Source organism: Carica papaya, chromosome 7, assembly GCF_054855325.1.
Source record: "Carica papaya isolate Zhongbai chromosome 7, ASM5485532v1, whole genome shotgun sequence".
In the NCBI taxonomy this organism is placed as follows: domain Eukaryota; kingdom Viridiplantae; phylum Streptophyta; class Magnoliopsida; order Brassicales; family Caricaceae; genus Carica; species Carica papaya.
The window spans coordinates 7362231-7487434 of record NC_142315.1 but is presented as its reverse complement, the minus strand read 5'-3'; the positions used below and the strand labels follow the sequence as shown (position 1 = coordinate 7487434).

The 125204-nt window shown below is 34.5% G+C and overlaps 11 protein-coding genes, 1 long non-coding RNA gene, 1 other non-coding gene and 1 pseudogene across 17 annotated transcripts; 6 read left to right on the top strand and 8 right to left on the bottom strand.

Moving 5' to 3' along the window:
* The first annotated feature begins 8102 nt into the window (after window positions 1–8102).
* Window positions 8103–11754, top strand: LOC110809744 (S-adenosyl-L-methionine-dependent methyltransferases superfamily protein). Of its 2 annotated transcripts, none has more exons than XM_088208316.1 (6): window positions 8103–8415; window positions 9990–10064; window positions 10231–10310; window positions 10736–10880; window positions 11049–11180; window positions 11311–11754. In XM_088208316.1, the coding sequence occupies exons 1-6, from the start codon at window positions 8350–8352 to the stop codon at window positions 11602–11604; spliced, it is 792 nt and encodes a 263-aa protein (XP_088064442.1). In that variant the 5' UTR covers window positions 8103–8349; the 3' UTR covers window positions 11605–11754. The 2 variants fall into 2 exon arrangements, with proteins under 2 accessions (XP_088064442.1, XP_021891346.2); XM_022035654.2 differs by having other exon boundaries at window positions 8108–8415; window positions 11314–11754.
* Window positions 11755–14259: 2505 nt separating this feature from the next.
* Window positions 14260–14331, bottom strand: TRNAP-UGG (transfer RNA proline (anticodon UGG)). The gene has a single exon. It is a non-coding gene; the product is annotated as a tRNA-Pro (tRNA).
* Window positions 14332–15334: 1003 nt separating this feature from the next.
* On the bottom strand, window positions 15335–18333 carry LOC110825782 (oxidoreductase/transition metal ion-binding protein (DUF3531)). 2 transcript variants are annotated; one of them, XM_022056309.2, is made up of 7 exons: window positions 17850–18331; window positions 17518–17603; window positions 17216–17294; window positions 17079–17138; window positions 16633–16754; window positions 16432–16503; window positions 15335–16091 (listed from the first exon to the last, which is right to left on the bottom strand). In XM_022056309.2, the coding sequence occupies exons 1-7, from the start codon at window positions 18198–18200 to the stop codon at window positions 15989–15991; spliced, it is 873 nt and encodes a 290-aa protein (XP_021912001.2). In that variant the 5' UTR covers window positions 18201–18331; the 3' UTR covers window positions 15335–15988. The 2 variants fall into 2 exon arrangements, 1 of the variants encoding a protein (XP_021912001.2); XR_015813522.1 differs by having other exon boundaries at window positions 15929–16091; window positions 16610–16754; window positions 17850–18333.
* Window positions 18334–26090: 7757 nt separating this feature from the next.
* Window positions 26091–35161, top strand: LOC110807439 (zinc protease PQQL-like). 3 transcript variants are annotated; one of them, XM_088207054.1, is made up of 21 exons: window positions 26102–26479; window positions 26948–27194; window positions 27270–27395; window positions 27865–28002; window positions 28103–28237; window positions 28341–28598; window positions 28667–28804; window positions 28899–28968; window positions 29075–29288; window positions 30580–30685; window positions 30877–31110; window positions 31864–32028; window positions 32118–32267; window positions 32345–32436; window positions 32778–32859; window positions 32962–33045; window positions 33122–33238; window positions 33351–33461; window positions 33655–33735; window positions 34141–34335; window positions 34790–35161. In XM_088207054.1, the coding sequence occupies exons 1-21, from the start codon at window positions 26271–26273 to the stop codon at window positions 34865–34867; spliced, it is 3030 nt and encodes a 1009-aa protein (XP_088063180.1). In that variant the 5' UTR covers window positions 26102–26270; the 3' UTR covers window positions 34868–35161. The 3 variants fall into 3 exon arrangements, with proteins under 3 accessions (XP_088063182.1, XP_088063180.1, XP_088063181.1); XM_088207055.1 differs by having other exon boundaries at window positions 26239–26479; window positions 26953–27194; XM_088207056.1 differs by lacking the exons at window positions 33655–33735; window positions 34141–34335; window positions 34790–35161 and having other exon boundaries at window positions 26091–26479; window positions 33144–33238; window positions 33351–33462.
* Window positions 35162–35539: 378 nt separating this feature from the next.
* LOC110812445 (large ribosomal subunit protein eL31) lies at window positions 35540–38479 on the top strand. The gene is made up of 3 exons (XM_022039229.2): window positions 35540–35696; window positions 36947–37060; window positions 37968–38479. Exons 2-3 carry the CDS (start codon window positions 36978–36980, stop codon window positions 38245–38247), a joined length of 363 nt encoding a protein of 120 aa, XP_021894921.1. The 5' UTR covers window positions 35540–35696; window positions 36947–36977; the 3' UTR covers window positions 38248–38479.
* A 3115-nt stretch (window positions 38480–41594) lies between these two features.
* On the top strand, window positions 41595–49709 carry LOC110812434 (large ribosomal subunit protein eL31). Its single transcript, XM_022039217.2, is given in 4 exon segments — window positions 41595–41751; window positions 42960–43073; window positions 49219–49459; window positions 49461–49709. Coding segments are annotated over 3 exon segments (369 nt in total). The 5' UTR covers window positions 41595–41751; window positions 42960–42984; the 3' UTR covers window positions 49500–49709.
* Window positions 49710–50255: 546 nt separating this feature from the next.
* LOC110812422 (histone-lysine N-methyltransferase) lies at window positions 50256–54633 on the bottom strand. The gene is made up of 7 exons (XM_088207090.1): window positions 54378–54633; window positions 54190–54251; window positions 54004–54087; window positions 53429–53483; window positions 51279–51414; window positions 50735–50785; window positions 50256–50648 (listed from the first exon to the last, which is right to left on the bottom strand). The coding sequence occupies exons 1-7, from the start codon at window positions 54472–54474 to the stop codon at window positions 50549–50551; spliced, it is 585 nt and encodes a 194-aa protein (XP_088063216.1). The 5' UTR covers window positions 54475–54633; the 3' UTR covers window positions 50256–50548.
* Window positions 54634–55202: 569 nt separating this feature from the next.
* LOC110812442 (asparagine--tRNA ligase, cytoplasmic 1-like) lies at window positions 55203–58632 on the bottom strand. Its single transcript, XM_022039225.2, has 6 exons — window positions 57985–58632; window positions 56872–57462; window positions 56143–56399; window positions 55935–56064; window positions 55793–55851; window positions 55203–55657 (listed from the first exon to the last, which is right to left on the bottom strand). Exons 1-6 carry the CDS (start codon window positions 58480–58482, stop codon window positions 55474–55476), a joined length of 1719 nt encoding a protein of 572 aa, XP_021894917.2. The 5' UTR covers window positions 58483–58632; the 3' UTR covers window positions 55203–55473.
* Window positions 58633–59328: 696 nt separating this feature from the next.
* On the top strand, window positions 59329–61147 carry LOC110812400 (small ribosomal subunit protein eS30z/eS30y/eS30x-like). Its single transcript, XM_022039172.2, has 3 exons — window positions 59329–59457; window positions 59568–59705; window positions 60937–61147. The coding sequence occupies exons 1-3, from the start codon at window positions 59454–59456 to the stop codon at window positions 60981–60983; spliced, it is 189 nt and encodes a 62-aa protein (XP_021894864.1). The 5' UTR covers window positions 59329–59453; the 3' UTR covers window positions 60984–61147.
* Window positions 61148–63429: 2282 nt separating this feature from the next.
* On the bottom strand, window positions 63430–64120 carry LOC110812421 (IAA-amino acid hydrolase ILR1-like 4 pseudogene; annotated as a pseudogene).
* A 4360-nt stretch (window positions 64121–68480) lies between these two features.
* On the bottom strand, window positions 68481–71185 carry LOC148252925 (IAA-amino acid hydrolase ILR1-like 1). The gene is made up of 4 exons (XM_088207819.1): window positions 71168–71185; window positions 70872–71066; window positions 69561–69875; window positions 68481–68696 (listed from the first exon to the last, which is right to left on the bottom strand). The coding sequence occupies exons 1-4, from the start codon at window positions 71183–71185 to the stop codon at window positions 68481–68483; spliced, it is 744 nt and encodes a 247-aa protein (XP_088063945.1).
* Window positions 71186–78202: 7017 nt separating this feature from the next.
* LOC110812452 (vacuolar protein sorting-associated protein 32 homolog 2-like) lies at window positions 78203–82344 on the top strand. The gene is made up of 7 exons (XM_088207956.1): window positions 78203–78343; window positions 78495–78599; window positions 79118–79217; window positions 80424–80509; window positions 80624–80715; window positions 80981–81095; window positions 81947–82344. Exons 2-7 carry the CDS (start codon window positions 78528–78530, stop codon window positions 82136–82138), a joined length of 657 nt encoding a protein of 218 aa, XP_088064082.1. The 5' UTR covers window positions 78203–78343; window positions 78495–78527; the 3' UTR covers window positions 82139–82344.
* A 3197-nt stretch (window positions 82345–85541) lies between these two features.
* On the bottom strand, window positions 85542–86984 carry LOC148252924 (uncharacterized). The gene is made up of 2 exons (XR_015813393.1): window positions 86650–86984; window positions 85542–86484 (listed from the first exon to the last, which is right to left on the bottom strand). It is a non-coding gene; the product is annotated as an uncharacterized LOC148252924 (long non-coding RNA).
* Window positions 86985–95552: 8568 nt separating this feature from the next.
* Window positions 95553–97225, bottom strand: OZF1 (CCCH-type zinc finger family protein). Its single transcript, XM_022037116.2, has one exon. It carries the CDS (start codon window positions 97163–97165, stop codon window positions 96005–96007), a length of 1161 nt encoding a protein of 386 aa, XP_021892808.1. The 5' UTR covers window positions 97166–97225; the 3' UTR covers window positions 95553–96004.
* Between the last annotated feature and the right edge of the window lie 27979 nt (window positions 97226–125204).

The window sequence follows — 125204 nt, the reverse complement described above, 5'->3', positions numbered from 1 at the left end:
CGTTACGAGGCTTCGGTTGGTCGAAAAAAGTCGAAAAATAAAAACTTACCGACTGTAGGATTTTTCGGTACGGTGGCTACGCCGGCTCACCTTTGCGACTAGGTGTTTTTCTTCAATCAATCTATAGAAAACAGAATGGTGAACACAATGGTGGAAAAATCACACGAAACAGGAAACAGAAAGGGGCTCATCGGAAGCGATTTTTGATTTTTTTTTCTGTTGCGGCGCCGTCGGGTTTTACTTGCAGTTTCGGCTCATTCGTCATTTTTTTGCTTCAATTTGGCCATGGGGGTGTTCAAAATCAAATTCTGAGCGAATAACAGAATTTTTACCTTTTTTGGCGGTCGGAGGTGGCTCTAGCGTAGCGGCGGGCGGCGGTCGGCTCCTTTCTTCGGCGATTGGTTCTTCTTCTCCAGCCGAGAGGTTAGTGGCTAGGGTTTGGATTCAGTGTGATGTGCGATATTTATACCCATCTTTTTTAAATGTAGATCGTTCATCGTATTTGATCTCGACTGTCCGATCGCATTTAAAGAAGAAATGAATCTGCACCGTTCATCGTGATTAGATTGGACCATACGATAGCATTTAAAGAGAGAACGAATCTAGATCGTTCATCATGTTTAATCGCGATCGTTCGATCGTATCTAAGGAGGGAACGGATCCGGACTGTCCACGCGCGCGGGAACGAATCCGGGCCGTCCGATTGTCGGGATGCAGATTGCCAGCACGCCCTCCCATATGGCACCGAGTCAGCATGCCTTGTTACATGATGCGCTCCGGTTCGTCGGGGCTGCTGACTGGACATCTTACGTGGCGTAATTTTTTTAATTGTATTTTGACCCCAAATTTTTTATTTTTCTTTCAAAAATATTCTCAAACCCAAATTTTTACCCCTTTTTCTCAAAATTGTTTTCAATTTCATCATCCACCTATTCTTTTTCCTAATTTTACATTAAATAAAAATTATAATTTTAAAAATTATATTTTTATATATTTTTTTAATTTTAAAATTAATCCCGGGCCTGAAATTAATTTTACATTAAATAAAAATTATAATTTTAAAAATTATATTTTTATATATATTTTTTAATTTTAAAATTAATCCTGAGCCAAATTTCAAGCTCGGATATTACAACTCTCCTCTCATTAAAAAAAAATTTGATCTCTCAAATTTGTCTCCCTCTCACTCAATCAAACAGTTGGGGCTACTGGTTCTAATGTTTGATTCTAGCTCCCATGTGGCATCTCTTTGTGTGTGAGTCTATCATAGGGCCTTAACGAAGAAAATTTTTCGGTTGCGGGGTACTCTGCTCTTTCGATTCACAATGCCCACCGCTACCTTCTCATAGGATAGATCCTCCTGGAGTGAAAGGCTCGTGAGCCAAGATGTGATAGGGGTCCAGGTTGTACTTGTGTACCAGAGACATATGAAACACATTATGGACCTTGGATAGTTCTGGAGATAGTGTTAGTCTGTAAGCAGCGGTATCAATTTTATCTAAGATTTCGAATTATCCAATAAACTGAGGGGATTTAGTTTCTCCATCTTGCCAAACTTACTGATTCCTTTGAAAAGAGTGACCTTAAAGAACACTCAATCACCTTTCTCAAATTTCAAATCCCTCCTCCGGGTATCTGCATAACTCTTCTGCCTACTCTGAGCCGTCTGGATGTTCTTCCTAATCTTAACTATTTTAGCTGTAGTCTCCTCCACAAGATCTGGGCTGAATAATTTCTTTTCACCCACATCTTCTCAACATGTCGGTGATCTGCATGGGCAGCCATATAATGCCTCGTATGGAGCCATGCCGATATTTGCTTGGTAGTTGTTATTGTAGGCGAACTCTATTAAGGGTAAATGATCATCCCAATGGCCCCCGAAGTTAAGAACACAAGCTCGGAGCATATCTTCCAGTGTTTGAATCGTCCTTTCTAATTATCCATCAGTTTGAGGGTAGAATGTGGTACTAAGAGACAGTTTCATTCTCATGGCTTGCTAAAAACTATACTAGAATCGAGAAGTGAACTTGGGGTCTCTGTTGGAAACTACTATCACTGCACTCCATGCAACCTGACTATCTCCCGGATATACATTCTTATTAACTTGTCCAAGGGGTCGGTCATATCGATGGCCAAGAAGTGGGAAGACATAGTGAACTGGTCAATAATTACTTAAATGGCATCATGTCCCGAGTGTGTCCTAGGTAATCTTGTCACGAAATCCATTATGATGTGTTCCCACTTCAACTCCAAAATTGGTAATGGTCGAAGTAGCCCGTCTGGGTGTTGATGCTCTACCTTGATTTGCTGACATACCAAATACTTAGAAATAAAGTCGGTCACCTCTTTTTTCATCCCGTTCCACCAAAATCTGGGTCGCATACTTTGATATATCTTAGTGTTTCCGGGATGTATGACAAACTTTGAGATATGAGCCTCTGTCATGATGTTCATTTTTAATTCACTGTTACATGGAACACACACTCTGTCCTGAAATCTAAGCAACTCATCAGCAGAGACTCAAAATTCTAAATTTACTCACTGTTCTGCATCTTTCTTGAGAGTTGCTAGGGTAGAATCGGTGAATTAGGCTTCCTTTATGCTTTGGATCAATTTAGGTTGAACAATTAGGTGGGCCAAACATGTAACTGTCTTCAAGTCCTGAAGTCGTACCTGTTATGTGGCCCCTATTACCCTTTTATTTTGAAACCATTATGTGAGCTAATATACCTGCACTTTTTCTGTTGAGTGCGTCGACTACCACGTTGTTCTTACTCGAGTGATACAAGATATTGCAATCGTAGTTTTTGAGGAGTTCTATCCATCTTCTTTGACCCATGTTGAGATCATTTCGAGTGAATATGTATTTCAACCTCTTATGGTCGATATAGATCTGAAAAGTCTCATCATACAAGTAATGGCGCTAAGTCTTCAAGGCGTGGATAATCGTAGCAAGTTCTAAGTCATGGGTGGGGTAGTTTTTCTCATGATTCTTCAACTACCTAGACCCATAGGTTATGATCTTCTCATGCTGCATTAGAACGTAACTCAACCCCAAGTAAGAGGCATCACTATAAACTGTATATCCACTTGTCCTACTTGACAAGGCCAACACAGGTACAGCAGTCAATCGCATATTTAGTTTTGAAAAACTCCTTTCACAGTCCTCGTTCCACTCAAACTTGATGTTCTTCTTTGTGGGCCGAGCCAAAGGAGCAACTAGATTAGAAAATCCTTCCATAAACCTGCGATAATAACCTGACATCCCCAGAAAACTACGAATCTCCTTGACCGATGTCAATTTTTCCCAGCTAAGCACTGTCTCAACTTTTTTAGAGCTTACTGACACTCCATCCTTTGATACGATGTGCCCTAAAAAGGTAGTCTGCTCGATCTAGAACCCACACTTACTCAACTTTGTATACAACTTCTTTTCTCTGAGAACCTGCAAAACCTAAGTCAGATAGTGAGCGTGTTCCTCTCTGCTTTTTTAATAGAACAGGATATCATCGATAAATACAATAACGAATTGATCCAAGAATTGTCTGAAAATTTTGTTCATCGAATCCATGAAGATGGTTTATGCGTTGGTTAGTCCAAATGGCATGAGTATGAACTCATAGTATCCATACCTAGTTCGAAAAGCTGTTTTAGGAATATCTTCTACTTTGATCTTTACCTGATGGTAACCTGAACCCATGTCTATTTTGAAGAAGACTGGACACCCTGCAACTGATCAGAAAGGTCATCGATCTTGGAGATGGGGTATTTGTTCTTGATCGTGACCATGTTCAGTCATCTGTAGTCAATACATAACCTTAACGTCCCATCCCCCATTCCTTACAAATGTGATTCCAGTACCCCAAGAAGACACACTATGTCGGATGAATGCATTATCCTACAATTCATCGATATGTTTTCTCAACTCTTTCATCTCTACATGACTCATGTAGTAAGAAAGAACTAAGATAGGTTGCGTGGCAGACTAAAGGTCTATGGTGAACTCAACTTCCCTATCCACAGGTGGTCTGAAAAGTTCTTTGGGAAACACGTTCAGGAAGTCTCAGACTACCAAGATCTCTTGAATGTAAATTTCTTTCTTAGGTTTGCCTAGTTAGAGAAAACAAGTGATTTAAAGTGCTATGTAATAAAGAAATTATTGTGAGGGAATAATATTCAAATCCTTTATTAACTTGTAAATGACTTTTCGTTAGGAGGCTTAAATACAATTTTTCTCGTGGAAACAATCCACAGTTGCGTGATACGTCGCTAAGTAGTTCATTCTTAAAAATACATCAGGGTCCCCTGTGTTAATCTCTATCGGGTCTATCATGGGTGAAACTGAGTCCCGTGGAAGAGGGACCAAATGTTACTAGGGAGGGATTAGATGGCCCTGTAACGGTGTCAAATGATACGGTGGGGGCTCCAAATTATATTGTGACGGTGTCGGAAGATACGACGGAGGAGCAGAATTGCATCGAAGTGGCGTTAGATCCTCTCGTTGTAGGGGTGGCTCATATTGTGGAAGTGGTAGAGGGTCAGACAATTCCCTCATCTCTTCCCTGACCTACTAGGTAGAGATGAGTCTCTCTAAAATCTCGAAGAGCCGATCGACATCTTATCGAAACGACTCGTCTTGAGCTGTCATGTTCAGTAAGGGACCTCATCTCCTCGTGTCTTTGTAATTATTTTTCATAGGAAGGGTTGAACGATAGTTTGTATTTGGTATTTTTAAGTCTTTGTGTAAGGAATGGTTCAGAGGAACGCGACTCTTATACCAACTGTAATAGCTTGGAACTTAAAAGAAAATAAATTATAAATTGAATGCGAAAACGAAATAATAGAGTTTAAGGTTTACATTTCTTACACAATAATTTAGAAAACCTAATAGGGTTACGGGAATGTCCCTTCCAAAAGAACAAATAAAAATTAAAGAAATAAACGAAAAGTAAACAACTAAATATCCTAGGACGACATTCACTAGCTTTTGAAAGAGTTGAGGCAGTGAACTATTCACAACCCCCTTATTGATCAAGATCTGGATCTTGATCCTCTTGATCTGAAATAGTTAATAAATGGGTGATCTACACTGGCCCAGTAAGAATATCACATTACTCACCGATACAAAAACTGAAGGTTGGTAAAAATCATAAAAATAATCAATAGAGTTCTTAATTTAAGTAAATTCATTTATCATAAGTAAAACTATTTATTACATACTTACCGTTGTGAGATTTTTAAAACCGACCTACAGAGACAATATCTCAATAATATCATAATCTCATATTCAAGTAAGTAAGAATAACAATTTTCTCTTTTTATTTACTTATTGGTATTTAGAGGGGTCCATAGAGATATCCCACTACGCATGAACTAACATTCAACCTTATCAACTAACCGGTTGTCCTTATATCCTATTCGGTATGAGCGCCAAAAATATCATCCCTCAATATCTCGTCTGATATGAGGGTAAAACGGGTCGCCCCCATACCCCGTCTGGTATGAGCGCAAAAAATATCAATCCTCGATACACCGTCCGGTATGAGATGACGTTCACAGTAGGATTCTCTATATATCTGGTCCGTCCACCATCTTTCAAGATATCTAGTTAGACTACTATTTATTCATTCACTTAACCAATCAATTTTCTGTTTACATTTAATTTTTGGTTTGAGTTATTTCACAAATACATGTCGTGGTAAGGAAGAAAGGGGGAACAAACACACTTGGAGAGCGTAGTACAACGGAGGGTTATATGCTGCGTTCGGGAAGGATGAATTGCTCTCGAAAAGGAGTCTATTGATTCTCTCCCAATTGGTTGGACCGTAGGTGCGATGATTTACTTCACAGGCGAGGTCTCTGGTTCAAGTATAGGATGGCCCAGCTGCGCAAGAAAAAGAATAGAAGAAGCATCTGACTCCTTCATGCATGCTCCACTAGGCTTCACAATTTAACCGTAAATTAGCGAAAGACAACAATACATGCATCAAGGAAACACAACTCAATCATTTTACCAATTCCAGTATATTATCATGCATTTAAAGCTGTAAAATCAAATAATCGGTTAAACATGACAAATAATATAAATAATCGATTCTGACTCTATTAGAAACTTATAATTAATTCTCGAAATTTTTTAAATTACGCAAAATACTGTAGTATTGATAATTAAACTTCAATTCCATAACATGGAATAAAGTGAGAGATTCTTATCTGAATCGGTGTCCGAAACTCTGAACTTTCTACTACGCTTACTGGCGGTCCTCGGGTTTTTTGAATTTTTCTGCGGAGATTAAAACACGTTTTATGTACTTAAAAATATCCTAAAAAATAAAAAATCGGTGTTAAAAACCTTTTTTGACCAATTTTGAAATTCCGGCATGGTGGCATTGCCGTGCTTTGGCAACGGCATTGCCGTTTGCGGCAGTAGTCTGCCTCAGACTGGCCATTTTTTGCCAGTTTTTGCCAGTTTCGGTTGATTTTATACTCATCCTTGCGAGAAAACACATTAGGGGGCATCGGTTGGCCGAAAAAAGTCAAAAAATAAAAATTTACCCGTGATGGAATTTTTTGGTATGGCGGCTCCACCAACTCATTTTCGTGGCTAAGTATTTTTCTTCGGTTAATCTGTAGAAAATAGAATGGTGAACACAATGGTGAAAAAATCGCACAAAATAGAAACGAGGAGCTTATCAGAGGCGATTTTTAGTATTTCCTGCGGCAGCGCCGCCAGATTTTACCAGTAATTTTCGACTCATCCATCGTTTCTTTTGCTCCGATTTGGCCATTGGGGTATTCGAAATTAAATTCCTAGCAGGAAGGAGAATTTTTACCTTTTTTGAGATCGGATGTGGCTTTGGCGCAGCGGCGGGTGGCGATCGGCGATCGGTGTGATATAAGATATTTATACCATTCTCCCTTAAATCTAAACAGTTTATCGTGTTTAATCTCGACTGTCCGATCGCGTTTAAAGAAGAAATAAATCTGAACCGTTCATCGCGATTCGATCTGGACCGTATGATCGTGTTTAAAGAAGAAACGAATCTGAACCATTCATCGCATTTAATTGCGACCGTCAAATCGTGACTGAGGAAGGAACGAATTCGGACCGTCCATGCACGCGGGAATGCATCCGGGCTATTCGATCGCGGGCACACGGATTGCTAGCATGGCCTCCCGCGTGGTACTGAGTCAGCGTGTCTTGCCTCACAGCGGGATCCGGTTCGCCGGGGTTACTGACTGGAAGTCCTACGTGGCGTAATTTTTTTTAATTGCGTTTTGACCCATAATTTTTTATTTTTATTTTTTAAAAAATACTCTTTAAACTTAGATTTTTACCCATTTTTCTCAAAATTATTTTCAATTTCATTCTCCATCTATTTTTTTTTTTCTAATTTTACATTAAATAAAAATTTATAAATTTTAAAATTATATTTATATATATATTTTTTTAATTTTAAAATTAATCTTGAACCAAAATTTGGGACCGAATATTATAATTTAGCTTACATTCTAATAACGAGATGAGTAAAAATTAGTAATTAATAGATTCTAAGGCAAATTATAGAGCGTGTATAGATCTAATGATATACTTGCGGTGTTTTCTTCAATTATGTATGGTTAATTATATTAATGTTAATCAAATTTTAGAATAATGAATATTTATATTATATATTTATTATTAATTAGATTATGTATAAATATTATTTTAAATTATATTTTATTTTGATTAACGATTAATTTTAATTATTTATCTAAATATTTTATAAAATTTAAAAAAAAATAGATAAATGAGACTGATAGAAAATGTTACTTATGATGGAATGATAATAAATAATTTTCTAGCAATTTTGGGTATAAATAGAATGCAAATTTTATATTTTTAGTGACAAGAGATGAGGATTCCTTCCTCTTATTAACTCCTTGCTAATACTCTACTCCAAATTAGTGCTTGTTCTTAAAAGGAACGAACGGCAACAAATTAGGCAAAATACCCAAATCAATCGGAGTTTTCTCACAATTTTCAATCCAACGGCTAAGAAACAAAGTAGACTAGAATAGAAAGCAGAGTGCGACATGGCAAGCTAAGCAAATACAATAGGAAAATTTATTAAAATTAAAACTGACGGAGGAGGTAAAAATTAAAAAGAGAGTGAGTAAGAAGGAGGTGAAGAAAGGAAAGGGGAAGCTCTAGACGGTCGGAGTCCATTTTCATTTACAGGAAACAGCTTTTAATGCTTCCAAACCTTACTATCAAGATCGACTATTGGATTCATTTTGGCTGGCTATAAAAGCTGGCTACTTTCCGCAGATTTTACATACTTGTCTTCTGAGACGTTCGAAATTCAGATGGGAAGCAACCCAAGTACAGCAAGTGTTTCCAAGGGGTTATTGCATGCTGAAGACTCACACAAGGTGATTCTATTCTCTAACATTCCATTTTGGTTTCTACTGCTTTAATTTTTATTTATTTTTTTTGTGTGATTGATCATGTTTGGACTCTCGAATGTAATCAAACTTTTATATTGTATTTGACTAATTTGTTTATCGTGAACTGTTGAACAATATGACTTAATTTCTGTTCTCATTTGATAGACATTTAAGGTAGTGAAAAGTTTGGAATATGTAAAAATGAAGAAATTTGAAATTGTGAATCATCAATCATGAAGAAAAAAAAAAACAAAATGTTGGAGTAAAGGATATAGATTCATCTTTCCAATTTCCAAATAACCCATGAAAAAATGGCGTCTATGACAGCAGATGATGGATTAGAACTAAAACATTTTATTAGTACCTTGTTGAAAGGGCCAGAGCTGTTTGCCTGGGCACAGTACTCTTATTTGGATCTTCAAGTTTGGGGATAGACCATCCTTGTCCCCCTAGCCTGTTACCCTAGCAAGAAAATGGGACCTTGTCGAAAGGATCTTCAGCTGATGGAACTTGTGGTCTGAGGTATAAAACAAGTTGGTGAAGACAGTCTAGTACTTTGTATCACTTTGCAAAAGAAGTCTAATTATCTTGCTATTCTTCAGCTTCTATTATTTGATATTTGCCTCAGTTGGCACGATACCCTTACTTGGGGATTCAAGTTTAAGGTAGATCATAGTTGTTCCAGTGCCTTGTTGGTCTAGCAAAAAAGTGGGGACCTTGTTGAAAAGACCTTAAGCTAATGGAAAGCGTGGCCTGCAGCTTAAAACAAGTTGGTGGAGAAAAGGAGCTGTGTAAACTAGGAAGAATTTCTGCTTAAACTAAATCATTTACTGTGTAGTTAAAGATGATTTCCCAAGCTCCAATATTCTCTTTAGCCTTAACTATTTTACACTCTCTGAACTTACTTTTTCTTTGGTTTCTGGTAGATTTATAGACATTTATCCTGCAATGTGAATAGTTTTACGATACGAAGATGAGCAGGTGGTTGAGATGTATGAGAAACCATGGCGAATCAGTTGTCCTAAAAGAAGAAAATGTTGAATAAAGTCATGTTTTTGAATTTTTACAACAGAATACAGCCCTTCTGATTTACTGAGGTGGTTAACTATATTTATTCGTTTCAAGAGACAAAATAAAGGATTCCAGTCAGTTAAAAAATTTTTAGTAATTTTCGAGAAAACAAGAAAGTGATATGCGTCCTCACATTTTTGGATAAGAATAAGATACAGGCATGGGAGGGTATATAATAAAAAACTTGAGGTATGGTTTAAACTGAAAATATTTTTTAAGTTTTTAAATATTTGGAAACTCTCCAATTAATAATGGCATTTCATGTGCATTTAAGTGGGTTAATTGCATCATTTAATTCAAAGGTTTTTGATGCGGTTAATATTTATGAAACAACATGAAATTTTGTTTGTTGTGGATCGGAAAGCATTTTGCAATTTTAGGAACCAGCCTTAATTCTACACCCATTCCTGTTATCAAGATTGAGGACTCAATTCATTGTAATTGTTTACAAAATTTGCCCACTTTAAACTCACTTTACATATTTTTAGGTGATGGAATATAATACAAGTACAAATAAAGTTCCTGTCTCTAAAGGATTGCTACGCACTGAAGAATTGTACACGGTATAAGTATATTCTCTCAGTACTTTGTTTAGGCTTCCGCTGTTAAATTTTTTAATGTTTCATGTTATAAATGAGTATACAAATAAATCTATAATTTTTATAAAATAACCTTTTAAAGAAAATACTAAGATTATCTTTCAATATAATGTTTCTTAATACGTAACAGTATCTCTTGGAGACTAGTGTATATCCACGTGAGCCACAACCTTTGAAGGAGATTAGAGAACTTACTGCTAGCCATCCGAGGTAATGCAATCAAATTTTTACACATTATGTTGGCTAACTTCTTTAGAAACTCTGGAATTAGATGACTAAATTTTGGGTTTTCATTTGATACATATTTAAAGATTAATATTATGAAAAGCAAAAATCTTGAAATTGTGAATCATGAATCATGAAAAACAGTATGAAGGCTATGAAGTGAAGACACAAAGATTCATCTTTGCAGTGTCCAAAAGATCTCCTTAGAAATGTTATCTAGGACAATAAATGATAGACTTAAAACTCAAACAATTCTATTAGATACTATGTGGAGAAGGCAATAGTTGTTTTACCTCATTTACACCATATCCCTATTTGGATCTTTAAGTACAGGGAATTTGATCATTTTTATTCCCATACATTTTTAAGATATCAAAATATTAATGTTTGATTCTCTTACCATCTTTCAGGTCAATCATGGCTACTGCACCTGATGCAGGCCAGTTAATGACGATACTCTTAAACTTAGTAAATGCAAAGAAGACAATTGAAGTGGGAGTTTTTACTGGATACTCTCTCTTGCTCACTGCTCTTACAATTCCTGATGATGGCAAGGTATGCCTATCAAAAACTATAATACTAATATTACTAGACTCATCATATTCACATTTGTTAAATACAGAATCTTGTATGTGAAGTGTTTTAAATACTTTGACATGAATCTTTCATACAGGTTGTTTTTGTTTAATGAATATTATGTGGCATATACATGCAAATTTACAGATTATAGCCATTGATATGGATCGCGAAACATATGAAATAGGATTACCGGTTATCAAGAAAGCTGGTGTTGAGCATAAAATTGATTTCAGAGAATCCAAAGCCCTACCCATTCTAGATCAGCTGCTACAGGATGTAAGTAACGATCATCATCTTCAAATTAAGTTAACCAATATTTTTCGTGTGTATATATGTGTGTGAAATATTGTAGTAGAGATGTTAGGTAGGGTTATTACAATACTCATGAGGATTTGTATTTAATTAGCAGGATGCAAATGAAGGGAGTTTTGACTTTGCATTTGTTGATGCTGACAAGCCAAATTACTGCAATTACCATGAGAAGCTGATGAAGTTAGTAAAGATTGGTGGCGTGATTGTGTATGATAATACCCTGTGGGGAGGGACAGTCGCCATGCCTGAAGAATCTGCTCCAGAGGTCCTGAGAGAGGGCAGGCAGCCAACAATGGAGCTTAATAAATTTCTCGCATCTGATCCACGTGTCCAAATTTCCCACGTCCCACTAGGTGATGGGATCACAATCTGCAGGCGTATATACTGAAATCTAGTTCTTCATATATAATATTTACATACATTGATGTCTCTCTTTCTCTCTCTCAATATATATATATATATATACACACACATATGTAGCTATACATATAGTATAGCAGACCCTTGAATAATTGAAACTTATTAGCCTTGCGAGTAACATAGTCTTTCTTTAATTTCTAAAGCTTAATTGACGAGTTTCTTATGCTCCGTAATGCTTAATTCATGCCTAATATTTAGACAAAGAACAAATTTTTGGATAAAATCTGACAAAATCCTGAAAAAAAAAAATGACTACTTTGAGGTGAAATTAATAAAATTTATTTTTGAATTTTGACAAAGGTAAAAATGTAACACCCAAAAAAATTTCTCATTTTTTTTTATTATTATATTATTTTATTTTATATAAATATAATTTAGTACTAATAGAATTTAATTTATTTTTTTTTATTTTAATGAAAATAATAATAATAAAAAAATGGTAAAAATTATTTAGGAATTTAATTAAAAAAAAATTTAAAAAAAATGGGTTAAATTTTGGGTTCTGGGGGTATTTATGAAAGAAAAATAAAAAAATGAGGATCAAAACGTAATTTAAAAAAGTTGTGTCACGTCAACTGCCCGGTCAGAAGTCCCGACCAACTAGGACGTGCCAGGTGGTAGAGACGTTGACGCGTGAGGCCACGCGGGAGAGAGCCACGTGGGCGATCTGCATGCGCGCGATCTAACGGCTGAGATCCGTTATCGCGCGCACGGACGACCCAGATTGAAATCGCGATGAACGGCCCATATTCATTCCCTATTTAATCGCGATCGGACGGTCCAGATTAAAAGCGATAGACGGCTGAGATCAAAAGTAGATGTGTATAAATAACCTCATCCGCACACAAACCCTAACCCTAGTTGCCATAACCTCTTGCCAGAGAAGACAGCCCAGCCACCGGGGAGCTGACCGCTGCCACTCATCGCCGTACCGGAGCAATTTCTGGCAGCCAAACGAGGTAAAAATTCTACTATTTGCTCAGAATTTGATTTTAAACCCACTTATAGCCAAATCGGAGCGAAAGCACCGGTCAATTGGCTGAAAAATACCGCCAAAGCCCAGCGACGCCGCCGCGGGGTGTCTCGGTATTTGCCTTCGATGAGGCCCTTTCTGATTCCCATTTGATGTGATTTTTTCACCGTTTCCTCCTCTACAGGTTGACTGAAGCAAAACACCCAACCGCGACGTGAGCTGGAGGAGCCGCCGCGCCGGAGAGCCCCATCTCTAGTGAGTTTCGATTTTTTACGTTTTTTCGGCCCGCCGATGGCCTTAAGTGTGTTTTCTCACAGGAACCGATGCAAGTTTGGTTGAATTCAGCCGGAAACGGCCGAAAACAGCCAACCCGAGGTGGACGGCCCTGAAATTAAGATTGTTTAAAGAAAATTGTTCACGTGTAGCGGGGACCCCTATGGATCCCCATGGATACTAGAAGGCTAATAATAAAAACAAAAGGACAATTGTTATTTGATGATTTGAATATAAAGTATGATATGTGCTATTTTACAGACTATATATGAATTCATGATATTTATAATATTATTGTTTCCATAAGTTGTTTTTATAAATCTCACTGCGGTAAGTGGACGGTAAATGGTTTGATTATTGATAAATGAATTTGTTTAAAATTTGTACTTCATTGGTTGTTTTTGGTTTTCTATCAATTCTTATTTCTGTGACGGTGATATAGTATGATGTTCTTACTGGGATAGTGTAACTCATTCGTTATTAACCATTTCAGATCAAGAGTACCTGGTTCCCGAGCCCAATCCACAAGAAGACGGCGAGTAGATACTAGATGCTCTATAGTTTTTTTTATTTTTCTCACTTTCTCATATTTTTTTTAGAGAACTTATTCTGTGATATTATTCAGTATTTTTAACTTATTGTGGAAGAGATGTTAACCTTAATCTTTTATTTCGTTTCGTCACTCAGATTATTATATGCATTTCCTTTTAAATTTTTGGGGTCGTTATAAAAAATGTAAAGTTGATAATTACAAATATTTTGGAGAATTCATAATTTGTACAGCAGAAAATGAATAACATTTTTAATTTTATTAACTTTGTAATTCACTGAAGTAAAAATATAGTACTAGTTTATTATGTATGTATACTTTTGTATTCATTCTAAATTATGTTCAATAATTGGTAATTCTATCTCATATGTTTTGCCATCCACATCAATGTCTATATTCTGCAGATTTACCAAATAAATATCCAAAACATATGTGAATGGGATGTATAAGCAGCAAAAACCAAATCAAATAACATGCTGATCAGTACCTCGTGCAATTCTTCAGTCCGCAGTACTCTATTTTGACTGTTTTCCATCACTTTGGTACGGAAGATCTGGCAAAAATTAGGTAAAATATTATTATGATGAATTCAATCTTTAAATTTGAAAATAGAAAGTTGTTTTCTACAAATTCATAGAAAATTTTAATGACATGAGACAAACCTTTTAATTGAGAAATGTAATTTAACCACTGAAAATTGAAATGAAATGTGTGATGAATTGAAGAGTTTCTAAATATCTGAACTGGAAATAGATCCCTCAATGGATCCCCCCTGTTCATATCGTTGTGGAGGAGAACGCTTGAGAAAATATAATTTAAAACAGTCTGGGGCGTTCCGAGAATCGAACTCGGGACCTCTCGCACCCAAAGCGAGAATCATACCACTAGACCAAACGCCCGGATGCTGAGAGTTTGAATACCATCTTTATTTGATCCATAGAAAAAATTACAAACCTGGGAAATTGCTTGACAGCCCCAGCGGTATGGATAGGGCAGAATTCTATTTTGTTTTAGTGATTTATCCCCCTGGTTTATTCTGTCTTATTTCTTAAACCAAGGTTTGGTTAAATTGTAAGACAGTAAGCATTCAGACAAGAAACAAGGATCTTTCTGTGGTGTTTGCTACTACAAAAACAAAGAAGCAAAACAAGCCTCAATGCAGTTAACGAGTCAGTCATTAGGAAGGAGTTTTTTATGGCAGTGGTTTTGACTGCAATTATCAAAGGCTCTGATTTGATCTAAATTTACAACAGTGTGGTGAATTAGATTTGCCTTTAGTTTGTACAGAAATATTCAATATCTAAGAACTTGTCATAGACTAATCTTTGTAATGCGTTAGTGTTATATTTTTATGGCAATCTAAGAGAAGAATAAGTTGGACTTTTAAATTAGGAAGTTTGCAACTCATAATATGATAGATTCCAGTCAGAAATAAAAAAAAAAAAATTAATAAAGAACTTGTGAGAATAAACTACAAGATTTTAGGTTCAAAAATTGTCCTCCTTCATTGCTGCTTAGGAAGAGTTTAAATACAATAAAAATACAACCTGCTAATTCCTACTTTTAAGCAATAAGGATAATGGAACAAGATCATGAAACTAAGAAATAGGATAATGGCTTCAACTGCTTGCTGAAAATGGGATAATGGCTTCAACTACTTGCTGATCGAGTCTACCACAACTGCTGCCCACCCTTTTACTGCTGAGATACTTTGGGTGTGTAACATAACATCCAATAATAGATGTAGTAATGATAAACTATTATTGCAACTATTAAATAATATTTCAGCAACTCAAGGCATTTAAGAAATTAGAACATCCAATTTATAAATCATAATTGTTTTCATTTGAAATCATGTTAAGGCATATCTATCGGGGGGAAGATACAGAAGCTGCCAACTAGTTTATATCTCAAAGGGCGTATGAACTGGAGATTTTATTTATCATGTTTAAGTCACATGATGGTGAGTTCAGATGCATAACAATCAGGCATATCAACAAGAGCAGTAGCAATCTATGAAAGGTCAATAAGATCAAATCAATTACACAACAGTTGTCCATTCATTGTGCCTAATCTGCAGCTTGTCATTGAATAACTAGGAAATTCAACCATGAAAGACTAGTGGTGTTACGTTATCATGATGACTTAGCTTGCTTGTTGATGAGTAGAGCTCTACTTGCACTTCCACAAAGGCAGCACTTTTGTTACTTCAGTATGTTTGAATGACTTGTAAATCTGATAAAAACTTGCTTTGAAAATCCATTAATGCAAGTTACTTCCATCTAAGTTGGGTTCCCTGCAAAACCTCCAAGCCAGCCAGACTCAGCGGTGAATGTGCATACCTGTAGATATTACCAATTTAAGGGGTGGGCCATAACCGAACTCTTTTTGTGTAATTATGATCAGGAAGAAGTTGATTGTGGCATCATTGTCAGATAATATGTTGGACAATCCACACCCAAAAAATTCCAATTTCTTCATTTACTTCTATTCTGATTTTCTTCTCTTGCAATGAATATAGAATTGACTTCCTATCAACTGCACTGACTGGGAGGATCAAATCTTGTGTATGCTGCAACCTGCATCCTCTAATGTCATGTTCTCCTTCCAGTTCTCGTATTTGGATCCACCAAAGGTCAATTGCTTAATCCCAATAAAGCTGTTAAAATCATAATAGTTTTTAAAGATCCAGCAGGAAATATGAAGAAGGAAAAACAAAATGAAAGCAGCATCAGAAGCAAGAGAGAAACCAAACCATTCAAGCAACTAAAAGCAAATCATAATCCATGGGAACTGTGATTATTTGCCTATTCTTCATCCAAAAAATAATTTGGTACCCTACCATGCACAGGTTCCAAACTTAAACAGCTAAAGAGTGGAAAAGCATTTCATATATAAACAGACAAGATCAAAGCCTTTGGGATTGAAGCTTACTATAAATTGATTTGAAACCCAGAAAGTAATAAAGGTTATCTAAGTAACACAGGTAGGAAGCTTACTCGGAGCTTATCTGTGTCAATGCATTTATAAGAATGTCAAGAAGCAATGGTTCAGAGGTCCCAATGTCAACCCTGTCAAAAATATTTGACGGAATCATAAGCACGAACATTAGAAACAGGTATTCCTAATTACATAAAACAGTTAAAAACATGGTCAATAGACATTTCTAACACATACTAGAATCTAAATCAAGGTCCTACCACACACGCGCCAGGTTGTCTTGAATCTCAAGATCCCCAATATTGTAAAATGTTGTTGGGTTAACATTTGCTCCCTGGATAGCATCATAACTCGGTCTTTTATCCAAAGGAGCCTGAGATAACTGCAAGAAATAGATTGGATAAGTAAGCAACAAACTTTTTCCTTTCTATCGTTCCTTTCCCCAGAGGCCTAGCCCACCTCCCTCTATCCTAAAAATTAAAAGCTTCACTAACTTGAAGTGCAAACGAAGTTAACAAGGAATTATATATACAGTTTTAGAACCTTCTCTATACACAAGACTAAACCGGACAAAAGACATGGGAATTTATGAGAGAATTCCAATCAACTTTTGGATATTAATTTTAGGATTGCATCATGATTCATGAAAGCATCTTCATAACAGCATTAACTTCAAATTTTATTTAATGAAAGGAGAAACTTTTACTTGCATATTCATGGAATTGCATCCACCAAGACGTCCAAGGATGTGCCACGACCGAATTGTCTGCATACGAGCCACGCCAAGTGATCAGTCATTTTATAGTTGGAGATATGATTATCATGTCTTAGAAAGCAACTTACATCGCAAATTAAGAAGACATCTTTCTCCAGTGGAGCATTGTAGAATTCAAACCATATGTATGAATTGGAGAAACCAAATCTGGCAATGGCAGCCAAAAGAGCCAATTAATAACACGTTACAGACCAAAGATAACCATTTTTATGCTGCAAGGTTGTCTATTATCCTGGGCATTTAAGTTGATGGTACTGAAAGCAATGGCTTGATTTTAGGCTGGTAAATATTGGGTGATAATTTTATTTCTCATCAAGTTGGGCGGAACTGAAAGTAAAAGTAAATGTCCCATGCACGTCTATGAACTCACTTGTCGAATATCACTTTCATTGGAGTCCCTGAGCCGGTCTTTGTATGCAAAATTTTGTTCCTCTTCTTCTTCAATCTTTTCTCCATCTGGAAAATTCAATCATCTCCATCCAGTAAAGAGCACCAAATAAATTACTTCAGAAAATTAAATTAAAGAACAAAAAACAGCTTGGCGAATTCGAATTGATGCCTATATCAACCCAAATGCTGAAAATACTCTCAATGCCAGAGGCTGAAAATACTATACAACAATTCATCAACAGAGCTGAAAACGCTTTTAACCTTGTTCAAAATAAAAAAGATTTACGACTAATCATCGGCTACTTAGCTTACTTTGGATCGGGCCTTCTGCGGGTCATCAAGAGAACTTCCCAAAATTTCGGCGAATTCTGGGTCTCTATCATAATCCTTCTCGTCTTCTCTTCCTTTTGGCGATGAATATTCCTCTTCCTCTCCATCTTCTCCGTAATCCTCTTCTTCAAAGTCTCTCTCAGAGCCTTTTGCGCTCATTTTCGGGCCCATCTTCCCTTGAGAAACGGAGCCAAAAGTAGTCTCTGCCGATGCATGGTTGTGCAAGGGAAATGTAACGGACCAAAATGGCACAAAGCTGCTACGGAAAGAAGATATGGGGTGCGTAATGGTCAGGGGTTGATGAGGGGGTGCGCAGAGGTGTAGGTTAAGCATCTCTTCCTTCTTCGTCCTCCTCCTAATCCGAGTATAGTAGAAGCTATAAAGGTTTAGGGCGCCTTGTTCGTGGCGGAGGGGTCGCCAATTGCTCGCTAAGTCAGTGGATTAGTGAGTTTAATCTCCTTTTTTGTTGGGTTGCATTAAATTAAATAAACTTATTATAATCCGAAATTTATTTTTTTATTGGAATTCTTTTTATAAGAAAAAAAAACACACACACACAAAAATAATATTTTGGTTGAAATTTATAATGGGATTTTTTTTATGGCTTAAAAAGTCATAATTTGATCCTTATTGAAGACTATGAAAATATAAAGTCTTAATTTAAAAGTTGTGTTATAATTTTTTTTCTTTAATTCATTATAATTATTTCAACTAATTGAATTCAATATTTAAAAATTATTTATTTTACCGTAATTTTTTTAATAAAATTCAATTTAATCATTTTAATTTTACTATTATATTAATAAATTAAATTTTATAATGCAATAAATTAAGTTCATATAAAATTATAATAATTATGTAAATAAGAGTTTGTATATTATACTTTTATCATGTCATATCTATATGATAAACATTGGAATAGTATAAAAACTCATAAATATTAAAAATAAATCATTAAAATTATTTAAATAATATTATATGTCTCTTAATAAATTAAATTATCTTTAATATTTATTTTAATGTAATATTTTATTTATTTTATTTAATATAAATATTAATTTTAAAATTATTATTTGTGTAACACCCTAAAATAAAATTTTAATATAATTTAAAATTAATAAATTTAATTTTTTTAATTTTTTAAATTTAATTTAAAGTAAAAATGAAGTAAAAATTGAAGGATGATGAAATTAAAAATAATTTTTGAAAAAATGAGTGGAAATTTGGGTTTTGGGATATTTTTGAAAGAAAAATAAAAAATCGATGGTCAAACTATAATTTAGAAAAGTTTGGCCACGTCAGATGCACAGTCAGCAGGCTCGATGAATCAGTATGCGTCGCATGGCAGTGAATGCTGACGCGGTGCCACTCGGGCGATATGTATGCCCGCGATCGAACGGCCTAGATCCGTTCCCACACACACGGACGGTCCAGATGCGTTTCCTCTCCAAAAACGATCGGACGATCAGATTTGAACGTGATCGGACGGTTCATATTATATTGCGATGGACGGTCCAAATTTGATCGCGATGAATGGTCCAAATTCACTTCCTATTTAATCGTGATCGAACGGTTTAGATCAAATGCAATGGATGATCCAGATTAAAAGCGGATGAATATAAATAACTCTCATCCACACCAAACCCTAATCCTAGCCGCCATACCCCCTCGCTGAAGAAGAAGATCCGGCCGCCGGGAAGGAGACCGCCGCCATTCGTCGCTGCACCGGAGCCCTTTCCAAATGCCAAAAAAGATAAAAAAAAAAATTTATGTTTGCTTGGAATTCAATTCTAAACACACTCATGGCCAAATCAGAGCAAAGGAACCAGCCAATTGGCTGAAAAACACAGGCGATGCCCAACGGCACCGCCGCAGGAAATTTCACAAAACGCCTCTAATGAGTCCCTTTCCGATTCCCATTCTATATAATTTTTTCACCGTTGTGATTACTGTGTTCTTCTCTACAAGTTGACCGGAACACCTAACCGCAGCGTGAGCTGGAGGAGTCGCCGCACCGGAGCGCCCCACCGCCGGTAAGTTTTGATTTTTTGAGTTTTTTCGGCCAACCGAGGCCCCTTAACGTGTTTTCTCACAGTAATTGATGCAAAGTCGGCCGAAACAGCCGACCCGATGTGGATTGCCGCTGCGGGCGGTAGCATCGTCGCTGGAGCATCGCGGAGCCGCCGTGCCAAAATTTTTGAAATTGGCCAAGTGGGCCTTGAGACTTATTTTGGGTTTGTTTGGGATATTTGTAGCTACTATTAGTGCGTTTTAATTTTTGAAAAAAAAAATCAGGAAACCTAAAAATTACTCGTAAGCGCAGTCGAATAGTATAACTTTTCAGACATCAAATTGAGTAAGAATTCATCACCCTATTCCCTATCATAGAACTGAAGTCTAAATAAATAATAATATGATATTTTGTGTGAATTTAAAAAATGTGCATAATTAATTACGAATTGTTAATAGAGCCAGAACCAAAAATTATCTATTGGTGTTTTGTTGATTGTTTTACAGTTTAAATGCATGATAATACCTCATTAATTGATTTTATGGCTTGAATGCATGTATAGTTTATTCTATGTGTTTACTGCTGAATTGGAAAAAATGAAGGTTAAATGGTAAAAAATAGTGTGATGAAATAAATAGATAAATCGACGGCCTTATTGGATATTCCGGGAGATGGAAGACGAACCGGGTACATAAAGAACCCTACATGAATGTTATATCATACTGGACGGGGTATGGAGACTTGATAATTTGTCGCTCATATCGGACGGGGTATGAAGACGGCCCGCTTCACCCTTATACCGGACGAAGTATTGAGGTTTGGTAAATTGGCGCTCATACCGGACGGGATATAACCCATAATTGAGAATGTTAAATGAAATGGTCCACATGTAGTGGATTCATCCCTATGAACCCCCATAAATACCAGCAGACTGATAAAAAGAGTAATAGTTATTGTGGATTTATTGATGATGTATATAGATTTATAATGTGTGCTATGATTGCTGATTATATATGAAATCATGATCTGTGTAATATTATTATTTGTATAGATTATTTTTATGAATCCCACTACGGTAAGTGAACGATAAATGATTTTTATGATCGATAAATGAATTTGCCAAACTTAGTGCTCCATTAGTGTTTTTTTTTATTTTATACCAACCTTTATTTCTGTATCGGTGATATAGTGTGATATTCTTACTGGACTAGTATAACTCATCTTTTATTCAATCATTTCAAATCAAGAGGATCAGGTTCCAGAGCCCGATCCATAAGAAGATTACGAGTAGATACTAGTTTTTCTTTATTTTTTGTTCATTTCCTTATTTCTTGTATGTCTTTTAAAAGAGTCGATTCCGTAAAACTATTTGGTACTTTAAGTTATTGTGTAAGGAATGTAAATTTTGAATTCTTATTACGCTTCCGCACTTAATTTATAACTTATTTCCTTTGGATATTTCTGGGGTCGTTACAATTTGACTTTTAAGTAATATTTTGTTAAATTATTTATAATAAAGTAATACTATATTTTCAGTTTAAAATATTAAATTATTAATTAACGAATTACATAGTTAATAAATATACTTATCAAAAGTATTTCACTTATTTTAGCACAAGTTACTTTTTAACTTATAACTCTTAACTTTACATTTATCAAAAATCAAAAGTGAACTTTGTTTTTATTTAAAATTACTTTTATTTTTTAACATTTAATCATGCTTATACTTTTTGACAACATAACAAGAAATATACTCAAGTAAACATTAATTATTATTTTTTTTTTGTGGATAGTTGGTAATCAATCAAAATTTTATAAGTTAGATAACTTATGAATTATTTTAACATTTTATAATTTTTATTCATATAGCTTATAAAATATATTTATTAATCATATATGCAAGAAAACTAGGTGACTTTTCATCTTAATGATGTTTTGTTGGCACATTTAATTTGACAAAAAATAATTAAGTGTTTTTAAGAAGAAATCTCTACTGTGATGTTGATTTGTAATTCTTAACTTGACGTATGACATATTTGAAAAAAAGATTTGTATAAAAAGAATATGATTGAGAGAATGACGGTATAGTCAATCCTTAAAATAATTTAAACTAAATAAATACGTTTTTGCATTTTGTAATATCATTTTTATATTTTCAAGCTTTAGCAATAAAATACAATATGTATCTCATTAATGATAGGCAATCATATTGCGTTTAAGTACAAAACAAATTTCATATATATCTATAATTTATATGAGTTATGTGATTTTTTAATCATTTACAATATGTTTAAGATAGTAGTTTTTCGAATAAATTTCTTATAACAAGTTAACTGTAATACCTAGGCTCGAAATTTGGTTCGATACTAATTTTAAAAATTAAAATTAATATATAAAAATATAAATTTTTATTTAATATAAAATTTGGAAAAAAAAAGGTGGAAGATGAAATTAAAAATAATTTTGGGGAAAATATGTGAAAATTTGAGTTTGGGGATATTTTTGAAAGAAAAATCAGAAACTGATGGTCAAAACACAATTTATGACAAATGCGCCACGTAAGACCACTCAGTCAGCAGCCCTGACGAACCAGAGCGCGCTGTGTGGCAAGCACGCTGACTCGGTACCACACACGAGGCCACGCTAGCAATCCACGTATTCACGATTGGACGACTTAGATTTGTTCCCGCGCGCGTGGACGGTTCGGATCTGTTCCCTCATCAGGCACAATTGAACGGTCGCGATTAAACGCAATGAACGACTCAGATTCGTTCTCTCTTTGAACGTAATCATACGGTTCAGATCAAATCGCGATGAACGGTTCAGATTCATTTTCTCTTTAAACGCAATCGGACGGTCGAGATTAAATGCGATGAACGATCCAGATTAAAGGGAGATGAGTATAAGTATCTCACTTCACACCGAACCCTAACTCTAGCCTCCAGCCCTCCCGTCAGAGAAGAAGAACCAGTTGGCGAAGAAGAGGCCGACCGCCGCCCGCCGCCGCGCCGGAGCCACCTCCGACCGCCAAAAAAGGTAAAAAAAATTTGTTTGGTTGAAATTTGATTTTAAACACACTCATGCCCAAATCGAAGCAAAAGGATCGACGGATGAGCCAGAAACCACCGGTAAAGTCTGGCGGTGCCTCCGATGAGCCATTCTCGATTCCCGTTTCGTGCGATTTTTTCACAATTATATTTGTCATTCTGTTTTTTACAGGTTGACCGAAGAAAAATGCCCAACCGCGAAGGTGAGCCAGTAGAATCCCTGTAACGAAAAACTCTGCCGCCGGTGAGTTTTTGTTTTTCGACTTTTTTCGGCCAACCGAGACCCCTTAACGTGTTTTCTCTCATGGATGAGTATAAAACCGACCGAAATCGGCCAAAATTGACCAAAAATGGCAAATTCGAGGCAAACTGCCTCCATGGGCGGCGGTGTTGTCATCGGAGCTCGGCGGTGCCGCCGTGCAAGAATTCTGAAATTGGTCGGAAAAGATTTTTAACGCCGATTTTGAGTTTTTTAGAGTATTTCTAGATATTTGAAGTGTGTTTTCTCTGAAGAAAAATTTAGAAAACCCGGGGACCGCCAGTAGGCGCAACTGAAAATTTAATATTTCAGATACCGTTTTGGATAAGAATCTCTTACCTTATTCCCTATTATAGAATTGAAGTTTAATTATAAATAATACGGTATTTTGGTGTAATTTAAAAAGCTTCAATAATTTATTACAGGTTACTAATGGAGCCGAAACCAGTTATTTATTACTATTTGTCCTATTTTAACTGATTGATTAATTTTACAGTTTTAAATGCATAATAGTACACTGGAGTTGGTAAGATGATTTAGTTGTGTTTACTTAATGCATGTATTACTTGTTTTGCGTGATTTACAGTTAAATTGAAAAACTGAAAATTAAATGTAAACGAGAAATTGCTTGATTAAGTGAATGAATGAATGGTAGCCTTACTAGATATAGTAGGAGATGGTGGACGGACCGGGTACATAGGAAACCTTACCATGAATGTTGTCTCATATCGGACAGAGTATCGAGAATTGGTATTTTGGTGCTCATACCGGACGGGTTATAGGGACGACCGGTTAGTTAACAATGTTGAATAAGGGTTCACGCATAGTGGGCACATCCCTATGGACCCGCATGGATACCAATAGGCAAATAAAAAAAGAAAAGTTGTTATTCTGGCTAATTAAAAATGAGATTATGATGTTGTTTGTGTTATTAATTCTATAGGTAAGTTTTGAAAATCTTAATACGGCAAGTATGTAATAAATAATTTTATTTATGATAAATAAATTTACTTAAATTAAGAGTTCTATTAGTTATTTTTATAATTTTTACCAACCTTCATTTCTGTATCGGTGAGCAAGGTGATATTCTTACTATACTAGTGTAGCTCACCCATTCATTAACTATTTCAAATCAAGAGGACCAAAACCTAAATATCAATCAACAAAAGGGTTGTAAATAGTTCACCACCCGAACTCTCTTTAAAAGCTAGTGAAGGTCGTCCTAGGATACCTAATTGTTTACTTTTCATTTATTTTTTAATTTTTCGTTTGTTCTTTTAGAATGATCATTTCTGTAACCCTATTGTGTATTCTAAATTATTGTGTAAGGAATGTAAACCTTAACTCTATTATTTCGTTTTCGTATTTTATTTATAATTTATTTCATTTTAAGTTCAGGGCTATTACATTAACTATTTCGACTGCATTAGTTTTAATGAAAATGTTTCAAGTTCTTATCCGTTATAGGTTTGAGAGCAAATTTGATTTCAATAAAATACAATATGTATCTCATTAATAACACATAATCATATTGCGTTAAGTACAAAATAAATTTCATGTAAGATTTATTGAAATCAAATTTGTTCTCAAATCTATAACAGATAAGAACTTGAAACATTCTTATTAAAACTAATGTAGTCGAAGTAGTTACCTTATTGTAAGAAATTTATTTGAAAAACTATTATCTTAAACATCTTCTAGATGATTGAAAAATAACATAACTCATGTAAATTATAGATATTATTTATAGGCATTGTTAATGTTTTGATTGAGAGGATTTTTTAAATTGGTTACTATGGTATTAAAAGTGATTTTAAGAACATAAAAAGAATCATATTGTGTTAAGTGCAAAATAAATTTCATGTAAGATTTATTGAAATCAAATTTGTTCTCAAATTTATAATGGATAAGAACTTTAAACATTCTTATTAAAACTAACGTAGTCGAATTAGTTAACTTGTTATAAGAAATTTATTCGAAAAACTTCTATTTTAAACATCTTTTAGATGATTGAAAAATAACATAACTCGTGTAAATTATAGATATTATTTATAAGCATTGTTAATATTTCGATCGAGAGGATTTTTTAGATCTATTACTATGATATTAAAAGTGATTTTAAGAACATAAAAAGAATCATATTGTGTTAAGTGCAAAATAAATTTAATGTAAAATTTATTAAAATCAAATTTGATCTCAATCTTATAATAAATAAGAAATTGAAACATTCTTATTAAAATTAATGTAGTCAAAATAGTTAATTTGTTATAAAAAATTTATTTAAAAAACTACTATCTTAAATATTTTTCAGATAATTAAAAAACCGCATAACTGATATAAATTATAGATATTATTTATAAGCATTGTTAATGTTTTGATTGATAAATTTTTTAGATTGGTTACTATAGTATTAAAAATGATTTTAAGAACATAGAAAGAATTATTTTATTCTTAATTTTTTGTTCATATTTTTATCTAACAAATTTAGTTAAATATTATTTTTATGCCTATTTAAAAATAACGAAATAAAATATAAAATGTTTATAATGAATATTTATTTAGTTTTTTATTTTTTTAAATAAATAATTGTTATCTTTTCCCATCAACATTTTATCCAAATACATCCCTTATTTTAAAAATAAAAATTCATCTATTTTCTGAATAATTGAAAATATATTTATTAAACATATATATTTTTAAAAACATAATACCAAACAACTCACTTTTTTTTTTTTGTAGTTTACTTCCCCTGGGAAAAAAGACAAAGAACTAGTTCGGGAAAAAGAGGAACCCGTTGTTATACACACACACACACACATGTAAACCATTCCCACTGGATTTAAAAATGAGACACGGAGCGCATGTGGGTCCCACAAGTTTAAGGAGATCGAAGAATTGACGTGGCAACATCACAATGACCTGTAGAAACCGATCATGGTGTTGGAACGAAACCTGACGGCCGCGGCGTTGAGAGATATATATATATATATATATGTATAAAGGGAAAACAAAAAATGGACAAATTGGCAAATTCGTATTTCTTGTGCTCTATTTAGTGGGAGATAAAGAGTTTCACAGAGACAAAGATGGATTTGCTACCGGCAGAGAGCTCACCGATCGCTAAGAAACATGGTTTTCGGTCCCTGAAGCTGTTGACCGTGGATATGGAGCAGGAACTTGGGGACCAACCCTTCGGAGTCGACTACGGTAGACTTGATAATGGCCTCACTTACTATGTTCGCTGCAACTCCAAACCTAGAATGCGAGCTGCTCTCTCTCTCGCGGTCAAAGTCGGGTACTGCTTGTTTCATTTTCGTTTTTGTTTGCTTTCTTGAATTTATGTAATGCATTCCCGCGTGTGCGATGCTTGTTTCTGCTTATTTACGGTAAGTAGGGATTGCTTTCGTTTGATTCGTCGTTTCAGTCGGTTGGGGTATGAGAGGCGCTTGTTTGTGGTTATTGTGTGTGTCAGTGTTTTTTTAATTTGTCGGGGGGTGGGGGAGGAGGGATTCTCGTTGCTGTTATACTGCTGAGTTGTTGTTGATGGGATTTAACTCAACTCAGAAGGATACGCAGACAAATTTTGCAAAATTATGACTGCGGATTCCAGAGAGAAAGAAACAATTCAATATTGTGGCCTATTACAACAATTATGATGCAAAATGAGACATATATATCCTTAATTTCGCCAGCCGAACTGTCTTAACTCTCCATAGAAATACTTATGTACCTCTGAAAGACTAATTTGTCAGATGCATGGCAGCTCAGTTTTGGAAGAAGAGGATGAACGTGGGGTTGCTCACATTGTTGAGCATCTGGCATTCAGCGCTACTAAGAAATATACAAATCACGACATTGTCAAATTTCTGGAAAGCATTGGAGCAGAATTTGGTGCTTGTCAAAATGCAGCTACTTCTGCTGATGAGACTGTGTATGAATTGTTTGTTCCTGTTGACAAGCCTGGACTACTATCTCAAGCCATTTCTGTCCTGGCCGAATTTAGTTCTGAGGTATCAACAATCTTTTTGTTTGAATTAGTTCATACCGCTCATCTTTATTGTAATATTGTTACTTGCACCATGTAGGTTCGAGCCTCGAAGGATGATCTGGAAAAAGAGAGAGGAGCTGTAATGGAAGAGTATAGAGGGAACCGAAACGCTAGTGGGAGGATGCAGGATGCACATTGGCATCTGATGATGGAAGGTTCCAAGGTGCTGCCATCCATTTAAGCTCATTTACCTTACTATAGTAATTTATGATAACCAGTTCATGCATTGTCAAGGCTCTTCTTGCTGAAATTATTTTTACAAGATAATATAACAAACTTCTTCTTAACTTTAGTTTTTAGAACTTTGGGATAATATCTTCTACCATGCCTGGACAGTCTTAAGTTCCCTATTCATCTAGAGAATCAGAAGATTTAGCAGAACACATGCATTGCCTTATGTCCTCCCTAAGGAAAAGAGAATAAGAAAAATCTGTAGGCTTGGGTAGTGGAATTAGTATTTTGATCTCAATAGGAGCTAAGTTGAAATTTTTTTATGTTGCTTTGAGATGGAGCATCAGCCCAAGAATTTTAAACAGACTTTCATAGATGCATTTTAGTTTGGATAATAATCGTTCAGCCAACTAGGACTTGATTCAACACTATATGGTGTTAAAACATTTGATTGATTGCAGTATGCTGAGCGCTTACCAATTGGATTAGAAAAGGTGATTAGGACTGTTTCTCCTGAGACAGTGAAGCAGTTCTATAGAAAGTGGTACCATCTGTGCAATATGGCAGTGATAGCTGTTGGAGACTTTTCTGATACACAGGTTTGTTTTTGATGCAATAAAACATTTACTTTTCTGGAGGCGTAGACATGCATACCAATCAATATTTTTCTTAAAATCTTTTTTTCTTCTCTCTTTGAAGAGTGTAGTCGAGTTGATAACGACTCATTTTGGGGAGAAAAGGTCAGCACCTGACCCCCCAAGCATCCCAATCTTCCCAATACCTCCACACGAGGAGCCAAGATTTTCTTGTTTTACCGAGTCTGAAGCTGCTGGGGTTAGTGCTTAAAGTGTTCAACCTTCTACTAGTTACTGCTATTAATAACATTTGCAAATATTATAGTCTTATGACATTGTTTTCCTGATGTGGCTCGTACCAGTCTGCAGTAATGATTAGCTATAAGATGCCTGCAAATGAACTGAAGACAGTGAAGGACTATAGAGATATGCTTGCAGAATCAATGTTCTTACATGCTCTAAATCAGAGATTTTTTAAATTATCTCGTAGAAAGGATCCACCTTATTTCTCATGCTCAGCTGGTGCTGATGTCCTAGTCCGATCATCAAAGGCCTATATAATGAGCTCATCTTGTAAAGAAAAAGGGACTCTGGAGGCCTTAGAGTCAATGCTTATTGAGGTGTACATTTTGTTTCACTTTCTTTAGGAGTGTATGTGCACACAAAACTCACAATGCATTGTTTTCAGGTTGCAAGAGTGCGAATGCATGGGTTTTCAGAACGTGAAATATCTATTGTTCGAGCTCTGCTGATGTCTGAGATTGAATCTGCATATTTGGAGCGTGATCAAATGCAGTCAACCGGCCTGAGAGATGAATATTTACAAGTATCTTGAGATACTGTTTTTCCTATACTTTTGCAATGACTTGAATGAAGTTTTTTTTTTGCATATGGCAATATATTTGTGTTTTATTTTGCAGCATTTTCTCCACAATGAGCCTGTTGTTGGAATAGAATTTGAAGCACAACTCCAAAAGACTATCCTACCTCGTCAGTGAATGTTATTAATTTTTTAGTACTGCTTTAAGAAAATTATAACAAACATATCAAAAATATTTTATAGATGTTCTTTTCTCATTGTTTATAATATGTATAGATATATCGGCATTGGAGGTGTCCAAGTATTCAGAGAAGTTGCAAACATCATGCAATTGCGTTATAAAGACAATTGAACCTCGATCTTCAGCAACAATTGATGGTCTGAAAAATGTAGTGTCGAAGATCAACAGTCTCGAGGATGAATTAAAGATTGCTCCTTGGGATGATGAACACATTCCAGCAGAAATTGTCACTACAAAGCCAAATCCAGGGTAAGTTGAATCTTTTTGTGAGTGAAGAACATATTTTAACATAAAACTTCTCTTTCTAACTGGCTCTCTCTCTACAGTTGGTTTTCTCTTTCTGACTGGCTCTCTCTCTTGCTCTCAGACTCTCCTTTTTCTCTCTCCCGGACTACTCCTTTTCTCTCTCTATATTTTCTGATTTATTTCCTTCTCTCCCTACAACTTCCCCTAAATTCTGTTTTCACCCCTAATCTTTTCTTAATTCCAGATTCCTCCCTCACAATTTAATATTCTTAAAATTATTCCATAATTATTGAAAATTCAATATTTTACCTAATTTGGCTTTGGTAAAGTACATGTCAAGACTGGGTCCTGACACCTTGCTCTTGACTTCTCTTCTTCTGTTAGCGTGTAGAAGCTGGTAAACTTATTGGGTCCCGTATCTCCTTGTGCAACCATCTTGCTTGCTGATCACCTGACAAATCCCCAAAAGAAGCTTCATCTTGTGGAATATCAAGAATAAAAAATAATCTCATTTTTAGAAAATGAAGAATTAAACATAATCTCACTACTATCAGAAGCTGCAGTATTTTAAACTTGTAGTCTAAAATTCAGATGCCTATCTTATTTTATTCTTACTGTATCCTTTATACATCTACTTATACACACTTTTGCAATGAATGAAATGAGAAAAGTCTCTATTCAAAACTCTTTATTCTGCTTCTTGATCTTCAGGAGCCACCTCTGTTGTTTCTTCTCAAAAGTATGGGAAGAGTCCTATCCTCTTCCTTGTGAACTACTGACCCAAGAACTGTGACCTCAAACCCGAAAGGATCTAAAAAACCACCTGCTTTCCTGGTTGAAGAAATACGTGGAGGATTCACTTCTCGCTACATTCTTAGTGATTGGGAGAATCTCTTGCACTTACCCTTCAAGCACCCAAAAGAACTCTCTTTCTATCACGGACATTTTCATAGGGTGAGAGAAATGGTGTGGTTGACAAACCAGCCAGGAAGCAGACCTAGAGACCAAGGCAGACACTAGAGGATTTTCGTCTAGTACATAAGTTGTATAAATTGGCAGTTAGCTATGAGCTGGGTGTTAATTGCTTTTCTGATCTAAAGGATGCTTATTGATATGCTATTCAAGCTGAAAAAGTGTGTACATTTTTAAGGAAAAATAGCATGTTAGTTTACTTGAACATTTATCGTCTGTTATGAAAAAAAAAAAACTGTTCCACAATACATAAAGTAGGCAGAACTAGATAACTATAGGATTCAACCATATAACTCAACCTCTTTTGAAAAATTTGCATCAGGAATATTGTGCAGCAGTTTGAATATTCGAACATTGGAGCTACTGAATTGATATTATCAAATGGGATGCGAGTGTCTTATAAGTGTACCGACTTTCTTGATGATCAGGTATATAAAATTACTCGAGTTTTTGAAATATTTGTCAAAAATTGATCACTTGATTTTTCCAATATGGATTATACTTATTGTAAATTAGCTATACCACTACCCTCAACATTCTCTTAGAGTTTAAGGTAAAATTTCTTTGCTTATCAATTCATGTGAATCATTTTGTTGTTTTCTACTGTTTGTTTCAACAGGTTCTTTTTACAGGGTTCTCATATGGGGGTCTATCGGAACTCCCGGAAAGCGAGTACTTTTCTTGCTCAATGGGATCAACCATTGCTGGAGAAATTGGTGTATTTGGCTATAGGCCATCAGTTCTAATGGATATGCTTGCTGGTAAGAGGGTGGAAGTTGGTACAAAACTTGGGGCATACATGCGAACGTTTTCTTGTGATTGTTCTCCCACTGACCTGGAAACTGCTTTACAGGTTTGTCTCATTAGATTTGTTGCATTGATTCTTGCCCTTTAACCATGCCTTCGAAGTTGAAGAGCAGCATAGTGTAACATCTCATTGTCAGTGTTATTTCTAGCATATATCAGTAGCCATGGAAGTGGTTTATTTGTTCTTCTTATCTGCAAACTTGGACATGGCTCCAAGAAAATTCCTTTCTCCCTACCGTGGGTCTAAAGTTAATTCAGTTTTGGTATCCTCTTTTTCTGAATTTAAGTTTTATGAATATATATTTTCTCTTTGCAATTGTTGCTGTTACTCCAAGTAGGGGGAAAACACCTTTCTCTCAGATTATGCCTTATCGGTGCTCTTTTACCACTCATAAGCATTGACCAGAATTTGCCTTTTTGAGTATCAGTTTACAACCTTTTATAGAGATAACGAGTTCTGTCTTCATAATCATATCCTTAAAGTTTCTAAGCATCTCAAATATAATATAGGATCCTCGGCATCATATGAATGAAAGGAATATTATTGTTTTATCTACATGATTACTGCTGGATGAATAAAATATCCATATACCAGTAGCAAATCTCCTCAATTACCATAATGGATTTGGTATAATTATCCGGAATGTCTTTGTCTTATTGACTTATATTGAGATTTGATAATATAATGATATGATTCTCCCAATCTGATATGTCTGTCAATTGCTTCAATTTTTTTGGGTGTTATGAAGACACTTGTATTTAAGAAATGTCTTGACCTTGAAGCTTGTTTTTCCTCCAGCTTGTTTATCAACTATTTATGACAAATGTAATACCGAGAGAAGAAGAAGTCAACATAGTGATGCAAATGGCAGAAGAGGCAATTCATGCACAAGAGAGGGATCCTTACACTGCATTTGCAAACCGGGTGAAGGAACTTAATTATGGAAATTCCTATTTCTTTAGGGTATAACTTATCCCCTCTTTTATAGTTACAAAATGCTTTGATGATGGAAATGCCCATGTTATAACAGAAGTGCAATTTCTTTTATGCAGCCAATTAGGATACGTGACCTTCGAAATGTTGACCCTCTAAAAGCCTGTGAATATTTCAGCAGCTGTTTTAAGGATCCATCAACTTTCACTGTTGTGATTGTTGGAAATATCGATCCCAAAATAGCACTTCCTTTGATCTTGCAGTATTTGGTAAAATTCAAACTCCTTTTAGGCTACCCAAAGCTCAAGATCTTAACTATTTGGTTGACTAGATTTTCTCCATGCAGGGTGGAATACCTAAACCTCATGAACCTGTCCTTCATTTCAACCGTGATGACCTCAAGGGTTTACCATTTACATTTCCTACAACCATAATTAGGTAGGTTATTTGTATTAATTGTAGTGGTTTGACATTATCATAGTTGGGAACAACATTGAGATTCTTAACAGGATATTTATCACTTCAGCAAGCATACTGTTTCAGCAGGATTAGCTTCGGAAATCTGATTTTGTTAGTAGCTTTGGCAATCTATGTTCCATGCTAAATTTCTCTTTTACCTTCGCCAACCAAAGATATCTTTCTCTCTTAATTATACTGCTTTCTACCTCTTTTCCATTTGATTATTGACTAGCAAAGTGTATCACATTGCTAGTATATTTATGGATGTGTTCTTCTTGTGGGATCAGAATTATCTTGTAATGGATAAATTATTTTCACAGAGAAGTGGTTCGTAGCTCCATGGTTGAAGCACAATGCTCTGTCCAGCTATGCTTTCCTGTGCAGTTGAAGAATGGAACAATGGTTGGTGTTTCTTCTTAATATGATCCAAAAATCATGTAAGAGAGCATCTGTGGACTATTGAATAAACTGCAAAAAGTTTCATTTTAATAATTTTCATCTCAGGTGGAAGAGATTCACTGTGTTGGGTTCCTAAGCAAACTTCTCGAAACAAAAATAATGCAGGTTCTCCGTTTTAAGCACGGGCAGGTGTGTAATGCTTATTTTGCATTTATAGAACTTCTTGATCTTTGGCCTAGTTCTATTAACTTCCTTCATGCACCAGATTTATTCTGCTGGCGTTTCAGTATTTCTTGGCGGTAATAAACCTTCTAGAACTGGTGATGTACGTGGTGACATTAGCATAAACTTTTCTTGTGACCCAGAAATCTCCTCCAAGCTGGTTGGTATTTTATAGTTGTACATAATATTTCCTTGTTTTCTTTTACTAGGTTATGGATCAACCTGCTCTTTTTTGTTTTTCACTTTTTCTGTTCCATGTTATTTCTTAACAGGTCGATATTGCTTTAGATGAAATATTACGGCTTCAAGAGGAAGGACCTTCAAACGACGATATTTCAGCCATACTTGAAATTGAGCAAAGAGCTCATGAAAATGGATTACAGGTTAAGTCTATTTTTTTTTTCTTGGATTTAATATCATTCAGTCCCCTGATTACAAAGATGATGAGAGGAATTGATTTCACTTCTTGCTGTTAATTTATCACCTCAAAGACGTCTAAACTTGAACCTTATGCTTTTAAGAAAAATGGAGTCTTATTTCTTTACATTTGGTTATCATTTTCTGGTACTCATTTAGGAAAACTACTATTGGCTGGAGAGGATTTTGCGCAGCTACCAGTCAAGGGTCTACTCTGGTGACATGGGTGCCTCTTTTATGGTAGTAACTTCTTCCCATCACTCTTGTTTGTAGTCCCGCCCTCCCCTTCTCTCTCTTTTTTTGTGTTCAAAGTTTACTCTAGGATTGTGTATGATCTGGAATTCAAATGCTTTTGTGGTGGTCCAAAGGTAAAACAATATGCAAAGACAATGATATGCATGTCCAAAGATGGGCTTACTCAATGCTTAGAATTTGGTTTATGAATGATAGCAAACTAGTTTCCTATAAAACTTACTATATATGCAGTATAGTCTCTATTGATCTCACAAAGAGTCTATTATCTTTTCTTCAAGTACACTACTATCATGTGGAATCACATTCAAAGCTGCACTTGGTGCAACTAGTTTTGTCAATTTTCACTTGTATGTCAATTATTGTTAAATTTTGATGATTTTTCTCGCTTAGATGCAAGATGAAGGGCGTGCAAGACTTAGAGAGTCTCTTACCCCATCAGCAGCACAATCAGCATTAAGAAGAATACTGCCTTATCCTTGCAAAAAGCAGTACACTGCAGTGATTCTGATGCCCCGGAAGTCTTGGTTCAAGTTGCTGAGATCTTTCTTCAAGTCTTCTCCGACCAATTATGTTAGAAATGCAAAGGTCAGTTTTATATCTATCCTCTCTGCTACCGATTCCAAAATCTTATCACTGTGTCTTCTAGCAATTGTCATTGATTTTTGAAGTTGTCTATTTCTTTTTTTCCCTTTGAAACTCCATTGCAGTTTTCTTCGCCATCCCTTGGCTGCCACTTATGTTAAATTCTGTAATTGGTGAATCTTGGGGTTTTTTAGTTTTCATTCCTAAAATTTATATATATTGTGCAAGTATATATTCATAAAAGTATTAAGCATGTAAAATTTTGTATTTATAAAATAATTTAGAAAATAAATATAATAATTTTTTAAAAATAACTCTACCGTTATTTCATTTATTGTCGATTAGTATATAATTACGTTTAAATTTACATAATTTATTTTCGTAATTTCATTGTTATGAAATTATTGATGATACTGCGTAAACTTTTTATGTAACAAATAGTTATCTATGGTATCAGATTTTAGCAGGCATTGCTGGATTGACGATTTTAGGACTGAGTTTTTGGAGAAGTTCACGCAGTGGCGTAAAATCTTAAGCTGGAGGTTCCTACATTTTGTCGAGTGATTAGAGATGAAAAAAGAATTTGACACGATGAGAGTATTATGAAGGGGAATTAAGCACCGGTCACTCTACATCCAATTTTTAAGATGTTCATAAATTCTCAATCTCTCCCATGTGTCAGCTTTTATTTTTGCTCTTTACTGAACAGAATCTGAGAACTAGGGGATAGATGGTTTTAAATTATATACATATATGTATGTATATGCACACAAATACATGCCTATTACCTTGTTTAGATTGATAATTATTATTATTTTCTTTTTAATCACGGGGAGGCTCAAAGTAATACTATTCATGTTCGTGGCTTCAAGCAGTGTGTTTTAACCTTCCCTAGTAATCAAAATATGGTGTAAATTCTTAAAAAAGATCAAATATATTTTTTTAAAAAAAATAAAAATGAATAATTAGAGACTTACAAGTAACAAAAGCCAGTGAATGAGAAATATTGTTTTTAGGAGGATAAAGAAAATATAAATTTTTAAATAGAATAGAAAATATTTTTAATTACTATATTATAAATTTTTAAAAAGATATATAAACTTTTTAAAATATAATAGTAATTTTTATATGTACCAAAATTAAATTGTTCCTTAAAAAAAAAAAAACAAAACCCAATATAATAGTAATTTTTATATGTACCAAAATTAAATTGTTCCTTAAAAAAAAAAAAACAAAACCCTATCACATTGGACCAACCTTCATATGAGTGCACCCATTTTCTACTTAGCGCCGTCAGCGACCATCATAAAACCCTAAGAACTTTCATCTTCTTCCTTAATCTTGCGACGGTGGTAGCTGCAAGGGTAAAGCCATCTGGATCTTTTCCTTGCTTTCATTTTCTTCCGTGTTTGTTTGATTCAGTATTTTCAATAAAATATTCTTACTTCTTACAATCTTTTTTTTTTTTTTTTTGTTTTCTTCGCATTTATGTCTTATATGTTTCTTTATCATCAGGATGAATTTGAGAACGATTTTTTGATCTCCGACAAGTCTGTTTTCTTCTTCTTTTTACTGATGTTTAGTAGTGTTTTATTCTTTCTTCTTTTTCTTTACTCTTTTCCTAAGGTTGAAGATCTCTCTGTTTACGCGGATTTAACGGGGCTTTTTTTTTTTTTTTTTATATCTTCTATTCCTTCCTTTCCTCCGTTTGTCTCTGCGTGTACTTGGATTTATGTTATTCAGATCTATGTGGGCTGGTGTATGAAATATTGGTCTGTGATTTTTTTTTTTTTTTTTTTTTGTGATCAAACTTCCTTTGCTGTGTACTGACAAGGATTATCATGATTGATGTCTCAACATCGGTGCATATTGGTGATTTTTTATCCGTGCATGCAATCAGTTATTTTTTCACTTTGAAGTATCAGTAAGTAGTATGATTTTAAGTCATGAAAACTGGTGTAAATGATTTTTTTCTTTGACTGCTCGTTTTCATACTGGAACTGGGTTTGGTGCGTGTTAGTCTTACAGAAATGGGATTCATCTAATTTTTAGGTTATGTTGCTAAACTTCGATTATGGTTTCTTTCTTTCCTGTTTATTCCCTTAGGTCGTACGCCTTTTGCTTCCGAATCTAGTTTCTTTTGGTATTTCTAAACTTGTGGTATTTTTTTTTTGAAATAGTAAACTTGTGGTATTTTAGGTTAGACTTGATATTGCAGCAAGAAGATTTTGTTGGAAGGGACTTTATTCTCCTTGAAGATTAGGAATTCCATTTATTTTCTGTTTTGACTACATGAAATTCCCCTCCCCTTTTGGCAATTCATGATTTTTATGGTCATATTTTGGCCCTGGGGCAAATTCATCTTGTCTTGGACATCCATGGAAGCTAAAAGCAAGTAGTCAGGACACTCTTCTGGAGGCCGAAATTAAAATTTTGACAACAGAGTGGCCGTATATACTCCTGTTTTGTTTTTTTTTCTTTATTCATTTCTTAGTAGACTGGTTTGTATTTTTAGTTTCTGACACCACGTTGATCGAGTATTGGTAGTGACTTGTTGAAAAAGTATGGTTGTTACATGTCTGATTGTCACTGATATGGGGGTTACTTCATGCAGGTAGAATTGAAGAGGTGGACTGATTGTGAAAATGGTGGAGAAGGCAAAAGGAAGAAAGGAGGAAGTGGTTACCAGGGAGTACACAATAAACCTCCACAAGAGACTGCATGGATGGTAACCCATATTTTCTGCCTCTTTTGTTATGGCTTATACTTCTGTTCCATTCGTGCAACTTGTCTGTTCTTTCAAATGAATTTGGATCTGTTTTCTCATTGACATATGGTCTTGATGCTCACTTGTCTTTGTTCTTCCAGTTTATTTCTATTTTTGAGAAATTTAGTAGGTCCAAATCTTGGGGTTTCTGAGTTTTTTCCTTTTGAATTTTTATTTGGATGCAAGTTGTTCTTTGGGTGTGCATTTTACAACAGGTTGTGTTGGTTTTCTGCTAGTGCAACCTATTTGAATGTTACATGTTGAATATGTTGTTGAATATGGAAGTGCCAGATGCTTACAGGATATCCTCGTCTTGGGATTAGTTGCCTTAATCCATACTAAACTTTGAACCACATCATTCTCTCTCTTTTGGGTGTCTTTTCTATCTCGTACTTTTAACAATTATGAGCAACTTTTTGGATTGTTCATTACGGATCCTGGAAGCAAGCACCTTGTTTCTTCTTGTAAGTATTTTTTGTTAATTTGGCCGGTATTGATCCAATAGTTGCTTGTATAGATAAAATGAGGCTATTACCGTCCTTCGTGTTTTGCTAGTGTGTTGTGATAGCACCAGTGTTATGGATGTCTGTGATTTTTCTAAAACAGTTTTGTACTTGCTAGACCATTTTCGACGTCTACTTTGTATAGGTTCTTTTACTATATGCAACATGGTTTCTATTTTGAAGTTAGATAAATTACATAGAATTGACTGTTTAACAAATGATTTTAAACATGGTTCCCATTTGTTTGTAAATCTGATAAGTTACAGAGAATCGACCATCCAACTATATCGTATTTGGTTGTGCGATGTGAAGAATAAGGAAATGAATTTTACCTTACTGATATTGTCTTGTAATTCCACACGCAGTACCTTCAAGAAGAAGGCTCCTAAGGCCATCAAGGAGATAAAAAAGTTTGCACAAAAAGCTATGGGGACAAATGACGTGAGGGTAGACGTCAAGTTGAACAAACATATTTGGAGCAGAGGGATCCGAAGTGTGCCTAGGAGGATTCGGGTTCGGATTGCTCGAAGAAGAAATGATGACGAAGATTCCAAGGAAGAGCTGTACTCTCTTGTCACAGTTACAGAGATTCCACCAGAAGGGTTGAAGGGTCTAGGGACCAAGGTTATTGAAGAAGATGAGTGATCTGTCCGACTGTTAAAATGATCCTCTACTTCATAGCCAAGAAAAGCCAAGAAACAAGTTTAAATTAGAGTTTTAGTGAGTGTGAGTTCTATGAAAAACCTTAATTAATTTACCACATTTTTGCTTTTTCATTATGGTTGTAGCAAATGCAGTGTTTTTTCGGCTTCTACCCAGTCATGACTTATTTTGACAAGGATGAATGGCTTAAACTTGTTTGGCAAATTCTGTTTAACATTGTCTTCTCCTGTCTAATACTGGCTGACTATCCTGTATTCGACTTAACCATTTTGTTTTCCCGTGCACAATGCTGGTTAGTGTTTTGTAATCTCAACCTTTTGTTTTATAAGTCGTTCTCCTTGACAAACGAGCTATATGTTTTTTATTACTCATATATCTGATGCAATATGCAAGTTGAAGAGCGTCTTGAAGGAAAGCTAATTTTGTTCGTAGACCCAATTTTCATGTAATTGTTCCTTGTATGCAAGCAAACTGCTCTGCTTCCTCCATCAAGGGCAGCATATGTGTAACCCTGGCTTTTAAGGGATTAGTCAATGGAAGAAATCAGAAGTTTGTTACTCATTTTCATATTAAAAAACTTGAAGACATCACTGGCTTTCAACGTCATTCTGTTGAGTCAGAACTTGTATTACATTTGTTTAAAGTTTGCAATCCTATTAATTCTTTTACCATATTTTCATTCTTATAAATTTTTGTAAAACTATTAGTTTCTAATGTATTTTGACTTGAATTCTTAGGGATCGAATTCAGAATATTTTCTATATAGATTCATAAGTTGAACCAGTAACTAGTGGTTCCAACATCAAAAGTAATTTTTGGGCTTGGATGCAGGTTTAGGACTTAGACTTGAACTTAGGCTCGGACCTTGTTCTCTGGCCCTTACTTGGGCCTTAGGTTTGGGCCCAACTCTTGGGCTTTGAACTGGGCCTCAAACTTTGGGCTTGAACTCGCGAGTTTAGACCTTGGGCTCGGAGCTAGGTTCACAAGTTGGGCCCCAAGTGGTTGGAACCAAGCCTTGGGCATTGGGCCTTAGTCATTAGGCCTCGGGCGACCCTATGTCCTTGGGCCTCGGGCCAGGCCTTAGGCTCAGACGCGAACTTGGACTTGGGCTTGAGTCGGGCCTGACCTCGAACCCGGACATCAACATTGGGCTCAGACCCGGGCTAAGGCCTTGGGCTCGAAACTGTGCCTCGGGCGAGCCTTGTCCTTGGGCCTCGGGTCAAGTTTTGGGCTTCGACACGGACCCGAGCTTGCCTCGTGCCAGACACGATCTTGGACTCGGGTCTTAGGCTCAGACTTGGGCTAGGACCTTGGTCTCGGACCTGGTCTTAGAACTTGGGCTCGGACTCGAGCTTGGGCCATAGGCTTGGACTCGGACTCAGTCCTTGGGCTCAGAATCGGGCATGGGCCTTGTGTTTATACACAGACTCGGGCCATGGGTGCGAGCCTAGTCTAGGGAATTGGGCTCGGACTTGGGCTCAAGCCTTGTTCTCCAGCCCGTTACTTGGGCCTTAGGTTCGGAACATGCTTCAGCACTTGGGCTAGGACCTAGGTTCAGGCCAGGGGCTTATAGCCAAGCTCAGGCTTTTGGCTTGGACCCGAGCTCAGGCCTTGGGCACGAGCCTTGGGCTTGGAATCGGGCCTTGGTTAAGCCTTGAGTATGCCTTGGGCTCAGACTTGGGCTTGAATCGCGCTCAGACCAAGACCTCGACCTTGGGCTCGAAACTAGGCCAGGGCCTTAGTCTTGGACCCGATCTTGTGCCTTCGGCTCAAACTTGGTCTCAGACCTAGGCTTGGGCCTTTGGCCTCGGCCTTGTCTCGGACTTAGGCTCGAGCCTTCGTCTTGAAACTGGGTCTCAGGAATCAGGCCAGGACTTGTGGTTAGACATAGACTCGAGCTTGAGTTGGGCTCGGGCTTTGTCCTGATTTCGAGCCTTAGGCTCAGACCTGGGTTAGGGCCTTGATCTCGGATCCAATTTTAGGCATTGGGCTTAGACCCAAGCTCAGGCCTTGGGCTCTAACTCAGGCTCGAGGCGAGTCTCAAGCCTTGTTCTTTATCCCATTACTTGGGCAGTAGGTAGCTTAGGCTCGAAACTGTGCCTCAGTACTTGAGGATTGACTCGGGTTTAGGTATGGGGCTTGGCGTAAGGCTCAAGTTTTGTGCTCGGAGCTTGTACTTAGGTGTTAGACTCAGAATCGGGCCTTGGCCATCGGACGTCGAGCGAGCCTTGATCCTTGGGCCTCGGGCAAGGCCTTGGGGTTGTACTCAGATCCAGGCTTGAGTCAGGTCCAGTATCGGACCTGAACCCCAGCCTTGGGTTCGGACTCGGGCTAGGGCCTTGCTCTCAGACCTAGTCTAGTGCCTTGGGTTCGGAGTAGGAATCAGACCTTAGGATTGGACCTAGGCTCAGTCCTTGGGCTCAGACTTAGGCTCGAATCTTGGGGCTCTTTTTTGTCTCATACCGGACGGGGTAATGAGATTTGGTAATTTAGCACTCATACTGGACGGGGTATGGGGACGATCTATTTAACCCTCATACCGGACAGGGTATTGAGGTTTAGTAATTTGGCGTTCATACCGGATGGGGTATGGAGACGGTCTGCTAATTGAGAATATTAAAGAAAAAGGTTCATGCGTACTGAGGACATATCTCTGTACCCCCATGGATACTATTAGGCTGATGAAAATGGACAGTTGTTGTTTTGATTAATTGAATATAAAATATTAATATGCGCATGTTACCGATTGCATATGAAATCATGATAAGTGTTATGTTATTATTTTTATAGGTTGTTTTAGTAAATCTCACTACAGTAAGTGGACAGTAAATTATTTTTATTGTTAATAAATGAATTTGCTTAATTAAGTGATCTATTAATTGTCTTAATTTTTTTACCAACTTTTATTTCTGTATCGGTGAGTAGCGTGATATTCTTACTGAGCTATTATTCAGAGTCCAATCCATAAAGGACTTGCGAGTAGAATACTAATCTTATTTATTTTGCATTTATTTTCTTATTTTTTGTATTTCTTTCAAAAGAGTAATTTTTGTAACACTATTCGGTATTTTAAGTTATTGTGTAAGAAATATAAATCTTAATTATTTATTCCGCTTTCGCGCTTAGTTTATAATTTATTTTATTTTTTGGTATTTTTGGGATTGTTACAACTGTATTATATAAAATTTTTAAAAAGACAATAGAAATTTTATAAAATATAATAATAGCTTTTTAAAATATTTTTTATGTAAATTTTCACTAACAATTTTAATACGTCCTTTCTGTAGCATTTATTATTTTAAGCCCAAAATGTAAATTCCATCGTGCAAAATCCAAGTCGTGCCAAAGGAAAAAAAAAAACCCCTATCAACTTTTTCTTTCTTGAACCTTAATTAGACCAACCATTTTACCCCTTCGCACCGCATCATAAAACCCTAGAGAACTTTCATCTTCTTCCCTCATCCTGCTACGGTGGTAGCTGCAAGGGTAAACTCCTCTGGATCTTTTCCTTGCTTTCATTTTCTTCGGTGTTTGTTTGATTCAGTGTTTTCAATAAAATAGTCATACTTCTTGCAATTTTTTTCTTTACATTCATGTCTTATGTGTTTCCTTATCATTTGCATGGATTTGAGAACGATTTCTTGATTTGGGAAAAATCTGCTTTCTTCTTCATTTTACTGATGTTTAATGGTTTTTTGTTCATCTTCTTTTTCATACGGTTGACGATCTCATTAATGTGGCTTTTTTTATCTTCTTTGTCTTTTCTCTGTCTGTCCCTTTGTTTACTCGGGTTTAACATGGATTTTTTTGAATCTTCTCTGTCTTCCCTTTCTCTGTCTGTCTGTATTTACTCAAATTATGTTATTCAGATCTATGTGTTCTGGTGTATAAAATATTGGTCTGTGATTTTTTTTGTCTTCTCAAACTTCCTTTGCTGTGTATTGACAATGGTTATCATGATTGATGTCTTACTACTGGTGCATGTTACTGTTTTTTTTTCCGAGCATGCAATCAATTACTTTTTTTTTTATCTTAAAGTATCAGCAAGTAGTATGATTTTAAGTAATGAAAGCTGGTGTAGATGTATTTTTTTTATTGCTTATTTTCATACTGGAATTCTTTTGGTGCTTCTTAATCTGACAGAAATGGAATTCATCTACTTTTTAGATTATATTGCATAAAATTTGATTGTAGTTTCTTCTTTCCTGTTTATTCCCTTATCATGTATGCCTTTTGCCTCCAAATCTTGTTCTCTTTGTATTTCTAAACTTGTGGTATTTTAAGTTAGATTGGATCTTACAGCAAGAAGATTTTGTTGGAAAAGACTTTATTCTCCTTGAATAGTAGGAATTCCATTTGTTTTGTGTTCTGACCTCATGAAATCCCCTTCCCCTTTTGGCAATTTATGATCTTTTTCTTGTTATAATTTGGCCATTGGTACAATTCAGTTTCTCTTGGATATCCATGGGCCCTAAAAGCAAATAGTCAGGACACTCTTCTGGAGGCCCAAATCAAAATTTTGATAACAGAGTGGGAGTATATATTCCTGTTTTTTTTTTCTTTATTCATTTCTTAGTAGACTAGTTTGTATCTTTAGTTTCTGACCCCATCTTGATTGAGTATTTGTGGTGACCTGTTGGAAGAGTGTGTTTGTTACGTCTAATTGTCACTGATATGGGGGTCGCTTTGTGCAGGTATAATTGAAGAGGCAGACTGATTATGAAAATGGTGGACAGGGCAAAAGGAAGAAAGGAAGAAGTGGTTACCCGGGAGTACACAATCAACCTCCACAAGAGACTGCATGGATGGTAACCCATATTTTCCTGCCTCTTTTGTTATTGCTTATACTTGCGTTCCATTTGTACAGCTTGTTTGTTCTTTCAATTGAATTTAGATCTGTTATCTTATCAACATATGGTCTTGATGCACACTTGTCTTTGTTTTTCCAGTTTATTTTCACTTTTGAGAAATTTAGTAGGTCAAAACTTGTGGTATATGTGTTTTTTCTTTAAATTTTTAATTTTGATGCAAGTTGTTTTAGTCTAAATGATTGTGGAAGTTTTTATAGTCTAGGTCGAACCTTAGATTAAGTGGTTAAAATTTTCTGAATGTTGTTGGACTTTGCTTGTTGAAGCTTACTCTGTCCAGGGATCAATATTTTGACCATTATATTAGTGATGACAATTGCGTGGTCCATCACTTAATAGATGGTAGTAGGTAATCCACTGAAAATTACATAATTTGCTGATGTAGAAAATAAAATAATTAGAAGAATAAATTAGGATTAAAAATGGTTATTTGCAATTGTTATATGCTGTAAATGGAGGGAATCACCAATAAATTTGTTCCAATAAGTTTCTCCTTGGAAACAGAATTTTATTAGGTTTTTTTCAGAATTTGTTAGGTTGTTAGGAGTAGTAGACTTGTATATATATGTGTAAATCATTCATCAAAAAGAGAAGAAGTAGAAGAATATTTTTCTCTCAATTTTCTTCATGGTATCAGAGCCATACTTGATCCAAGAAGAAATCAAACCCTACTGAGTCGTAATAAAAAATGGCCTCGGGTGAGCTTCCATCCTCTCCACCAGAAGTTTTCTATGGTTCTTATCATCACACAACAACAATCAGAGTTGTGAGTGAACTACCATCATCCTGTATCACAGGACATAAACTCGATGGCAGCAACTTCCTTCAATGGTTGTCGTTTGTCCGTCTCTTCATCCGCAGAAGGGGGCATTATGGGCACCTCACTGACGAGCTCATGCCTCCTCTAGTGTCCGATGCAAATGCACAAACCTGGGAGATCGAAGACAGTATGGTCATGTCCTGGTTCATTACCTCAATGACTCCTGAAATCGGAGATAATTTTTTTTTCTACGAAACTGCTCACGAAATCTAGAAGGCAGCACAAGAACTCTACTCTAGTAAGCAAAATACCTCTGCAATATTCGAAATCGAGTCAACTTTTCATGACCTTCGGCAAGGAGAACTCAATGTCATCCAGTATTACAGTATCGGTCAAAGTTGGCAGCAGATGGACGCCTTCGAGGAGCGTCACTGGAACTACCTCGAGGACACAAAAAACTTGAAAGCTTTTGTGGAAGAAAAACGGGTCTTCAAATTCCTACTAGGGCTAAACAAAAATATCGACGCGATTCAGGGACATGTTCTGAGCACCAAGCCTTTGCCGAGTCTTCGAGAAGTGTTTTCTGAGGTTCGACACAAGGAGAGTCGTCGGAAGATCATGATGAGAGAGAATGACCAACCTCACCCGACTGAAAATTCTTAAGCTCTCACAACCGGAGCGATTGACAGTCGAACGAAGAAGACAAGGCCCTGGTGCGACCACTGTCGGAAGCTAGGGCACACTCGGGAACGTTGCTTGAAGCTTCACGGCAAGCCAAGTGACTGGAAACCACCTTCGGGTAAGTGGAAAATGTCAAAAGCAGAGACCTCCAGCAAGCTTCGAGGAAATCACGTGATGGCTGAGGAAGTAATTTCTGATGAGATGGGAAAAGACCCATTTACCCCTGAACAATTGGAAGCCCTCCAACAAATCTTGTCCAAAAAATCTCACCTGGTCAGTGCCTCTGTGGCACACAAAGGTAATATTCATGGCTTATCTGTTCTTTCAGAAAAATGACAGGTGTGGGTGGTAGACTCTGGAGCATCTGATCATATGAGTGGCGATTTCTCAACGTTCCAAAATTACAAAAGATGTGAAGAAAATATTTCAATCAGAATTGTAGATAGTTCTCACTCAAAAGTGGCATGAATGAGCTTTGTAAATTTGTCTCCAAAGTTGACTCTTTGTTCAGTTCTCTATGTTCCAAATTTGGATTGTAATTTGTTGTTTGTTAGCAAGCTATGTGAAGATTGAAATGTGCTGTGAAATTTGTTTCTAATATGTATAATTTTCAGGATTTGGACTCGGGGAGGACAATTGCAATGCTAGGATGAGCTCGAGATTATATTTGCTTCAAGTCAACATTTCTAAAAGACAAGCTCATAATTCAGTATGTGAAAATTCTGTTCCTATTTTCAAAAATAATGACCATAATATTATATTGTGGCACTATAAAGTAGGACATCCAAACTTCATGTACTTGAAAAAGATGTTCCTACTACTATTTAAAGGAAAAGATCTAGTTTCATTACAGTGTGAAATTTGTCAATTTTCTAAACATACTCGAAGTTCATTCCATAGTCTACTATATAAACCGTCTAAACCATTTGCATTAATTCACAATGATGATTGGGGCCCTTTCAGGGTTTCCAATGTTTCCGGAACTAGGTGGTTTATATCTTTTATTGGTGACCACACAAGAATTACTTGGGTATTTTTCATGAAGGAAAAATCTGAAATGAGATCCCTATTTAAAAAATTTTATACAATGATTCGAACCCAATTTCATGCTACCATCTAAGTATTGAAATCCGACAATGCTTGTGAATATTTTGAAAATACTCTTGAAAAATACTTTACTGAACATGATGTTATTCATCAAACCTCATGTGTTCATACTCCACAACAAAACGACATAGCCGAAAGAAAAAACAGACATATTCTTGAGATTGCCAGATCTCTCATGTTCACCACATATGTACCAAAATATATTTGGGGAGAGGCAGTCCTTTCAGCTACCTATTTGATTAATCGGATGCCCTCTTGCATCCTAAAGTTTCAATCATTATACACTATCCTCTCAAAAATTTTTCTTGGTTCTCACATCTTAAACACCTTGCTACTTAAAGTTTTTATTTGTTTAGCATATGTTCACATTCATAAAAATCTTCAAGTATTTTTGTTGGGTACTCAGCAAATCAAAAAGGATATAAATGTCTAGTTCCGGAAACCCGCCGATTTTATAATACTATGGACGTCACCTTTTTTTAGAATCAACTGTTTTATCCTACCACTGATATTCAGGGAGAGACATTTACTCAGGAATATTAGTTGTGGGATGTGAGTGTACCACCTCTCTACCCACAAAATCCTTCACCAAACAAACTTTCCCTGGAGATTGAACCTGAAACTTCATAGAAGAAATCAGAACCAAAACCAGTTATAGAAAGCACATTACCTGCGACGAGTGAGCTACGTATATATAGAAGAAGAAACAAAGGAAAAACACCCGAATCATCCAAGCACTACCATGAATCCACCACTGATCCAGGTAACGTAATCTCTGTACCAACTCTTAATTCCGTTGATTCTGATATTCTTATTGCCTTGAGGTAGGGTACTCGAACATACACCAAACATCCTATACAGGACTATGTTTCATTGAACAAATTATCCTAGAAACATCATGCTTTTGTGTACAGGATAGACAACAGCTCACCTGAACCCAGAACAATACATAAGGCCTTGAAATTCCAGAATGGAAGTTAGGTGTCGTAGATGAGATCAATGCACTTGAAAAGAATGAGACATGGGAACTAACTGATCTTCCTCCAGAAAAGCGTCAAGTGAGATGCAAATGAGTTTTTACAACCAAGTATAATCCAGATGGGAGTGTGAACAGGCTTAAGGCCCGACTGGTAGCCAAAGGCTATACACAATCATATGGCGTAGATTATTAGAAGACGTTTGCACCAGTTGCCGAGCACAATACTATTCGGGTACTCCTCTCACTTGCATCTAACTTTGACTGGCCACTGTGTCAATTAGATGTAAAGAATGCATTTCTTAATAGTGATTTGGAAGAAGAGGTGTATATGAATATACCACAGGGGTTTAAATTAACTGACAACTCTCAGAAAGTGTATAAATTGAAGAAATCACTTTATGGCCTAAAACAATCTCCATGGGTATGGTTTGACAGATTCACACGAGCTGTAAAATATAAAAGATATGAATAATGTCAATCCGACCATACATTGTTCGTCAAACATTGCATATCAGGTAAGAAACCTATTTTGATTGTATATGTTGATGATATCATTCTTATAGGAGATCACCTTGAGGAGATTCAGAAACTTAAAGAATTTTTTGCCAAAGAATTTGAAATAAAAGATTTTGGAGTACTTAAGTACTTCCTTGGTATGGAAATGGCTAGATCAAAAAAGAGAATTTCAGTTTCTCAACGAAAGTACATTTTAGATCTCCTAAAAGAGACTAGGATGCTAGGAAGCAAGCCTGCTGACATCCCTATGGATTCAGTTATCAAACTTGGATCCAGAATCAATGATAAAATGGTTGACAAATGGAGATACCAGAGACTTGTTGGAAATTTATTTACTTGCCTCACACAAGACAAGACATCAGTTTTGCAGTAAGTATAGTAAGTCAGTTCATGCATCAGCTAACTGAAAATCACATGAGTGCTGTGTATTGAATTATGAGGTATCTCAAAAAAACTCCATGACAGGGTTTATTCTTTCAGAAGACAGATAGAAGGGGTGTTGAAATTTACACGGATGCAGATTGGACAGGTTCTACAAATGACAGCAGATCTACATTAAGATATTATACCTATGTTTGGGGTAACCTGGTTACCTGGAGAAGTAAGAAATAGTCTGTTGTGTCTCGCAGCAGTGCAGAATCTGAATTTAGAGCGCTTGCTTATGGTATTTGTGAAGGTGTATAGTTGAAGAGAATACTGGAAGAATTAAAAGTTCTCAACAATATGCCTATGAAAGTACGGTGTGACAATCAATCAACAATTAGTATGGCCAAAAATTCAGTACATCATGATAGAACTAAATATGTGGAGATTGATCGTCATTTCATTAGAGAAAAATTGGAAGATGGGACTATAACTCTGATGCATATTCCAACCAATCAATAGATCGCAGATATTTTAATTAAAACTCTTCCCAAGAGAACCTTTGATAACATAATATCCAATTTAGGTTTACTCAACATATACGTAAATTAAATTGAGGGAGAGTGTAGAAAATAAAATAATTAGAAGAATAAATTAGGATTAAAAATGATTATTTACAACTGTTATCTACTCTAAATAGAGGAAATCACCAACAAATTTTTTCCAACAAATTTCTCATTGGAAACAGAATTTGTTAGGTTTTCTCTAGAATTTGTTAGGTTGTTAGGAGTAGTAGACTTGTATCTATATGAGTAAATCATTCATCAAAAAGAGAAGAAGTAGAAGAATATTTTTCTCTCAATTTTCTTCAGGTACTGTATGTGTAAAGTGTAAATTGTTATTTGATGGTCATAAATGTTAGGTTATCATGGTCTTAATGAATAAATTCCTCATTCTTGCAGACTATAACAGAGGTCTATACTAAAATTCTATGGGTGTGCATTTTACAACAGGTTGTGTTGGTTTTTTGCTAGTGCAATTTTTTTGAACATTACCTGTTGATTTTGTTGGTGGATATGGAAGTGCCAAATACTTACAAGATATCTTCATCTTGGGATTAATTGCCTTAATCCATACAACATTTAAACTTTGAAGCATATCATTCTCTCTCTATTTTGTGCATCTTTTCTATCTGATGCTTTTAACAATTACGAGCAATCTTTTTGGATTGTTTATTTGGATATCAGAAGCACGCACCCGATTTTTTCTTGTCGGCGTTTTCCGCTAATTTGGCTGGTATTGATCCAGTAGTTGCTTGTATAGATAAATAAGGCAATTCTCATTCTTTATGTTTTACTAGTGTGTTGTGATAGTACCAGTGTTATGGATGCCTGTGATTTTTCTATGATAGTGTTGTTCTTGCTTGGAGCCCATTTCCTAGGTCTACTTTATATAGGTTCTTTAATTGTGTGCAACATGGTTTCTGTTCTTAAGCTTGATAAATTACATTGAATTGACTTTTTTACTAGAACATTGATTTTAAACATGATTCCCATTTGTTCTTAAATTTGTTAAGTTACAGAGATTCCACCATTCAACTATAATTTATTTGATTGTGCAATGTGAAGGATAAGGAAAGGTTTTACCTTCTTAATATTGTCTTGTAATTCTAAATGCAGTACGTTCAAGAAGAAGGCTCCTAAGGCCATCAAGGAGATAAAAAAGTTTGCACAAAAAGCTATGGGGACAAATGACGTCAGAGTGGATGTCAAGTTGAACAAACATATCTGGAGCAGAGGGATCCGAAGTGTGCCTAGGAGGATTCGGGTTCGGATTGCTCGAAGAAGAAATGATGATGAAGATTCCAAGGAAGAGCTTTACTCTCTTGTCACAGTTTCAGAGATTCCACCAGAAGGATTGAAAGGGTCTAGGGACCAAGGTCATTGAAGAAGATGAGTGATCTATAACTGTTAAACTGATCCTGTACTTCATAGCCAAGAAACAAGTTTGAATTAGAGTTTTGGTGAGAGTTCTATGGAAAACCTTTTACTTAATTTATCACATTTTGGCATTTTCGTTCTTGTTGTAGTGAACTGCTGTTTTTGGGACCTTTCCCCTGTCATGACTTATTTTGACAAGGATGAATGGCATTTTGTTTTCTGCTGCACAATGCTGGTTAGTGTTTTGTAATTTCACCCTTATGTTTCATGTCTCTCCTTGATTAGCCAGCAATATGTTTTTTGACGGCGGACCCCTGTCTCCAGTTTTGTTCGTAAGCCCAACTTTGATGTAATTGTTCTTGATGCAATTAGAAAATTGTATCTAACCATGCAAGATCATTGAAGCTCATATTTCAAGTTTTGATAATAACTGAAGGTTACAGCCTTAGAAATTGCTCTAGGAAATTGATAAGGAAAAAAATAAGAAGCAAAACAGAAGCTTGAGATTTCTTGGTCAGCAGCACGAGTAAGAAATTTACACATTTTCATATTCAAAAACTTGTTCATAAATTGAATTTGAGGGTATTCACCCAAATATAAATTGGTTTTTAAGGCGAACTTGTATTACATTTGTTTGATATTCTCATTCCTGCAAGACACTCTCCTTCGCATTAATTTTTTAAGACGTTTGTTGTGACACATTTTTGTCAAACTATTACTTAGACTTTAATACGAAAGGGATCCAATTCAGGATATCTACGATTCAGGAACATCAATTAGGCCAGTAACTACTGATTCAAATATCCAAAGAAATGCAATGAATGTTGCCAATCAAAACTATACACATTAAGCTGTTGAACAGACTGATAAAACAGCAACCAGAACAAAAAAAAGCCCATTTATAATCTTTATAAATCCGTGCTTCTACACTAAAAAGGAGATTCTATATATTCAAACCCACGTTGGTAGCTAGCCTCTAATCCTATTTCTAAAGAACCCGGGTAAGCAAACTCTGAACTGTGAAACGCTTCCTCTACTAATAGTATCTCCAGACAGCAGACTCCAAAAACTAGCTGGCTTTATAAGAATACATATAGCCTCGAAGTTTTCTTACTTCTTCAGATGATTCAACAAGTAAATGGTTTACATAGAGACACATCCCAGCTCCGCTGCAATTTCACAAATGAGCTAAAGATTGTAACTGGTTTTAACAGGAGTTTCAGCGACAAAGTAAAAAAATTTAAATAGAACATACCTAACAGGTCCAAACGGAAGCCAGATGACATCCCAGTGAAATTTTGGCATGCTAGCACATGGGAATCAATCATCATAAGACAAGCAGATTAGAACTTGCAGCAGGACGAACTATAAATTGTACAGGCACAAGCAGAAGACAAGCAAGATAAACTGTACAAACTAACTGACGCAAGAGAATCTAAGGCATGGTGCAAGATATTGGAATATTGACTTGCTAATTGAATGACATCATGTTACAATAGGATTTACAGAGTAATTAGCACTAATTACGACACTGAGTGGTAAATAAGAATACATTTGCCAGTATGAGTGAATTTAATTGTTTAATTAGTTACTAATGATTACAGAGGGAAAATAGCGCCCTAGATTCGGACATACGAAAACCCAAATCTTTGTTAATATTGGTGAAAGAGATACCATATAAGACTATACCAACCTATTTTTGTCTGATCAAAATTTTATTAACAATATTAATGCACGTACAAAGTTGTAAAACCAAACAAAAAAACATTGAAAGATTGAACTTCGATATGTTGACGTACCTCAGCATATAATACAACCAAAAAACTGTCAGAGCAAGGCCAACTGAGCATGAGTACCAAATCCATCGTGCATGATCATTTGAATTATTAAGTAGACCAGTGATAGCCAAGGAGCACGCCAGAACAGCAACCCAATCTGCTAATGAAACAAGCATTAAACTTTTTTACTTCTTCTTTTCTTTTGTTAGGTTGGGGGAGAAGAGAGAAGACAACAGCAAAAACAAACAAAACAGAAACATCTTAGAGGTGATTTTCAAATGCAAGCAGATAGGTGTAAGAATAATAATATTATTCCAGAGACTAGCACTATATGCATAATTTAGCAGTACCAGGACAAATCATGACTTTCTATCTGCAGTTACATAGCAAGGCATTTTTAATCAATAAATCAATCGACCAACAGTTTTTCAATTTTTGAATGATTAGAGTCAAACTCTGTGAAAGAGAGATAGACATACCATATTATTTGCAAAAGAAAATTTCTTCTACTGTCAAGAGAACGATCTTCTTGTTTTAACTAACATACGGTCAAGTTATTTCAGTTGACCATAACATAGAGAATAACTAGTGAACCGCTCTAGATCTGTTAATTTCAAGACAATGATTGTATTTTCAGGTTTAGTCAATGAAAAATATAATAGCCATACAGAATTTCAAGAATATTTATATAATAACATAGAAAAAAACCGTGTTTGACATGCAAGATTATTTGTTTTCAAAATTTATGGAGCATTTTGTGCTGTCATTCAGGCACGAGTAGCAATTTGCCTCTTGGTTATAGCCCATGTATGTGCATTAATATGGGGTCAACGTTTTTGTGAATGGCACTAAATTCAGTGTAGGCAATGCATACAGAGTCCAGTTCTGGTTTTGATCACTGCAGCATGGGTAAACTTTCAAGAGAAATCTGCCCCAAATTTTCTTCATTGTATGGCATAAAGAAGCAAGGATCAGGAATTGTTCAGAGGGGTGCAGTGACGTTCTTCTTGGAATGTCCTCACCCAGAACCTCAATGATTGGGACTTGAAGATTGGATTAGTCTTAGGCGCTGCTTGAGTGAGCCAATAGGCAGCCTCTGGTAAAGGACATGCCTGAATGGAAATTTGACAAGAAGGATAAGTTTTTTGTGAAAACCTAAAATATACACAATTTGTAAGACCAGACTATGGATTGTTCTTGTATTGCTTTTCTTATGTAGGTGGTTATGTGGGTGAGGATCCTCAATTTAGACAACCTGGTTAGGAGAGGCTGTATTGCAGTTAATTGCTGGTTTTTATACTTGAAATGTGTGGAAGTCCCCGAGTCATCTTCTCTTCTTATTATGGAAAAGAAGACTAGAATTCTGCTCTCAATCTTCTTAACCTGTTGTGAGCAATCTGGGAGGATGTTAAGAGAGAAATTTGGCTTGGAACGTTATTAATGCGACAAAGTCCAAAACGAAGATCATCTCACTCATTCCATTGATCATTTGCTGGGTTATCTAGAAGGAGAGAACATTAGTTTAGGATCTTTGATATTGTGCTCAAGAGGAAGTCCATCTTGATGGTGTTGATTTTATGATTTATTGAAATTCCTTATCCTTGAGACTGTCGTAAATATCTATTTCATTTTGTACTTGGTTGCACCCCCTTGCTACATCTTCTTTAAATATGGTTTTACTTTCCCTCTAAAAAAGTTCACAAATGGCTATTACTTGTGCACATGCACATATATTCTACTTGAGCACTCAAATTATTTTGCTGTTTCTGAAGCGACTGACATGAGTATTAATTTGAAAGGTTGTCATATATCAAAATCAACCATCTAGTAAAAAGCTAATCAAGACCAAGACAACAGAAGCAACCAATAATTCATTATTCAAAGTAACAGACAAAACTATATTCATTTGTTTAATTAATTCATTAAATTGATAGAACTAAATAATACACATAAAGATTTTCTGTCCCAGCATGGATCAGAGAAAGGTAATCATCCTCATGGAAGGGGGAGGGAAAGCTACATGGTGGGACAAAAAAACTTAAGAATGTACACTTACAGCAAGTAAACTGTGGTCTCAGTTATTAGCAAAGCTACAATAATCACAACATAAATATTAAACGTAAATCAGCTAATAGAGACTGCATATAAACCAGGACAAGTGTAAAGCAGACCTGCACATATGATCATCCATGAGCTGATCTCATCCATGAAGTAGGCATGAAACCGCTGTTAATCAGAAGAGAAAACCAGATATATTTCCTTAGAAAAGAAGGGCGATAAGTGCTAAAAAGAATTAGTAAAGCACCTTACATAGAATGTAAAGTATCTATAGAGTAGAAGCAGCACCAGAAACAATTAGTCATAGATTCAACTCAATATACATGAAAACAGCTCTTAGTCTGAGCCTCATCTGTGCTCGTAATCCCTCTGACTGTGGAAATCAGGAGAATTACACAAAACAGAACAGCATTTGCTCGTGTTCAGTTTGTAATTAAGTCTGCCAACTGCTTTAATGGCTACCAATCTTAAGATGCAATAAAACCCCAGAATGGAGTCAGATCAGATTTTTTTCTATCACTAATCCCTGTACTCCTATAGCACAGACACAATAACAACTCGAAAGAAACTTAATGAACATCGTCAGCGGAAAAAACCTACCATGCCGTGCTCAAAATCTATTGACAAATGGTTGTTGCATTCAACCAAGAAAGCAACAGTAGATAAATTAGCAACGCGAGATTCGTACCAGTTCCCATGGAGATGAAAATTGCTGAAAGATGGAGTAAACAAGAAATGCTGCGTAACAAAAGACAAGTGCTGCGAAAACGGTCTGCATGGAATCGATATTTATTTTATTTAAATAAAAAACAAAAAAGAAAAAGATATTATATATGGAAAATTACACACAAAAAAAAGAAAAAAACATATATACCCTCCATTGACGACTTTGCTGAGCTTGGGTCCTTTCCAGTGATCGAACAAACTCCTCTTGCTCTAAGAAAATAAATTGATGCGAAAATGGTGAGAAATGAGGTTTAGATCTGAATAAAAATAGGAGACATCAAGAAAAAAAGAATTAAAATTGATTAGCGGGCTTAAATTCGTCAAGAGAGAAGGGACCTTGACTGTCGATGGGACGAGAATCGTCATCATCTCGAGTTGGAAGAGAGAACTTGTCATCATGAGAATTCCGCCATTTTCTCGTCAGTTTCTTCATCGTGTTCAATCTCTGTCCTTGTGGATTCCTACTTTCTAAGTTAAAACACAACGGGAGAGAGGAGAGAAAGAGAAACGAGAGAACTCAGGTCCGCTCCCGTCAATTGAAACGAGTACGCGATAGCTCCAGCGACAGAAATGTCTTCGAAAACGAGAATCGGGACGTTGAAACGTCATCGTTTAGAACTATAATTAAGATTTCTATTCTGTTATTCTTGTTTTTCAGATTAATTTTTTTATACTCTTTTTCTTTTCGGATAAATTACTTATAATCAACATTTAATTATTACACACTGCGAACGAGTTTGAAATTACATATAATACTTAAATTAGTATACATCTTATGCCTCAGCAGTTAAATTACTATAACAACCTTACTCATTTATTTAAATATATCAAAATATAAAGAAATTATAAAAATAATAATAATAATTTACTAAGCAATATTAATTTAATAATAAATAATTTCTTTATTTAAAAACTTCAAAAATAATGAATTTAATTTTTTTCATTTAAAATAATTTTGTTAATAACAATTGCTAATTCATTTAATAACGTTTATATATTGTTCTGATTTAATAAATTATCAAGATTAGTATGATGGTTAACATCAAAATGGTAATTTTCAATAGAAGAATTTCTATAATTTGCCCTCTAATTTTTGTACAAAACTTGGAAACATCTGAATATATATAAATCAAACAAAACAAGACAATGAAAGAAAGAGGCTAGAAGGTAAAGGACCGGATCAGATTCATACAGAACAGCCAAGTCTGATCCAATGTTCTGCAATCAATCTTAGATCGATGAACAGTTGAATTTGAACTACTTCCAACACAACCAATATTCTACCAAATATAATTTCTTCATCCTTTCTAGCTTGGGTGATACTAGATAAACAGGAAATAAATATATCTCAAGAAAAACAGGGTATTGGCATGTGTAATAACAATTTAACTACCAAGAGATTCAACCTATAGATACGTCTAGGCAAAAGAAATCAAAGATCTGCTCTCCCTGGATATCTTGGGAATGGAATAACATCTCTGATGTTGTCAATGCCTGTGGCAAAAAGAATCATTCGCTCAAAACCAAGACCAAACCCGCTGTGTTTCACTGTTCCATATCGGCGCAGGTCAAGATACCACTCATAAGGCTCTAGAGGCAGTCCCATCTCCAAAATCCTGCAATGCATGCCCGTCAAATATGTTCTTATTACCACCAAATTTACAAATTGAATATCAAATAGCTTTTATTATTATGTGTGTAAATAATTACAAACACAATTCAACATGCATGCCTGATGCACTTTCTTATACCTTTCTCGAAGAACCTCGTATTGTTCTTCCCTTTGGCTGCCACCAATCAGTTCTCCCACCTGAAGTGTAACCAATTTTGTTTAGACTTACAAATAAGGCTATTGTATACAGCATTTAGAACGCAAAAAATATAATGACTTACCTTTGGTACAAGGATATCCATAGCAGCAACCGTCTTTTTATCATCATTGACCTTCATGTAGAAAGCTTTGATATCTTTTGGGTAGTTATAAACAATAACAGGCTTCTGAAATTTAACCTCTGTCAAATATCTGCATGAGAAAGCAAACCAAAGAATTCAGTAACCTCATTTCAAGCTTATGAACATATTATAACACGAGTTCATATACCTTTCATGCTCAGATGCTAAATCAATCCCCCATTCAACTTTGTTCTCAAACTTCTTACCACCTTTCACAGCATCCAGTAGCAGTTCCACTGCTTCCGTGTATGTTATACGTACAAATGGAGTTGAAGCAACCAGGTTTAAACGGTCAATGCAACCCTTGTCATAATTTTTGGCCATAAATTGCATATCATCAAGGCACTTATCAAGCAACCATTGACACATGTATTTCACATATGCCTCTGCACAGTTCATGTCATCCTACAGAATATATTCAAAATTTTTTTGTAAACATGTTAAAAAGTAGGAGTGGAGATACAATCTAACAGATGGCAATATTCACTAAATATATGTAGAAACTATGGCACAATCTGAGAGATGAGAATATTGGCTAACGGAGAAACACAGAGTGTTGCGTGCATAAATGGTCTGATTAATGGAAAATTATTCATGGATGCTCCATCCCAACTACCACACTCAATTTTATCAAAATCCAAACAGGGCACCAAATTCATTTGCAACTTCTAGATGTCAACAGAACTGAAATTCTCAGACTTCAATGACTTAAACAATGCCCAATGGGATATTCAATGTGGATGATGAGGATTCAGGATCAGTTAACAGTACATACAAACACATTAAATGCTGATATGAACACAACATGGAGACAAACTTCACTTTTGAATCGTAAAAATTTCATTCTGCATTGTCAAAAACACAAAAATAAACAAACCTGGATGTCAGCAAATGCTAGTTCAGGCTCCACCATCCAAAATTCTGCCAAATGCCTTGAAGTGTGAGAGTGTTCAGCACGGAAAGTAGGGCCAAAAGTATAGACACTGCTAAGAGCACAGGCATATGTTTCCACTTGTAGTTGCCCAGAAACTGTCAGGAATGCTTGACGGGCAAAGAAATCTTGTGAGTAATCAATCTTCCCATCTTTCTTAGGAATACCAGGCTTAAGCTTAGACCTCTCCTCAAGCTTTGAGAAATTCTCCTTTGCTTTTGTGAGTTCAGCAACAGAAGCAGTGATATCTGCCTTGCTTGCTTTATTAACTTTCAGCTGGGCAACAGCTTCTCCTTTTTCCTTGACAAGGAGCTTAGCAGCTTCAATGTCTGCTTCTGATGGAGGAGGATTCTTAATTAGATCCTTCTCCAGCTTTTCAGCATCATTAATCAAGGTCGTGACTTGGAACATTTCACCAGCACCCTCACAATCACTAGTGGTGATAATTGGAGTGTGCACATAAAGAAACCCATGCTCTTGAAAGAAACTATGAGTGGCAAAAGCAAGTGCATTTCGAATCCGAGCAACTGCAGAAATCTGATACCATACACAGCAATCAAACATTCTTCTAAAACTAACATACTGCTAAGATTGTATCACATACGTAAAGATAAACGAGAAAAACTGGTACTTTCAATCTAGCAAAAGATGAAAACTTTTTCTGCTTGAAGCTGAGATAGATGGGTCAGACAAAATTTTGGTCAAAGTCACATATTTTCTCCTTCGACTTCAGAAAGAAACACAAAAAGATCGTCAGAGTTTGCCAGATAAAGTTCCTTCCCGACTAATATTAAGAAAGAAAGCATTTCCCATTTAACCCATCCATATAGCATAGACGCATACTCAGTTGATCATAAATGGCATAGTATCAAGAGGAAGGACGTAACCTGCCCCAAATTGTATTTTCTATCATCAATAAAACCAACCAAGCAACACAAAATAAATTACAGACTTTACAACCTGTTATTCGCGTTTCCAAAATGCCAAATCTCAATTAACACGAGCAGTCCCCACTAATTCCAAAAGTTTAAAACTTAAACCCAAAAATGAAAACCTTACCGTGTTAGTTCTGGAACGAAGGTGAAGCACGTCTCTTAAGAACTCAAGAGTGAGCTTGGTTTTGGGAATTGGGTACTTAGCCGGATCAACCGTTCCCACGTGAAGCACCTTCTCAACCCGAAGCTCGATCTTCTGTTTGGTTCCTTCTGGAGGGACCTTGAGCAGGCCCTCAACAGATACGCAAGTACCGGTGGAAACGAGCGGGCTCAGATCCGATACAGAAGCATCCACGATAACCTGTAGGTTCGCCGGACAGGAACCATCGTTAACCTCGAGGAACGCAAATGTGCCTCTCCCTTGCTCTCTCCCGGTCTTGACCCAGCCACCAATACGCACGTGCCGGCCGGCGAGGCTGGCGCCGCCATCTTTCCGAGTCACGATGTCTCGGATGAGAACTCTGTCAGAGAATTGAGCTTTTTTTATGGAGGAACACGGTCCATCGTCTGTTAAGGATGCAGACGCAAGCTGGTCAAGTAAGGGCGGCGGGTGGTCTGTCATGGGATCGGCTATGGTGGTGGGTGATTTCTGATAAACCCTAAAGAAGTTTAAAGAGTAAAGGAGGATGGATTCAGTGGTGCAGGGAGTATGGAATAAGCGATTTGATGGAAGTTGCAGGCGTTATTTCTAGGCGGAATTTTGGACAGAATCTCTTTGATCTGGAAAGGGACGGGAATCAACAATGAAGACATGTTTTAATTTTTTCTATTAAAAAATGTATTTTAAATTTTATGCAAATAAAATTAATTTATATAAATTATATTCCTTCACCAAATATAATTTTTCATTATTTGGGTTCCATTCAATCGTTAATCACTAGTAATTTGCCCAGTACTGGGGGAAAAAGCCACCAATGAAATTAACAGTCTAATTTAATTTGTTAATTACGATTTAAGAGGAAAGTTTAGTGAATATAATCAAAATCAAATAAGCATTAATGACTTCATATTTGATTGTTTTTAGCTTTTGCTTAACAACCCTTTATTTTATTTTTAAAATATTTATGAAAAATCTCTATTTATCGAGGTAGTAAAGTAGTTAATACATATCAATTATATGTATACATAACAAGAAATCAATTCTACCAAAATTTATTAAGAACTATATTTATAGTATTATTATAATGATTTTTGTTATTTTTAAAACAGAATAGGAAAATAAATTTAAATTTAATTCCTCAACTTAAGAGTAAAAGTAAATGTTCTTAAAATGCTTAGTTATATCAACTTACCTCCTTGTCAAATGCCACCATTGCGAGCTTTACTGGGCTTTGAGGCCTAAAGCTTAGCCCACTGACTCACTTTTGGGCTTCACGGCCCGAATTAGTTCAGGCCGAAAGTGGTTTCTCATCTTTATTTCACTATAAATAACCTGAAAAACCCTAACCCTAAAAATCTTCCACCTTCCCCGCTGTCAAGAAGAAGAAAACTTAAGAAAGCTTCTTCTGTTGATCTCCTTCTTGACGATACATCATGGGTAAAGCCTTCGCATCTTTCTCTGTTGGGTAGTTCGAGCTTTTTTTGTGTTATCTGCGTCTCTTGAGGGTCACTAAGCTGATTTATTTGATTTTGAGTATGGATTTACAGGTAAAGTTCACGGATCTCTAGCTCGTGCTGGTAAGGTGAGAGGCCAAACCCCTAAGGTGGCAAAGCAGGACAAGAAGAAGAAGCCTCGCGGTCGAGCCTACAAAAGGATGCAATACAACCGCCGGTTCGTCACAGCAGGTAATCTACTCTCGCATCTCTCCGTTTTGTACTTCCTTTTTAAATTGTGGTTTTTGAGCATAGGCTTGAATTCGGTGCCTCTTAAGTGTGGCGGAAGTTTTTATTAATTTGTTATTGTTGTTGCTGTGCATTACGTGATTTTTGGCCTCTGTAAACTTTCCTATAGCAAGTTCATAATTATGTCTTTAACTGTCATATTTTATGGAAATTATAGTTTGGTATCTTGGAATGCATGTATTGCGAAATATGAATTTGTTGTAGAGTATATGGCTGGTTGTGAATCTGTGGTTTCCTCAAACTGTAACCTTGTCCCAAATGGATTGAATCTGGAAAATCCATGAAGTAGACAATTATATGATTGTTTCCTGAGTGACCTTAGTTGGGTGAATATTGCATGGGACACTGATTATTGAAGCTTTTGTATTTGTTTGAACCAAAACCAATCTACTTGGAACAGGTATCTAAGACTGGAAGAACCCTCTGATTAGTTTTCTAAACAGATGTGGGTGCATACTCTAGATTGTTTTGGTAAATAAAAAAGGTGGGGAGGTTACCAGTTTGGTGACTCTCCGTAAGCTTCAGGTGTTATGCCGTTTTGTAATGTTTAGTTTGAATCGTAGCCACTTTTCTAAGAGTCAGCCCTTCACCACAGAACTAAACCAAAGTGTTAGTGATCCATCAATGACACTGTTGGAGGTAGAACTAGTCAATGACACTGGTTCGCAGATATTATGGAGGTAGAACTAGGCTGATGGGAAATAGTAGGTTAAGGTCATGAGTTTCCCTACCAAACATGGGGCGAGATTAGCATACATTACTATATGACATGTGACAAAATGCAGCCTCTTGGGTCATGGGAAAAGAAAGAAATTGGAGAGTTTTTGAGGGGATGGAAGAGTGTATAAATAAGATTCGAGAGAGATGGTTCCAGACCTTTGATTCTTTTTGGTTATGGGTCAACCATTTTATTCTGTAGAGAATGTATGAGAACTAATTGATATCCTTATTGATTTGTAAATAATTTTATACATAGGTTTCCACCCTCTTCGTGCCTATCCTTAATTATAATACGTCTTACACTTGTTATTTCAAAAATAAGAGACATGTAACAAAATGCAATTTTTCTGAACGTGAAAAATAGGTAGTTTGAGTATATGGTTATGCTTGTCAATTGTCGAAGCTGGTTGGGTGGTTTTGTATGGTGTTTAACCATCCGATTTGATTTTTGCAGTTGTTGGTTTTGGAAAGAAGAGAGGACCCAACTCATCTGAGAAGTAAGGATGGAATGAAGGCATGGCTTACTGGGTGTTTTGATTACTGTGCTATTGTTATTATTTTTCATTTTATATGGAATTTTAATTACTACTTAGTGGTGAAGTACATTGACCAGGTTTCTTAATCTAGATAACATGTGATTTTCAATTCAATTTGCCTTTTGTTCAGTAGCTTTTGTGCTCTTTAGCTTCAGCATTGTCACAAATCACTTATGGTTGTTGCCTTTTCTTTTCGTTCATATCTAATATATTTATGACTGGGCATAGCGATTTAATGGTAATTCTGGTGGAGATTTGAGTTTTTTTTTTAATGGCCCAAGGAATTTCATAACGTTTCAACCCCTACTCTCTTCGGATGAAGAAACGTGTTCCATATATTATGCATAATATGTATATTGCTTATTAACTAGCCTTTTATAACAGATGGATTTATTTTATAAAAAAAAATACATGTAGACTAATTAGATTTCTTATTTTGTATGGAGTATGTTGAATTTATAATATTTTAAAATGATTTATAGCATTTGAAAAAGATATGTGATTTCATAATTTAATTTCAATTAAAAAAGGTGGTGAATGTGTCGTGCAGGTACATAAATATTCTTTTTAACTAAAAGAATTTAAACATGCAAAAAGAAACAGTTTTATTTCATTAAAAAATAAGTACCTTTTAACACTGAAGAAGACGATAAAAAGCTCATACAATATGGTATTTAACAAGCTTGTTCTACAAAATATGTGATATTATGTTTACTTAAATTATGTCATAAAATTATTATAAAAATAAGCGACAATGAAATTAAATTTATAATAATCTTTTGTGTTTTCAATAATATTTATTATATTTATTCAACTTCAAAATAAATATGATGTATACAATTTTTATTATCTTTTAAAATATATTTTTTAATTTTCTTAAAAATAAAAAATAATGTGTGAACCATACTGGTACAATTTAGCAGCAGTCCAATCAAACACGAACTGAGGAATACAGATCCAACACATGAACCAAACAAGAGAGAAAGTGGGAAGCTAAGCTGGTTCCTCTAGGAGAATACCACACTAAATAATCAATTAATCGCAGAATTACACCCGATCGGAAAAGATATATATATTTTTTTTAAAAATCAAATATTATCACCAAAAATCTCATATCCATATCTATATTGAAAGACTGTGAAATTGAAATCAGGCGTAAGCTACACCTCCACTGGAAGTCTCGATTTGTTGTTGCAGTAGATAATGGCCGCTTTTAGATTCTCGTCGCGTTCTTCAGCGTTCATGGAGCTGTAAGACTGTCGACGATTCGGCGACGATCTCACTGCGTGAACGCTGCTAGTCTTCGACACTGAACCACTCTCCTTTGCTCTCTGTTTTTGCTTGGCATCGTCCATTGACGACTTGAAACATGTCTTCAGCCATCTCCATCTCCAAATTTCAGATCCTGCCATGTGCTCTGCAGACGATAATGGAGATTGTAAAGGGGGATTAGGGATTTGAAGCGAAGGAATCCAATTGGCAAATATCCATATGTCATGGAATAGCATTCAATGCTCCATTAAATACTGCGCGCCTCTGTCTCGGTGGATGGTAAAAAAACAGGACTTTTCAATTTAATTTTTTACTTGATTCGGGTTTACCAGTCTGTAACTTGTGAAATTTGAATTTCCCAAGAAGACAGAGGAAATTCTATCGGAGGAAGAGAATCCGCTCCCCACTTAGATTTGGTGATGCTATAATCCCTATTCCTTCATTCACGCTAGCCATTTCAGAGCTCAATTCGGAATATAAAAAGGTTCTTGGGAGAATGAGAAGGCAAAGAATAATCCAATTCCAGTTATTTTTACGTCGATTTTTTTTTCTTAAATTTTCATCATATAGGCATCAAAAAAGTAATAACTTGTAAATCTCAACTCTTATGGAAAAAAATGAAGATTATTGTCACTCTCCATAGCTTAATTATGGTTAGTAGTATCTTTGCTATACTAATAATCTTTTTTTTTGCTGCAGAAATTAATTAATTTAAATATATTCCAAAATATATGAAATATATATAGAAATTATGCCGTAGATGAGGTACCACAGTAGAAATTTTTCCTATTTTTTCCCATATGGTTTGACCTTAGAATAAGAAATCAATTCTATTATAAACATGTAAACTACATGTATATATATATTAGTACGCATTTATTATCTTCAATGCTTAAATATATAATAATTATCTACCTGTTGTCAAACTAATTCAAAGTTAACCAAAAACAAAATTTTATTCAAATTATGCCAACCCAAAATTTTACACAAGCAAAATTATTTTTTTACTTTATCTAACAACTAACATCCACCACAAGAATTATACATAAAATTTCTAGAGAAAGAAGGATTAATATGCGGGAAGGAAAATTTTCTCGATAGCAGTTCAGAATTGCTCGAAATAAAGAAGTTCCAGCACCTCACAATTCATCATGATAACTTTCCTTCTGCGAAGTAAGTTGGGTTGGATTTTTTAGGAGATACCTGATGGCCAATGATGCGTGTAGCGCAGCACCATAAGGAAGAACATGTTCATTAACTAAATAGAATGGTGAATGACCAGAATGGAATTGTCCTTTCTCGTCGTCCTTCATTCCCAGAAAGAAGAAGTATCCTGGTATCTTTTCTGTATAAAATGAGAAGTCTTCTGCTCCCATCTGCGGTTGCAATTCTTTAATATTTTGGGTTCCGAGCATGTCTCGCGCAACATTTTGGAAGAGCTTGTGCAAATCTTTATCATTCACCGTCACTGGAAAGAAGGGGCTATTGGTGGTGTCAAATATTACTGTTGCATTACATCTCTGTACACTTGCTTGTTTTGTGATTACCTATCACTTGCATTTTAAGCTAACTGAGAATTCTTGGAAAGGAAAAAATAAAAGTAAAGGAGATGGGGCAATGAAACAAGGAATATCAAACACTTTCAAATATTCAATTTTAATGTGTCGTGATTGCCAATTATATTGGAGATCTCACTAACCTCTTCAATTCTCTGTTTAAGCTGAAGAAAGCTTTCTTTTGAAAACGCTCTAAATGTGCCCCTGATTGTAATGGAATCTGGAATAACATTGAATGCTCCACCTCCTTGGAATTTTGCGCATGGCTACTCATTTAACTGGAAATATTGATTGGTGGTGCAATATAAACTTCCAAAGAAATATGCTGCAAGAGAAGCCAGAGAGGGCTGATTTCTATGAAGGCATTATGTGGGAGTAAGATTCATTTGTTCCAAATTTGACAAGAAAGATTGATTAATTTAAAACTTTAGCTGGGGATGAAACTTAACAAATGAAGTAATATTCTCTTTCAAAGATCCCACAAAAATTTATTGCTAAAGAATTTTATATCAAATCATCGGAGATCATTTATGGAATTATGTTGTCACTTACATGTTCAGGTTGTGCTATAGAATATTAGCTGTAACCATGACAAAACAAAAAATGAAAGAATGAAGCAAGTTTTGCAAAATACAGCAGCCAGATATTACATCAGGAGCTCTAGGGATTAGGTACTTGATGGCAGATTTCAGAGCTTATAAGATGGATTCCAATAAAGACGTTTCTTAGTGGATTTCAATTGGAAAGTAAAGAATTTAATAGAGGAAATAATGTTTCTGCTTGTCATTTCCATTCATCAAAGGTGTATATATACAACTTAAATTCTAACAAACTCTTAACAGAATTATGGGGAGGAAGAAATAATAAAATTTGGTTATTCTTCACTAAATTTGTGACTGCCTCAGTTTATAATAGAAAACAGAAATTGTATAGCTAACAAAACTAATTTATTCTTTTATTTTTCTACATTCCCCCTCAATCTAGTTTACATATATGTTCATTAAACCTAAATTAGATATTATGTCATCAAAGTTTCTTTTAGGTATAGCTTTTGTTAAAATATCTGCAATCTGTTAATTCGTTGGAATGTACATCAGAGCAATAGTTCCATCTTCCAATTTTTCTTTAATAAAGTGGCGGTTGATCTCCACATGTTTAGTACTTTCATGGTGTACTGGGTTTTTGGCCATACTGATAGTTGATTGATTGTTGCACCATATTTTCATAAGTATATTGTTAAGGGCTTTTAATTCTTCAAGTATCATCTTCAACCATAGACCTTCACAAATACTATGAGCAAGCGCCCTAAATTCAGATTATGCACTGCTGCGAGACAACCGATTGTTTCTTGCTTCTCCAGGTAACCAGGTTACCCCAAACATATGTACAATATCCTAATGTAGATCTTTTGTCATCTGTAGAACCTGCCCAATCTGCATCAGTGTAAATTTTAACACCTCTTCTTTTTGTCTTCCGAAAGAACAATCCTTATTTTGGAATCATCTTGAGATATCTTAAAATTCGATACACAGTTATCATGTGATCTTCAGTTGGCTTATTCATGAACTTACTTACTGTACTCACTGCAAAATTGATGCTTGGTCTTATATGTGCTAAGTAGATAAGTTTTCCAACAAGTTTCTGGTATCTTCCTTTGTCAACTATTTTCTCACTGATTCTGAATCCAAGTTTGATAATTGAATCCATCAGAATGTTAACGGGCTTGCTTCCTAACATTCCAGTCTCCTTTAGGAGATCCAGAACGTACTTTCGTTGAGATACTAAAATCTCCTTTTTAGATCTAACCACTTCCATACCAAAGAAGTACTTCAGTACCTCAAGATCTTTTATTTCAAATTTTTTGGCCAGAAATTCTTTAAATTTCTGAATCTCCTCAAGGTGATCTCCTATAAGAATAATATCATCAACGTATATAATCAAAATAACTTTCTCACATGAGACGCAGTGTTTGACAAACAGTGTATGATCGAATTGACATTGTTCATATCCTCATATTTTACAGCTCTTGTGAATTTATCAAACCATGCCCTTGGAGATTGTTTTAGGCTATAGAATGATTTCTTCAGTTTATACACTTTCTGAGGATTGTCTGTTAGTTCAAACTCTGATGGTATATCCATATACACTTCTTCTTCCAAATCGTCATTAAGAAATGCATTCTTTGCATCTAGTTGATAAAGTGACCAGTCAAGATTAGATACAAGTGAGAGAAGTACTCGAATAATATTGTGCTTGGCAACTGGTGTAAACGTCTCCAGATAGTCTACACCATATGATTGAGTATAGCCTTTAGCTACCAGGCAGGCCTTAAACCGATTCACACTCCCATCTGGGTTTTATTTGGTTGTAAAGACTTATTTGCACCCCACTTGACGCTTTCTTGGAGGTAGATCAATTAGCTTCCATGTCTCATTCTTTTCAAGTACCTCGATCTCATCTAAGATAGCTATCTTCCATTTTGAAATTTTTAAAGCCTCATGTATTATTCTGGGCTCTGGTGAGTTGTTGTCTATCCTCCACACAAAAACATGATGTTTCGAGGATAATTTGTCCAATGAAACATAATTCTGTATAGAATGTTTAGTGCATGTCCGGGTATCCTTCCTCAAAGTAATAGGAATATCATAATCAAAAGTTGGTACAAAGATTACATTACTTGGATCAAGAGTAGATTCATGGCAGTACTTGGATGATTCAGGTATTTTTTCTTTATTTCTTCTCGTATAGACATGTAACTCACTCGTTGCAGGTAATATGTTTTCTGTAACTGGTTTTGTTCAGGTTTCTTTTGTGAGGTTTCAGATTCAGGTTCCAAGGAAGGTTTGTCTAGTGGTGGATTTTGTCGGTACAGAAGAGGTACACTTACATCCCACAACTGATATTTCTGAGTGAATGTCTCTTCTTGAATATCAGTAGTGGGATAAAATGATTGGTTCTTAAAAAATGTGATATCCATTATATTATAAAAACATCGGGATTCCGAAACTAGACATTTGTATTCTTTTTTATTAGTAGAGTACCAAACAAAAATATATTTTATTTCTCTTAGGTCTAATTTTGCACGAATATGTTTATGAACATGGACATATGCTGAACAACCAAAGATTTTAAGTGGTAAAGTTTTAATATGTATGAATTGGGAAAGCATTTGAGAGGATAGTGTAGTATGATTGAAACTGTAAAATACGGAAGGACATCCAATTAATCAAATAGGTAACTAAAATAACAGCCTCTCCCCAAAGAAATTTTGAGACATAAGTGGTGAACATGAATGATCTACCAACCTCAACGATATGTCTATTTTTCCTTTCGGCTATGCTATTTTGTTGTGGAGTATGAACGCAAGAGCTTTGATGAATAATGTCATGTTCAATAAAATATTTTTCAATGGTAGTTTTAAAATATTCACAAGCATTGTTGAATTTCAACACTTGGATGGTAGCATGAAATTGGGTTTAAATCATTATATGGAATTTTTTATATAGAGATCCCACTTCAGATTTTTCTTTCATGAGAAATATCCAGGTGATTCTTGTATAATCATCAATAAAAGATACAAACCACCTAGTTACGGAAATGTTGGAAACCCTGGAAGAGCCTTATACATCACTGTGAATTAATGCAAATGGTTTTGAGGGTTTGTATGGCAAAATAAGAAATGAACTTCAAGTATGTTTAGAAAATTGACATACTTTACACTGTAATGAAACTAGATCTTTTTTTTAAAATAGTAATGGGAACATCTTTTTCAAGTACATAAAATTTGAATGTCATAATCTATAGTGCCACAATATAATATCATGATCATTTTTTGCAGAAATAAAAACAGAGTTTGCACATACTGCAATGTGAGCTTGTCTTTTAAAAGTATTGACTTGAAGCAAAATATAATCCTGAACTCATCATAACACTGCTAATCGTCATCCCCGAATCTAAATCCTGAAAATTATACGTATTAGAAAAAAATTTTGCAGCATAATTCAAATCTTCAGATAACTTGCTGACTGATAATAGATTACAGTCCAAATTTGGAACATGGAGAACTGAACAGAAAGTCAAATTTGGAGACAAATTTACAGAACCCATTCCAACCACTTTTGAGAGAGAACTATCGACAATTCTGATTGAAAAATTTTCTTTACATCTTTTGTAATTTTGAAACATTAAGGCATCTCCACTTATATAGTCAAATGCTCTAAAGTCTACCACCCACACCTGCCTTTTTTCTGAAAAAACAAACAAATCAAGAATATTACTTTTGTGTGCCACAGAGGCACTAATCGGGTAAGATCTTTTAGACAGACTACGTTGGAGAGCTTCCAACTACTTAGGGGTAAATGGGTCCTTTTCCACTGCATTAGAGGGCATTTCCTCAACAACAACGTGATTCCTTTGATGCTTGTTGGAGCTCTCTGCCTTCGACGTCTTCCACTCACTCGAAGATGGTTTTCAGTCTCTTGCTTTACCATGAAGTTTTCAGCAACGATCCTGAGTGTGCCCTAGCTTCCGACAGTGATCGCACCAAGGCTTTGTCTTCTTCGTTCGACTATCAACAGTTCAGGTTGTGAGTGCTAAAGCATTTTCAGTCGGGTGAGTTTGGTCAATCTCTCCCATCATGACCTTCTGACGGCTCTCCTTGCGTCGAACCTCAGAAAAACTTTCTGAAGGCTCGTCAATGGCTTGGTGCTCAGTACGTGTCCCCGAATCTCATCGAGATTCTTATTCAGCCCTAGCAAAAATTTAAAAACTCGCTTTTCTTCAACGAAATCTTTGAAGCTTTTCGCGTCCTTAGGACAGCTCCAACGACACTCCTCAAAGACATTCATCTGCTGCCAATTACGGGTTAGGAGATTGTAATATTGAGTGACGCTCAACTCACCTTACCGAAGGTCATAGAGTGTCAATTTAATTTTGAAAATAGCTGAGGTGTTCTCCTTATTAGAGTATAATTCCTGAACTACCTTCTAGATTTCGTGGGCAGTTTCGTAGAGAAGGAAATTCTCTCTGATTTTAGGAGTCATCAAGGTGATAAGTCAGGAGATGACCATGTTGTCTTCAATCTCCCATGAGTCAGACGCAAGAGGAGGCACGAGCTCGTCAGTGAAGTGCCCATGACGCCCTTTTATGCGGATGAATAAGCGCACAAACGATGATCATTGAAGGTAATTGCTGCCGTCGAGTTTGTGTTCTGTGATACAGGACCATGACATCTCACTCACAACTCTGGTGGTTACTGTGTGGTGATAGGAACCAAAGAAAACCTCTGGTGGAGAAGACGGAAGCTTACCCGTGGCCATTGAAGACGTTGGCTCAGCAGTGATCTCTTTTCTTTTGGATCAGGTATGCTCTGATACCATAAAGAATTTAATAGAGAAAATAATGCTTCTGCTTGTCATTTTCATTCATCAAATGTATATATATACAGCCTAAATTCTAACAAACTCCTAACAGAATTATGGGGAGGAAGAAATAACAAAATTTGGTTATTCGTCACCAAATTTGTGACTGCCTCCGTTTATAGCAAAAAATAGAAATTATATAGCTGACAAAACTAATTTATTCCCTTATTTTTCTACTGAAAGACTAGAAAAGAAGAAAGAAACAAAAAGTTGAAAAAGAAAGAGAAGAAAACTGGATATACATCTCATTCAAGCAGATATTCTAATTTGTGCTAATGTTTACAGGGACAGCACCTGAGAATCCAGGGGATCAGCCTCACGTGAAACAAGATGTTGTAAAGTAACAATCACATTTGAAGCTGCTAAAATAGAGTCTATAGCGTGCTGGGGAAGTGCTGTATGACCACATTTTCCACTTATCACTGTCTCAAAGAAACCGCTTTCAGCAAGTATCAAGCCAGGTCTGGTGGGGACTATGCCCGATGGAAATGCAGAAAAGACGTAAATACCAAAGATTGCATCAACATTATTCAATACTCCTTCATCTATCATTTTCTTCGCTCCCCCAAATCCTTCTTCAACAGGTTGAAGAACAAGCACTACTGTTCCCTATCATAACAAAAAACATAATTACAAAAGTAACTTGTTGTAGAAACATGGATGTTTAGACTTGCAAATATTAAAGTTACCCTAGGAAATTTATGCTCCACCATAATGAACCTCTAAAAACAGGAGGGTAAGAAACGAAAATAAAATTAAGTTACACGTACAATATTCACATTTAATGGAGACATATCTTTAACATATATTTGTATCTCTAATTAAGAGTCATGTTTAGTGTGGAGCTTCCCTCCCCTTACATCTTGCATCAATAGCCAGGTTCTTATGTCTTTGGGATGATTGTATTGAGTTCAGTTACCTTGTAACTTCCCTTTCCACTTTTCTAGTTTGAGTTTCTCAATCGACATGTCAAACTACAAAATTTCAATACGCATGCTCGCTCTGGGGCATCGATAGTTTTAAGGGGCAATGATGCCAGCTCCAATGTTAAGTTTGCATTTATGATTGTTTATTGGTGAAGTTCAAACGTCCAAGATATTAACTCTAGTGCCAAGTCTTACCCCACGAAATCAACCGAGGACGAACATTTCCTATCCCTATACCTGTATAGACATTTGAAGATAATTCTAATATCAGAGAATCAATCTACAGTAGATTACATGTAGTTTCTCGATAGAATTATGAACTAAAATGATTTCATCTGTATTCTATATGACTGTTGAATCATAATCACTACAAATATGCAACCAATCGATCATTTTACAGGTATATACCAGCTAAGTCAGATGATACAGCAATTTAACAGTGTAAAAATATTTGAAACTGAATATTATTCCTACCCAGTACATTCTGGGTTTTCATCATTCGTGGCTCCATGAATAAGAAAAATGAAAAGAAAAGCAATTTCTTCTTTTTTTTTCTCCCTAAACTGTTCAATAACTCACAATTAAAATCGGTAACATAACAGCAACCAGTGACTTTATATGAATGAAAAAGAAAGGAAAGAACCTAAATTTGTTGAATATTTTCCTTAAGTATCTTTGCAGCACCAAGAAGCATGGCAACATGAGCATCATGGCCAATAGCAACTGGGTCTTTGTGAGGGATTCCCAACTGATCAAGCTCGGTTCTGATAAGCTTACTGGTTTTTTCAAATTCCTGGAAACCAAGCTCTGGGTTTTCATGTATTTTCCTTCTAATACTAACCATCTGATCCTGAATCTCTGGTTTCTTGGCAAACTTAAACAATTTGATCAGAATTTAAGCCATTCACCATTGAAAGCAGATTCTGCAGCAATGGATGAGGGCATAAACAAGTGAAAAGTGAAAATCAATAATACCCATTTGTGGACAACCATGAGCATGGAAGTGTTTGAATTAGGGGATTGTTGGAACATGAAGCAAGTAGGGAAATTTATGGTTTGGATGGGGTAATAGAAGCTTGAAGATGACAATGGAACGACATGCAAAAACGAAGAAAAGCAAATGGCATCGTCAACATTGCATCATCCGATATTTCTAATAATTTTATACTCTTTTTTTAAAAAAATAATTTAAATAATTCAAAAATATGATAAAATAATTAATTTCCATTACTTTATTTAAAATGTAAACTACTTGATTAAACTCTTTATATTATAATTTTACTTACTTTTCAGTAAACTCTTTAATCAAGCTTATTATATAAATTTAATTAATTTCATTAATTAAAATTTAATATTCATATAATCATATTAAATAAAACATCTCATTATTCACTCTTACTAAAACTTATATTACATTATCATAATATAGACAAATAAATTTTATCATAGTCCTTAAAAATACCAACTATCTTCTCAAGAAAAAAAAAATCCTTTCATCATTAGTTTTTATGCAGATATTTTCTTTCTATCTCTCATGTCTAGACAATACAAACTTTTTTTTGTTTAGTAAATCCAGCAATATTTAAATTAATCCTGTTAAAATAAACTCATTCATCTTTTATTACCATGACGTCGTCAACATTGCTGATATTGCAGCGGACCTCCAAGAATCATATGAATTCTGCCTTGTCGAAAGGTTTTTGATAGAAGTGGTCGTTAAATTTGAACTCATGCAAAACACACTAGCTGATGTATGGCAGTGGCTAATTGGAGTGAATATCTAGGATTTGAGTTTTGGGTGCTACCTATTTCACTTCTTCTACGAGGTGGACATCCAACAAATAATCAATGAGGGACCATGGACATTCAATAACCATCTACTGGCCATCCATCGCCTCTGAAATGGAAAGAACCCCCTCACAGTGGAAATAAATGACTGTCACTTCTGGATTCAAGTTCATGCACTTCTAGCGAGCTGTGTGTCGAAAATTATGGCCAGACAATTCAAGAGTTTTCTCGGTAAATACATTGATTATGATTTAAAATAGGTCAATACAAGTGAATGTGATTGCATGCTGATCCGGGTTGTGGTGGACATGCATAAGTTGTTGTTTCGAATGAAGAAGTTAAACATGTACAATGGACAATCAACTTATGCAACTTTCAAGTATGAGCGACTCCCACTTTTCTGCTACCTACGTGGCTGGCTAGGGCATTTTGAAAACTCTTGTAAGCTACTAATCCATCAAGGCTCGAAATAAGTGCAACCAGAATGGGACAACTCCATCAGAGCTCAGCCACGCCGAAGAAACTTACCGGTAAGTAAATGGGTTTGGGATGATACTGCCATATTACTCCCCAAATCATTCACGATATCTACGGGATACGAAAAGGGTAAGGAAGGAAAGCTAGAATCCTATGTGATATTTGCCTTCCTTGATCATGCGGGATCACGTCAATTAGAAATGAATAAGAAGATGAGAGGGATATTGCGGATATGGAACAAGACGCCTTATTGGGCCGTAATAAAGTGGAAGCATTGGGCTTGCAACAAGAGAGAACTCAGGCCTCGATAGCAGAAGAATAATAGTCTGGCCGAGGAAAAGGGTAAAAACAACAGCGTTCCATGCCAACCTGTGAACAGAATCCTAATATAGCTGACTCTGTGAACCATCAGCTACCAACTGAAAACAAGCACTAAAATGAGAGATTTGCGGGACCTGACCTCCAGGCTCATCGAAAGCCATGAAAATCTTAAGCTGAAACTACTAAGGGCTTGACAACCCTCGGATAGTGATAGCTCTCAAGGAGCTGATATGTAAATTTAAGTTGGATATTATTTTCATGCTGGAAACCTTGGTAAACAAACAAAAACTTGAACAGTGAAGTTATAACTGGGATTTGAGTCTGTTTTCAGGGTTTTGGCAGTGTTTTGGTCGACGACATGCAACGTTCATATACAATCTTACTCACTAAACCATGTGGATTTAAGGATCAACAGCCAACCGAAAGGGAATGGATACTGACGGGATATTATGGGCACCCAAACAGACACAGAAGGTAGGAAACATGGCAGATTTTGAAACAACTAGCAACAAACAGAAATGCTCCGTAGGCTATTATCAACGACTTTAATGATATAGCTTCTGAGACCGATAAGGATTGGTGTGGGGGCGGGGGGGCATCTCCATTTACTTCACTTATATCACGTTTTCATGATACTTTGGATCATGCTGTTGATAGGGAATCATTTTATCTTATCGCGGGGAAGTGATAACAACATAATTCGAGAAAGAAATGATAAATGCGCAACAAATGATCTCTGGTTAGCTCGCTTTCCTCCAAAGTAAGAAAAGCAACAACTCAGTTTAAATTTTAAAATGCTTGGTTATTAAATCCGGAGGTAACGAATATTGTTACAGATCGCTGGAGAGATGAGAGTGACCCTACCATTATGTCGAAGATAACAAGTTGCGGGTTAGCACGGAAGGAATGGGGACACTCATAAGTCACTCAGTTTGCTAACAGAAAAAATAAAATCTACAATCAGTTATTGGCAACAAGGAGATCTAGAGATAGTAGTAGCCAACAGAAATCTGGGAAGCTGATATGGAGAATATCAAATCCTTGAACAAGAAGACGCCTTTTAGAAACAAAGAGCGAAGAGATTTTGGCTGCAACATAGAGACCATAACTCCAAGTATTTTCATAGACATGCCATACAACCTAAAAGAAACAAATCACCTCATGACCTTGCAGGATGAGAATGAGGAGTGGATACGGGATTTGGCCGCCATGCAAGAGCATATAATCCAAATTTCACATAACTCTTCAAGGCCTCAGATGGGGAATATGAAGACGTGGTCAGTCAAGTGACTAACAAATTCAGAACATAGGCTAATAAGCAACTGGTAGCCCCTCTTAGTGCTGAAGAAATTAAAGTGACGACTTTTCAAATGCATCTCAACAAGTCGCTTGGACCTGATGGGATGAACCCAGCTTTCTTAAGAGATTTTGGAGTGTTATTGGGAGGGAAGTTATATCTTGTTGTTAAAAGGTGTTTGAACAGGGGAACCTCCCTGAGCTGATTAATGACACCAAAATAGTCCTGATACCCAAGAAAGATAACCCCGAAATGATTAAGGATATAAGATCAATCTTTTTATGCAGTGTAATCTATAAGATATTCTCAAAAACACTAACTATCCGGATGAGAATGATTTTGCAGGAACTCATCGAGGATACCCAATCAGCTTTTGTTCTGGGTCAATTGATGATAGATAATGTGTTATTAACATTTGATATTGTACATCGCATGAAAACAGTGAAAAGAAGGAAGAAATGTGATATGGCTGTAAAGATTGACGTAAGTAAGACTTATGCTCGGTGAGATGGGAATATTTGGAAGCTAACCTGTTCAAATTTGGCTTTGAACAGAAATGGGTACACCTGATGATGATGTGTGTAACCTCTATCCAATACACGGTGCAACTCAATGGTGAGGAGATCGGGCCAATCACTCCACACAAGGGTCTTCAGCAAGGCGATCCCCTATCTCTTTATTTATTTTGTGTGTTGAAGGATTATCAGCCCTGTTCCAGAAAGCTGAGGAGGCTTAAAAGATTCACGGCCACCGGATATGCCCCCAAAGTCCTAGAATAACCCCCCTATTATTCACTGACGATTAATTCTTTTTCTTCAAAGTAAACACATAATAATGCTATCAAATTAAACACATGCTCTAATTATATGAGAGGGCATTTGGCCAAGCGATTAACTATCAGAAATCTGGTACCTACTTCAGTTTAAATACTCCCCAAGAACTCGCGACTTTTCTGAACAGCATACTAGGAATGCATAATTGTATCTTAATTTACCATGGGCGGAGTAAATGCAAAATATTTATGTCTCTGAAAGACATACTCAGGAATCAACTAACAATGTGGAACACTAGGTTCCTATCTGAAACAGGGAAGGAGATCCTACTCAAAATAGTGACACAAACGCTCCCGATATTCTGTAAGAGTGTGTTTTATATCCTCTCGCTTCTATGTGATGAACTCCACGGGATGATGAACAGCTTCTGATGGGGTTCGAAGAGGAATTGTGAGAGAAGTATCCATTGGTTGTCATAGGATTCTTTGTGTTGAAGCAAGGACAAAGGCTGGATGGGCTTCCAATACCTACAAAGCTTAAATCTTCCCATGTTTGGTAACCAATGCTGACGGCTACTTAATAACCCGAACTTGTTATTATCACACACCCTAAAAGCAATATATTTTTCAGGTGGCCACTTTTTAACTGCTAGGTTGGGCTCTAACCCGAGTTTCACTTGGAGGAGTTTATTCATGGCTAGGAATTTGTTGAGCAGTGGCTTACGGAGGGTTGTTAGATCAGGCGAGAAAGTGAGAGTATGGAAAGATCTGTGGTTATCTAGGGAATAAGATTTCTATGTTCGAAGTATATATGTGGATGACCTTGAGGATTTGTTAGTCTGTGATATCATGGATGAGGGACGACTACACTAGGATATCGACATGCTTAATGGGTTATTTAGGGAGGAAGAAGCTGCACTTATCCGTTGTATCCCATTAAGTATAAACAGAAGAGAAGACAGACTCATTTAGGCTTTTTCCAAAGATGGTCAATGTACAATTAAATCTGCACATCGTTATTTAAGGGATTTACACTCAAGTCGATCAACTGAACAATATAATGTCTGGAGAATAATTTAAAAAACTAAGGTCTCGCCCAAAGTACAAAACTTTGCTTGGAGATTGTTAAATGATACTCTGCCGGTTAAAGTTCGTTTAAGGACAAAAAATAATTGCACTTGACAGTTCATGCCCACGCTACGGTAAGGAGGAGACCATACAACATCCTTCTTCGAGTGCAAAAAAAACAACTCAATATTGGCAAATTTTTGGTGTTCAATTACAGGTAGTTCAGAGGCATGACCTCGCTGGATGGCTTCTATCCCAGGCTAAGGCGAAATCAAAAGAAGTGTTTGAAGAGATATTGTGCTGTTTAGGGCCTATTCGGTTAGAACACAATGAGCTCGTCCGAAACGGATAAATATTTTGCAGATTGGTCATCAATTTGGATAATGCAAAAATATTTAAAGGAATAGAGACAAGCACGAGAGATCAGGGCCAGGGGTAATATAAATCAAGAACATATGTCAAATGGGTCGGCTCAGTGGTAATCTCCTGCTACTGGCACAAGGAAATGCAATGTGGATGGGGCGATCAATGAGCATATATCTCAGAGGCGAGTTTCAGGGCTATTTTTTGAGACTAAGAAGGAAAAGTACTGAAGGCTTCAACTGGTAGAATATTGGCATATCGATCGCCATATCTTGCTGAGCTAATGGGTTGCAGAAGTGCACTTCAATTTATATCAAAAAACCTCAATGGGCCGAGCATTCTGAAGAAGGATGCTCATAATGTAATGACCGCCATCACATCCCGCTCTACAGACAACTCCAAATACAATTTCATCGGGGAAGACTATAGGAAGATGTTGGCCTTAAGACCGAACACTTTCATAAATTGGATTAGAAGATATGGTAATGTTGTGGTGCATCGTTCTCGCGAATGAAGCTTTTTATTTTTCCAGTTTGCATGTATGGGAGAAGTTGCCTTCTACTTACGGTGTATTGTTTTAATAATTAATGATAATTGTTGTTTTAAAATAAATAAATAAATAGTTCAAAAATCTGATAAAATAATTAATTTCCATTACTTTATTTAGAATGTAAACTATTTGATTAAACTCTTTAGATTATAATTTTACTTACTTGTTCAATAAACTCTTTAATCAAGCTTATTATATAAACTTAATTAATTTCACTAATTAACCTTTAACATTTATATGATCATATTAAATAAAACATTTCATTATCCACCCCAATAAAAATTATATTACATAATCATAATACAGAAGAATAAATTTACTTTATCACATTTGTTTTAAAATTTACATAATCTTTTTATTATTAAGCAAGAGACCACTCACAAAATTTAATAAGTTTGAATAATTGCTAATATTAAGTATTAAAATTACTAATCATTCTAGTAAATCAACAACTGTAAAATCATATGAGTTGAGGATATATCTCCTACATGAGTTTGTATAATAATTTATATATTCAAGCCAATACATTGAATTTTGTTTTTTTAGTGAAAACCTATATAAATATCATGATACCCATTATACAAATATACATAATATATTAATCTTATCTAATTTGATATTGTTCAAGTGATGTTAACTTTTTTTTTTTAATCATAAATTTTTATAAAAAGATGTATTTTAAGTCTCATTATTATAATCTTGTTATAGAATTATTTTATCCTTAACATTTTACTTGTTATTTATATTAAGAGTTAGCAACATTTATGATAAAACCCAATAGTTGCATTTTATTAATAACGTAATTATTAAAATATATAATTATAATAATATATTTTTCATAGATTTATATAATAAATTTGTCAAAACTGTTGTTACTAACATCGATAACTAGCGAAAGTACTATAAGAAAATATATTATACATTGTAAAATATATGCTCATATTAGATAATTTGAAAGTAAAAAATAAATTAAAAAATATATAAATATTTTTATTTTATATTATTGCGTAAATGAATCAAGACAGAATAAATTGTACAAACTTATCACAATGAGTAACGATCAAAACACTTTATTTCTATCAATATCTTTTATAAATTTATTAAAATTAATTAAAATATTTGATTAAGAATATTGTTAAATTTATATATGAGGTTACCTTATGAAAATGCAAAATGTATAACATTAATTGATAAATAGTCCAAAGTTTAGTGGGTTTGGAAAAGAAAAAAGAAAATAGTTTTGACGGGGCACCAAAAATCCATATTTTCCGAATTTAAAAAATCTGTTTAGAATTCGGAATTCCGAACATGAACGCAAAACCGACACCGTTTTTACGCCGATTAGTGCTCGGACGCCTATGAAGTCAATGTTCGCAACAACACCGTGAAGAAAAGAAGGTAGCTTGGGTTCGATTATAAAAGCAACGCGCCTAAGTAAAGACCTCCCTCTTCCTCTACTTTTCACAGATCTTTCTCTGTCTTTTCGATCAATTACCCAATCCATCAACTACGCAGGTTTGTCTTTAATTTATCAGTGATTTTTCTTTCTTCACTTTTTGTTGAAGATCGATTCTTTCAGTTTCTACGACTTCCTGCTTTCCACGGTTGATATTAGAAATGAGGGTTTTCTTGTAATTCTTTTAATCGTTGATGTTTCTTGTCACAGAGAAGATTGGAGTTTAATTACATATAATCAATCATGTTGAATAGACTATTTGGGAAACCTAAACAGGAGTCAAATGCCCTCGCCACGTTAGACAAGTTAAACGAGGTATGATGACCGATTCCTTTGCTTCTCATTTAATTTCTCGTTTGAATTTGGCTATTTGGTGAATTAGAATATTGTAACATTACTTTTCAAGTATTCTATGCGGTCGGTTTTGATGATCTGCGATTGCTTCATGTTGTATGTATGTATCTGTATTCAAATTAGGCTCCGTGGTAGCTGCTACTTAGTTTTTCTTTCTTTTTCCTTTTTGGTATCCATTGAACTCTAGTCAAATTTTTTCTAATTGATTGAAATGTTAATCGTAGGTGTTCCAAATAAATGCAATTATTTGCTTTTCTCTTGTATGATTTTTTAAGTTGGTCTAGTGCTCTTTCTGTTTTGCGTTTGGTCCAACTCTGCTAGAGTTATAACGCAACTTTACGATTTTGATACTGCTTCAACGTTCTATTTCCTTGTGATTTTGATACTGCTCCAACATTCTATTTCTGTTCTCATTCTGTTTTCATCTCTCTTTTGTAAAAATTTGGTTAACTAAGTCCATTGTCTTTTGCATTCTGCAGACCCTCGAAATGCTAGAGAAAAAGGAAAAAGTACTCCTGAAAAAAGCAGCAGCAGAGGTTGAAAAGGCTAAAGAATTCTCAAGAACAAAAAATAAAAGGGGTACTAATGTATAGAGATTGTTTAAAGTATTTCAGTCCTTTCTTTATGTTAGTGGTTTTCTTTAATGCTGTATATTCAAGATATTCAATTAATCCTTGCGCTTATTATTGTATATGGATAAATAGGAGTTACCTCCATAAAGAAAGAAGAAAAATAGAAGTACAGAAATATATTGAAATGGGGCGCCAAGAGGGTCCCAACCCATATACAAAAGGAGTTACAAGTCAATTAATATATTTACAATTAACCCCAAATCATCAAAATGGTTAATGTTATGTTCAAGCGCAATAGAACCAAAAATATGAAACCATTTGTTCAAAATGTTGCCAAAAGTGTCTTCCTTTCCTTCAAAAGCTTTGTTGTTCCTTTCATTCCAAACTACCCAGAAGATAGTAAGAGGGATGAGTCTGAATTTTTTGTTCTTTCTGCTTAACATTTCCCAAGCTAGCAATTCTTCTTTAACAGTACCAGCCATGACCCAACAGATTCCAAGGAGACCATAGACCATAGAACATAATGAATAAGTGTTAAGGCACCAAAGCAAAAGATGGTTACAGGTTTCGGAATTGTTCTTGCACAAAAAGCATCTGTTGGTAGATTACTGCCTCTTTTCATGAGATTCTCAATGGTTAGGATATGATTTTTGGAAGCTTCCCAAGCAAAGAAGGAGATTCTTGGTGGTGCGCTAGCCTTCCAAATCATTTTTGCAGGGAAAACCGGTTTGTTCTGTCTGTTAAGGCCAGCAATATAATTATAGAAGAAGCAGCCACTAGAAGAGCCACTGTTTTCTAAAGACCAAATCAGTTTGTCTTCGTTGTTGCTAATTCAGATAGTTTCCAGTAATGGCAGTAGATTTTCAAATTCCTCTAATTCCCAGTCATTTAAATTCCTGTAAAGCACGATTTTTCAGACCCTACCAATGCTGTTATCAAAAGCTTGCTCAATGCACAATGCTTATAAATTAACATGCTATTTCTTTTCCTTTACCCTCAACCCCCCACCCCTCAAAAAAAGAAGATTCTGGTCATAGACTTGGTAAATGATTCATTAATTCTTGCATCTTTATCCAGCATTTGAAAATTAGAAAATTGTTTTCAAGTTCTAAAGAAATCTACCAGGGAAGGCTGCTTAATAGCTCTATGCTGTTAATAGTCCTTATCAGATATTTTGTTTTTTCACTTATACTTGCTTATTATGATTTTGCAGCGGCTATACAATGTTTGAAGAGGAAGAGGCTTTACGAACAACAAATTGAACAGCTTGGAAATTTTCAGCTGCGAATTCATGATCAAGTAAGTTTGATATTTACATATACAAATGGTTTTATCACGAAAAAGAAAGAAGAAAGTGTTCTGTAGCTTTTGCTGGTTTTTCTGTCGTAATTAACCATGTATCTGCATTCACAGATGATAATGCTAGAAGGTGCCAAAGCAACTACAGAAACTGTGGATGCATTGAGAACTGGAGCAGCTGCAATGAAGGCAATGCAGAAAGCAACGTATGTGTTAGTTTTATTTGTTGGTAAATATACTTTATTGGGTTTTCACATATGCTTCCATAATGTTAGTCTAGGCAAGTTGTTGTGGAAGGGACTTGGCTGGTTGGTAAATATACTTTATTGGGTTTTCACATATGCTTCCATAATGTTAGTCTAGGCAAGTTGTTGTGGAAGGGACTTGGCTGGATTCAATTTGTTGCTACATTCTTTATTACTAATGGCAATCTTTCCTTGCTGATGCTGGTTAAACTTGTTTCATTCACAGGAACATCGATGATGTTGACAAGACTATGGATGAGATAAATGAGCAGACTGAGAACATGAAACAGATCCAGGAAGCTTTATCAACTCCCATTGGAGCTGCAGCTGATTTTGATGAGGTATTAATTTTAGTTTTCTGGTATACATATAATTCTGGGACTTGGTTGGCTGATTGATGTCTTAATAATGAGGTACCTCGGCTGTAGTGATTGTTATAGTTGTTGGTTCACCATGAACTCACATAGTAGACATTCAGTAGAGTTACTATTACTTTTCGTGGAAGTGGTATGACTTTCTATTGCTTAAAAACAAGTAACATCCAATTAGTATTTCGGGTTCAGGCGTACTCGAATTTCCTTGCTCAAGTTTGTTCCAGTTTCAATGTGGAAATACCAAATTTTATTTAGGGTTGCGACAATTTACCTATAGCTATATGAATTTTTGGTATAATCTTGAATATAGTATTTTATAATTAATTAAGTGGGAGATAGAAATAGATGGCATCTTTAGCAATCTAGGTAACTTGCAAGCTTGGTGAAGGGGGGGAATGAAGAAGGAAAAAGAGGCCATTCATCCATGAACACGAATAAATAGATAAGAGGAAGACTAGTGTATCAGAGAGAATTATTGCTCAATATAAAAAAAAGGATCTTCTGAAATAGTTCAGTTCAATTTTTCTGCCATATATCAGTCAGCCATTACCCCTGGTTGCTACGAATGGTGTAGCTTGAATATAGACGAGTCGCTAAGTTGTGGTAGATAATTAGTCCTTGAATGAGACACTGCACAACGATTAAACTACAGCCTTATTTCATTTATGTTATATATGATCAACTTACTCTAATTCAATGCTGCCAGATGACTGCCAAGTATAGTTTTTAGAAGATTGCAAGAAGACTTGTTCTTGTATTTTGTTTAATAATGCTTTCTTTAATTATGTAGTTGTTAATCTAAAAGATCTCAATTTCAGGATGAGTTAGAAGCAGAGCTTGAAGAACTTGAAGGTGCTGAGTTGGAAGAACAGCTTCTTCAGCCAGCAACAACCACCCCTGTGGCTCCAGTCCAGGTGCCTGCAGGAAGGCAACAAGTGCGACCTGCACCTCAAAAGCGAACTGCTGAGGAGGATGAACTGGCAGCCTTGCAGGCTGAAATGGCACTTTAAGTGCTGCATTTTAGTTTGATTCAAGCATCTACACTGGCGTGAAGGCAGAGACGATGTATATAGAGATTGCATCAATTAAACAAAGCCTCCCTATTTGTACTATGCGTTCGGAACTGTAATTGAGTGCTACTCCTTTCGTCCGACACTTTTTGATGTTGTCGTAATTTGGCTTAGATAATTAAATTTCTGTGTTCATTTTAATTTAATATATATCTTGAAAGTTTCGGGTAGAACATCAGTGTCTTAATATTGGAATGGAAGTGTTCTTTTTATCTTTCGCATACATTTTAAAAATATATTATCTTGGTTTATATCATTCATTCCAAATACCTTTAATCTTCAACAGTTCTTTTTTTTTTTTGTGTTATGAGCAATCTTTCTACTTTCACTGTCATATTAGACCCAGAATCAATATGATGAATATATATGTAAATGAGGTTGAATCAAATTTTCCTTTTGAGAAATTAATACACCATCCTTGGCTAGAGGAGGAGAGCTCTCTTTATGGCCTCAAAATTTGCAATGACACCTGTGTTGTTGGCGTGGGAGAAGGAGAAGATGAACAGAGACGAAGACAAAGTTTGTCTTTGCCATTTATTTTTAAATGGAATTAGACTTTTGAAATAGAATTAAAAGATTGTAATGAAAAATAATGCTTAGCACTAAAATAAAACATTGGTGTTAAAAGTAGAAGCAGAAAATCAGTAATTTACTTGAAAATAAAAAAAAAATTGTTATTGCAGAGCTCTTCTTTTTCCTTAAATCTGTGTTGTCATTATTTCTATTTTTCAAATAAAATACATTAATTATCTTTATGAAATTTAATATTCAAGTTTGATAGCTGCCAAACTTCATTAAAAACAAAGCAAGGACCAAATAATAAAAAGAATTTATGTTAGTCTAAAATATATTAATGACTGGACTCTTTTTAGTATGTAATCCATAAATCCATACATAATTATTTCTTATCTTTATTTTTAATTTCGAATTTAATCCGAAGAATTGACCAATTAATACTAGTTGTTCCCTTTGGTTCATACTTTGAATATTAGCATTAATTGCGTGTTATGAATCAAACCCTTATGATTCAAACCATGATATTATTTACAAATTGAATTTAATATTTTTCTATTGTATTTCCAATTTTAGATTTTTTTTAATCCTATAAATAAGAAAATTAACCTCGACAACAAAAATCATAATACAGCATTACAAATTCTTAGTGATTTGAACATATTTCGATATGGAGAAGATTTCTTGCAAGATAGCGGTTCTCGTGGCTTTTCTTATGATTTCTTCGTGTAAGTCTCGATCTTCATCTAAAATTTAGAATAACAAGTTTTTTTTTTTTTAATTTATATTTCTAGATACATGAATATATTAGTATGATAAGTGTATATAACTTAAATTATATAATTAGCTAATAAATAATAATCTCGTTTTACAAACAGGTGTTATCAGCATCGAAGGAGTTTGTTCAAATGATAATGATTGTCAACCTTATGCTTGCCCGAGCGGTCACATTCATTGTGTCGATAATACATGCAGATGCGTTATTGATGCTGCTTCAGTTACTGCAAATTTGAATAATGAAGAAAAAGGTGGTCATATGTACCGCGAAGAGAAATTTGACTAAACTTTTTAATGTATTCATTATGTTTATCGATGATATACACAGATAATAATTTACTATAATAAAATTATTTTCTACTTAAGTCCAATTTCAAGTAATATATTAAATTGCAAAATTATAGTATCGTATAATTTAACTAAAGCCTTCTACATATTATATTCTAGAGTTAATATAGAGTGATAACTAAGTTAAAAAATACGAAATTTATCCTTATATAATCCTTTGTTATGGTAAATTAAAAATTTACCCCAAACATAATCTTATTAATCTAATAAGTTTGTATTAAGAACTTCATATAATTTCATCACGTTTATTTTATTTATCAAACATTTAATTCAATATAATTTAATTTGGAATTTCAAAGACATCTCAAATTGAGATAAACTTTTAAGCTAAATAAAATTATAAATAATATTACTCTTATTAGGATTTACATTCTAACGAGTTTTATGAAAAAAATATATTCAAAATAATTTAATTTAGAACCTTCCTAGATAAGACATGGGTGACCAAGTTATCAAAATTTGAAAATCTAAAAAAGAAGTAAAAAAAAAGAAAAGAATGTCTTAAAATATATACATCCTCTGCAAGTAAAACAAATTCATAATTAGGGGGTTAAGTTAAGAGTAAACCTTTATAAAATATTTGGGAATCATCCTCCACTATTAGGTACCGCAACTTCATTCCTTGTGCCACATACAAGAGCTTGATGTTCAGTGAGTTCAATAGAAGAAGGTGTAGGTACTCTTTGCATATCTACAAACAAGACTTCTCTATATGAGCCTCGACCTTTGACCCCCTTACCCATCCATCCATCCTTACGAATAGAAGCATTTTCCTTGATTTTTATTATGCAGACCGAAGATGGTGTCTGATTTTTAGTTTGAGCTTTAGCTTCTGCATTTGTCTCTTACTTGCTTCTCCATTCCCATACCTAATTCACTCCAGCCACTGGTAGCCTCAGATCATATGTATTCTCCCCCTTCCACAGATTTAAAATAAAGCACTACCTTGGCAAACTTTACTTAAGTCTTTTTCCTTCTCGAACCAGAAGAAAAATAAATTCTATGACCAAATTCTAGTCTCCAAATTACCAGCCAACTTTTAAAAACTCTTCATTATATCAAAATGACTTTGCCCATTGTAGATCTTTTCTATGTGTAATCAACATACCAATGAGAAGGCATTTGATAGCCTATACGCCAAGATATGGGTGGAAGAGAAATATAAGATGTCTTATGTAATAACCCAAAACTCAAAGGAAATGAATTTATATTTTAAATGCAGAAGCGAATAATAATGTTAAGGTTTACATTCCTTACATAATAAATTTAAATGCACAATAGAGTTACGGAATGTTCTTTTTGGGTTGGTTCATAAAAAGACAAACGACAATTAAAAATATATATATATATATCTTGGAGTAACCTCCACTAGCATTTGAAAGGAGTCCGGGAGGTGAACTACTCACAACCCTCTTACTGATCAGGATCTGGATTTTGATCTTCTTGATCTAAAATGGTTAATATAAGGGTGAGATACATTAGCCCAGTAAGAATATCACACTAATCACTCATATAAAAAATCAAAAGTTGGTAAAAATCATAAAACAATTAATGGAGCCCTTGATTTAAGTAAATACATTTAAGTTTAAAACGTTTTATTTCATACTTACCATTACAGAATTTTTTGAAAATAATCTATAAAAATAAATAATTAAGTAACATTTAATTTCGTGCATAAGATCAATAATTCTTCATTTTAACCTACTTATTGGGACATCTGGAGGTCCATAGGGATGTATCTCTACTCGTGGACCTAATATCAAGATTTGACAATTAACTCAGTCGTCTCCATACTCCGTCCGTAATGGGCGCCAAAAACACTATTGTATCGATACCCCGTTCGGTATGAAGGTGAATCATATCTTCCAAAACTTTTTCGATATGGGACTTCTCAGCCCCGTCCGATTAAAGTAATGTTTACGGTAGGATTCTGTATGTACCGGATCCGTCCACCATTTCTCATGATACTAGTAAGCTTTTATTTATATAGATTCTCATCATTCAAACAACCACCAACGCATATTAACATCTCATTTTATATTTACAGATTAATTTAAATGACATTTAAGTAAGCGATATAATTTAATATAACCGAATAATCAAGTAACCAGAATGCCGAATAAACAATGCAGGAGGAACCAAATAACCAAATATTCGAAAAGATCATAAAAACTATTAATATAAATACGCACAATATAATAATAAATAATTTAGGCAGTACAAAAAAATAAACAGGAAATAAGGATAAATATGAACTAACCGATTTCGATATTAATAGTAACCTGTAAATTTTTTTTTTAGGATTTTTTCAAGTTTCACAAAATACCAAATTATCGATTATTAATCCTCAATTTACCATAACAGAGAAATAGGGTAAGGAATCTTTACCCAGATCGGTGTTTCGAAATGTTGTGCTATCTATTACGCCTCCTAACGAGTCTCGAATGTTTTAAATTTTTTTACAGGAATTAAAATACTCGTCACATACCTAAAAATACCCTAAAAACCCAAAATCGGGGTTGAAACTTCTTTCTAGTCAATTTTAAGGTTTCGACACGGTTCTGCTGCCGTGCTCTGGCACCGACTCCATCGCACACGGTGGCGGTTCGCCTCGACCTGGCTAGTTTTGGCCGGTTTGGTACGTACCCCTGCGAAAAAATATGTTAGGGGGTCTCGGGGGGCAATAAATAAAAAAAAAAAATCGAACCTACAGGCGGGCATGGGGGGAGAGGGTCTCCGAGTAAACTGTTTTACTTTTGTAATATTGTATATATTGTCAAAAGTCCGTGCAACATTAAATCAAAAATACGAACCAACAAAGGATAGAACAAAAACTTGAATAGGCGGAGGGAAAAAAATAGAAGAAGGAAGATAAAGTAACGATGATGCTGCCACCACAATAAACTCCTATTCTCAGGGAACGCCACGTGAGAATCTCAACCCTCCCTTTGGGAACATCTCTAACCCTATTAATTTGAAAGTTATTAGAGACTTCACATGTTTTTATTTATATTCAATGAGTAGAACCATTAGACTTAGGATGTAATAATGGTATTTACTTTAAATATACAACATTTTTTATTTGAGCTTTTTATTAAAAGTTTGCTTATTTTTGGGTCTTGATTCATACCCCGAATAAGGCCCAACCTTGTTCGTAGAGGAGGAGAAGAAATTTTTATTGTTTAATAAAATATTACAAATTTTAATAACATTACAGTTTTATTATTTAAAAATTAAAAAAGTAATAAAATTATTTATTGGAATAAAAAATATACAATTTTGTTTCCAAAAAAGAGGAAAATATTTAAGGAAAGTAACTAATATGTGTATTTTTTTAAAAAAAAAAAAAAAAAAAAAGTTTACAAAATAAAAGAATAAGAAAAACCCTCAATAAATAAAAATAAAGACTGAAAAGATGAAATATTTGAGAAGTCTGACAGAATATAATTTCTTTTAAGAGAAAGTTGTTGTGAATTATTAAAAGCCGAACCAATGGTTGAATAAAACCAAAAACACTCCACCTTAAACTGGGGGATTAGTTGAGATACCATGTTGTTTTATGTATGTATATATATATTGGGGAGGGTGGTAAAAGTTAAAAACCCAATTTGCTCGATGAAAACGACGTCGTTTACTCAATTGTAATGACATTAGTTACCTTGTTTGACGGCAACCTTAATTTGCCGGCTAGTAACCCTACAAAATCCATTATTTTTATTTATTCTTCGCATTATTTGTCATTCACATAAAATACACGCCACCCGTTTGTTCCTAAGCTTCTCCCTCGTAATTAAAAAAAAAAAAAAAATGGGCCTATCTATCTCCTTCAATCCTTTTTTTTTTTTTTTTTAAGTCAAGATAAAATTTGATCATGATAGAGATTTTGTCTTGACATTATCAAGATCGTGACATGACCATTTCCTCTAATTCCAAATACACTCCTCAAAAGTCTTGCTTCCATCACAAATTAATACACCCATTATCTCCAAATTATTATATATCTTTCAATCGACATTTACCAACAATACCCTTTTGCTTTGTTACACAACGTGATACAACATTTCACATTTTAGGAACAAAATAAAATACACCTTATTCTTTGAAATCTCCTTTATAGATGCTTGAAATCTTTAACCATCATTTCTGTCTATGTGAAATCTAGTTGGTTAGTATTGATGCACTAGATTATATAAATGTTACGAGAGATTAAAATATCTATTTATAGAAGTAAAGTATAAAAATAACATGTGGTGTTTCAAAAAATTCTCTTCTAATAAACTATCAACCTTCCAATTTAAATATACATATCCCCGTTAAAATATTTAAAAATATAAAATATTAAAACTTTCGCTTGACTACAGCTCAAAATCATTAAATATGTAAAAGTTAGAAACAAAAATTCAGAAGTGAAGGAATTAGGCATCACTCTTTGTATTAATTAGGTGCACTGCCCTTGAGTGTTCAAGCGATAACGTCTAATCTTTTAATATAGTTCGATTTTTTTAATTATATTTGAAGTACTACGTGATAGATTCACATAATTTTAAATCTTCATAATTTTTTTAATTAAAAATATATTATTATTTTTTAATAACAAATCTTATCAATATTATTGTGATTAAAAATTCTAATTGAAATTAAACATGTGTAAAATAAGTGTTTACACCGTGCCAAAAAGATGTTCGTCTCATACAGAGATAACACCTCTAACCTACCAAAATAAACAACTCAAAATAGTGCCTCTTCTTTTTTCAACCAATTAGGCTTATGTCTACTCAGTCCAACTTTTAGTCTCTTACTATAAATTACTTAAGGTGTTTGTTCATCCATCCAAAATTAGACTTCATATAATTGCATAAGTTGTTTGTAATAAAAATTTAATCAAAGATACATATCATATTAATTCGATCCAAATCAAGTTGAATTGAATTCTGTTTAAAATTTTATTAAATTAAAATGTATAAATAATTTGTTATTAATAAAATCAATAATTTATAAATTAAAAAAAAAAGGTAACTATTAAAATGCTCCATTAAATATTAAACCGATGCATAATTAGTTTTATATTACGCTTAAAATTATTTTAAATTTCAATTATATTGTATTGTATTCATAATTATGTTATAACTTATAGCATTTATAATATTATAATTTCTAAGATTCACTAATTTATTTTTAAAAATTAAATTTAATATTTTTTATTTATTTATCTGGATGAAAGACTCTAAAGTAAACTAGATTAAAAATTCAAATCATCTCAAATTCATACCAAATTATGAACACTCCTAACTATAAGACTAAAATAGAAAAAAAAAAATTATTCTAATTAATTTTTAGCTTCTTTATCATTATTCTTAACACTTTTAACCCTCTAAAATCATAATTTAGTACATTAAACTTGTAATGTAATGCAATGTAATTGGCAAATATAATTGATTACATAGTTAAGGGACTATAATTATGGTTATAGCTTATACAACAAGTTTAATTCCATGATTATATAATTAAAAAAAATGACATATAATAAATGGCATATATTATTTGTTTTATAAATTGATGGATTTACTAACAATATATATATATATATATTTTTTTTTTCTCTTCTAAATGTATTTTTAATAATTTTAAATATATATATATATATATATATATATACGAAATGCATGAATAATCCAAGAGCAGTAACAAGAGCAGCGGACAAGTGTAAGGAGACAAAAACAGCAAATCCAAGAGGACCCAACTAAGAATCTAGAAAGCAAAATTATAGAAGCCAAACATGGCACATGGGATTGAGTTAGATTTCTATCAATTTCATGGCCCAGATTTGTTCACGCATTTCTTTCTAAATAATTTTATTAATCTAAATTCAAAATACCAACACCCTACTTCTCCATTTTAATTACTTTGTTCATTATGTGTAACAAGTTCAATTAAATTTTTTAAAAAAATAAAAAATAAAAGCTTGGTATATTCGTTAATAAACGATATAGAAAAATTAATTATAATATAATAAAAAATAATTTTTAAATAAAAATAATGAAAATATGTTCCTATTCTAATTTATAACATACCCATTATTAAGTTAAATAGTAATTAATAAATCAAATTAAATTTTAAATTATAATTTGAGGTTGAATGAATTAGTTATTCATCTAACGCTAATATTTAGCATTTCCACTACATGCTATCTCCTTTAATATTAAGCACAAAAGTTAAGTATATTTATTAGTACAACTTAAGAAATTAATTATTGAAAACTATAATAAGAAGATGATAAGTCTTATAACCTATAAACATCCACTAATTTCATGTTGAAGCATACCTATTGTAATTACAGTATTTATTTTGATGATATCCTAATAAGTTTTGACTTCATCAAGAATGGCAATGAGAAAACTCAATGGCAAAAAGCTAACCTTGTTTGTGCTATGTGCTATTTATTGCTAATAATGTAAATAATAATAATAATAATAAGGTATGGAGGTTTGCGATCTACAAAAAAAAAATACAAGAGAATAAATTTTTCATAGACTAAGATTCATAAGGATAGATCTAATAAGTTTTTTTTTTTTAATCATTAAGTGCATTCTTGAAATATAAAAATTATGCTAAAGAGGATTTTACTTACAAAATTCAAAAGAAATGATATCTCTAAATATATATCAGTGGTTAATTTCTCTAATAAAATATCTCCTCAACTTTTAAAGAGAAAGAGCATATGATAAAATTCTTGTATCGTAGCTATACGATCGCTTATGCATTCCAGGTATATAATGTTACAATTTATATTCTTATTGTTTTTGTATAGATTTGAGGTGAATTTAAATTTTAAAAAAAAAACATTAGACTTCATTATAAAATATTATGGAGTACTTGAAAATGATCAATGATTTTTTAATTATTTTTTAAAATAAATTGATTTAAAAGCAGTCTCTCAAATGCAAATAGAGCTATATTAAAATTATCTCTCATTTGATAGGCAAGAAATAAGATATCTTTATGGTGTTTGGCCTTTATTATATGGGTTCAGAAACTAATAAGAGAATGTAGCAATCTCCAGGTACACCTACACAAAAGAGCTAAGTTAAATATTGGGAAGTGAATAAAATTCAAACTCCCTAAGGCTTTTGGGAGGTAAAGCATATTCCAATTAATGAGGGGTGTATCCATGTAGGTTCCCCATGGGAATACACCACAAAAAGTTCTTAACTGTTTATTTTATCTTAGTTGGGATATGTGTTGGCAATCTAAGCATAGGCATGTAATAGGTCATTTGGGAATTGAATACTGACTGAATCATCATCACCCTACCTGCATAGGAGAGAAAACAATCCTTCTAACCTTGCAACTAAGATTTTAATTTATCCAAGAGGAAAAAGAAAAAGTTGAGTAGATTGTCAATTAAGAAATATAGGAATACCTAAGTGCTTAGCATTTCTTGTGATAAGGGTGAGTTACAAAGAGGTTTGGAACTGATGTTACAACGAGGTAAGAATGTTAGCACTAAAATGAATATGGAATTTAGCAAAATATAAAGATTGCCCTAACCATATACAATACAGTTTGAGAATTTTGAGATATCTCTTTAAATTAGATGCGGTAGTTTGTTTAAAAAGAAGAACATCTTGCATTAAACAAATGTGTAATTGAAGTAGTTTGAAAATTTATTTACAAACCATGTACATATTGCTGGATTTCTACTTAAGATAGCAATATAAAATAGACATCTATACAAAGTATAAAGAAATAAGGGCCATTTGAAGGGGTCTTCTTATGTATATATTTTATTAATTAGTAATTGATAAGTGATAGTATAACAACATTATAAAAATAATTGAACCTCCCAAAAAGAGTAGCATATTAGCTATAAGACTTGAGTGATAATACTCTATTTGGTTTGATTACACGCCCAACTCATCACATTTAACTAGAAACCAAACTTTCTTCCTTTTATTAACTCGCATGGAATGTAAGAATTCTTGTACGATGAGTAAATTATCCTAAGGATATCTATTTTTAATAGAATCATATTGATATAAAGATATAATTCAATTTAAAAAAGATTAAAGCTTGTTTACGAGGATTTTGACAATAATTTTATAATTAACATTGTGAATTGATGTTAGGAATGAACACAATCATGATGGGAGAGAGAAAGGCAATAAAATCAGCCTATTTCAGTCTTTTTTTTTTTTTTTGTTTTTTGTTTAGAGTATATAAGTAATAACATCACCACGAGGATATTTGAGCCATTGCTTTGGTAAGTTTAAATACGGGTAATAGTATTTTGTGTTATTAGAATAATAAGTCTTAAAATAAAAATATCAAGTGTCACGATCTTCCTCTTATATCAAATAAAATATAATTCTTTATTTATAATATAAATCTTGAAGACCAGAGATTTTTTTGAATTAGAATTGAAAGATAACTTCCTTTGAATGATTAAGTTGATGGGGGGGAAAAATTGCTCCATGCACTTGGATTTTATGTTACTTTAGCCGTGACAAAATCTTTAAGAAAGAAAAATCTCATCTTAGTCCTCATCAATTCTAAATTCATCCCAAACCATTCCTTTGATTAAAGAAATTGTATTATTTTATAAACTTCAAAAACTCACAATTTAATTTATAAATAAATTTCTGTTCAATTAATTTTATTTGATAATGAAATATTAAAAGAAATAAATATTTTAATTGAAAATCATTGATACAGTTCTTGGAACTCAACTTTAATGATGTGCGTACGTTGCTTTTTTAAAAGAGAAATTATTAATTTTCTTTTCTTGTGATCTTTATGCTTAAAGAAGTGTAGATGTTATTATGGCTATATATATATATATATATATATAATTTAATCAAACCACCAGCGCCATTTAAGCAACCTTTTGTCTCTTCTACTATGCATATATACATATATACATATATGTGTGTGTGTGTTCTCCATTGTGGAAGACCCTGGTATTATGCCTCAAAATCTTCAACTTTATAAAAAAATATAAACTTAAATTCAGAACAAAATTAGTCTGAAAAAATATAATAAACCAAACCTTGTGTACCCAAATTACACAATAATTAAATCTTAATTTGATTAAACTTAAATTTGAATTACAAAAGAATCTAAAAGGAGTACTTCACAGGTATAACATTAAAGAGGACCCAACTAACTCATAAATTAATGAGATTATGAGAAAATATTAAAGAGAACCAACCAACTACTTACTTCCACACAAATAAATTAATGATTATCAGTAATTTTCGTATCAAATTTAAGATTTTACACGTGGCGTCTCGTGAGCCGTTGGATGTACGTGTGACACACGTTAGCCCCCACCCTAAAATACACTGTGAGAGGAGATATGATCGTGTTGCGTGTTGGAAGGAGTAAAAAAGAAGAAGAGAAAGAAAAAAAAAAAATTAAAAATAATTTCAAACTTGTCAGAGATATTTTCCAATTTCCCTCTCTGCTTATTATTACCCTCCGTATCCCCCATTGACTTCGTAATCCCGTCTCCCCCCCTCCCCACTTTACTCCTAACCCACAAAAATTAACCTAATTAGTTAGATTTTAAAAGAACAATACACAAATAATCAACACATTCATAAACCAAAACTTTCTAAAATTCTTTTTATTTTCTCCAAATATCACCATCCCCATTACTTTTGGTTAAATCATTACACGATTAGTCTAAAAAATTTATTATTTTATTTTAATTCTATTGAATTAATTTATGTAAAGAGTATTCTACTCGTTCAGTTCATCGGTAAATATTAACTTTTTATGCTAATTACTAACTGTCAATATTGAAATACAACTCTTTTGCATATTCAAGTCCACGACAAGATTAATGATATGCCTATGCTAAGATAACGTACGCGGTTGGTATTAGAATTGCATGAATTTTTCATAGAAAACAATTCTCATTCAGTAATTTCTTTCTATAATAATAACTATTAGTATATTAGTATTAACGTGATGTATTTTTAAATCGTCTTTAAACTAACAAGTATTATCTAAATTGAAAAACGTGCGATATTCTAAAAGAATAATAGTTTTCAAGATATCAGAAGACGTATTACAATCTCAAAAAACATACATTGTGAATTTAAGAAACACATTATACTTTTGAGCCATAAAAGACATGATGAAGATTATTGGTGAACAGACAATTATATAATGCTGACTAGTTAAATTTATTTGCAAACTAATGAATTTAAAAATAAACTTCAAATGAATCGGTCATTCTTCCACGGTCCCCAAACATAAAAATCGTTTGAGTTGTTCCCACAAATGAAAAAAATGGTTTAAATAATATTTTGTTAAAATGAACATAGATGTAAAAATTAAAAAAAAAACAATTCAATATTTAAAAGTTACGTGTTAATAACTTTATTGTAAATGAATGAATAGATAATGAGATGCAACATCCCCAACGGTCAAAAGAGAATGAAAATTTTCAACCAATTGGAACACTACATGTCAATAAGGTTTTGATACGAAACATGAATTTTGATTTGAATGTGTTGTGTACGAGGGTAGCAAATTCTTAATTTGCATAATATCTACGCTCCAAGTTGCAATACCATTCATGTCGACACTTCATATAAACTTAACAAACTAAAGCCTCATTATGGTTGTAGTTTGATGGAAACCCAAGCCTCATACTTAATTCTACCACACCAACAAAATGCATCTTCTTTTGATTAAATTATATGATTCCAAATGAGTAAGTCTCAAGTAATTATAAATGATCACAGTATTAACTTAGTCAATTTAACTAACATGACCTTTCCAATTGTTTCCAGTTTTCTATTTTCTCAAAGATTGGCCCCTTCCACTTATTCACGAACATCATATCCCCATATTTTAGGGATAGAAAATTTATGCTTTCTATTTGATTTTTTGACTGGATCAGAATATTAAAACTTATTTTTATCCAACACCCAGTTCAGAGTTTTAATCTACACTACCCACACAAAAAAAAAAAAAAAACCCAATTGAGGTAATACCCATCTCAGAAATGTTTATTAATCTCTCTGAACATGGCAATAAATTAGATTTTAATTGATAAATTATATTCCTGACATGGTCAGTATCGATTCAAAATATTTTCCTTGCAAAAAATTAAAATTTTAATGTGCAGTTGAATCTCAATCCAAACATTTATATTGACTTTGGATGCATTTTTTGCTTGTGGAACAAATTAGCAGAAAAAATGGCAGGGTGCTTGCAGCAAGCATGCAACTGGTCAGTCCCAAGAGGAATGGATTGGTTTGAATCCAAATGATTCTTTTACGGTATACAAAAAATCCGAGGGGAGGTAGGGGTTGTGCGTCCATATCAGAGAAGATAGTGTTTCATATATATATATTATATATATATATTACATCTGTAATGGCATGTCTTTATTTGATGGGTCAATTTAGAAGATAAGCATAAACAAATTAGTCAACTGACCAGTTTTTAGCCTGCTATCGTATCCATAAAAGCAACTTAGTGACAAAACACATTAAATCATAAACATTTCTTGTCAATTTTACTTTTTGCTAAAACAATTTAAAATTATTTGGTATATTATCTGAAACATCAAGGATTTAATTGATTGAATATTGTTTCTGGTTTCCCCAGATACTTAATGGAGAAGATTTTAAGTCAAGACGATTTACTTAATTATATGACAATTCATCACCTCCACCATAACCCACTTGAACATCAGAAGTAAAAAACGAAAATATTTACATTGCCATTGATATTAAATAAGGAAATACAGATCCGAAATTTTTACAATACAATCGTGATTAGCAGCAAGTTAAAAAAACAAGAATCATCAACCATTAAACTAAATAAAACCAACAATTCTTCCTTTCTTCTTCTTCTTCCATCTTCGTCTTCTCTCCAAAACAGAGATTCTACTTTGCTTCCCCCATAACTACTGCTCATAATATATCATATTTTATATTAATATAATAATAAATATATACGTTTATGTACACAGAATCTTCAATCTTTGTTGCTCCCAAAATCTATTCCCAGATTTCCCTCCCTTTCTCTTCTTTCAGTTCTATTCACAGTGAGAGGAATCGGAAAACAGTTACCAAATTAATTAAACCCCAATAAGGATACCCGATTCACGCCAGAAATCCTAACTTTTTCCGAGGAAATATGCAAATCTTACTTGATCAACTCCGAAACCCAACCAACGTCCGGCGCTTCCTCACGATCCAACAAGTTTTCCTTGCTCAGTTTCTCAAACATTTTTGCGCGCAAATCTCTGCCTGACTCAACCCTTTCCATCACAGGCTCCTCCTCGCATACCTTATCCCACGCATCAAGATAGCCGATCCCTGGGCAGGCCGGAGCACGGGTAGGGGTAGCCGGGAGACTACAAAATCCGGGTCGAAGCAAGGACCCTCTCGGAGACCCGAATCCAGATGGAGAGCCAACCTGCACGTTCCAAGAAGATGGCAGAGACTTCATCTTACCTAGCTGCAAGTTTCTCAAGGAAGCCACCATTTCGTGGATCGAGCAGGACCCTGCTGAACGACTCAGTGACACAGGCATCGGAGACATGGGCGGTGACTCACCTCTGGGACTGGTGGGTGGCGAAACCGACCCCGGAGACGACATGAACGGCAGTTTCATCGCACAGGAAGCCTCAATCGCTTGCCTCAAAGGGGAAGCATCAAAAGAATCGGCGGAATTAATGCTCCTTGGGCTCTGCTGGGGCAGGACCCTTAGCTGTTCCGGCGAGTGAGCGAAGAAGCAGACCCGTCTCCTGCAGTTGGGTCCATCTTTGCAGGGCTGAGTCCTGTACCGGCCAGGGTGGAGCCAGCACTCAAATACCCCATGAGCGAACTCACAGGCATCTCCCTTCTTGCAGTTTCCCTTACGAAAATCGGGGCAGGCGGTACCCGAATAGTGATACTTCCTCGGGTCTCTTCTCCTTGCCTTCTCTCCCGGATGAGCGTACGGGCACTCGGTCCAGTCATGGGACCTTCCCCGTGCGCACCTCCGGATTTTGAACTCGAACATGCGGAAATGATCGCAGGAGTAGGCGTCGACGGGAGAATCCGGCTGGTCCAAGCCCGAAAACTCGGAATCAGAATCTATATCAGGTTCGTTCGACGGCAAATACCGCTGAAGCGCCATTATGGCCTCTTGCAAATAATAGGCGTTGCTGTTGTTGCCGCCGTCCGGGCTGCTACTTGCATTGCCGTTCGGGTTGACTGATACGCCGAGTGGAGAATAAATATCAGCCGTCAGATCGTCGACTAACGACCACGGAGGAACGTGGACCGTCGGATTCGGACGATGCGCTTCGCCTAGCATCATTTTCGTCGTTTCCAGCGCTTGGGTTGGTTCTACTTGTTTACGGAAGCACCGCCATGGTTTGCTTGCTTATAAACTGCTGAGTGTAGTGGGGTTTAACCATAGTTGAGTTAGAGTTAACCGTGGTTAACTTGTTAACCACGGAGCTGTATTTCTACTGCGGTTAAAAACAAGAGAAAATTTCTGGGAGACGGACTGTGAGGAAAAAACTTAAGACAGCCGGTGTTGAAACTCCTCCACGTTTCGGATAAGGTCGATTCAAGCTATACATGGCAGAATATTAAATTGAAATTGAGAAAATAAAGGTGACAGTGCTGTCTGAAAATCATTGCTCTAAAATATTTATTCTCGGTTCGCCCCTAGTGTTGCAGAGGCGGTGGAAGCAGACCATAGAGGATAAAGTACATAATTTTCCGAAATAAAATTATTTTAATTATTTTTAAAGGACTATTATTGTTTTTTTAACTTTTTTTAATTAATATTAATCATATCGAGGTGCGTTACATTTTTGGTTTTGGTATTTCTATAAAGGAAGATATGATTCGTGTTTCAGGTTGATTTTTGATAATATATAAAATAGTAAAATATTAAAAATAATTATTAAAAAAATTCAAACAGGTATTATGTGAGAATTAGATAAATTAATACAGAGAAGCAGTAAATTTAATTCTTTTACCCTAAGGTAAAGTAAAAAATAATAATTGATGATAAGTTTTCATCTAATTATGAAAATTAAAAAAAAACAAACAAACAAACAAACAAACGAGAAATTAAATTTTCCTTTTAAAAATTTAAATTTGTTTATTTTTTTGAGAAAATATAACATCGGTACAAATTAGAGGTGCAAATTGTTGGAAATCGAACCCAAAAAAATTTAAATTACAAGAAAAATAAAAGCTGTGACCAAAACAAAATTCTGAAATCGCTGTAATGAAAATTGACTAAAAATAAAACTGAAACGATATTAATTATTTTATTTTTAAAAAATACAAAAAAAAATAATAATATATTTATTTAACTATATATTTTAATTTGTAAAAGTAAAATAAAAAATTGAACCTACTTAACTTAGTCATATATATTTTGATTCCCATTTCTGTTGTGAGAACCGAAACTAACTCACTATTACAAATTCAAGCACAAAATATTGTTATTTCTTGTAAGTATAATTTTCATAAAATTTTACCGTATTTTTTATTTTTTACTATATTAAATATAGATTTTTAATTGAACTAATGTCTTATTTATTTTTATATTATATTAAATTGATTATTAATGTCAATTGTTAATTTTAAGATTGAATTTTATTTAATTTTTTATTTTTAAGACTAATAACAAAAATATAACACAAACTATAAATATATATATATTTAAATAAAATAATATTCTAATTCATAGTTTATTCCACATCCAATTCAAATTATTTTTTTTTAAGTTCTTTTTTTTCTGATTTCTTATTTGATAAAAAGATTATACAATTCTATTATTAAAAATTAAAAACTTAATAAAAATTAGTTTGCTTACACATCAGATATATAAATAATACTAAATTATGTATATCAAATAGTTAAAATCTAATAATAGAACAAAAATGTAATAAATTTGGACTAAATCCAGTTTAATAATTTTTCTTCAATGATATACAAACCATTTTTCAACTCATACCCTTCTACCAACATATCTAACATATTAATACATGTTAAATTCTCTTTTGCGCTCATTATATCTTTCTTAAAATTTTCAACATAATACTCTTAACTTTTGATTTATGTGAAAAAATAATTAAAAAAATATAGAGACTAAAGTTACTACACGTAATCATATGGAATCATACGAGAGAACAGTAAAACAAGAGAGTGCAAGAGAATGTGAATATGAAATCTAAGATAGTTTCTATTATAAGCTTCAATTTTCTCCAATCTAGATCAATTTGGTTTTTGAAATTTTTCTCCACAGAAAAAAGTTTTAGTGGCACCATGCCTCCTCCATGAAAAATGTTTTAATGTTTGGGGTACTTTGTCAAGCAAATATAAAGGCAGTTGTGACATCTCAAATAGTAATTAATGTATACGAGTATCAGATACAGAAATAAATTTCGAGCGCATAATAGTTAATTGTATGCAGCATAGCAGTTTATTACAAATCCCTTACAAAATATATGAGTTTCTAATTACATACATATCTAAGGTCATAAGTGACAACAAAATTAAAAATATCAAAAATACAAAAAAGGTCACCTCTATTATTATGTAAAAGGACTCATTAAAGTGCGAGATAAGTCATGCACTCAAAAATGGTTATGGATCCATGGAATCCTCAAAAACTTTAAAGCTTTAAGGGGTAGCTCAGCGATTGGTTTCTCACTATCTTTCTCATCTAGAAGGGACACGAAAATGAGTAAGTTTCATATACTCAGTAAGAAAAATATTACTTAAAAAATATCATAAGATTTTAAAAATAATCAATTATGTCATCAATACTTACCATCAATAGTCATGTTAGAGTCTTTTATTAAATTATAAAAATAATTTATTTATTAAAAAAATATCAAATTCATCATGTCATAGTTATACTGATCAAATCAATCATGCTAATAATAGAAAAAATTAAATAAATAATGATATGCATAGTTTTTCGTATCATTCTTTGTGAAATCGTTCTAACTTTCATTTATTGAGTGCAGTACGAATTTTCGGCTGTCCATGTGGAATTACTAGTTCATTTTTAACAGTAATTTACGATTTGTCAAAACAACAACACATTTATGTCTTGACAAACCATAACATGATTTACGACCACAGCGTGCCAACCACAGTGGTTATACAATCAAACTATGGCCATGACCGTACTTCGCCAAAGGTGACCCCTATAATCATATCGTGCCACCGCTTTCGTGAGATGGTAGGCCGTCATCCACAGAGAGCGGTCATCTCACATCTTTTCATACCAGAATAGGGGGAGAAACAGAAATCCTTCAAAGATAAAAAATCTAATGAAGCACTTTATGAATTATGCATGTCAATACTGATACATGTTCTCATGTCTATACACCATTTTATGTTTAATCACTTTTCTACCGTCAATTTGCATCATATATTAATATCAATTTCAAGTATTAAATCATTTAAATCATATGCAAATTAATAAATTCATAAATGATCGTAAATATGCATTATCACATAAAATTTACTTCGTTTAGACATAAAATTTAACTATGCAATCATAAATTAAAACTTTATTAATTTTATTCTACAAAGGCTCCTTAAGATATTTAAAAGTAAATACTAAAATTCTTACTGAAATCTAGAAGTTTCTTATACCTTTTCTTCTTCTTCTCCTGTCCCTCTCACTTTAATCTCTTGGAGGATGGAAGAATGAAATGAAAGTGATGAGGAAATGGTAAAGGGAGGGTCCCTATTTATAGAAAATGGGGACTGTCGGATTTGCACAAAGTGGTAAAATCTGATTAAGAGAGAGAAAGTTAATGAAAAAAATAAGTGATGTGACGACTGACGGATGTGATCGATAGACAGACAATGCAACTTTATGGCGGTGCAAAAAAACGGAGGCACGCCACCCAATTTACAGCACCACGTTGCCCAAGTTACAACGACACACCACCCAAGCCAACAGCGCACGACGCCCAAGGGGGTGGCATGCACTACCCAATGCAGTTGCATGCTGCCCCAAATGAACGCGCGCTGTAGGCCTAGCCAGCACGTGTGCAAGGTGCTGCACACATGCCTACTATGCAGACGACGAACGCACATGGCACTCTTGCGGGATTGTACTGGTCTTTTCTCCGTTTTTCCTGAAAATATTTGTAATGACCCCGAAAATATCTAAAGGGAATAAAAGATAATTAAAATGCAGAAGCGTAATAAATATTCAGAATTTACATTTCTTACACAAATAACTTAAAGTACCAAACAGTGTTGCAGAATTCACCATTTTGAAAGAAATACAAGAAATAAGGAAATAAACCAAAAATAAAGAAATCTAGCATTTACTTGCAATCTTCTTGCCGATCGAGCTCTAGAACCTGGTCCTTTTGATCTGAAATGGTTAAATAAGGGATGAGTTACACTAGCTCAGTAAGGATATCACACTATATCACCGACACAAAAATAAATATTGGTAAAATCAAAAACCACTAATGGAGTACTAAATTTAATGAAATTCATTTATTAATCATAATAATCATTTACCATTCACTTACTGTAGTGTGATTCATAAAAATAATCTATATAGATAATAATATTATACAGATCACGATTCCATGTATAATCGGCAATCATAGCACATTTTATAAATCTATATACATCATCAATAAATCAAACAATAACTGTAACTCTTTTTACCAGCCTACTCGTATCCATTGGGGTTCATAGGGATGTCCCCGCTACATGTGAACCCTTTTATTTAACATTCTCAATTACGGGCTGTCCCCATATCCCGTCCGGTATGAGCGCCAATTTACCAAACCTCAATACCCCATCAGACATGAGGGTGAAGCGAGCCGTCCTCATACCTCATCTGGTATGAGTGCTAAATTATCAAGTCTCTATACCCGGTCCGGTGTGAGACAACATTCACGGTATGGTTTCCTATGTCCCCGCTTTGTCCACCATTTCTCAAGATATCCAGTAAGGCTGTCATTTTATTTATTTATTTCATCACACAATTTTTACCGTTTAACCTTCATTTTTTCCAATTCAGCAGTAAACACATAGAATAAATTATACACGCATTCAAAGCCATACAATCAATTAATAAGGTACTAACATGCATCTGAATTATAAAACAATCAATAAAGTAATAGTAGACAATTTCTGGTTCTGGCTCCATTAGCAATCCGTAATTAATTATTTACATTTTCTAAATTCACACAAATATTGTATTATTATTTATTTATACTTCAATTCCATGATAGGGAATAGGGTGAGAGATCCTTACTCGATTTTATGCCCAAAAAGCTAAGCTGTTCAACTGTACCTACGGGCGATTCTCGGGTTTCCTGAATTTTTTTTTTCAGAAAATAAAATGCGCTAATAGTACCTACAAATGTCCCAAATACAATCCAAAATAAGTTCCACGGCCCACTTGGCCAATTTTGAAATTCCGGCATGACGGCTCTGCCGTGCTACAACGATGGCGGTTCGGCTGTTTTCGGTCGTTTTTGGTCGAATTTGGCTAATTTCGCATCGATACCTGTGAAAAATATGTAAAAGGCCTCGGTTGGCCCACAAAATACAAAAAATCGAAATTCACCGACGGCGGGACTCTTCGATGCGGCGACTCCTCCGGCTCACGTTGCGATTGGGTGTTTTACTCTAGTCAACCTATAGAGAAGGACACAGTAATCACAACAGTGAAAAAATTACACATAACAGGAATCGTGAAGGGCCTCATCGGAGGCATTTTGTGAAATTTTCCGCAACAGCGCCGCCGGGCTTCGTCTACGTTTTTTGGTCAATTGGTCGGTCCTTTTACTCCAATTTGGCCATGAGTGTGTTTAGAATTGAATTTTGAGTAAAATTTTTTTTTTACCTTTTTTGGCGGTCGAAAAGGGCTCCGTTGCGGCGGCGGGTGGCGGCGGTCTCCATTCTGGTGGCCGGGTCTTCTTCTCCGGTGAGGAGGTATGGCGGCTAGGGTTAGGGTTTAGTGTGGATGGGGGTTATTTATATTCGTCCGCTTTTGATCTGGACCGTCCATCGCGTTTAATTTGGACCGTCCGATCGCGTTTAAATCTGGCCGTCCGATCGCATTTTGGAATGGAACGCATCTGGGCCGACCGTGCACGCAGGAACGAATCTGGTTCTTTCGATCGCAGGCATGCGGATTGCTCTTGTAGCACCGCGTTAGTCTCCGTTGCCATGCAGCGTGTCCTGATTGATCGGAGCTTCTGACCGGGCATTCTACATGACAGAACTTTCTTAAATTGCAGTTTTACCCACGGTTTCTGATTTTTCTTTAAAAAATATCTATATAACCCAAAATTTCAGCACTTTTTCCTAAATTTTTTTTCAATTTCATCATCTTTCAATTTTTCTTTCATTTTTACTCTAAATTAAATTTAAAAAAATTAAAAAATTATATTTATTAATTTTAAATTACGTACAATTTTATTTTGGGGTATTACCATATTTTTTAAATAACAAAAAATATTATTTTTCTACAATAAAATAAAATAATAAAAATTTAAAATTATTTAATTAAACAAAAATACGAAATACGATATTTATCAGAAGATTAAAATTACTAAATATTTAAGGGTTTTAAGCCATCTTAAAGCCCGAATAAATAGGGGTATCATTACAAATTAAGCGCAAAGATTTTCGGGGTGTTACAACCATAATATATGAAGTGTAAGTCACCATTTAGGGTTTCTTCTTTCAATTCAATCCTTCTTGTCTTTTCCTTCATTGACATTTTTTTTTTTCATGGACTACGTTTTTTTATTCTTTTGGGCAACCATCCTTTATGATGTTTTTTTTTTTTAAAAAAAAAAGATATTAGAAAGTAGTTAAATTTTGTTTTTTAACATACACTTATTTAAGATACTACCCATCAAGATATTAGCTATCTATACTGATTATTTTTTAAATAATCGTGCCATATATTTTTACTTCATTTTTACAAATAAAATGATATTCATGTAAAATGCTTAATGTAAATCATAACATGATAATTTAGAGCATTCACTATTGAGTTAATTCCATATAAAATGTCAATTTTTATTTCAAGTGAACTTGTATGGTTGTGAAACTTTAAGCCTGTTGTAAAATGTTATCAAATTTTTACTCTTTAAAACTTGGAAGTCTATGAGTAGCTTAGTAATACACTAACAACTAAAACATTTTATGATAATTTGTTCAGATTAATTTTCTTTTTTACAAACCTGAAATGAATGGAGATTTCCACAAAAAGTTCATATACGACGTCGTCCTTCTATTAACTTATGTCTCATTCAAAATGAGGCATGTATATTTATCACATATAATTGGATCGATTTAATTAATCTCATAGATTCCACTAAAACTCCTTTCTAATTAGTTCCATTCTTGATCAATAAATTATTCTCAAATCAAGTATCCCCAGTCACGTAGGACAGTTTCTGCTACTTCTCGTTGATCTCAATGGGCTTCAACCATACTAATGAATATTTATGATAATTCAATTATTAACCATAGTGTAGTAATATCAAAGCATATGGAAACATTCATGACATGACTTATGGTAACCTTCAACTTTAAGGACTAATTTTGTATATCATCATGAACCTAAGAAGCTTCAAAAGTAAATAACTTTCAATATTTGGTATTCGTAAAGGTCAAATCAATAAAAATATTATATCATAATGTAGATTATAAATATTTTAGTTTATGATCCTACAACTAAAAATATTTTAAATATTTAGAAACTAGTTGTATATTTTTGTAATATCACCATATTACAATTTTAATTTCCTTCCAAGAGTTCTAAAAAATATAATATCATATTAGAAGTATTTCAAAACTATTCATATTAAAGAGTAAGCTATATAAGTTAAACTGTTGGCAACTTTCTTTTGTTATAATTACTTAGATAATAAATTTATAAATTAAAAAATACTCAATATTTTATTGATAGAAAGAACATAAATTTTACAACACTCATAAGATAAAATCTCATACCCCCATACTCGTTGTGTATTAGTGTATTGAATCTAATAATTCTCATTTAATTGTTTTCATATCGCATCCTAAATATTTTTATTTTCTTCACACTTGTCTATTCTCTTTTGCCTAAACATATTTATATAAGCAGAAAGGTTGTCGTTTTGCCTTTACTTTTTTTTTTGTTGTGATTCATTTCCTCTCTTTATTGTTGTCGATTAACCTTTGCCCCTTTATTGTAAATTAATTCAAGTTTTAATTTCTAACATTAAATAAAGTTTAATTATCCAACATCTTCCCTTAAACTTGATTTAACTAATCCCAATATTTTATTTAACTTGATAAATATATCTGCTTTAAGTGGCTTTGTGAAAATATCTGCAATTTGATCTTCAGATGCACAATACTCGACCACGATCTCTTTATCTTTTACTAAGTCACAGATGTAACGATGTTTGATATCGATGTGTTTGCTACAAACATGAAAGACTTGATTCTTTGTTAAGGCAATAGCTGATTGATTATCACAATAGATTGTCGTTGGAATATCTTATCGATGTTATGCATCCTTCGCAGCCAAAGTGCTTAAGCAACACAACTTGCAGCTGCTATATACTTTCATTCTACTATTGAAAGTGCTATTATCTATTATTTTTTAGAGGACCAAGAAAATGCACCTAAACCAAGATTAAATACATAACCTGTAGTACTTTTCCTTCCTTTAGTATCACCTGCCCAATCACTGTCTGTATACCTAACTAATTCTATCTTGTTAGTGGTTGAATAGAGAATGTCATCATCAAGCATTCCTTTAATATATATCGATATTCTCTTTGCAACTTGCTAATGAGATTGTCTTGGTGATATCATAAATCTGCTTACAATACCAACTTCATAAATAATGTCAGGTCTAGTTGTTGTTAAGTATCTCAAGCTTTCAATAAGTCTCCTAAAATTTATTACATCAAGCAAATCACTGCCTCCGTCTTTTATAAACTTTAACCTTTCTTCCATTGGTGCTGAAATTAATTTGCAAGATTCCATCTTAAATTTCTTCAAGACATCTCCTGCATATTTTTTTTAGAAATGAATATCCCTTTATCTATTTGATTGATCTCAATACTAAGAAAGTAAGACATTAACCCCATATCTGTCATCTCAAAGTGGGAAATCATATCCTCCCTAAATTCTGATAGAAATCTTAAATTATTGCCAGTGAAGATCAAATCATCCACATAAAGGCAAACAACAACAATATTCTAATTCTTGTTTGTTTTGATATATAGAGTATGTTCGTAGGGACACTTTTGGAAACCATGATAAAACAAATAGGTGTCAATATGAGTGTACCATGCCCTTGGCACTTGTTTAAGCCCATATAAAGCCTTTTTTAATAGATAAACTTTATCTTCTTCACATTTTTTTTCATAACCAGATGGTTATTCAATGTATACTTCTTCTTCGAGTACACCATTTAGAAATGCTGACTTCACATCTATTTGATATATTTTCTAATAATTTTAGGCAGCAAGTGAAATAATCATATGTGTTACTTCCAATCTAGCAACAGGTACAAATATTTCAAAGTAATCAATACCTGACTTTTGTTTGTATCCTTTTGCAACTAACATCGCTTTAAATCGTTCTACTTCTTCGTTTGGCTTGTACTTTATTTGTAAATCCATTTGACTCCAGTTGACCTCTTCCCTTTTGGTAGAGTAGTTAACTTCCATGTATTATTATTCTTAATGGCAATTTTTTTTTCATCCATTGTTTTAATCCACCGATCATCCTTAGATGCTTCTTTAACCACTATTGGATCATAATCTGCAAAGAAAGCATAATGAACAACGTCTTCATCGTCATTGGGATCACTACTAACTTCATAATCCTTTAAATAGGTAGGTGGACGACGATCTCGTTGTGAACGTCTTAGTACAGGAGGAGATGAAGCTTCTAGAGTAACACCAAATGATTCTTCCGAAACTGGAGGAGAAGATTATTCACCAGTGTGATTACTTATTTTTATTTCATTATTTATGAACACCTAAACTAATACTGATCTCTTTTCTTTTTCAGACCATTATCATTCTCTATCTTCATCAAAAGTAACATCACGGCTAATGATTACCTTTTGAATCTTTGGGTTGTATAACTTATAGCTTTTTGTTTCCATGGTATAACCAATAAAGGTGCATTTGTCTACTTTGTCATCAAGTTTCTTCCTTAACTCATCTGGTACATGTGCATAAGCGATACAACCAAACACCCTCATATGGCTTAAATTAGGCTTTTGACCGCTCCATACTTCTTGTGGTGTTGTATCATGAATACTTTAAATAAGATATCTATTTAAAATATAAACTGCACAAGCAACGACTTCTGCCCAAAAACTCTTTGTAACTTCTTATAATGCATCATGTTTGTAATGACCAGGATCTTAAAAGGAAATAAATTATAAATTAAATGCGTAAGCGAAATAATAAAGTTAGAGTTTACATTCTTTACATAATAATTCAGAATACCCAACTGGACATCCTATTCGAAACCCTCTTGTGGGTCGGGATCTGGATCTTGGTCCTCTTGATCTAAAATGGTTAATGAAAGAGTGAGCTACACTAGCTCAGTAAGAATATCACACTACTCACTCACACAGAAATGAATATTGGTAAAAATAATAAAAACAACTAATTGAGCTCTTAATTTAAGTAAATTTATTTATCATAAATAAAATCATTTATTGCATACTTACCATAGTGAGATTTTCAAAACTGACCTATAGAGTCAACAACACAAACAACATCATAATCTCATTTTCAATTAGCTATAACAATAACTTTCATTTTTTATCTGACTACTAGTGTCCATGGGGGTCTATAAAAATGTCTCCGCGACACGTGAACCCTTATTCAACATTGTCAACTAATCGGTCGTCCCCATACCCCGTCTAGTATGAGTGCCAAAAATACTATCTCTCAATACTCCGTCTGGTATGAGGGTGAAACAGGCCGTCCATATACTTTGTCTGGTATGAGACAACGTTCAGGGTAGGATTCCCTATGTACTCAGTCCGTCCACCATCTCCTAGAATATCTAGTAAGGCTACCATTCATTCATTTACTTAATCAAGCAATTTTTCGTTTACATTTAATTTTTAGTTTCACAATTTAACTATAAATCACGCAAAACAAGCAATATACACACCAAAAAAATATAACTGAATCATCTTACCAACTCCAGTGTATTATTATGTATTTAAAATTGTAAAATCAATCAATCAGTTAAAATATGACAAACAGTAAAAAATAACCGGTTTCGGCTCTATTAGTAACCTGTAATTAATTATCGAAGTTTTCTAAACGCAGAATACCGTATTATTTATAATTAAACTTCAATTTCATAACAGAAAATAAGTTGATGGATTCTTACTCGAATTGGTGTCCAAAATACTAAACTTTCAGCTGTGCCTACTAGCGGTCACCAGGTTCTCTGATTTTTTTTTGAAGATTAAAACATACTCAAGTTCCTAGAAATGCCCTAAAAAATCCAAAATCGATTTTAAAAATATTTTTCGACCAATTCTAAAATTCTGGCACAGCAGCACCGCCGTGCTCCGGCGATGGCACCGCCGCCCACAGTTACAGTTTGCCTCAAACTCATCATTTTCAGTTAGTTTTGACCAATTTCTACCGATTTTATACTCATCCCTGTGAGAAAACACATTAAGGGGCCTTGGTTGGTTGAAAAAAAATTTACCGATGAAACTTTTAAGTGAGGTGGCTCCGCCAGCTCACATTCGTGGTTGGATGTTTTTCTTCAGTTAACTTATAGAAAATATAATGGTGAATACAACGGTAGAAAAATGCACGAAACGGGAATTAGAAAAGGGCTCATTGGAGACGATTTTTGGTTTTTCTCGCGGTGACGACGCCTGACTTTGTCTGTAGTTTCTGGCTCATCTTTCGGTCCTTTTGCTCTAATTTAGCTATGGGGGTGTTCAAAATCAAATTTCGAGTGAATAAAGGTTTTTTTAACCTTTTTTAGTGGTCGAAGGAGGCTCCAACGCGACGACCGGCAGTGGTCGGCTCCCTTCTTCAGTGACTGGTTCTTCTTCTCCAGAGAGAGGTTGGCGGCTAGAATTAGGGTTCGATGTGAAGTGAGATATTTATACTCATCTCTCTTTAATCTGAATTATTCATCTTATTTGATCTCGACCGTTCAATTTTATTTAGAAAAAAAATAAACCTGGACTGTTAATCGCGATTTGATCTGGACCGTATGATCACGTTTAAAGAAAAACAAATATGAGACGTTCATCACGTTTAATAGTGACTATCCGATCACACCTAATGAGAGAATACATTAGGACCGTCTAAGCGTGTGGGAACAAATTCGGACCGTCCACGCCCATGGAAATAGATCCAGACCGTCCGATCGCAAGCATACAGATTACCAGCGTGGCCTCCCGCGTGACACCGAGTTAGCATAACTTACCACGCGACGTGCTTTGATTCGTCAGGGCTGCTGACTGGGCAGTCCTACGTGACACATTTTTTTAAAATTATATTTTGACCCCCAGTTTCTGATTTTTTTTTCAAAAATACTCCCTCAAACCCAAATTGTCACCCTTTTTTAATAAAATTATTTTCAATTTGATCATCTACCTATTTTTGTCTTTAATTTTTACATTAAATAAAAATTTATAAATTTAAAAATTATAATCATATATATTTATTTTATTTTTAGTTTATGATTAATCCCGAGACAAATTTAAAGCCCGGGTATTACAACTCTCCCCCGTTAAAAGAAATTTGATCCCTCAAATTTCTCTCTCTCACTCAATCAAACAATTGTGGATATTGTGCTATGAAGTCTGATTCTATCTCCCATATGACCTCTCTCTATGCGTGATTATGCCATTAGATTTTAACAAAAAAAATTTTTCGGTTGTGAAGTACTCTGCTATTTCAGTCCACAATATCCACTGGTACCTCCTCGTATGACAGATACTCCTGGAGTGGAAGGGGCTCTTTGGCCAAAACGTGAGAGAGGTTTGGGTTGTACTTGCATAGCATGAACCCATGAAACACATTATGAACCATGAATAGTTCTAGAGGTAGTGTCAGTTTGTAGGCGGGGGTGCCACTTCTGTTTAAGATTTCAAATGACCAAATAAACCAGAGATTTAGTTTCCCCTCTTGCCAAACCTACTGATTCCGTTAAAATGAGTGACTTTAAAGAATACTCGATCACATTTCTCAAATTCCAAATCCCTCTTTCGAGTATCCACATATCTCTTTTGTCTGCTCTGAGCCTTTTGGATGTTCTTCTTGATCTTAACTATTTTGGCTGAAGTTTCCTCCACAAGATCTGGACCGAATAATTTTCTATCACTTAGCTCTTCCCAATAGATTGACAATCTATATGGGGAACCATATAACACCTCGTACGAACTCATGCCAATACTTGCTTGGTAGCTGTTATTGTACGCGAACTCTATTAAGGGTAAATGATCATCTCAATGGCCCCTAAAGTTAAGAACAATAGCTCGGAGCATATTCTCTAGTGTGCGGATTGTCTTTTCTGATTGTCTGTTGGTCTGAGGGTTAAATGCGGTACTAAGTGGCAGTTTCGTTCCCATAACTTACTAAAAGCTAGACCAGAACTGAGAAGTGTACATAGGATCCTTGTGAGACACTACCGTCACTGACACTCTATATAACTTGACTATCTACCGGATATACATTCTTGCTAACTTGTCCAAAGAGTCGGTCATCTTGATGGCCAAGAAGTGGGATACTTGGTGAGCTGGGCAATAATTACCCAAATGTCATCATGTTCCAAGCGTGCCCTAGACAATCCTATTATGAAATCTATTGTGATGTGTTCCCACTTTCACTCCAGAATTAGTAATGGTTGAAGTAGCCCGTCTGGGCGTTGATGCTCTGTCTTGACTTGCTGACATACTAAACACTTAGAAATAAAGTCGACCACATCTCTTTTCATTCCGTTATACTAAAATTGGGGTCGTATACTTTGGTAGATCTTACCACTTCTGGGATACATGGCAAACTTTGAGCTATGAGTCTCGGTCATGATGTCTCTTTTCAGCTTACTGTCATATGAAACACACACCCTATCCTGAAATCTAAGCAACCCATTAGCAGAGACTCAAAATTTTGAATTAACTCTCTGTTTTGCATCTTTCTTGAGGGCTGTTAGGGTGAATTCGACAGATTGAGCTTCCTTTATTCTCTGAATCAACTCAGGTTGAACTGTCAAGTGGGCCAAACATGTAATCATCTTCAGGTCCTGAAGTCATATATGTCGTGTAGCCCCTATTTCCCTGCATTCTGAAACTATTAGGTGAGCTAATATACCAGTACTTTTTCTGCTTAGTGCGTCGGCTACCACGTTGCTCTTGCTCGGGTAATACAAGATGTTGAAATCGTAGTTCTTGAGGAGTTCTATCCATTTTCTCTAACGCATGTTGAGATCCTTTTAAGTGAATATGTGTTTCAAACTCTTATGGTCGGTATAGATATGAAAGGTCTCCCATATAAGTAATGGCGTCAAGTCTTCAACGTGTGAATAATCGCGGCCAGTTCTAAGTCATGCTTGTAGTAATTTTTCTCATTACTCTTCAACTGTTTGGACCCATAGGCTATCAGATTCCCATAATGCATTAAAACACAACCCAGCCCCAGGTAAGAGACATCATTATAAACTGTATATCCACTTGTCCCGCTCGACAAAGCCAACACAGGTGAAGTAGTCAACCGTTTCTTAGTTCTGAGAACCCATACTTACTCAGTTTTGCATACAATTTCTTTTCTCTGAGGACCAACAATACGTAAGTTAGATGGTGAGTGTGTTCCTCTCTACTTTTTGAATAGAGTAGGATATCATTGATAAATACAATGAAGAACTGATCCAGAAATTGTCTGAAAACTCTTTTCCTCAAATCCATAAAGATGGTTGGTGCGTTAGTTAATCTAAATGGCATGACTAGGAACTCATAGTATCCGTACCTGGTTCGAAAATTTGTTTTAAGAATGTCTTTTGTCTTGATCTTTACATGATACTAACTTGAACACAGGTCTATTTTGGAGAAGACTTGGGCATCTTGTAACAGATCAAAAAGTTCATCAATCCTGTAGAGGGGGGATTTGTTCTTGATCGTGACCTTATTCAGTCATCTGTAGTCAATACATAACGTTAATGTTCAATTCTTTTTTCTTGCAAATGTGACTTCAGCACCCCAAGGAGACACACTATATCAGATGAATATACTCTCATGCAATTCATTGATCTGTTTTCTCAGCTCCTCCATCTCAACACGACTCATGCGGTAAGGAAAAACCGAAATATGTTGGGTGCTCGACTGAAGATCTATGATGAATTCAACTTCTCTGTCCACTGGCAATCTGGGTAGTTCATTCGAAAAGACATCCGGGAAGTCTTAGACTATCAGAATCTGTAACACCCAACCTTTACTTTTTTTTATTAATTATTATTGTATGAATATAATTATTATTTATGTAATTTTAATTTGATTTATTTAATTTTAATTTAATTTAATAATAATAATAATGGATAAAAATTAGTTAAGGATTTAATTGAAAATAATTTTGGAAAAAAAGGGTGAAAATTTGGGTTCTGGGGATATTTTTGAAAGAAAAATAAAAAATCGGGGGTCAAAATATAATTTAAAAAAGTTGTGCCACGTCAGCTGCCCGGTCAGAAGCCCCGACCAACTAGGATGCGCCAGGTGGCAGAGACGCTGACGCGGGAGACCACGCAGGAGGAAGCCACGTGGGCAATCCGCGTGCGCGCGATCGAATAGATCAGATTAAAAGCAATGTATGGCTCAGACCAAAAGCGGATGAGTATAAAATAACCCCATCCGCACCCAAACCCAAACCCTAGCCGCTATAGCCCCTCGACGGAGAAGACAGCTCAGCCGCCGGGGAGCCAACTGCCGCTACCCGTCGCCCTACCGGAGCAATTTTCAGCCGCCAAACGAGGTAAAAATTCTACCATTTGCTCATAATTTGATTCTAAACCCACCTATGGCCAAATCAGAGCGAAAGCACCGGCCAATTGGTCAGAAAATGCGGCCGAAGGTCAGCAGCACCGCCGCGGGGTGTTTCAGTTTTCACCTGCGATGAAGCCCTTCCCGATTCCCGTTCGATGTGATTTTTCTACCGTTGTGATCATCGTTTCTTCCTCTACAGGTTGACCGGAGCAAAACACCCAACCGCAACGTGAGCTGGAGGAGCTGCCGCACTGGAGAGCCCCACCGCCAGTGAGTTTCAGTTTTCTACGTTTTTTCGGGCTACCGAGGGTCCTAAGTGTGTTTTCTCACAGGAACCGATGCAAGTTAGCCTGAATTCAGCCGAAAACGCCCAAAAACAGCCAACCTAAGGCGGATCACCGCCGTGCTGGAATTCCAAAATTGACTGAGTAGGCTCTAGGTCTGATTTTTTGGTTATTTGGGACATGTGTAGGTACTGTAAGCGTGTTTTAGTTCCCGAAAAAAAATTCAGAGAACTTAGGAACCGCCCGTAGGCGCAATGACAATCTAGTTTTCGGTGTCAAATCAAGTAAGGACCCCTCATATTATTTCATGTCATAGATGTGAAGTTTAAATAAATAATAATACTGTATTTTTTACAAATTAAATAGATATGCAAATTAATTACAGTTGCTAATGGAGCCTGAACCGGATATTATTCTCTGTCAATTCCTATTTGATTTATTTTACAGTTTAAAAGCATGATGATATCTGATTTATATCTTGTATGATTTAAATGTATGTATTACTGTTTTATTTGACTGCTGTTTGATTTTGAGAATCTAAGATATAATTGCTATAACGGCCCCGGAATTTTAAAATAAAATATGTGTATTAAAAATGTCAAATGCTGAAGCGAAATAAAAATTTTGATTAACATCCCTTATACTAAAACCAAAAACGTGCTCAAAGTATAAAAGAACAAACTAACTAAAAGAGAAACTCGAAAATAAAAACTGTAAATATCACTACGGAGTCTTTAGGCGTCCCCTTCGCCGTCTTCCTGCGGAACAGGATCGGGAACAATGTCTTCCTGATCTGAAATGGTGAAATAAGGAATGAGCTACACCAGCCCAGTAAAGACATCACATGATCTCACCGCCACGGAGGTAAAGGTGGGTAGAAAACACAAAAAGACCAATGGAGCATAATTTACAACAAATTCTTTTATTAATAATAAAATGCTTTACTGTCCCCTTACCTCGGTGAAGTTCATAAAACAACATACGAAAGCAATTACATTATCATCATCATGAAATCATATGAACTGTATAACAGAATACTTACCACGCCTTTGCATCTCAATTATTAAACAATACATTTTCCTCATTTACCAGCCTACTAGTATCCATGGGAATCCATAGGGGTCCCGCTACCCGTGAATCCTTAACATTTATAACCTGATTCCAGGACCGTCCCCATACCCCGTCCGGTATGGGCGCCAAAACCATGAACCTCAATACCCCGTCCGATATGAGGGTGAGACGGGCCGTCCCCATACCTCGTCCGGTATGGGCGCCAAAACACATAAGATCTCCATACCCCGTCCGGTATGAGAGACCACGTTCCCGGTAGGGTTCCCTACGGACCCGGTCCGTCCACCATCTCCCAGGATACCTAGTCAGGTTGTCCACATTATCCGTTTGCCAATTCACATAACCTTTTATCCCTTTTTCTTTAGTCACCATCATCAAGTCACACACAAACATGCAAACCAGTAGTTCATGCCAACAAGACAACACACAACATCGGGTTCTCAGTCATTCAGTCCATAATCAATGAAACAGTGATACATGCACACGAAACTATGAAATAAAAACATCAGACATCATACTGCATTTAAAACTGTAAAATAGAATAAACAACAACTGACCAACAAATATACTAGACTCGGGCTCCATTAGCAACCTTAGATAATTTCACACAGCTATTGATTCGTGAAATACCATTTTATCATTTATTGCACTTTAATACCGTGATAAAAAATAGGGCGAGGAATCCTTACTTATTTTCGGGACCCGAAATAGGCTTTTCCGAGCGCCTGCAGGTTATCCCTAAATTTCTTAAATTTTTTTTGAAAAACTGAACCACGCTACTGGTACCTGCACGTGTCCCAAAATCTTAGAATCAGACTTAGGGCCCCTTTCGACCAATATCGCAATTCCGGCACGGCAGCTCCGCCGTGCTCCGGTGACGGCGCCACCGCTTGCGGCGGTAATTCGCCTTGGATTGGCCGTTTTCGGCTGTTTTCGGCCACACTTACATCGGTCCCTGCGATAAAACAACCCTAGGGCCCTCGGGGGGCCAAAAAATTATGAAAAACCGAAGCTTACCGGCAGCGGTGCTCTCGGGTGCGGCGGCTCTCCGGCGTGGTTCGTGTTTTGGTGATTTGGCTCCGATCAACCTGTAGAGAAAAAAATAGTGATCACGGTGATATAAAAATTGTATCAAATGGAGGCCGGGAAGGGCCTCATCGGAGGCAAAAATTGAGGGGCACGGCGGCATCGCTGGGTTTCGGCCGTGTTTTTTGGCCGTTTGGCCGGGAGTTTGGCTTCGATTTAGCCACAGGGGAACTCAGCATTGAAAAATGAGCTGGGGGTATGAAATTTACCTCGATCGGCGGTCGAAAAACTCCCCGGTGCGGCGGCGGGTGGCGGCGGCCGGCTCCTCCGGCGTCTGGTTCGTCTTCTCCGGCGAGGGCTAGCGGCTAGGGTTTTTGTGGTCAGGTCTGGGCCGTTCGATCGCGATTTAATTTGGATTAAATCTGGGTCGTCCATCGCGATTAAATTTAGGCCATCCGTACTTGATTGAATCTGAGTTGTCCATGCACATGCATCTGAGCCGTCCGTGCGCGTGCATCTGGGCCGTCTGTGCGCGCGGGGACGCATCTGAGCCGTCCGATCGCGTGCATGCGGATCGCCCACATGGCCCGTTCCCGGGTCAACGTGGCCTTGCCATGCGGCAGGTCCTGGTTGGCCAGGGCTGCTGACTGGGCCGCTGACGTGGCTGCTGATGTGGCGCTGACGGGGCACAATTTTTCTAATTTGCGTTTGGACCCCCGATTTTCGATTTTCTTTTCAAAAATACCCCCAGAATCCAAATTTTCACCCTTTTTTTCCAAAATCAATTTCAATTAAATCCAAATAATATTTTTACCCAAATTTATCATTATTATTATTTTTATTTTTATTAAATTAAATTAAATTAAATAAATCAATTAAAATTTCAATAATTACAAAATAAACCAAATAAAATAAATTGAAAATTAATAATAATAATAATAATACTAATAAAATTAATGGTATTACAATTGCATTGTTGGATGCATGTTACCTGTTTATGTATTTATGGTTGATTTGGTGACGGAGACTAAGGACAAACAGGAATGGGATCTGATCTGATAAATGGATAAGGTGATAGCCTCACTAGATATCTTGGGAGATGGTGGACGGACCGAGTTCATAGAGAACTACCGTGAACATTGTCTCATACCGAACGAGGTATGGAGATTTGGTCATTTGGCGCTCATACCTGACGGGGTATAGGGACGGCCCTGGAATTAAGAATGTTAAGAAGAATGGTTCACGTGTAGCGGGGACACCCCTATGGATCCCCATGGATATTAGTGGACTGGTGAAAATGAGAAACGGTAATAATAAGTTATTGTTAATGAATACGGATTTATGATATATTTATGTTACTGATTATGCATAAAATTGTGATATGTATGAGGTTATTGTCTTTATATATTATTTTCACAAATTCTCCAAGGGTAAGAAAAAAGGGTAAGTGGTTTTATTTTAAATAAATGTATTGGTTTAAAATTTGTGCTCCATTGGTTATTTTTGATTTTCTGCCAACATTTGCTTATGTGACAGTGATATAGTGTGATGTCTTTACTGGGTTAATGTAGCTCATTCCTTATTTAACCATTTCAGATCAGGAGGATCTGGTTCCCGAGCTCGATCCACAAGAAGACGGCAAGTAGATGTTAGATGCTTTATAGTTTTCTTTATTTTTCTCATTTCTCGTATTTTTTTAGAGAACTTATTCTGTGATATTGTTTAGTACTTTTAAGTTATTGTGTAAGGGATGTTAACCTTAATCATTTATTTTATTTCCGCACTCAGATTATTATATGTATTTCCTTTTGAATTTCCATGGCCGTTTACAGTTGGTATCAGAGCCGCGTTCCTCAGACCCGTCCCTTACACAATAATACTTAGATAAAACACTAAACAATGAATTATCACTCAACTCTTCCTTGTGAAATGTAGGTATAAAGAGATGAGATGAGATGAGTAAGAACCCCACTAAATCGGGCAGCCCGGGAGGGTTCCCTCAGGGAAGACGTGGACAAGATATTTGAGATGTTAGAAAGACTCATTGCGGTCCAGCAGGGCCAAGAGGAGAAGAGGGAGCTACCTGACTCACCCCCGCTGCCACAGGTTGAGCCACCATTACAGTGAGAGGATCATGAGCCACCTCAGTATGAGCCTGCTCCTCTACAGTACCACCCGGTGCCACCACCACAGTATAATCCGTTGCCCAAGCCAAAGTACTGCTCGGCACTGCCACAGTATAATCCAGTGCCCCACCATATTAACAAGTACCACTATAAGGCCCCCCAGTCTATCCTCAGCCTTGCCCAGTCCCTTTTTCGCAGGACTCAGCTCCTTTCATGATTGACCCAGGCTACATAGAGAGGTACAAGAGACTGAACCCATCTACTTTTGCAGGAAAATCCTCTTTTGAAGATGCCCAGTACTGGTTGACGGAGACGGAGAAGGTCTTCAAGACCCTAGGCGTGACTCCCGAGCAGAGGGTTACCCTTGCTACCTATATACTGGTGGGAGAAGTAGACCGGCTCTGGGAACTCAAGTAGACCACTCTGTCTGTTCCAGTTACTTGAGAACAGTTCCTAGCAACTTGTCATGCAGAGTACCTCCTAGAGCACATCCGACATTTGAAGGAGATGGAGGTGTTCAAACTCAGATTTCGAACGAATGAAAATTTTTACTCCCTTTTTCTGCGATCGGATGTGGCTTTGGCGCAGCGGTCGGCTCCCTTCTTTGGCAACTGGTTCTTCTTCTTCGGCGGGGGGCTAGCGACTAGGTTTAAGGTTTGGTGTGAACTGAGATATTTATATCTGTCTCCCTTTAATCTAGGTTGTTTATCACGTTTGATCTCGACCGTCCGATTGTGTTTAAAGAAGAAATAAATCTGAATCGTTTATCGCGATTTAATCTGGACCGTACGATTGCATTTAAAGAGGGAACGAATTTGGACCGTTCACCATATTTAATCGCGATCGTACGATCGTGCCTAAGGAGGGAACATATCTGAATTGTCCACGCACGCGATAATAAATATGGACCGTTCGATCGCGAGTACGCGAATTGCCAGCGTGGCCTCCCACGTGGCACCGAGTCAGCATCCCTTGCCATGTGGGGTTCTCCGGTTCGTCAGGTTTGCTGACTGGGCGGTCCTAGATGGTACATTTTTCCTAAATTTCTTATTTTTCTTTCAAAAATATCATACGTACCCAAATATTTACCATTTTCTCCCAAAATTATTTTCAATTTCATCATCCACCTATTTTTTCTAATTTTACATTAAAAAAAATTATAAAATTACAAATTATATATTTATATTTATATTTTTTAAAAAAATTAATACCGGGCCAAATCTCGAGCCCATACATTATAATGTTTCTCACATATTGTTATAGTTCTATTTTTTCGTTCTGCCACTTTATTTTGTTGAGGAGTATATCTAGCCATTGACTGATGTTTAATTCCATGTTTACTTAAAAAAACAATATATTTTGTGCCTCTACCAATTCTTAAAGTTTTGAGATAGTAACCACATTGTCGTTTAATACATGCCACCAAATTCTTAACTATTCCACTTGTTTCTGATTTATGCTTTAAAAAATATACTCATGCCTTTCTACTAAAATCATCAATAAAAGTAATAAAGTACTTATTACCTCTATAATCTGTAGACCCATTTTTTAATTTAATGACAATTCTTCATTTTTTTAAATTTGGGACTTAATGGTTGTTGCTTAGTTTCATCAAAGAACGAAACGGTTCATCTAACTCAGAGAATACTTCCTTAGTTCCACTCAAGTGATTGCTACAACTTGAGTCTAATAACCATTGACTATTGGTACTTTCATTACTATCATGAGTTGCCATCAATAAAGTCTCTACACTATTGTTTTAGGCTACCACGACTTGATTTTCTCTATGTTTTGATCTCTTTGCACGACACTCTATACTTTCATGTGATAGTGAACATATTTTTTGCATTTATGACATTGGATGCAAGACTTACTTTGAGAAGATTCATTCTCTGTTGTATATTATCTTGAAGTCATTCTGAAATTTCCTTCTCTTCTGCCTCTAAGATTTGAGTCTCTTTGACTGTGTTGTGATCTAGATGTCTTATTCTTTAAATTTAATTTAGCTTTTAAAGCTTGTTCTATTGTACTTAGAGACCTTTCATTTATCCATATCTCTCGTGATTTTAATGAAGCTTGTAAATCATTGAGGGTCATGGTGTACAAGTTTTTGGACTCTTTAATGGCTGTCACCACATAGTCAAATTGAATTGACAACATACGTAAGATCTTCTCCAAGACATCTCTCTTATTTATTTGATCTCTATTATTTTTTATCTCATTTATTAACTTCTCTATTTGTGAAAAATAATCATGAATACTTTCATCATTACATCGCTCCATTAGCTCGAACTGTCTTTTCAATCATCGCAGTCGTGTTCGTTTGACTGGATCTGCACCTTTATATGTTTTGAGTAAAATATTCTAAACCTTTTTTAGTGTTTTGGCATGAAATATTTTTTTTAGTACCGATAACTTCAGAGACTGGCAAATTAAAAATAAAGCATTCTCATTTAATGAATGATCATGAACCAAGTCTTGTAAACTTGCTGCTAATGACTTTTCCTTTTTCAGCAAAACCATTATCTAAAATTTTTCCATAACCATTGCTTCTCAAACATAGCTCCATTAAGTGCTTCCATATTGCAAAATTTTTTTTGTCATCAAACTTAAAAATTGATGACTACACTTGTTGAATTTGGACTCCTATTATTGAACTAGAAGCCATATTGATCAAACCTTACGTTCTAATACCAAATGTTAACAATTTACTTTTGTTATAATTACCTAGAGAATAAATTTATAAATTAAAAAATACTCAATATTTTATTGATAGAAATAATATAAATTTTACAATACTCACAAGATCAAATTTCATATCCCATACTCGTTATGTATTAGCTTATTGAAGCTAATAGTTCTCATTTAATTTTTTTCACCTCACGTCCCAAATATTTTTCTTTTCCTCACACTTGTCTATTCTCTTTTGCCTAAACCTATTTATATAAGCAGAAATGTCATCATTTTGTCTTCATCTTATTTATTGTTGTCGTTCATTTCTTCTCTTATTGTTGCTGCTTCACCTTTGCCTCTTTATTGTAAATTAAATCAAGTTTTAATTTCCAACATCAAATAAAGTTTGGTTATCCAACACAAAGACTCTTTTCTATCAATTAAAGTTCAATATTGTTACACGATCATGTATCATCACACTACTTTATATTTAGTTTTTGGGCATATTACAAATAACATACCTACTATTTTTTTTTTTCAAAACTCCAACAAGATTTAGCCTTTCAGGAATAAAAAATGGAACACTTAAAGTTAAAAAATAAAGAAAACCTTGGAATTAAAAGTATCAATTTAGAAACAAGAGATACTTGAATAAATAATCAAATGCATAATCTAAAAATGAGATACTCAAGTTGAATCCTAATAGAAAAAATAGTCTAAATAATAGGTGAGAGATTAAATTAAAATTCAACCATGACTAATTGACGATTGCCAAACACAAAAAGACATATTTTAAATGTGAGAAATACCAAATTAGGCTCTAACTACAATTAGATCAAATAAATGATTAAAAAATTTATTAAGAACACGCTTCAAATGTGAGGGATATATTAGAATCTAGTTACGACCAGAATAAAAGACCTTGGGATTAAAAACATAGAAACTATAATAAGAGCTCAAGAATACAAAAAGAAAAAGTAACAATATAGGAAATAGAACAAATGTCAAAAGGATTAACTAAGCATGAGACGTGATAAATTAGAGAAATGATCATAACGAGAACCCATAAAAGATAGATGCAAGCCAAAAGCAAAATTTCGGGGCACGTTAAGTGAAGAGACATTGTCTAAAAAAGATATCAATACTGCTCTATGTCAAAACAATCTGTTGAGAACCCTCACATTTATGTGAATCTTTGAATTAACACATCTTTAAAATGTAGAAGAAACTTTCAGAAAGGATATACATTACAAAAGTCTAAAAATGATAAGTAATTGAATGTATATAATACAAACAACATCGTCGAAATCATGCAACCAAATATGAATAAGAGATCAAAGGTAAAAGTACAACTGCCACAAGCTTGACACTTTTTTGTAAAGATGTTTAAGAATAACAATTTATTGGTAGATTTATAGTCATTGAAGTAGTTCTACGTAATATAAGAGTTTTCACTGAAGCACTCAAAAATATTGAAATGTTTTTTTCTCTATTAGTAAGGACCCCAAGATCTTTAATCGTTTGTCTTTTGTTCTTTTTCTATTTGGGATGTTCTTTAACTAGAGCACACAAAAAATTGTTAAAAAATCATAATTTTCAGGGCATGAATTAATAGACTTTGGCCTAATGGTTATCTAGATTATAGTGTAGGATCGAGATTTAAGTTTCGAACTATTAGCTAACATAGGATTAAAATATATTGTGTTTTATTTAAAAAGAAAATCAGGCAATAAACATTCATAATATATTCCTATTTTAGTTCATGAAAAAAATTTGATTGCATAGCATGCCAACTCAAGAAATAGTTCATCCATCACCCATAAACCAAATAATTGTACTCTTGCAGCCAAACAGCCCCTTTGTTAATCATATCCCCTTTCTCCCTCCAGTCACACCATCTTTTTCTCTCTCCATCTTAGCTCTTTTCTTCTTTGTAGACTCACACTCTTTCTCTCAATAGCTGTCACACAGAGATCTTCTCCTTAGATTACTTTATTTTTATTAACAAATTATTAAACAAGATTAAGAAAGATTTGATTGTTAATCCAATATTAATAATGTCTAATTTATGAAAATTAATATTATTATTATTATTATTATTTTTTTTTTTTAAGAAAGAGAAGTTCAAGGTACAAATTGAATAATGAACAAGTACTATTTGTTGGACAGGGGGTGGTTGATCTTAGGGTTAGAAATGAAGTAAGCATGTGCAGTGTAGGAGTACACTTGAGGACAAAGCATCAATTAAAGCTCCTCATGACTTTGATAGAAAAGATAGTCTTATTAAATCATTAAATAATAAAAAAAAAATTAATTTTTTTTTTGGATAAAAACTTATAGAATTTTATGAGTTATGAATGTTATATTCCTTTTCCCATTTCATAAGTAGATGTTTACTGTGTGTTACACATAAGTTATAGTTTTAAAAATTAATCATAGATTGCATGCATAACTTGTATTATTAATTAAAAATTATATTATATTTTTATATTTAAAAAATTTAAATAGACTATTATATATATTATTACATTAGTTTTATTTTTATATTTTGAAATTTATATAGATAATAATATTTAAAATTTTATTTCTATAAAATATATGTAATAATAATTAATAATACTTTTTATTTTTATTTTGAAAAAATAAGAAAGCATCATGTAGCGTTTTCTAATTTTATTTTTATATAATACTAGATTATTCTCTTGTGTTTGGAAAAAAAATATAATTTTTATAACTATATAAAATATGATACAAATATTATTTTATGTAAATATAATTTTATGGAAATAAAAAAGTTTAATGAATGTAAAAAATGTGATCGAAATTTGTAGAATGAACGAGATTTTTTTTTTTTGAAAAAAAAAAATTCGATTAAAAATTTATATAGTACATAATCTCAGAATTTATAATAAGTAAAAATAAATTATAAATAATTATATTTAAATACTTTTTATATTAAAAATTATTAAATTATTATTATTTATATTATGATATGAAATATAAAATTATTTGAAAAAAAAAAAGAAATTGACATGTCTTGATTTCTAGTTTTATTTATATATATATATAGATATAGATATATAATATATAATACAATTATATATAATCATAACACATTATTTAATAATTTTATTTCCAAAAAGAAAAAGAAAAGCACCATATGAATTCTTAGTGTTACTTTTTATATTATATACATATAATATAATTCTATATAATCAATAATTCGCTATTTTTATTTTTATTTTAAAAATAAAAAAGCATTAGGTCGTCTTTTATATTAGTACTTATTAAAGAAAATTTTATTATCTATTTTTTTGTGAGTTTCTTTGATTTATTTTATTATATTTATAACAATTTTTTTTTTTTAATTTTTAAAATCTAAAAAAAAAAACATTACTCTTGAGGTTGCTCCGTTCGCCTTCTTTTAATTGCAGCCGCTGCTCTCTTCTTTCCATTTTCCAGGGTGTTCCAGAGTTTTACCATCCCCACGTTTATTTCCAGCGTAATTGTAACACCAACCAGTTAACTATATATATCCCATCCGTATACATATATGTCAGTCTTTAATCGGCAAAACCCATATCTAACTTTTACCCATTTCCCAAAAAGCAATATTGCATTTAATTTCATTGTCAATTGAAATTAGATAAACCCTAATTTTCTTCGTCTTCTCTTTTCTTCTTCTGTCATGGTCTTTTTCTTCTTCTTTCTCTTTTAAGGTTAGAGGTGGGGCTGCTGCCAGCAAAATAATATTGGAGCTGTTATACATAGCTCGTATTCTTTTTTAAAACCTAATAAATATATTTTATTATTCGATTAATAAATGTTATCTTGTTTCATCTTTCATGCAGATGTTAGAGAGTTATATTAATAAATTTTGTCTTTATTCTCTTTCAATCAGAAATTTGTCTTTTGGAAAATATAATTTTTTTTATTTGATATTACAGAAAAATAACTTGTTTTTGGAAAGATTAGAAATGCGATTCAAAGTTCTAGTTTGATTAAAATGATTTATATGAATTTGATAAGGTTTAATTTTAATCAAATCTTACCACTTACAATTTTCTTCTTTGCAATTACATGCATGATATTTAGATATATGTAATATTATATACATGGGATATATGTTTAATTAAACACATGACGTTACATATGCAGTCATATAAATTAGGTGTGTATGCTTTAGAGTTTTATATTTAATGTTGATTTAATAGATGCCATGAAACGTTCATGCATCATGTATGATACGAATAAATTTTATAATTATGTTGCTCGTGCCCTATGCCAAGTTCGTCACACTTGTAAGTTGGAAATAATTATGCCTTCCTCAATGAAATCCACGTTCCAATTTCTTTCTTTGAGAACAAAAATCCTCTTCAATTTTTTATATTTTAGATAATTTATTATTTTAATTCATGTGTATTTATTTATACATGTTAAAATCAAATTTTAAATGCAAATGAAAAAAAGAAAAACTCAAAAGTGATTCAATCTAATAAGATAAACTAGTTGGAGTCGTTCCCAGTGCTCTACTTCTATATTAGAATCAATAATGCAAAGATATTTTTGAAAAATTTTATATAAATTTTGATGTTATGCTTCATTGTGTATATTTATATTACGTTACAAATACATTTCAACTAGAAATAAAAAGAAAATTTACATATAATTCAAATATAGTAAGAAATTATATGTTTTATTATACATTATCCAAAAATAACGAGATAATATAAGTTATCAAAAATAAAACTCACTTTGTAAGCATGAGTTGTATATATCACATATAGGAGTCTTATGCATGTGAATCTTTATAAACCCTAGCATTTTAGAGAACCAAGAAAGATTATGTTTCTGAATTTAATACAAAATGAACTTATACCTTGTTTAGGAATGACAATTGTGATACAAACTTTACTCAATATATTATTTTTAAATGGTAGGTTAATATCAGGTCGAGTTTGAATTTGACTTATCAAAATTTGTCTGATCTCAATCTATATATATATATATATATAGTTATACTAAATATACATTGATATGCATATAAATATAAATATATTTATATTGATAACAACATGTAACACTCCAAAACTTAAAAAGAAATAAATTATAAATGGAATGCGAAAGTAAAATAATAAAGTTATGGTTTACATTCTTTACACAATA

Excerpts from the sequence above, each read along its gene's own strand:
- LOC110809744 (XM_088208316.1), top strand. The coding sequence starts at position 8,350 with ATGGGAAGCAACCCAAGTACAGCAAGTGTTTCCAAGGGGTTATTGCAT. Across the intron at positions 10,065-10,230 it reads GCACTGAAGAATTGTACACG|TATCTCTTGGAGACTAGTGT; the intron begins GTATAAGTATAT and ends AATACGTAACAG. Across the intron at positions 10,881-11,048 it reads CAATTCCTGATGATGGCAAG|ATTATAGCCATTGATATGGA; the intron begins GTATGCCTATCA and ends GCAAATTTACAG.
- LOC110825782 (XM_022056309.2), bottom strand. The coding sequence starts at position 18,200 with ATGCTTAACCTACACCTCTGCGCACCCCCTCATCAACCCCTGACCATT. Across the intron at positions 17,139-17,215 it reads ATGTCTTCTTAATTTGCGAT|ACAATTCGGTCGTGGCACAT; the intron begins GTAAGTTGCTTT and ends GCTCGTATGCAG. Across the intron at positions 16,092-16,431 it reads TTGACACAGATAAGCTCCGA|CTTTATTGGGATTAAGCAAT; the intron begins GTAAGCTTCCTA and ends TGATTTTAACAG.
- LOC110807439 (XM_088207054.1), top strand. The coding sequence starts at position 26,271 with ATGGATTTGCTACCGGCAGAGAGCTCACCGATCGCTAAGAAACATGGT. Across the intron at positions 27,396-27,864 it reads TGATGATGGAAGGTTCCAAG|TATGCTGAGCGCTTACCAAT; the intron begins GTGCTGCCATCC and ends GATTGATTGCAG. Across the intron at positions 28,238-28,340 it reads CCGAGTCTGAAGCTGCTGGG|TCTGCAGTAATGATTAGCTA; the intron begins GTTAGTGCTTAA and ends GGCTCGTACCAG.
- LOC110812445 (XM_022039229.2), top strand. The coding sequence starts at position 36,978 with ATGGTGGAGAAGGCAAAAGGAAGAAAGGAGGAAGTGGTTACCAGGGAG. Across the intron at positions 37,061-37,967 it reads CACAAGAGACTGCATGGATG|TACCTTCAAGAAGAAGGCTC; the intron begins GTAACCCATATT and ends TTCCACACGCAG.
- LOC110812422 (XM_088207090.1), bottom strand. The coding sequence starts at position 54,474 with ATGAAGAAACTGACGAGAAAATGGCGGAATTCTCATGATGACAAGTTC. Across the intron at positions 54,252-54,377 it reads TCGTCCCATCGACAGTCAAG|AGCAAGAGGAGTTTGTTCGA; the intron begins GTCCCTTCTCTC and ends TTATTTTCTTAG. Across the intron at positions 54,088-54,189 it reads AGCAAAGTCGTCAATGGAGG|ACCGTTTTCGCAGCACTTGT; the intron begins GTATATATGTTT and ends GATTCCATGCAG.
- LOC110812442 (XM_022039225.2), bottom strand. The coding sequence starts at position 58,482 with ATGACAGACCACCCGCCGCCCTTACTTGACCAGCTTGCGTCTGCATCC. Across the intron at positions 55,852-55,934 it reads TGGATATCCTTGTACCAAAG|GTGGGAGAACTGATTGGTGG; the intron begins GTAAGTCATTAT and ends GTTACACTTCAG. Across the intron at positions 55,658-55,792 it reads TACGAGGTTCTTCGAGAAAG|GATTTTGGAGATGGGACTGC; the intron begins GTATAAGAAAGT and ends CATGCATTGCAG.
- LOC110812400 (XM_022039172.2), top strand. Across the intron at positions 59,706-60,936 it reads CCGCCGGTTCGTCACAGCAG|TTGTTGGTTTTGGAAAGAAG; the intron begins GTAATCTACTCT and ends TGATTTTTGCAG.
- LOC148252925 (XM_088207819.1), bottom strand. Across the intron at positions 69,876-70,871 it reads TTGCCATGCTTCTTGGTGCT|GGAACAGTAGTGCTTGTTCT; the intron begins GCAAAGATACTT and ends TTGTTATGATAG. Across the intron at positions 68,697-69,560 it reads CTGATCCCCTGGATTCTCAG|CAGATGAATGTCTTTGAGGA; the intron begins GTGCTGTCCCTG and ends CGTAATTGGCAG.
- LOC110812452 (XM_088207956.1), top strand. The coding sequence starts at position 78,528 with ATGTTGAATAGACTATTTGGGAAACCTAAACAGGAGTCAAATGCCCTC. Across the intron at positions 79,218-80,423 it reads AAGAACAAAAAATAAAAGGG|CGGCTATACAATGTTTGAAG; the intron begins GTACTAATGTAT and ends ATGATTTTGCAG. Across the intron at positions 80,716-80,980 it reads AAGGCAATGCAGAAAGCAAC|GAACATCGATGATGTTGACA; the intron begins GTATGTGTTAGT and ends TTTCATTCACAG.
- OZF1 (XM_022037116.2), bottom strand. The coding sequence starts at position 97,165 with ATGATGCTAGGCGAAGCGCATCGTCCGAATCCGACGGTCCACGTTCCT.